We start from the raw sequence: 144,179 nt of genomic DNA, 5'->3' as shown, positions 1-144,179 counted from the left end.
AATGCTGCTGTTGTCAAATATACATAATCTTGCACTTGTGATCTGTTGTCTGTAATTCATAAATTGAATATAATACTGCTATTTTCAAAGATACTAATCTTATAGGTGTGACTGATCAACATGAATATTGTATTGAATTACAATCCAGGTCTTCATCCGTGTTCTTTGATAATCTATGTGCAATACTGCTACGATGGTAATTAATCCGATTACGTAACTACTTCTACGGCAAGTAGCCATGGGGTAGTTTAATAGAATGTAATAAACAATGATAAGGATGTTTTATGGTGAGACAATTCTTTGAAAACAAGAAGACCATTTCATCCGATGCATAGTACTTTTTTTCCATAACTTTTTTAGAAAAGTACTTTCAACCGTAAAAGAGTTTTGAGCTACACGACAGAAACGGGGTCACTCTTTCATAGTCAATATTCTGGTTCATTTCGAAACATTTTGAAACAAAATGACGCAGCTTCTCATTCTGAATTGCTCATCGTTCCAAGTAATACCCAGTGACCTAAGCAAATTTAACTGGAATGTTATAAACGGTAGGTGGGTATTAAGGTAACTAGTAGGACCTGTAGAATACAACTGTGGTGCTATGATACATATGTAAAATAAAAACACAATAGACGCGGCAAACTATTATTAATTTAAAACAGTTTTGAAAGTGAAACCATTTCAGATACCTTTGATTAAAATCAGAGCATTTTTATGACGTTGACCTCTGTGGAGCTCAAAACGTGACCATTGACCATTTGCTTATAACTCGTAAATAGCAGGTAGGTCAAACTATGCTTTTTGACTATAAGATTTGACCAAACACAAACTTTGACCACTTTATAAACTGTGATAACCTTTTTAAATGACAATTCTACCATATTTCAAGCCCCTAGGTATAAGGACAATTACTTCACCGGTGTCTCGTACTCATACATTCATACATCACTATTTTATTTATCGTAGACTTCTTTAAGTCATTTGGTTGCTATAAATACGGTCAGCGTGTAGATGAAATTAGGTTGAGTATCTTGTCTACGCATCAGTCAGTGCATTACAGGAATCATGCGTAAATGATTTTGTTGTCAAATGTAGTTAATAGTATTGGATTATTAAATAAAACAATTGTACATGATAACTAATGTAGTAGGTGTGACGTATTTGTGAAAGCACTTGATCGCATAATAAAACGTTAATATAAAGTGAATATTCATAAATTATAAAGACTACACTTATTTGTGTAATGTGTTTCAGTACCAGTGGTATATCATGTATACTGTAATGCGTTCTGTAAGTCATGTGGTTGCTATAAATACAATCAGCTTGAAGATGAAGCCAATTTGAGTACCTTGTCTGTACGCCACTTAGCGCATAAAAGTAATCTAAAATAATCTAGCGCAAATGTTTCGAATTATTCAAATTTTGGAAATGGTATCTAAATGACTTCATGAGGAAATGAGTTTCGGGATAATCAAATTTATGCTACATCGCTGCTCGGAGCTAGAGCGATAGCACTGAGGTGGAGCGCTTTTTGTTGCGTTGGGAAAAGCGCGTCACCTCATTGGTCAAGTACCAATCGCTCGTCGCTCAGCGATGTAGTATACATTCAGCTTAAGAGTGAGAAATCTGCAGTTGCAGAATCCACACCACTCTTCGCCATACATACCTTCTCCCAGCCACATTTCCCTAACATAATATTGAAATATTCCATTGAAAACCCTCTCACTCGGCTATTTAAAAAAGTAACCACGCTTCCCTAGAATGTGCAATAAATTAGCATTACAAGTTTTCTTATTTTAGCAGCATTCTAGAAACTCTTGCCGTTTGGCGAAAAGAGGAGTATGCAGAATCCTGGCTACTTACAAAATAATGTTATGGAGAGTTGCTACTTATCCTATGGTGCGTACGATGCAATGTTACGATACCATCCCCAATTGTGTATTTTAAAATTTCTGAATTCTTCTATCTACTGACAAGTGTATCCCATCATTATAGGACCATTTATTGAGCATGTTAAAATTTCACAAACGTTATCAACCATTATACTTGGTAAATAAAGAGTTCGAAACATCTAGTAAGCAAACATTTCTTAATAGTTTTGTGTTGAAAATGTTTTGTTCTTACTTTCACTTTTCATAACCATTCCACCTGTGGCAAACGATGGCAATTGAAAACAGTCTACCATTATTCCTTGTCCGAAATGTCAACAGTCCGTGCAACACGCCCTTGCTATGTTAATTTGCTTTCCAACCTTCAGAATGCTTTTGTTTTATCTAGCAATCTAGTTATTATAATGAAAGACAAAGATAAAAAGACTAGTTTGCGTCTGACGTCATCTGTCAATCAAACTCCGAGCACGGTTTGTTTACAAGTGTCGTGATGATATGAGTTGCTGAACACGGCGGTAAAACCGGGCGCCTTATTGTTAATTTTGCACCATCAAACATACAAACCATCTCAAAAGTTAGGTCTTAATAGTAGGAAACTTTCTTTGGTGAAAGCACCATGTCCACAATGCCTAGAAAAGTTGCTTTTTGCCTTGAAGCGTACGTATTTTTCGCCATTCACTGCTATTCCTTTTCTCCGATCGGCACCAGCCAGATGAATCGACCTTCCTTATACGCGCTATTAGCCAATCAAGGATCGTAGAGAATTTGATTGACAGTGACTTCAGACGCAAACTAGTCTTTTTATCTTTGTCTTTCATTATAGCAATGTGATTTTATTGCTGTATACTACAGACAGCAAACTAATTAATGTTCCAGTTAATTTCCCCCCTTATATATCCTAAACAAAGAAAGATATGTAATAATTACAACCAGCAGCCAATAGCCGCATCTTTTAATTAGCTCAGATTTAAAAGCTCATTCGTTGAAATCGATCAAGAAATAAAGACACGGTGATCCAAAATCCAAAGGAAGATGCAAGTTTAAATGTGCAGATTGCTGCAACTGATGCCCTATTTTAAATTTGTGTACATAAAGTGTTCTCGTACTAGACAATTAGCGCACTGCCTTTCATGGATTAGAACATTAAAATGTAAATTTTGATTTCGTTCTTTTCATTGGATTTTCGATTACAGTTTCTTTAATTCTCAACCAATTTCACCAAATGAGGTCTCAGAGCTAAAGGGTACAGATATAATTGGCTGCTGGTTTTAATTTGGACATATTTTGGTGAACATAACTGCCTTGTTTTTAGTTTAATGTACTTTTTTACTTTAGTGCTTATGCCTTATACAATTTCTGCATATCTTACAGTCACAAAGGATATCTCTTAATGATTTGTAATTCTCTTACAGTTTTATCGCTGTTTGAATTTGTTAATCACTGCCCTCAAAAAGTGTTCGTGAAATTACACTGAATCAAGTGGCAGATTCTTCACTAGAGAGAGGGCGTTAGCTGCCTTTACCTTCCTAAATCTGTTTTTTTCTGCTACTTTCTTCTAGATAATTTTATTTGTCATTTCTTTCTCTACCAAGTTTATTCTAGCGAATTGCAGACAGAAAGCTACCCAAAAGGTGAGCTATTTTACTGCTGTAGAGAAACAAGATTCGTTTAATACAGCTGAAATTCTGCACAGATGTTTGACATTTTCTTGCTACATTTTATTTCTTTAATATTTCTTATAGGAAGTGTTAAAACTTACTCTTTTACCCTTTTCATAAAAAAATCCAACAACGTTTCTTTCCATGTTCTTGGTCATTTGTTTGTGCTTGGTAGCAAATGATTAAATATTTATTGGTTCCACAGGTTAAAATAGCTGTATTAACCATAATAATACACGGCGCCCTTAAGTGCCACCAAGTTTCTATGTAAGAGACAAGAATACGTGTTTAAAAAACCATAGAATGAATGGTTCTTTTCAGAGCCATCAGACTTTACCAAAGAGACAGAGAACGGGTTCCAAACAAGATAATAAACGACTCTTTTTCAGAGCTACCAGACATTGTTAATGGAATTCAAATGATTGGTGTTTTTGTTTACTTGGACATAGCTTTTGATTATCTGTTTTTATAAAAGCCATGAAGTATGATTTTGGTTTTAGGATAATTTTAACCTTTTGACTTTCGATTTAGAATTTTTCAGACAGAAGAACTCTTGAACTCACTTTGCGAAGTTTAAGTTTTATTACCAGTTTACTACTGATGTAGATACCCTCTGTATCCTTCGCATTTTATAAATAGAAGGCGAGTGTGAAGATTACGTTGATGTTGGTCCCTTTTGGCATCCATGAGTACATCTGGATGAGATAGTACACGACCTAACATATAGCGAGGGTTCAGAACCAGAAAGCCGTAACTCACTATGACCAGCCCTCACAAAATGAGCATAAAGTTGGCTCCATTCTTTGGTTGAGGGAAACTAGTTGAAACATAACATTATCAAAGAAATCTTATAGGGAGTAGTTTTCCAAACCACGATAGCTCTACCCCATTATGTGTGTCCAATGCTACACTATTTTTGTATACGCGCTATAGTGGAATGGCGGTTCCTTTTACCATTTGTCCTCACTTGTTAATTCAGATAACAAAATGTTAATTTAAAGTCGCATTGCAAATGATTTTTTTATTTCTACTTTCCGGGTCTTGCTTTGAGCAACAGTGACACATACCTTGTTTACAGAAGAAAAATGAAAATTCTTTTCCATTTTGATACTTGACAAATTTATGAAATGAAATTTATGATGAATGAAAAGACTTTCATTAAATATTGGAAAAAAAAATTACTCATGCCTAATTTACATAATAATATAATAAATACAAAATTAGGTGTGATTAGCTAATTTGCATATTTAATTACTTTTTGTGTAATCAATTGAAGAATTTCGTATACATACGTGTGCAAAAAAACCGTACCCTGATATCATGTACGGTTTTCTATTGGCATCAATTTTGCATATTAATTTGCTGAACTTCGTCATTTTTTCAGCTTTAATTTGTCTGCAGATTGGCCGAAATTGCTAAAATAGTATATTTGATTAATTTATTATAATTATTCAATGATAGATTTTTAAATTTTGTTTTCTTTAACGAAGTCAGGAAAGATTGGCATTTAACCTGTGATACTTAAATTAACGCTGCTTTTCTCGAAATGTGCCAAATTTGTCATTATAGCCATTTGTGGCAGGTTTTTATTCCATTTATGAGCATTCTTAAAATTCACACTACATCACAATGCATTGACCGATTTCAATTCCGTTTTTTGATTTTTGATGCTTTAAAGGTTATATATATTGCTCGGACAACATCATATCATTGGCAAGCTAATATTATGAGGACAATGAAAATGACTCTTTTTTTGAGAAAATAAGACGTTTAAAATTGATATGCCGCAAAAACCGACTTAAGCGATGAGTTCCTTCGAACGAGACAGATTTTACCTAGAAAAAAGTTGACGTCATGAAATGACTGTGCCTGCTTTGCGAGAAGGGACTATAAACATTCTCAATGCACAGAACGTATACTGTTGTTGTTCACAGAGAAAAACTCTGAATTAAGTATTACAAATTTAATGGTTTTTAAACATATGGATAAAATCAATATCATGAGAAATATTTGGGCTAAAAAAATAAAAAAATAATTTGAGCTTAGAATTTCAGCGTGATCAATCTGAGACTAGCATATAAACCGTGTTAAGTCCACACACTCATGTATCTGATTTCCCTGAGCGATATTGCAATGCTATTATTTATTATAGTTTCAGTTGGATGAAATATTACATAGCAAACGCATAGTAACAATACTGTGTGAGGCTTTGTTTCCCAAATGAGAACAATAGCCCGCTACCTTGAAAATTAATTTCGCTTCAAACGGGGGAAGAACACGTACGAGCCCGAACTTTACCAAAAAAAAAATTGCAACGAGTGTCAACTTGTAATGTAATAATTATTCTCTTCGAATAGAGATAAACTTGTTTTTGCAATAGATCTGCCCTTTAATGACGCTCATTCATGTAGAAACATGAAATAACGTGTTTCTGCTCTGCTTATATTTTAAGGTGATATGCCTACTTATAGTCAAGAAATATGATTGATATTTGTCCACTGATAATTAAAAATGTTAACAATATTTTACATATAAAATATATAGGCTCTTATATGTGTACCTTTATTTCTACAATGAATTTGCGCATCTTTGGAGTACTGTAAATTCATGTCGAGCTACTCTGGTTTTGGATTGACTGTATTTGAATAGCATGAACGGAATTGCGATTTTCTGTCCAGGTTCTCCACGTTTCAATGGACAGCTCATCCCCGGCAAAGTGTATGGCGTACAACTTTGGCAAATAGATACACAACAATGTGAGATAAGAATTCAGCAGTAGAGCAACGCATAAAGTGGCCACCATCTGGTTAACATCAACCGCTGTAGAATACACGGGTACTGCTGCTAAACACACAACCAGGGTTGAATACACGCTAATTGCGATGAATTTAGACTCGTTGTAATTGCTGGGAACCTTTCTGGCGCGAAAAGCGAAGTAACAGCAAGTAATAACGAGGAGCAGGTTGTAGATGCATGATGTTATGAAGCCGGTACTAAGTTGACAATAGATTCCTAGGATTGGTTGACGTTGAGCTGGGATGAGTATGGTTGGTGTTGAAGGGCCAAACAATGATGATAAAGCAGCAATTATGGCCTGTAAATAGATACATAAAACAACTGTTAAGAAATAGTAATTAAATATATAATTATGTCGTTTTGGCAACTTTTTTTTGAAACTTTGAAAGTTGTCTGACCACGTTTATAAAAATGTTGCATCCTAATAAAATTGAATGTTATTGGTCTCGTTATGAGGTTTAAAATATTAAATACGACCGCGTCTCGTCACATTGTAAATTTATATTTAAAATATATAGGCCTCAACCTTCCCAGCGTAACGCCTTTTTCCTTAAAAAAGCAAAACTACTTTTATGCGGTTTGAAGTTTGTTTTGTTTGTTCCAAGTATGTTATTTATTTGTTTATTTGTTTGTTTTTGTTTTGTGTTACGTGGGTTTTTTGTTTTGTTTAGTTTTTTAGGAGTGTTGGTTTTTTGCTTTTCTTTTCTTATGATTTGTCTCATATTATTATAATCATATCATATCATATAATTATTTATTTATCTATTTATTTACGAGTAGAACTTGTGGAACGAAAGTTGTAACTCTGAGTTTCACGCTAATGCGATCATCAACTGATCAGTTGTCTGATGATCGCATTATTTAACTTGTGGAACTTTCGTTCCACAAGTTCTACTCGTATTATTAGCTCTGCTTTAATGCATCGAGCACTCTGCACGAAGATAGTCACCTTTATCTATTTATTTATTTATTTATTTATTTATTTATTATTTATTCATTCATTCATTCATTCATTCATTCATTCATTCATTCATTCATTCATTCATTCATTCATTCATTCATTCATTCATTCATTCATTCATTCATTCATAACAACTTGGCCAAGAGACCAGGTAGGTACCAAATATTGCCTGAGCACTAGATTAAAGGGTGGCCTAATAGTATCCGATTGTCTGATCTTTGATTTGCATTTAAGAGAGCATTTACCTGACCAAGGATGGTTGCCGATGTTAAAACGAGTTGCTGTTTTGGGCTCACAAATCGAGGGCGTTGCACTGATTTGCTTCCTGCTTGAAAGATACGCCAAATACGGTTAACTTTAAACAAAATAGGCGCAAAAATGAAACTGAAGCTCAACGAAATACAGATATCAGATATACTACATGAGAAAGCTGATGGCCTTAGAACAGTAAGAAGTGATGCTACGCATGCCATTGTAAGTCCGATTAGATTAACACAGCTAAGCTCGCGACTGGTGGCTTTGATTAGTTGGTGATGTCGGTACACCCATATGCCGACAATTACCAAAAAGCACAATAAGATACCGACGGACGATATACCGACGATGGCTAGAATGATTGGGTTCCTGATGCTAACATAATCTGGGTATATTGGCAAACATTCTGTGAAGTTACCATTTGGCCATTCAAAAAGGGAGCACTCTTCGCAGCTACTGGCATTGACGACAATTGCGTGATCTGCGCAAGACTGACAACCCCAGCAGCATTTCTTCTTTAACGGGATTGATATTTCATTTGGACCACATAATTCGAAGCACAATGATTCAGGTATGTCTCCTATGTCTCCATTCCATTCAATTATGTCTTCGTCGATATGTAGACGATACTCAGTGTCATCAGGATCCCACACACCTACGTCCACCATATTATACATACCATCAACAGGCTGCCAGCTTTTGATCAGATATTTACCAGACGTATCGCCGTTTTCATCAAACGTAAAGTAACCTCCTGGACCATCAAAAGAAACATTCAATAAGTGTCCTAAGTACGTATTACCCTCTATCGCCTCATCACAGAGATTATTATCCACACAGTTGCTTTTAATGCTATTGTCTAAGGCGATGGCGAATGCAAACACTGCGTTTATGACTTGCATTTCCATACTAGATTCTGGAAGCGGACACGAAGTCCAATCTGAACATTCATTCTCTTCTCCAATCCAATGAAGCATGTTCTGATACCATTCGCTAGAAAGATCTTGGTTGTTTGATAATTCTTTGTAATAATCGCGGAATTCTTTGATTGGTTGTTCGTATTGTCTTATGAAAAGACTACCATGCAAGAGCTCATTAGTGCCTCCAGGATTCACCAAATCACCTCCCCACCCGTCACTGCCAACAAACGTAAAACGTCTCCGGATATTGTGCTCCAGAATAGCTTGCTGGACACCGAACGCAGGGCGCCAAAGAGAAAATATCACAATAACAGTGACTTTTTCATTTTCAAGTAACTTATCAGCAATGTCCTTAATTTCTGTTTCTGAGGGTGCATTTGAAACTGGTAGATTAATAGCAATGCAAATGTCTAAATTCTCTGCCATTGTTTGTATTTGCCGAGCTCCGTGCACCCCATATGAGTCGATTGAATAAAATAACGCTATGTATTTCCAGTTGTAGTGTAACAGAAGATCTATTACGGCTCCAACTTGAAATTTGTCCGGGGGAACGGTGCGGAGAAAGAACGGGAATCGGTCTGTGTTGCTAAGTTCATCGCTAGTTGCGTAGTATGAAATCATAGGTACATTGTAAACAGAAGTAACCTTTGCAGCAAGTAAACTTGTGGAGCTTCTTCCAGTTCCGATAATACCAATGATCTTTCCGGATTCTTGACGTTGTTTAGAACAGGTCTTTTCATAGTCCACATTCGCTGAAGGGCTGACCATTGTTAAGACACTCCATACCGTTACATCCTCATCACCACAGTTGTTCCGTATCTCATAACCCAACGACACATTCTGAAGAATATATTGCCATTGGTTCACTAAATGAATGGCATAAGTCATACTTTCCACCATCGAAATCAGTGGAACCCAGTACGCTCCATCACAAGCAATTTCGTCAGAATAATAGGTAGGAACAATTCCCCCTATCGTAACAGATCCTGGCTGATAGTGAATTTCGCAGGCTTGTTCTGGTATATATGCTCCCAAATTGCCATGTAATGAGTACAGCAATATTACCATGATAAACCTGGCGAATGGGGTAATACGATGGACAAGCATGTTTATTACTTCATGGGACTTGTCATATGATAAACTTGTGTTACACTTCATATCAATATGTGTGCATAAAGCTGAGAGCATTTTAAGTAAAATCAAATTTCATCCATTACGATAATCACCCCGAACCAGTGTTTATTTTATTATTTTATCAACATTATTCACTCCACAATGCCAGTTTATACTAAAATTAAATCACAGAACACTTTGGTATTAAATTAACTTGGAATGAAAAATATAAATCATTGCAACTTAACGTTATTACATTTGTAACAGCGAGCGAAGATTCACTTTACGATTATCTAATATCCCGTGCAGTGCCAATTTACCCAATTGTGTTTTCGTAAATTACTTTCTGAACAACGCAGGATAACAAAGATTCCTTTTGTACTTCCTTTGGGGGAAATGTTGATAATTCTATTAAAATATTGTTGTTCATACAGTCAGTGGCAGCTTTTTAAAATATGATTTAAAATCTTTTTTTTTTATTGAATTGTCCTCTTTAATGTAATTAAAATAAAGAGCTGTTTATAGCCTTTAAAATATACGTTTTCGACTACTTTACTTGTTTAGACTAATGGTTCAATACCACTAATTATGTATTACACAGGTTTCAATGGGGTAATGCTTAATTTCGGGTGGAATTTCTCATATTCAGAACTCTCAGAGTTAAATGCCACTAATATCAGGTGAAACTATATGATTTAGATGCTAAATGATCAAAAAATGAACACAGGTTGACATGAGACTTTTATTGTTTAACGCATTGAACCGTAAACACCTTAAAATGGCAGTGAGCCCTCGAAGCTGAAAGTTACAATATGGTAGGGCTAATTTTTTTTTTAAACCGAAGCCCTGCCTATGAATTTTGGTACTATATATTACAACAAAAATGTCATATAATAAGAGAAAATATACCATTTTGAAGCAGCAAACCCTAAAAAGTACTTTTAGGACAAACTGTTATTCAATTTACTTGGTCAATTTCAGCGATTTTAAAGCAGTCTTTTCAGATGCCATGCAAACAAATAGTTACTCGTCGTATAGGCCTATTAGTGGTATATAACCTAATGGCATAAGAAATATGTTAGAAATCTTTGGTAACGGTGCGAAAAGGAAAAGGACAGAGCAAGCAGGAATGTAGAACATATTGCGAGTCATATACACCGTGATTGTACGCCCGTGAACTATTCAAACAACTCTCCTGTGACGAAGCAATATCGCTTATAGCTGCTTATTTAGCCAGTTTAAGCGGCATTTAGTATTTGCACGTAGGAAATGAAAACGCTGACGAAACAAAACATACACAAAATCAAGGATTTGAAACATACGAAGTGATCGGCAAGGAGGATATTTTTTGGCTTCGAAAGATCAGAGAAGCCTTAGGGATCAAGGCTCAAAGACCCACATTCAACAGGGATGCCGGATATGACCTGCCCGCCGTCTATGACGATGTGCGGTCACTTGATCACCCACCAGGTGGTCAGGTGACCGGAGGAGAGTAATAATTACTACGCTGAATGACGACGCTGCTGCTCAATTCAGACTCTGAAAAGGTAGGGTTTTAAGCTTATAATCTAATTTGTTTGTAAGAAATCTTTACAATAAAAGCTAGAGAGTGGCGTGAAAATTTAAAAAGAAAAAAATTGTATGAAGTCAACGCCTCTTGCGCTTGTTCATGCCTTCAGATTTGTTGCCCCATATTTGTATTAAACTGATCTTCAGGCCCTTTCGTCTACCGTTGGAGTCCAGATTCAAATTTCAATTCAGATTGAGGAGGAGCTGGGAATGGAATCGGGGACTTCTCGGGTGTGTAAAGCATATAAACCCACTGCAACAGGAAGTTGGAAGCTGTGAGAAGTGCGATATTAATCCTTGATATTAATTGGTGGAGTAATTCAATAATGATATATCGAATGTACGAATTAAATAGAAATAATCAATTAGTCAATCAATCAATCAATTATATAAAATATTCAAATAATAAAGAAAGAAAAAAAGAAAGAAAGCAAGAAAGAAAGAAAGAAAGAAAGAAAGGACGAAAGAAAGAAAGAAAGAAAGACCCTCCCCAGGTGTACTCGCAAAGGCTTATGGAATTTACAGAAAAGGTGAATTGAAAATATAATTGACCAGTAGCAATCTTGTTACCATGATGGCAGTATCATCATTCTCCAAATGCAGAACAATCTTTAATTTAAAAAACCAAATATGTTTTGCTCAATGTTTTAGCTCAACCTAATTGAGAATGTATGTTACAATACCACAATGCCTTCAATTGCTTTAAAGGGAGTCTCCGGCGATCATAACATTATGCCAATGTAAGAAAAATAACTGTCAAGCACAAATCAAATGGTATTATTTAAAACAAACCCATAATGACAATAACAACGAATCAAACCCTTGTCTTTACTCATTTTGACTACTGCAGCTCTGTTAGGTCAAATTTTAGTGCTTCCCACAAACATGAGGTTCAGATTCTGCCGAATAGACTTGTCGATATTTTACTTTCTGCAGACATAAGAATATCAGTGGATAATATGATGAAAGATCTGGACTGGGTTAAACTTAATAGTAGGTGGGAGAATCAGTTACTTATTTTAGTTTTTAAATGTCTAAAGAACACTGCTCCACATTATTTGTCACCTCGATTTACCTTCACCTCCTCTACGCATTCTAAGAACACTCGAAGTCAATCTCATAACAAATTGGTTGTTCTAAGGTGGAAATTGTCCTCTGGGCAGAGAACATTTCATTATAGAGATGCCACTTCATGGAATAGACTTCCTTTTAATCTCTGTGCTAATTTGGATTCACTAAGCTTGAATGAGTTCAAGAATGCCATATAATTTGAGTATTTACGACATTAATAAGGGACTTATTATAGCCCTCCTCATTAATTTCATTTGGCTTGGCCCTCGGTCGCTGGTTGCCCTGATGTGTAAGATTGTATTTTGTTTTGTTCTTTTTAGCCTATTTTTGACAATTTTCGTCAAAGTTTTTCCCCTTAAAAGTGGTCTTTCCCCACTTTGTCCACCCTCTGAAAAAGTGCTTGCTACGCCACTGTCTCTGAGGGACCTCAAACCCTCTCAAACACCATCTGTTCCCCACTTTTCTGATTGGGTCGACGTCCCTGCTGGTGCCACTTGGCATGGATTCGTCGACCATTCGCCGGATATAAGACGCCTGCAGGATTATTAGCGGCTACAACGCATAGAGATACGAACGGGAATCGGACCCCAAATCCCACCGAATCTTCTGCCGGACTGGTGATTTTTCGACCGGATAAAATATTTTTGTATACGATGATGTTCGTTGACCCAGTCCGTCATAGTGTGACAGAGCCATTAGTGGGAAATATTTTTTTTAAAGGACCACATGAAAATTGAGACACTATGCTTATATTTACGTGCACTGTGATAATTAAATCGCAATGGCATGTTGGTACTTATAAACACTTGATGTAGAGGAATACAATAATCAAAGAATGAAACAAACGGTATAACTCGATGTTTTCATTTTCATTTACCGATTATTTCATATGTTATTAAAATTGTTATTAGCGATTACCATTGTCTGTGAAAAGTAAAATATCTCTGTTGGTATATTGCTTCCATTCATGAAGCATCTTGTTAATTAATTTCAACAGCTTTCTTTTATACACGAATACAATTCAAAATTTACAATAGCCACATAAATCATAGCGTAGCAGTATCAAATAATAAGATTTGGCCAATACTGTTTCAACATTTCAATATTTCATGTATGCAAGTTTGATTTTGAAACATACGAGTTATTTAGACAGAGACAGAGTATATACCAATAACAAGAATATCTGGTGAAGGGCTGTAACGCCATTATAAGAAATGTTCGCTTAATTTTTTTTAACTTTTCCTATGATTCGATTCACGTGTTTTGAAATCAAAGCCCATGCTTAACACTAGTGCTATCATTCTTAAAATTAAGGCATGACTGATGAATGTTGAAACATTTATTTGTTCTAAAATGTCCCGATTTGGTATGTTTTTCTTTCTGAATGAGGCGGCGGTGTTGTATCAGCGTTTTATGTTGCTGTAAGATGGCATTTCTTCCATTCCTTATTACCAGGATTCGTCGCAAGCCATCCACTGTGGCTGCATTAGTTACATGTCACAAATAATCTGAGGTATAGATGCTTGAAATAAAAATGTCCGAACTTTTTTGAGGAGTTTCTTAAAAGAAATATTGGGTAAGCTTTTATTTTTTTTACTTTTGCCATCAGACCGATATTTTATTGGAACACGCTGTATAGAGATTGTCACTGTAGCTCGTTTTTTGCTTCCTAATGGAACTAGAGAGCACATCACCGGTAGAATGATCCATACGACTAAGCTTGAAGCTTATTGGCTGTCGTTTGCAAAACGTAACGCGTTCCTTAACTTAAAAGCACAAAATTGTTACTTCTACAAAAACAAAAACAAAGAAAAAGGCCTAAGTTTTATCCCCTCCCTCCCCCACCAATCAATGTTGGAGCAGACATAGAGCACATTAAATAATTGCGGCGTTTGTTATACAACATTGAATAAGGGGACCGGGGAGAGTCATTAAACTATGGAAGCATCCCAGCAAATTATCACTTGATTGTAGTTATATATAGCACGCAAGGATGACGGTTGAAACTTAAATTCCTCATTTAAAACTATGTGACAGGTGGTTGACACGTTAATTAACATTTCTCATTCATTTGGATGAGAAAATTTTCAAATCTCATACTTTTGTCCAATTCTCATCGCTTTGAAAAAATTATCGTTATAAATTTTCTACTAGTAAATGTAAAATATACCTGATCCCGCCTGGGAATCGAACCTAGGACCTCAGGTTTACGAGACCTATGCCTTAACCACTTGGCCATCATGATTAGGCTGGTTGAAATTCGAACCCATAAGCGGTCACTTAAACTTATCTCCTCTCCTTGTCTCCTTTATTATTTGCGACGGCGAACCTGGTGAAAATTAATGTTTATTTATACAATTCCCGTCGATCACGCCATTGTTTTTCCGTGTAAAATATACCACCCTGGGAATTTTGAGCTAAGCTAAAGACCGGGAAATACTTTATATTTTGTCATATTTAAGAATAAAGTAATCATTACTATTGTTATTAATCTTGAACAAAAAGTTAAAAACCACCCTTGGGCATTTAGTACATTTTGAACTGTGAATCCATTGGACACGGTTGACATGATAAAACCAGCTTTGTCATTGGTACATAGAATTATTCTTTTCAGAGTGGTCAATATTGAATTAACAATAAAATTGTTGAAAATCTTCTAATGAAATAACAATTTCGATAATGTTTACTGTCAAAATATGATATTTTATTAATATTTGCAGTTGCAGTCCCAAGGTTATGGAACATTCTTATTCAATGGGTGCGTCTTGTAAAGAATTCACGTAATTTGATTGGTTTTCGGGTGTATAATATCTCACAATAGTTGATAGAGATATAGTCAGGCGCGCGCCGCCACGCAACGGCGGCACGCTTGTTGCTCCTCATGATCACGCGATAATGCGTTCGCGTAATACACGTGCGAGAACTAAGAACGCGATTCGGCGGCTTAGATGTTCGTGATGGTTTCGTTCATTTAAAACAATGGGGATGTCCTCACAAAGTAACTTTATTTTTGTCTGAAAAAAGGCAGTTTTTCTCGCAAAAATTACATTAAAACTGAATAAGAATGAGAATAAAAGATAGGATTTTGTCTTTTGCCTATCAATATCGTGTCATAATGGATGGGCTGGCCAATATTTTTATCGTAGTGGATACCGGCTGCGCCGGCATCCACTACTCAAAAATATTGGCCAGCCCATCCATTATGACACGATATTGATAGGCAAAAGACAAAATCTATCTTTATTCTCTAAATAACCCAAACACCATCCATTCTGTTCAGACTATTGAACATTTCAAATCTCAACTCAAAACGCAGCTGTTTAATTGATGCTTTTTCTCTTGAATTATATTATTTAGTATGCTTCGGTATGGCCTTGCGCTTCGAAACTTTATTTGTAATTTGCGAATGTAAATGTTATGTATTATATTATAAAACAGACACGCTGTTAGATGTTAACAAAATATACTAATGGGTTTAGACTTTAAGGGATGTATAGAGGGCGGGAACCTGGTTTGGATTTCAGAGGGAGTGTGCCTGCAAAAGCCGACGATCGATCAGACATACATTTTAAAAGAAGCATGTCCAGATATCAGCGTTAATTTTATGATAAGCTTAAACGCATTGAAAATTCCAAATTGCATTCACAGAATATACAATATTAATACATCACCAAAACATATGGTAATGTAGGTATGTGGAAAAATGGTCATGTGAAACAGGTAGTAAAGGTAAATGCATTTGGTGCTTAAATAATATACTTCAATATTAGATAACAAAGAGTATCAAAATGGTATCATATAATTACCAAACAGTTACCAAACAGTATGCACATTCGGAGATAAAAACAAAGGTTATTGTGGGACTCTTGAAAATAAAATGCAAAGAATTATCCATTAAATTTTCGTTTAAGCTATCGCGTGAAAGAAAGAGTGACGTGATCTGGCTTCAGGTCAGGACCAACTAGAGGAGCTTGAAAAGGAAATTGATGAAAACGATACACATGCCAAATGCATGTATATCATGAGATATATTGAAGATGGGGAAATTAATGATTACTAGTACATAAATGCACCATCCTAGATTAAATGTTTTTTTAAAACATTTAAAAATGAAGACAAGATACTTTGGAAGAATTACACTTGACTGCAAAGTCAATGAAAACAAACTAAGCTCCTGGACCTGATGGGCTTTTAGTTGAATTTTACTTAACGTTCTAGAATAACATCAAAAAACCTATGTATGACTCTTTTGCAAATTCCTTTATAAAGGGGGACCTTTTTTCAACTCCAAAGCGATCGAGCAATTATCAGACTCATACACAAGAAAGATGATAAAAAGCTTCTGAAAAACTGGCGTCTTCTGAATACTGATTATAAAATGTTAATGTAAAAAAAATAAAAAGATTCATAGGACAGAACATTAGGTTAGTCAGCAATATCATTGACTTGTCTCAAGAAAAAGAGGCCAATGGAACTTAGAGAAATTTGCACCAAAAATGGTTAAAAATGCTTAATTAAAAATGGTTAAAACAAGTTGGTGAAATTAAAAACAAAAAAAAACAAGAAAAAAAAAAGGTTCCTAGATATTTTTATCTAGTTTTTAAAAATTGATAAAAACAATTGGCCCAAGAATTTTTTGTTACGTTGAACGAAAACATTTGGGCCAAAAATATCCCGTTTATTTTTTGGATTTTGGGCTCACATAATTATGAGTTTATCAAGTCTTTGCTATTCTAAATATGTATACTTTTATATACTTTAGACCAACAATTTAGCAGTTATGAGGCCCAAAAGTTTCCATAATTCCAGGGTTAAGACCACCCTTAACAAGAAGTGTTTGTCAAAAGCAGGCGAAAATGTTTGAAAGGTGACAATCAAATATGACTGCTTATAATTATGGGAGTATGTGTGTATGTTCCTGGGAATATGGCAGTCTACCCGTATTTCCATTTACACTACACGTAATATAGGAAATAAGGAAACTTTCATTGAGTAGAAATGAGGGGACAATGTCAATAATCTTACACTAGAAGCCTAAATTTCAAGTTTAACATCAGGGTTTAAAAAAAATATACAGTACCAATCATTATAGTTTTTTACCTGACATTTACTGAAAAAAAATTATTGCTTTTCCATTTGGCCGGGAAAATAAATTTTCAATAAAAAGGCGTAACTCAAGCTTTTGCTCAATTTCAACACCAAGTTCGATTTGTCTCATTAAATGACTGAGTGAGCTTTGTATAACAATAGCCATCGATTCAACAGCGTTCTGAGTGTATTTATTTTAAGCATCGATGTAAACAAATCTTTCGATACAACGTTGCTATAGTTACTAAGTCACACATTTATCATGTTATTGTGATTGTTTCAGATAGAACCATTGCTCGCTAAGAACATGTAGAATAAGAACTTGATAGAAAACCAACGTTCTGCACTTTACGCCAATATTTTGTTTCACTTTAGTTTTTGTTACAAGTTCTGTGTGACATATCTCTCAAAGGGCAACATACCTACCGCAAAACACAACATAAGACAAAACAATAACGATTTATATAGTGCTAACCTATAAGATCTAGGCACTTAACAAGCAAAATAAACTACAATCTTGCAGTTGCAACTAAAGCTATATTTCCTCCTACACGCGGATAAATAACCAATATCAGAGTTGAAAAATGTGATGAGAAAAATAACAGATCTGTCGTCGAGATGGGTTTCAGTTATTTTTATTGCTTTTGCAAATAGTCTGTTGCATTCAAAATTACCAACAGTTCGTTCGCGAAATGCATTAACAGTCCATATATCGCTCAAGGTTACATGCTGTTATGTTAAAGTCACTTTTGAATAAATCGACAGAAATGAATAAAAAAAACGTAAATGCATTTAAATATCTTGGAATATTGGAATTAGGCAGAATCATGACAACGTTATAAACCATCAAAATAAGAACTTTTTCTCCCTACTTAGAAATAGCAGTGGTAATTGGTATAAGATTTTTAAATGTTAAAGTGTATGGATTTTTCATGCAAGTTGCTACGTGAATGTTTTGTCATTGTGTTGACTCTGAGTGCTTAATCATGACATTTATATAGCGCTAAAACTAAGCAAGTGTGGAAAATTCACAAAGAGTGTATTTTGGAAAGGAGATATTACTTAGTATTCTAAAAAGAGCCACCAAATGATCATCTAGGGGACCAAATCCCCTTTTATACATCGACACCGAAAACCCATGCACACACCCCTTATAAACCATCCTAGCTACGGCCCTGAAGGCCATTGATTACAGCTGCCCACCCAGTAAATATATTTACATACTTTAGGGCAAGAAAAAATAAATGCCCACCCAGTAAATTATTCTTATTTACCTAAAATAGTATGTAGCTCCTAGTAGGCGAGAATGTTCTTCTTCTTAGTAGATTGTTTCTCCTCCATTTTCTCCCTTTTCTCTTTGCCTGTCATTCTTCTATTTCCCTTTTCTCACGTGTTCCCTTTCTTCTTCTCTTTCACAAACTAAACAAGACTCACTATAATATATGATAAGAAGAAGAAGAAGAAGAAGAAGAAGAAGAAGAAGAAGAAGAAGAAGAAGAAGAAGAAGAAGAAGAAGAAGAAGAAGAAGAAGAAGAAGAAGAAGAAGAAGAAGAAGAAGAAGAAGAAGAAGAAGAAGAAGAAGAAGAAGAAGAAATTTTTAGGGGTTATGGGCTATCATTGTATCAAGTATGGGCCCTGAGGCTACTTTGGTTCTTGTGCTAGAGTGAAATAAAGAAGCGTGAGAAGAAGAAGGAGAAGGCGAAGGAGAAGAAGATGGACTAGATGGCACTGTTGTGTTTGAGCAAACACGAATATCTATGCCTGTGTTTCCCAGCCTACACCCCCTCCCCACCATGACACACTTAACCCATCCTGACACCCCGTAATGTGTTTAATGTGAAAAGGGCTATCAGTACACCAACGCAGGGCATTGTAGCTGTTTTATTTACTGAATAATGGCTGGCCCTATGTTTTAGTGTTTGGGGCGATGGGGCTCATACTATGTGACATTATGTGATTCATCTATACACACAACAATATAATGCTGAAGAGCTATTAGTGTACCAAATCTGAGCCCTGTAGCTACTTTATTGGCTGAGAAACAGCCGGCCCTTTGTTTTTACATTTGGGCCTCTGGGACCCCTAGCCTTACCAATCTTGAGCCAAAATGGGTAACAGGCACATCTACAAGTTTAGGCTCTTACGTGTGCCACATATAAGCCCTTGTGCCCTTGTAGTTTTATAGCCAGCCTTATCAATCTGTTGCCCCTTTGGGCTATCAGTGTACCAACTCAGGGCCCTGAGGCTGTTTTATTTGATGAGAAACTGCATGTTTTGTATTTTTACAATTGTGCCCTTAGGGTCCGTGACCTTTGACCTCTGAGGTTGAGACTACCCCAGGAATTTTTTAGAGGTCATGTGCCATCATTGTACCAAGTATGTGTCCTGAGACTACTTTATTTCTTGAGCTAAAGGCAAATAAATAAGAGGCAAGTAGTGGTCAGAAGAAGGAAAAGGAGGAGAAGAATCAAGAGCATAAGCAGAATATCTATGCCCTGTTACACCGGCATAGATAAGAAGACTAAAGAGCATAAGCAGAATATCTATGCCCTGTTACACAGGCATAGATAAGAAGAAGAAAAAGAAGGAGGGGAAAGGGAGTAAAGAGAAGATAAAGAAAGAGTAAAAGAAAAATAGAAGAAAAAGAAAAATAGAAGAGAAAGAAAAGAGGCAAGAAAAAGAGAGATAATTTACATAATCTCGCCGACCATTATGAAGTTGGCTATATACACACCGCTAAAGAAGGATCCAAGCTCTAAAAGCTTTATCCATATAATAGGGTAACAAAGACAAGTAAAACTAACAATAGATGACTTTTTAATAAAGTTGAATAAATATCTAATAGCTTTTATAAGTAGTAACAGTAGTAAAATAATTTGTTTTTGTAGCTACTTGTTAATTGCGTCATAAGATGTTCTCTGAACCGGATTTAATTTCCAATAATACAAGCCAAAACACAAGTTTCTTGTACTTGCTTTGAATTCCAGCTCTTACTATGATCTGTAGATTAATAATAGTAAAATTTATATTTGAATTCTTAGTTTTAGTACATGTGTTGTGAGAGGTGCTCTGAACTGGAATTAATTTCAGATATATATAAAGCAAATTATACCTAATTCCCCCTCTTCTCTTTACGAGACTTGCCTCTATATATTATCCTTTCACAAATTTTGTCTTGATAAAGCATAAATGCTTTCTTTATATGACTGTGTGTCTCCTATGGCAAGCTAAATGTACAATAATTAGAAAAACAGTTTTAAACTGTGTTTTTCTCTCGAAAAAAAACACTATTTATCGCCAAAAACTCTGTTTATCGAAAACAAAAACATTTAACATACTGTAAACTGATATTTTTGTTAGCCAAATCCAAGTAAATACTACTCATGAATCTGAGCATTCGCCATCTTGGCTGATGGCTTGATCAAAGATGAACTGGTCCACCGCTTTTCCCGCGAAAGGGACCCCTAGCCTTACCAATCTTGAGCCAAAATGGGTAACAGGCACATCTACAAGTTTAGGCTCTTACGTGTGCCACATATAAGCCCTTGTGCCCTTGTAGTTTTATAGCCAGCCTTATCAATCTGTTGCCCCTTTGGGCTATCAGTGTACCAACTCAGGGCCCTGAGGCTGTTTTATTTGATGAGAAACTGCATGTTTTGTATTTTTACAATTGTGCCCTTAGGGTCCGTGACCTTTGACCTCTGAGGTTGAGACTACCCCAGGAATTTTTTAGAGGTCATGTGCCATCATTGTACCAAGTATGGGTCCTGAGACTACTTTATTTCTTGAGCTAAAGGCAAATAAATAAGAGGCAAGTAGTGGTCAGAAGAAGGAAAAGGAGGAGAAGAATCAAGAGCATAAGCAGAATATCTATGCCCTGTTACACAGGCATAGATAAGAAGACTAAAGAGCATAAGCAGAATATCTATGCCCTGTTACACAGGCATAGATAAGAAGAAGAAAAAGAAGGAGGGGAAAGGGAGTAAAGAGAAGATAAAGAAAGAGTAAAAGAAAAATAGAAGAAAAAGAAAAATAGAAGAGAAAGAAAAGAGGCACAAAAAAAGAGAGATAATTTACATAATCTCGCCGACCATTATGAAGTTGGCTATATACACACCACTAAAGAAGGATCCAAGCTCTAAAAGCTTTATCCATATAATAGGGTAACAAAGACAAGTAAAACTAACAATAGATGACTTTTTAATAAAGTTGAATAAATATCTAATAGCTTTTATAAGTAGTAACAGTAGTAAAATAATTTGTTTTTGTAGCTACTTGTTAATTGCGTCATAAGATGTTCTCTGAACCGGATTTAATTTCCAATAATACAAGCCAAAACACAAGTTTCTTGTACTTGCTTTGAATTCCAGCTCTTACTATGATCTGTAGATTAATAATAGTAAAATTTATATTTGAATTCTTAGTTTTAGTACATGTGTTGTGAGAGGTGCTCTGAACTGGAATTAATTTCAGATATATATAAAGCAAATTATACTTAATTCCCCCTCCTCTCTTTACGAGACTTGCCTCTATATATTATCCTTTCACAAATTTTGTCTTGATAAAGCATAAATGCTTTCTTTATATGACTGTGTGTCTCCTATGGCAAGCTAAATGTACAATAATTAGAAAAACAGTTTTAAACTGTGTTTTTCACTCGAAAAAAAAAACTATTTATCGCCAAAAACTCTGTTTATCGAAAACAAAAACATTTAACATACTGTAAACTGATATTTTTGTTAGCCAAATCCAAGTAAATACTACTCATGAATCTGAGCATTCGCCATCTTGGCTGATGGCTTGATCAAAGATGAACTGGTCCACCGCTTTTCCCGCGAGACTTGGTTGCTAACGACGCGTCCTCGTTACCCAGAAGTGATGTTGATTTTAGCAGTGGGTCATATGCATGATCTTTGTCACGGTTGAGTGAGTTCTCACTCAACCATGACGAAGGTGCACACTTTCTAGATCATGTATATGACCCACTGCTAAAATTAACATCACTTCCGGGTAACGAGGATGCGTCGTTAGCAACCAAGTCTAGCGGGAAAAGCAGTGGACCAGTTCATCTGTGATCAAGCCACCAGCCAAGATGGCGAAAGCTCAGATTCGTGAGTAGTATTTACTTGGATTTGGCTAACAAAAATATCAGTTTATGATTTCAACAATCCTACCAAATGCATCTCTTTACTGATTTAACATACTGTATTTTATACTCGGCTAGAATATTGATATGTGCCTAAATCTGGACCTAAATATGCAAACAAACTTGAATATTACTTTACTGAATATCGACTAGGTCTGAAGAGAAAGGTTTTAACCTTTCTCTTCAGACCTAGCTTAAAAGCTTTCAGGCTTTTATAGGCAAGAAGCTCGGCGATGGGGCCTGCCCGACCCTCATTTTTTCGCGATTTTGAAACTTGTGCATTTTGGCAAACATTTTTGTCAAATATTTTTCAAAACTTTATAAATAACATAGTATATTAAAATATAGTCATTTTGCACATTTTTGTGCACTGCGAGTGCAATGTGGTCAGGTATTATTCATTATATTGGGTCGGTTATTTCCCCTTCAAGAAGGGATTACCATATATTCTTGCCCCAGACACCACAAAGCCAGGGCCGGATTTACGACAAAGTGCCAGATCTAGAGGGGCGGGGCTAAATTGACGCCTGTGTGTGCGTATGATTTTGACGAAGTTTATCTCATATTTGACCATTTCAGCTATAGAAAAAGTCCGAAAGTGTATTTTGCCCCATATGTATATACAGCTGGATTCCTAAGAACATAAGCTTTCAGAAAATGTAGTTTTTTTGGCGTGAGATGTTTTGTTTCAGAGATACATTACATTCCAGACTTGAAACTGACCTTTATATTGACTGTTTATTTGCTAATTCTTATAAAAGCACAGCAATAATGCTCTAGATTAAAAACTAGTAGAATTTCAGTCGAAAGGTGTGAAAAGTAAAAAATATACAACAACGATGTATTATTTCATTAATTAAGTGGTTATAGCGGTAATTATTATCTTAGTAGGGATAATAATAGACATGACAAATCAGGCATCAATTAATTGATTTCTTATTTAAGTGGTTCCTTGTTCTGCAAATGTGACAGTTTACGCTCAGTAGCTTTTACACTGAAATTTCGGGGCTTGCCATTTGTTATCTCCAAAGAGCTTTTATAAACATAGAGTGGCAATAGATTACGCAATGCTTTGTTCCTTTGATGCCGATTTGATTTTCCGACAGGCTATTCATAAAAGTGGTACAATTATTTCGAACAAAGGGGTTCCGCCATTAAATTGGTCACTGATCCGGCATTATATTAACGCTCTACACAACAGGCGAGTATCAATAAGTGACCATAATACAATCATGTGTAAAGTGGTACCTTTGTTCTCACGAATCCCAAATGTGTGCTTGTGCGGGTCTAAAGTCTATAGAGGAGGCTTTAGCTAACGATGTAATCTTCTTTATCACCCACCTGACTTTAGGCGCTTCATTTAAATAAATTGAATGCTCTTGCTGATCGATTACACATCAGAATGTATTAAGGCTGCCATGTCCACATAATAGTACTCTATAATGGTAATCGCTACGTATACATGTAAGTATAAGTATATGCCTATAATGGTTGTTTTTGGCATAGAAATAGTGGCGTACCCAAGGAGGGAAGGGTGGTTGGGGAGGGGCAGATTCTTCTTCTGTGAGAAGTCTAGGGAGGGAGTGATGGAGGAAGAGAGGAGGAGGATCGGATATGGAGAATGAGAGGGGCCCCGGGAGGGGCTACAGGAAATGAATAAAGAAAGAAAGAAAGAAAGAAAGAAAGAAAGAAAGAAAGAAAGAAAGAAAGAAAGAAAGAAAGAAAGAAAGAAAGAAAGAAAGAAAGAAAGAAAGAAAGAAAGAAAGAAAGAAAGAAAGAAAGAAAGAAAGAAAGAAAGAAAGAAAGAAAGAAAGAAAGAGGAGGAAGGGAAGAGCGAGAAGGAGAGCGAGGGAGTGATAAAGTTAGTGCCAATTAAAGAATAAGTACAGAGAAAGAAAAGAAAGGAATGATAAATAAATGTAATAATATTTATTTTAGAAATTAAACACATAACAACATTAAGCAGCCATTCGATGACATCAATGCCGTTATGCGTTACGTAATTAAAACGCCCAATCAGATGCATTTCGCACCTGCCAAACACAAGTCACCCAATTTCGAAAACTGGACGTTGAATGTACACTCTCATGAATATTGATTGGCAACATTTTCCAATATGCCAGCGCCTTACTCGGAAATAATAGAACAATAAACCCTGCAGAGCGTTGGTTATCTCCCTATTTCACGTGCTCAAGGACAGTTCTTTACATCACATTAGTTGACTCAGGAAATTTAATGGCTATTTTTACATGTTCAAATACTTAAAATCAGCAAATTTGTGTGTGTATCTGGATTTATTTCAAACCATGATTCAAATCTTTTTTAAACAACCTTGTTCAAGATATCAAATTAATGGGCTCCAGGAATTCTTTCAGGGTTTTTAATCTCACAGCATATGTCCAGGGTGCCATCCTAGGGGGTGCCCAATCAACCAATTCAGCGTCCCTTCAAGCGGTGAAAGTCAACATTTTTGGGCGCTTCAAATTGGTTATAACCAAGTAGTATTAAATTCAAATTTTTGCTTGCTCCGCATGCATTTGCAGCAGGCACATTAAAAAGGCTCCTGGGCGCAGGAGTAACACTTCCGGGAGCTTTTACAAATGAGGAAAATACGGGCGTTACCATTTTAACAGATCAAAAGTGTACAGATCATTTTCGGCATTAACTTAAAGTTTGAAAATATTGTCAAGACAATAATTACAACAGCGGGTTATTTCTGAAGCGCACAAAACTTACTCATGCTCAGGTGATTGCAAATTGCTACGTTTTTATACAGAAAATATTCCTGATAATGCGATTTATTAAAGTAATAATCCAAACCTTCTTGTAGAGATATGACAATTCCAACGACCTGTGGCGGAGGTATTTACAATTGCCATGACAATTATAGCTCCACCTACTGCCGATTTTTGGAAACAGATTTTACTTACAATATTGTTAGATATTCTCATATAATATGCATACATGTAAACACATCGTAGGACGAGGCCGATAAACTAGTAAACATTCCTGTCCATCGTATTACCACGTGGACCATGTTTATTATGGTAATATTTCTGTATTCCTTAAAAGGAAATTTGGCAGCATACATACCTGAACGAGCCTGCGAAATACACCACCAGCCAGGTTCTGTAACTATTGGAGGAATGTTTCCTACTTATTATTCAGATAAAGTTGCTTGTGATGGAACATATTGGGTTCCTATGATATCGATGGTGGAAAGTATGACTTATGCCATTCATTTAGTAAACCAACGGCAAGATATTCTTCAGAATGTGTCGTTGGGATATGAGATACGTAACAACTGTGGCGATGAAGATGTAACGGTATGGAGTGTCTTGACGATGCTAAGCCCTTCAGCAAATCTGGACTATGAAAACGCGTGTTCAGCAAAACGTCAAGAATCAGGAAAGGTCCTTGGTATTATCGGGCCAAGAAGAAGCTCCACAAGTCTACTCGCTGCAAAGGTTGATTCTGTCTACAATGTACCTATGATTTCATATCAAGCAACTAGCGATGAACTTAGCAACACAGATCGATTCCCATTCTTTCTCCGCACCGTTCCCCCCGATAAATTTCAAGTTGGAGCCGTCATAGATATTCTGTTACACTATAACTGGAAATACATCGCACTGTTTAATTCAATAGACTCATATGGCGTGCACGGAGCTCGCCAAATACGAGCAATGGCAGAAAATTTAGGCATATGCATTGCTTTTAACCAACCAGTTTCAAATTCACCCTCAGAATCAGAAATTAAGGATATTGCTGATAAGTTACGCGAAAATGAAAAAGTCATTGTGATTGTGATATTTTCTCCTTGGCGCTCTGCCTACGGTGTCCAGCAAGCTATTTTAGAGCACAATGTCAAAAGACATTTTATGTTTGTTGGCAGTGACGGATGGGGAGGGGATTTGGTCAACCCTAAAGGCACTAATGAACTCCTGCGTGGTAGTCTTTTTATCAGACACAACGAACAACCAATCAAACAATTCCGTGATTATTACAGAGAATTATCGGGAAAACAGCATCTTGCAAGCGAATGGTATCAGAACATGCTTCATTGGATTGGTGAGGAGAATGGATGTTCAGATTGGACGTCGTGTCCGCTTCCAGAAGCGAATATGGAATTGCAAATCATAAACGCAGTGTTTGCATTCGCCATCGCCTTGGACAATAGCATTAAACGTAACTGCGTGGATAATAATCTCTGCGATGAGGCGATAGAAGGTAATACCTACCTAGGACACTTATTAAATGTTTCTTTTGATGGTCCAGGAGGTTATTTTACGTTTGATAAAAACGGCGACACGTCTGGTAAATATCTGATCAAAAGCTGGCAGCCTGTTGATGGTACGTATAAGATGATGGATGTAGGTGTGTGGGATCCCGATGATACTGAGCATCGTCTACATATCGATGAAGATAAAATCGAATGGAATGGAGACATTCCTGAATCATTATGTTTCGAAATGTGTGGTCCGAATGAGATATCTATTCCATTAAAGAAGAAATGCTGCTGGGGTTGTCAGGCCTGTGCAGATCACGCAATAGTAATCAATGCTAGTCGCTGTGAAGAATGTTCCATTTTTGAATGGCCGAATGATAATTACGCAGAATGTTTGCCAATATACCCAGAATATGTTAGCCTCAATAACCCAATCATTATAGCCATTATTGGTATATCATCCGTCGGTATCTTGCTGAGTTTGTTGGTTATTGTCGGTATATGGGTCTACCGACATCACCAACTCATCAAAGCTACAAGTCGCGAGCTTAGCTATGTAAATCTAATCGGACTTACAATGGCATGCGTCGCCTCACTTCTTACCATCTTACGACCATCAACTTTCTCATGCATTGTCGCTGAGATCTGTTTTTCGTTGAGTTTCAGCTTCATTTTTGCTCCTATTTTGTTTAAAGTTAACCGAATTTGGCGTATCTTTCAAGCAGGAACTAAATCAGTGCAATGCCCTCGATTTGTGAGCCCAAAGGAGCAACTCGTTTTAACATCGGCAGCTATTCTTGTTCAGGTAAATCTTTGTTCTTTTTGTCCTTTAAAAACCGGGCAATTGGGTATATGATATATAGAGTGGTTGGTGCAGGAAAACCCCATCTGCAATAGATACCAGCCTCATTTTTTAGATGTTTACAATACAGAATGCAGATATCGTCAAATGCATACAGAGCAACTTAGAGCAGATAGGGCTCATGGCACTATAACCCAAGAAAACAATTAGCGCTCAAATATGATAGTGATCAAGCTTAATCTAAAAATTAGCCACTGATTGAACAATATAATGGCTAGAAATAAAAGCGCGCAAAAACAATAGAGATCAACCTTAAACTATAATATAAATTAGCACCGATAGGTTGGTAAAGGGTCCCAAAACCCGTTAGGACAATGCTTCACCTTAAATAATGGGTGACAGACTGTCTCTAATTGTGGAATCATGTTTTTTGTTAGTTTTAACCCTTAATTCTTCAAGCCTACCCTCTGTCGGGGTGTAACTTTAAGGTTGATCGATTTTTTGAGCAACATTATTTCTTTGTAGCCCTGCGGGGCAACCTTGAACAATATCGTTTTTTAGCAATATTCGCCATACCTCATTAGCAAATTTTACTTATCAAATTGCTAGTTTATATATTCTATGCGGCAAATATTTCTTCAAGACGTTCAAAATGTGCACTAAATTTAATGTACATGAGATGCTGTTCTCCAGAGGAAGAGAGGACACACTCTTGCACGATTCTAAACAATAGATTGTGAACAGTATCTCATATTATTGCATATTCTACTACTCAAACTGGCTGAACAAAGAAATAAACAACAAACTTGAAACTTGTAGTTAGGACATATTTTTTTAAACCTAACAAGCCCAAAAGCCTTAAAAGAGCTACAACAGGAAACAACTACGAGCGTCACCATGCGAAAGCACGTGGGCACGGAAAGGTTGGTCTTCTAAGGCCCGTGGTGTGCTATGGCCGTTCGTGTGTCTAGCACCCAAGAAAAAGTAAGCTGTCGTCATCTTTTTCCTTCCTTCCTTCCTTCCTTTGGTGGCTTTCCGTTGTGCCCTTTTAAATCTCTCTGCTGTCCTCCATGCCAAATTACCATGTTTTCATATTTTTGCTTATGTGTACTAGTATTTTGTTTCCTTAAGTTTATAATTTGTGTGTGTGTGTTCCTTGCATAATGCAATTCATCCGTTTGCCGCGATGTTGTTCAAGTTAATAAAATCATATCATATCATATCATATCATATCATATCATATCATATCATATCATATCATATCATATCATATATATATCATGTATTTATTTCCAGGCGATCATTACAAGTTTAGCACCTTTGTTTGGCCCTTCAACACCAACCATACTCATCCCAGCTCAGCGTCAACCATTCCTAGCAATCTATTGTCAACTCGGTACCGGCTTCATAACATCATGCATCTACAACCTGCTCCTCATTATTACTTGTTGTTACTTCGCTTTTCGCGCCAGAAAGGTTCCCAGCAATTACAACGAGTCTAAATTCATCGCAATTAGCATGTATTCAACCCTGGTTGTGTGTTTAGCAGCAATACCCGTGTATTCTACAGCAGTCGATGTTAACCAGATGGTGGTCACTTTATGCGTGTCTCTACTGCTGAATTCATACCTCACATTGTTATGTATCTATTTACCAAAGCTGTACGCCATATACTTCGCCGGGGATGAGTTGTTGATTGAAACGTGGAGAGCCGGAACAGATAATTGCAATTCTGTTCATCCTATTCAAGAACAGTAAGTTGTTCCGTATCTCATACCCCAACGACACATTCTGAAGAATTACACAAGGGCAACTGTCAAATATACCCTGTGTTTAAGAACTGATTCCCTATTTAAGCATTTTAAAAATGTTATTATCATTGGACAAAATATGAATCGCATTACTAAACTCTTAAACGATGAAAAACCCAACCACGTTCCAACGTTTTTGCGTTTGGGAGATTTTTGTTGTTACTGTATGACCATTTTTGGCAAAATATGATCAGTGATGATTGATTTTGATACCTGTGAAAGCATGGAAGTAATTCTCTTACATGGGCTCAGATGCAACATTTAAAACGGTCTATTTAAACATAATGAGCCATTGTGACCAAACCTATGGTGTGCGATGCTTTAAATTGGCCCGGTGTCTAAAACAAATCAGGCTACCCATTACATTTTTACATTTTGTAAAACGCTTTTCAAAAAGCGTTAGGGGGAACATATAAAATGTGGATCCTGTATGCATATTGTTGCAACGTATAATCATTGCTTAACATACTGTACTCTATGGACTGTAACAAAATAAATTATACAGTCGCAAAAATAAAGATTAAAGGAGTCATGACAACAATGTTACTAGTATATGCAGTGGAATCAGTAATATATATCTTGGCTAACAGAAAAAATAACTTGATTTCGTTCCTAGTTCGGGCTCAAACGCTATGCCCAATTTACTAAATCGTCCAGATTTATCAAAAGCTTTGTAAACTTTAACTTTAATAATCGTGGCCTGTTTAATGATTTGTTGGAACTTTAGTGCAACTCATCCGATATCCAGTACACCGTTCTGGTTCACTTCTTTTGTAGTTTACATGCTGTTTTTTTTTTCAAATATGTATATAGTTTTTGATCTATCACAGTGTATCTATGTGCACCTCTTCGGCATTAACGTACCTTAATTATAATAAAATTGCAGAGTGTACCTATTGCAGTGGTAGATACAGTGCTTAAAGAGTTGAAGTTCAACACTACACTATTTCTTCCCTCACCTGGAACGTTTTCGCTAGGTCTTTAGCAGATTGTTATGCTGTGATGATAATTTATCTTTTCTACAATTGGGATAGTCATGTAATAAAATTATAAGGTCCATTTCACTCAGGTTTTGATCATATGTTTAATTCCCCAAAGACGATAAACTAACCAACGCTTACAATTTCACTAGGAAGTCACAGAGTCAAGATTAAAATCTAACATGGCAACTTAACTAGTAAGATAGAACATTTAATCAGTATTCGCCATCGAAGTGACGTAATAAATCGGATTAACTACCATAGCAATTTTTGAATTACCGCGCTGCACTGGTACGTTCACGCGGTACCTCTGCATTGAACCATATCATGCTGATCACTCGCACCTGTAAGATTAGTATATCTGTAAGGAGCGGGAGTGTATTCAATCTATGATTGCAGACATACACAGGTGGTGAGTACAACCTGCTTGTAGTGCAGCGCGATACATTCAAAAATTGTTTTACCCATTGCTATGGTAGTTAAACCGATTATTACAACAATTAGACATCGAATTATAACATTGACAAAATTTAATTAGTTTCTAACATTGACATAAGTTTGGCCTTTGTTTTTGACAACTATAGTTTCTAAAATGAATTACGTTAGCATCTATTGTTATTTCTTTGAGGCCAATTTGAGGCCAATTGAATAAATTTTGTCACATTTTAAACTGTAAAATATTCATTATAAGGATTCAGGACATACCAGGATGTCTAGGAAAGCATAAAAATTGCGCATAATTAAGCTAGAATTCCATGTTTACCACTCAATCGACTCGACTTAAAATGAAGTTGAAATATTCAAGTAATATTTTGCGGATTGAATTTACGACACTGTACAGATGCATGAACTCTGACCTTCTATTGGTAATTGAAATAAAAATACATTATTCTTTAAGCATGATGTACGAAGTATACAATGGAATTGTAACGTTTCTTCAGCTACTTTTATTGCTATTTTACTACGCAGGAATTCGAGGTATATTCAAATCTAATCTATTGTACCAAATCCATTAGTGCAACTTTAAGCTTGACAATTTTTTTGAAATCATTTTTAAAAGGCTATTTATACTGAAATCGTAATCATATACGCGACTTGAAATTGTTACGTTTTTGTGCAGAAAATATCTCTCATAACGTGAAGAAAATGACCTAAACCCTTAATATTGTAGTCAATTTTGAATATGGTTATTATTTGGCAAATATTTAAAAAATAGTATTAGTAACAATTGAAAGGAAAGTTTTCTGATAATTTTACGACACACGAATGAGGTAAAATTAAAGAGGACTCGATTACTGTCATAGCCGCTTAACTGTGGTGTTCTATGGGTGATTTTAAAGTCATAATAATATGACTTTAATTCAAACTTGCTTCTGTTGTCCTAAAAATTAAGTGTACGTTAGGACATGTGTAAACATTACAAATATGCCAAAAATTCTGGTTTGAAAAAAATTGGCCAAACTTATCTTTAAGAATGATACTCAAGCAATAGCAGCACTTGCAACGGCAAGATGCGCAGCACATTCCTTCACGAATTAAAAAAAAACCTCTTTATTTATAATTATTTTGAATATAAAAATACATACTTTTCCGTTTTGCTCGATATTGTATAAGAATTTACATCAATTAAAAATAAGTAATGAATTGGAATTAAATTGAAATTATTTGAAAAAAAATTCAAATCATTCAAGTAATTCGAATCAATAAAGAAATAAAGAGAGAGAATTATTGGTTTTGAATCCAAAACTGAATTATGAAGTGAAGTATCGAATTGGAATTGAATCGAACAATTGTGGCTATTTATACAATTTGTAGAAATTGCTTACATACGTGGCTATTTATGCCATTTGTACAAATGCATAAGGGCTGTGCAATAATTATGAGCCCTGGGGAGGGTAAAATGGGGGGGCAATTTTTGGCACACATTCATGTGGCGCCTTTTAAATAAAACGCTCTAAAAGGGCTTAGGAAAACAGTACGGAAACACTTTAATATGGAAATTTTCCTGCTCGCTGCGCTCGCATCATATATATAGACCATTTTAAGGCTTGCAAATTGGGATCCCAAAACTTTGGCATGCGCAAGGGGGGGGGAGCAACGGTTTTTTTGCGGGCAGGGGGGGGGGTGCGGTTTTGGCAGACCGAGAGGGGGGCAAGCGATTTTTGGCGAGCCGTTCGGAAATTTTACCCCCCGGCTCATAATTATTGCACAGCCCCTAAATGGCACAAATTGCAACAGCTGTGGCTATTTATACAGTTTGTAAGAATTGCTTTATATGTCTGGCTCTTTGTACAAATTGCACGCTTTCTTGCAACAGTAGAGTATTCGTGCAATTGACTGACATAAATCACACAAATTACAACACCTGTATTGCTATTTGTACAATTTGTCTGTGACTATCTGTGGCTATTTATGCAATTTGTAAAAATTGCTTAAGCAACTGGCTATTTGTGCTATTTGTACACATTGCTAATAAGCAACTGGCTATTTGTGCTATTTGTACAAATTGCACACTTTCTTGCAGTTATAGGCTATTTGTGCAATGACCAATCCTGCGCCTTTATGGCCATTTGATGTGTGTGTAAAGCAATAATTGTAACAGCAATGTGGACTTTCCTGTCTCAGGATTACCACACGAAAATAATTCTCGTAGCCAAAGAACATAAAACACACCCCGACATAGGGGAATACGGATACCCCCCTCCTCCGCGAACACTCTCTTACGAAAACCTTCATTAATTTTGTTCTTCACGTGCCTTAATCTCTATGTTGCCGAAATGTCCAGGCTGTGACATGTGATACAGCAACCAGTTCCATGCAATTGTGTTTGTAAGGTAGATTTTCAAGATATGAGAATGTGAAAAATTATTAAATTTATTTTTGATCTCATTTTATGTGCCTACGACCTTCTTCCCATTTAACTGAAGATATTTCAATCGAAATTGCTTTGTCGGCACGGATAACAACAGACCCAGAGCTGGTGTGATAGCTTCCACATGATTAAAAATATGACTGGATTTTTAGAGAAAAATTTAATTATTTTTAGTCAAGGTTAATGTACTAGTAGCCAATGCATAATGAACTCATATTGAATTAATAACAATAAAAATCCCTTTAAAAAGGGATGCGTCTGGTCCAGAGAAAAGATTGGATGCGTTGTGGTCATGGAAACAGACTTGACGAATCAGGATCCAAGTACTAGTATATTCTCATGACTTTTTATTAATCGACATAAATATAAAAATGAATATAGTTGGTGGTATTTAAATAATTTTTGAGAATTATTACTTTTTATTGTTGATGGTATTGGACATATGTACTCAAGTGATATGTACTCATGATAGCGACACTGTTTCATCTCGTTGACCCCATATAACCTGACCCTGAATGACCTCTGTTGATGACATTGATTAATTAATTATTTATTTAACTGACTACTCTTTTTTCTTTAAAAAGGTTAATATTATAATGCAACCCTGGCACAAAATGGTATAATCCTAGTTGCGGCATGATAGTGGTACTGTAAATTTTTGTAATTATAATGTGTTAATATGATCACTATCAAGCGGGATAGTAAACATAGTAATGGTTTATGTAGGTTTTGTGTAAAAGTTGAATTATTATGTTGCTGATGCAATTTATTTAACTTTGGGTCATAATGAAATATCGTTCATACTAGTTATGAGTGCGCACAGGAAGTATCAGTAAAATGGTGTTTGTTTATTATTGTTTAAAATTAATTCGAGCACTTGATTAGGCTGATGAGTTAAGCTATGAATAATAAGGTATGTTGAAACATATACCATGAGATTGTGGTTATATTCCTGCTTGATTGTTGAACATTGTAGAGTAAGAATTTATATTATTTGTTATCAGGCCTACTTATTGTATAGCCAGATAGGCCTTTGATCAGTAGTTATAATATTAGGTAAATGTTGAGAGAGTTAATTCATTCTTTCATAATTATATTATTTTTGGATAATAATAATATTCTCCAAATTGTACCCTGATATTAAGATGCACCAATTTATCTTAATACAGCAGTCTATAGGCATATTTGGCCCTTGAGCTTGACCTGTAGGTGAGGCCAAGTTTGCAAATTCTGTCCCTGGCAGAAGTTTTGATCGTTAATCTCTCCTCACCATCCTCCTCTCATTCAACATTTGCTGAGAATCTTATGTCTGTGATGAATATGTTTTATTGAGTATACATCAGCGTGACCAATAGTGTTTTAAGGTCACAGGATTCACATGCTAAAAACTTTTTACCATGGCAACCGATTTCTTGTTTTGATATTTTCAAGTGTATTATACCCGGGGGTCACTCCCATTGTGGCCTGTACACCATCCGCGATAATGAAAACGCGTAAAAGGGTCGTTTTTCGTGGGAAAGCACGATACGCGCGTATCGCGTTTAGGGTGTCAAAAACATGAAAAATTGGAAAAAAGGGTAGCAAAATGGCAATTTCTAAATACGCGGAAATGAAATTTAGGGTATGAAATTTGATGTTAGGAATGAAATCCTTGTTTAGGGTGTCGTTTTAGCCAAGGGTTAAATCCTTGTTTAGGGTGCTTTTCAAAAGTTGATTATCGCGGATGGTGTACAGGCCACAATGGGAGTGACCCCCCCGGGGTATTATACTTCATTCATTGTAAGCAGTTACTTGAACCTCACTTTAGTTGGTATAGTAATCTTCTGAAAGACTGTTTAGTTTGGTCAATAACCTGTCAGCTGAGTTTCAAGTTATGCTTAATACGCTTTGGTGTAGTACAGATATTATATTTTTTCACCCAGGCTTCAGCCTGGTGATATTACATTCAGTTTAGACCTTGTCCTTTGAACCCAAATTGGCTACTTTGAAACGAAGTAGCCAAATGCATTTAACTTCGTCCTCATTAAAATTATTTTACAGGATAATGCAGAGTATCTAATGGATCTGCAGGCTACTAAAAAAACTAACCTCACTCCCCATGACAAAATTCATAAAACTATATTCAGTAGTGCTTGACTTTACCCAGGGAATGGATGGAATATTAACCTCATTCAAGTCCCCATGACAATTATTCGTACAGCTGTTCTGTAGCCTATGAAGTTATTTTTTGACATATAGGGATGATGTTGCAATATGAAAGTTGACTGGTGAATGACCATGGCCACTAATTCATGAACTTGGCTAGCTGGCTGGCTGGTCTGAGGTCACACTTCTTAAACATCTATGATTTGAATTGCATTGTTGTTCTCATCACAGACTGAATTAGAAGGAACCATTAAACTACTACTATTAAAGTCTGCTATTATAATCGGACACTAAATTAATTGTAAAAAATCCTCCTGCTCCCATCATGCAAGTTATTCCACTTAGACTGTTTGATATAGGCCTACTATTATCAAAATAATTAAGCATTGATTAAGCATTTGCCAGTGAAACATTCTCACTCACAAAAATCACAGATACTCAACATGAGAATCTGTGCAATGTTTGACAGAGAAGGTCACTAAATCTGGCCGTCTCAAGTTCATAATTAGGTTTGATTGATCTTCATGTACCAAATCATTTACTTTAAATTGATATCGTAGCTGTGACCTCTGAGCCAAATGTTCTATAGCATAGTAACACCACATGCATTCATATACATTTATATACAAACATATTGGCATAATGGGGATTGATGTTCTCTGACTGCAGTCAGAGGGCTACATGTAGTACCAGTATGGCTAGTAGTAGCATACAGGTAGTTCATATACTTATTCAGCAATCATAGCTCAGTTGTGGAGTACTAGTTCTTTGGTTGAATCACCACCTTCTAAGTTCTTGACTGATCAGAAGACCTGTGTTTTATATAGGCTTACTGCATACACTGCCTACCTCTTTGCAGCTATGTGGAGCCAAGGTGGGGCAGTCCGGCGGGGGGGTTGTGCAGTCATGTGACCTCCGTACGGCCTGGGTACTCCCTAACTATTCCAGTTATGTACAGGTTGAAATCTTAACTTCAATGTTTTGGAAAGTTTAACTTGTGTTTAGAATAGTTTTAATATAAATAGCCATGTGTATTTGTACCTTGTCTTGGTAATATATTATTATCTATAGTCCAAGATTAATGCATTCTATTGTTTAGGAATTTAATTAATTAATTAATTAATTAATTAATTAATTAATTAGTTAATTAATTAATTAATTAATTAATTAATTAATTAATTAATTAATTAATTAATTAATATTAATTAATTAATTAATTATTTTAATTAATTAATTAATTAATTAAATCTAGGCTGGTCAAAACCCATCTCTGCTTTCAATGATCACTTTGTGAAATGAAGTGCATTACTTTACCAGCGTGCTTCACAATTTGTGTAATATAATTAGAGAACAAAAAATAGTTTCAAATTATACTATTTCATATCATTCCCGGGATATCATTAAGTTTGGAGGAACATTATTACAAAAATTACAGCAATATACATTAATATTATGGCAACACACGACTATGTTCATATAATCTTCTGATTTATTATATTGTACTTTCTAGCGTTGACCTATGAACCTATTATGGCCACAATTCTTCCTACTAAATTTATGACACCATAAGCCGCCTTACCCTAAAGAGTCATAAAAGGCTGGTCGGTCAAATCCCATCTCTGCCTCAGTCTCTGTCTCAGTATCAATGATCACATCTTCAGCTGAGTTATAACAGATAACTTCTAGAATGTGTCACTGGAACTCACTGGGGATTTAATCCAGACACTAAATGCATCTGGCCCCTTGGGGCCAGACGCGAAAAGTTATAATTATTAAGGATAAGTAGTAAGCATGGTAAGTACGCATGCATGTTATCTACCTACACTGCGGTTTTTTTGCAAAGACCTGGCCAATCGCTTGTCCTGATCATCGAGTAACAAGAAGTAGGTAAGTGAAAACCTGAGCGCAAGAAGACCGTAAGTCCACTTGGCCCCTCAACATGTATACACTAAAGTTACGTATAGTTTATTAGCCTAGGGTTTTATTATGTTTAATACATGTTCCAGGGTAAAAACATCATGAAAGGTTGTGAAAGATTTGTTTTGGCCCCTGAACATGTATAAAACATTACCAAACTATACGAAACTATACGCAACTTTAGTGTATACATGTTGAGAGGCCAAATGGACTTACGGTCTTCTTGCGCTCAGGTCTTCAAGTAAACAACAGGACAGAAATGGAAAATGTATATAAATGGAAATGGAAATTTATGTAAAAAGGAATGAAAGTTCAGGTCTACTGTTTATGTCATGAACGTACATGTAACAGCATCATGCAATTATTACGTATAGACGCACTAGAGATAAATAGACATAATAATTAACAATACAAAAACGGGTGAAGTATCAACGGAAACGTATTCATAATACGTACAATTATATGGTACTCTACAAAACACATAGCGCCGCTGAAAAAGACATTGTATTCACAGTGCCCAAAGCCCTTGAGTATGTTGATGACCCTGACTAATTAATCTGTACTTAATATTTGGAAGTATTGATTAACAAATCTGAATAGCACCTGCGGTCTGGATGGCTTAACATTTTGCATCTTATCATCGAGATAGAATGGTATTCGGAGAGCTCGGAACAATATTGCATGTAAGTTTTGTCGCTTTAGCGATTATTATCTCTCAATATCTTGTAGTTTTATATATTAATAAATAATAATACATTCGCCTTGTAACTGTAGTGCCTTGGTACACAGCCTTTGCCTTTTTGAGCCATTGCATTCAATCATTCAATATCGCTTGATGCACTTTGTTACTATGGTTTTAGAAGTACATCACACTCGAGTGTCTATTTTTTGTAACCTCGATAGAAAATTATTTGATGGTCTATATTTCTTTCACAGAAACACATAATCCAAGGATTATTCGAACATCTACACCACGCTTTCAAATATAGATTGACTTGTTCGATTTCTCTACTCGTGGATATTACACTTATATCGTGGATTTAAACACATCTTTTGTATACTTTAATCAAGGTAACTTCAAATTACCAATTGATTCTGCGGTCACGCGATTATGTAACAAATTGAAATGAAAACCGAAGCTGCTTTCTACAACGTTTACAAAACTACACCTGAGATCTATAAGGCTTAACATTTTGCATCTTTTCATCGAGAACGGTATTTGAAGAGCTCGGAACAGTATGGAAGGGATGTACCGTATACTTCTTTCAATTGCATGTAAGTTTTGTCGATAATTCTTCCCTCGCATTCATTTCCTACTCCTATACATCTTGCAGCAATATATCAATGAATATAAAAGGACATTCGTCTTTTAAGCGTCATGAAGTGTATCCGCCCTAAGACTGTCTTACTGTTGGATTTTTGGATCTTGCATTGAGTGATAATGTCTAAATCAGTCAATATTGCTTGATAAAATTTAACACATAAACAGTGATAAATTGTTTGAAGATTACTAGGGTGATGAGTGATGAACAATATGTTCATTATAATGGCACATCATCTCAAAAGAAAAAAATATTATACTTGCGGAATGTCTCAAGGCTTAATACTGGCACCACTACTTTTTATTCTGTATGTTAATGATATTCACCTTTTTACGCAATCTCCTGATGTGATTTCCGTTGCTGATGATACCTATTTATTGGGATAAGGTGACGAAAACCAAAAACTCTGTTTTATAGCCCGAAGAGATTTTACAAGAATTGGGAAACGAAATTTGCCCTGTACAAATGAATGCCGACCTGATTTCGTTGCGTTGGGAAAAGTGTTCCTTTATAACAGTATTATGCCAAAGCATATAGCAATGAAGCATTGCTACCAGGATGTCGAGGTAGTTAGTTCGATTCCTCCTGGCAGAATGTTCACACACCCGTGGGTTTGGGCTGGCGGAGTGTCGTCATGATTCGGAATGATTTGCTCAAGTATAAAATATTCATTCGATAATACTTCCATTAATATAATAACCTGAGAATATATGGTATGACTTTTTGAATAAGTTAAAATAATCTTGACATTCATATTTGAATTGATTTCCAACACAGTGCTGTCAGTTATGGTGGAATGTCATATATGTTATCTAAAAGAGAGACCTGATACATCTAATGGGGGATTATTGACACTCTCCCTGCCGTATGAAGAACGATGTTTTTGCCAGAAGGTGGTTATTCCAAAAGTTTTTACTGAATGTGAGCGAAACTATGAATTCGGCTTGTATTTTATGTCAGATGCGTCGTCACTCACTCTTCCACAGAATTGGAACCTTGACGCACTGGATACCTTTCTAGAACGACACCCTTTTTGCTGTAAGTTGCAAATCAGTAATTTATTTCAGCACGTGATATGGGGTATTTTAAATCGTCTGAAGAGACAATTTTTACATAAAATTCCATTTTTGCAATTTCAACCTAATTAAGATTCGCTATAAATAAACTATTACTACTGCGACAATAAATAAATATAATGCAAACATGCTCGACCGAAGAAATTCGGCTCATGAACGATCAATTTGATTGGTCAATATCAAAGACCCGATATACAAGAGTGGGTACAAAATCTACCATTGTGCACTGTACACAAGAACACAAACCAGATTAGATTTATTTAATAATATTGAAGAGAAATATTATTTTGTATCCAGTCCTGCATCTAGGGTCCCCAATATTGATCAATCAAATTGATCGTGTATGGGCAGCATTAGGCTCCGTAGCCTCGACCATACCGAGCAAGAAAACCGTGCTAAATATGGAAACGAATGCTAGAACTAGATGGACTGATCGAGTTAAAGCTCATACGGTACATGAACAAACCCCTTTTAAGAAAACGCAAAAGATCCCATCTCACTAGGAATAAAGTGAAGCATACGGACTACTTCAGACTAATTTCAAATACATTGTATACTGATTTTAAAACAATGTTAAAAAATCGCGTCACAAATAATACGTTTCACTCCTGGGTTTAACTTCAATTTGAATGAATGATTACGTTACTAAGGTCATACAATAATATTAATTTTCGTAACACTTCACCTTCAAAGAGTCTTTTCGTTATATCATAAACGTTGACTTTAAATATTAATGTGATCTGTAATATTATTTATCTTAAAATACTTTAGATTTCGATGAGTGTTTAGCAAACCCGTGTCAAAATGGCGCTACTTGTCATGACCGAATTGGAAAATATATATGTACTTGCGATGATGGATTCACCGGTGTCAACTGTGAAATTGGTAAGAAACTCGTCAATATGGTTCAGTTGCCATGTGTTTGGTTAAATACCTTACCTAGCAAAGTATTATATTAACAGAACTACTTTAGTATTTTACATGAAACCCATCAATAGTTATGTACCCGTCTCATTATTAGATACATAATGTAATACATTTTGTCCCAATAAAATTACCACTTTTTACGTACATACATCACAAAATGATACTCAGCACTTCTGTAACCCGTCATAAGTCTAAACGTACTTATAGTTTGTCGATTTGATTGCCACAATCGTGTGTAGCATCTGTTTAGCTCTAAATTGATACCATATTTGCTACCAAAACCTCTAAATTTAGATCAGTATATGAAAATGTGGTGCGTTTGTAAAAGTTGCAATGGCTTTAGAGGTACATTTCCGAGCGCAACCACTGACATACATGTAATCCGAAACAATGGCTAGGTCATATCGATCATATCATGCCCTAGTATTGATTAGTAAAACATCCATGCGTAAACAATTCATGCGTTTTGAATTGAATAAACATTTGAAAATGCGTCAAATTTCATATACCGGTAGGAATTAAGAGTTTTTGGTAGCAAATCTAGTATCAAATTGGAGCTAAAGTAAAAAATTCTACACACGACCATCACGGCTGTTTGTAGATGTATATATAATTGGCTTCATTATTAACTAAATGCAAACTATACATGGCGCTATTTATCCTAAATCCTATTTCTTTATTTGCAAGGGTTAGGTGATCAAAAGCATCTGTATACATTAGCATGATATCACCTTTAGCTGTTTAAGCCTAAAATTTGGTTTTACATAATGTTTTGTTTCAAAAACTAATAAATGATCCCATCAAACATTTATGACGGCTTAGGTAAGTGCAGGGTTTCTTTTTGTGTTGTGTATATATGAAAGACATAGCCCTAAAAACTACCACTATAATAGATGATGCAATACATCCGACAATACTGAACTCACCAATGGAAAGACTACAATTGAAGACCTGAGCGCAAGAAGACCGTAAGTCCAGTTGGACTTCAACATGTATACACTAAAGATACGTATAGTTTCTTAGGGTTTGAGAATGTGTAATACATGTTCCAGGGTCAAAACCTCATGAAAGGTTGTGCAAGATCTGTTTTGGCCCCTGAACATGTATTAAACATTATCAAGCTATAAGAAACTACACGCAGCTTTAGTGTATACATGTTGAGAAGCAAAGTGGACTTATGGTCTTCTTGCGCTCAGGTCTTCAATTATTAATTTCAAATTTGCAATATAAATTTGTCATATTTTTATGTTATTATTGTTACGACATCTTTTCAGATTTTCAGGTACCTGTCATCACAAATCTACCTATGAACATAACTCAAAATACTACAGCAGGTGCGGCATATGCTATTTTCACTTGGATTTCACCAATAGCTGTTGATAACTCGGGTTTACAAACTCTATCATCCAATTATCGCTCTGGAGATCAGTTTCCTATCGGCATTACGTTAGTGGAGTATACTTCAACTGATTTATTTGGGAACAGCGCCACCGAATTGTTTGTGGTATCAGTAAAAGGTATTAAACCGGTCGATGTATATTTTATTCTTTCGCATCAAGATTTTGGAACAAAATTAATGATTTTTGCAAAGACCTATTCCCGAAGAAACTTTGTTTGAGCTACAAGGTATCAACATGAATTACTAGGTAGTTTTTCTATGCTTTTCTAGATGGTGCAACATCTTATAATAACAAAGTTGCTTATACGGGCATACGGGATTACAATTATTTCTTACACCATTCTTAACTTGGGATGATTTACAATACCATAATTCATTTTTTATGGTGTACCATACGATATGTAACACGTAATGTCTGCAATGTCAGACTTTTGAGTTGTTAAAAAACAAAGTAGCTTTTAATAAAGAGCAAGGTATACCAAAAACACAGGTAAGGAATACAAAAGTTCAGTGTATAGACGAATATATTTTCACGCATTCCTACACCTCAATGGCAGCCAGAGCTGGGACCCCACCTAAAATGTGAAATGATGTGGCCTTGGCGGAGATGTTAAACTGCGTTCCATCACACGTATTATACGTAGAAAAAAGAAAGATAAAAGTATACTACACAATAGAATTCAACATCGATTTTTTAAGCGGATTTAATCCACCCAATTGGGCAGTAACAACACCAGTTTGGTGCAGACGGGTCCCAGTAATAGCTGACTGAATTCTGATCATCACTTGGCTCGATGGATTCGTCTATGACACTTTTGTCAGTGGGCTCTGGAATTTGTCATTTTCAGCCATCGAGCCTTACCTATTTCTGTGCCTATATTTTATTGTTTAGCGTGGATGTTAATATGCACATTGATTTTCATCACTTTATCCTGTTCACTTTTGTCTTCACGTTGATCCATGTTGTTTATGGCTATCGAACTTTACCTACTTTTGTGGCTACATTTTTTTGTCCTCCAGTACATCGTCTAGTCTGTATTTTGTTTTGTTTTTCCACATCAAGTTGGTATACCTTGCTCTTTTTCTTCCCAGTTGTTCGTGTATTCGAGGTTTGCGTTACTCCTAATATTTTTTTTGTTTTCAGATTTTGAGAATCCCGTATTTACCAATATACCAGTAAATATAATAGTGAGCACGGATACGGGCTTACCAGCAGCAACGGTTATTTGGAGTCCACCATCTGTTTCAGATAATTCCAATTCTACCGTCATCGTAACATCAAGCCATAATTCAGGAGATTCCTTTTTAATTGGGAACACCACTGTAACTTATACTGCTACTGACCAGTTTGGCAATACGGAAAAGACACAATTTGATATCAGCGTGATTGGTTGGTACCCATTTCATATACATATTTCAAATAAATCGAAGTTTATGTAAGGCCAAAAAACAAAGGTGTTTGTTTGCCCAGACACAACCGACCCAAAAATGTAAAAAACATCATACACTTTTTTTTTTTTTACAATGATATAAAAATAAAGAAAAGTATGTTTTGTTCCTATAAATATGCCAAATGACACTTGAAAGTTAATATTCCAGGCAATCACAGCTTTCATTCTTCCCATTAGCCCTCCCCAACAATATTTTACCATCAGTCAAGAGAACCAAGGATGTTAAGTATGGTCTGGGATTTTGTATAGAGTACCGAAGTGATGAGGTCTCAATTTTTTTTTGCATTTCAGCATTTTCATGACCATTTTTCAGTAGACCATGATAAAAAACATCCACAGTCAAAATTTGGTGGGAATCGGATCATGAGGGCCCGATATATGGCCGCATGAATACATAATTAGCCCTATTGAAATCAGTGTAAATTGGCCTGGTTCCAAACAGTTATGAACCAGGTCAATTCCCATCAAATTTTGACTGTGGATGTTTTTCATCATGTTCTACTGAAATATGGTCATGAAAATGCTGAAATGCAAAAAAGATTACAGGCTTCCAGCCCGTCCCATTCATACTTAATTTATACTGAATCTTCATCAAGATTTTGTTGCCAAGGAGATTAAACTTTATATGATAAGGTTGAAATACGTTGAAGTTTACATAAAAGAACAGAATGTAAGGCTGAATGTCATACACAGGTTGACGAAAATAACCTTTGACTCATGGCGGAATTTAAGTTAAACTCATTAGGCAGACTCAGTCATAATACCAATAATAACGCCGAAGAGGTAGATGCCTAAACCCGAGCCAAAACACAGCTTCATATCGAGTGCTTAGAGCCATAACCACCTATGTCCATTTGTTTTCTCAATTACATGTTATTTATTTCGGTAACAAATGGACGGTTAGTTCTGCCCTCCATAAGATAATGTAAGTGACTTTGGGGTATATACATGGTCACTTGGGTCTAACTGTTTAAGTGACCATGCATATACTCCAAAGTCACTTACATTAATTAACCATCCATTCGTTGCCGAAATGAGTAATATGTGATTGAGAAAACAAATGGACATATACTGCGCCAATAAAATATCCTTACACTTGGAAAAATAATCACAATTTCAAAACTAAACAATAATGAGGTAAATTTGTTTTTTTAATAGATGCAATATCTAATCCTGCACATTATGACACCACATTGAATCCAATGTGACCTCAAGAAGTAAAGTTACAAGCAATTGAATAGACGAATGTCCCGTTTTCAAAGTGTAAGGATACTTTATTGGCGCAGTATAGTTGGTTCTTACTCTAAGCCCTCGATAATACCTGTTCCATCGTTGCTCGAGAACAGTTGACGTTATGTCTTTGAAAGCATTGCCCAACAGATTGTTCATAATCCATATAGTGTAAAACATGAATAGATTTATCCATTATTCTTATTAGTGAATTTGTGGATCGTTTTGGCAGAGTAATTTTTCCCATAGCCTTGTCTGGGCTCGTGGGTAAATTATTATTAGCATGGTCGACTGGTAGAACTTTATGTTTGCAACTAATCAATTATCCCCGATCACAATATTTTTAATATCATTCACTTTTTATTCGTAAAGATGCTGAAAATCCCACTATAATTGGTATTCCCAACAACATTACTCAAAGTGCTGACCCAGGCGTAATTACATCGACTGTTACCTGGATACCGCCAACTGCAATGGACAATTCTGGCCACCATTATCTAACATCTAGTCATTTACCTGGGAACTTGTTTTCAATTGGTGACACAAAAGTAGCATACACAGCAACTGATGACGCAGGCAATTCGATCATAGCAGATTTTATTGTATCAGTTAAAGGTAATGCTTCTTATTGTATTAGAGAAAACAGAAATAGTATAGTCAAGATATATCATTACGAGTGCGTCTTGGTAGATTTATTTATTTATTTATTTATTTATTTATTTATTTATTTATTTATTTATTTATTTATTTATTTATTTATTTATTTATTTATTTATTTATTTATTTATTTATTTATTTATTTATTTATTCATTAGTTATTTGTTAAATTATTTATAGTAGTTATTTGTTTATTTGTTTATTTATTTACGAGTACAACTTGTGGAACGAAAGTTGTAACACTCGAGTTGTTTGATGATTGCATTAGCGTGAAGATTAACCTGCTGGCCTATAGGCGACGTAATTCTTGGCACTCACGATAGCTCCCCGCGTGATACAACTCCCTATGTCATTTTAAAAATTGCACGAATCTCCAAACAACAGTTCCTATGCTCACGATGATTACACCTTTGATATCAAATTTGGTATCAACCTTCGAAGAAAAGTGTATAGAAAATTATTATACATTATTTTGCCATAAACTCATCAGACTCTGATTAAATGGGGATGGAACTAGTGGCGACTTTTTAATTTGGCTGTGTTTTTTTATTTACTTATCTATTTATTTATTCATTTATCTATTTATTTATTTATTTATTGTGAGGTTTGTTCAGATGCCAAAATATTAGTTTAATTGGGTGAGGTGAGGAACCAGGCTGACAAGCTTTAAACGTTTTATAATGTATTTAATCTACAATTTGTCTGTATTCAGATACAGAGGCTCCCATTTTTGTTGGTATTCCTGGTACCATTTATCAAAACTTCACTCCGGGACTGTGGACAGCTACTGTAACGTGGTTGGAACCCAACGCAACAGACAATGCAGGGTCCCCAACCGTGACGTCTACTCATACTCCTGGAGATGTGTTCCTCATTGGTGAAACAATGGTCAACTATACAGCATATGACGAGGCGGGAAATACAGCTATAGAATATTTCCTCGTTATCATAATAGGTTTGTACAAAAATGATTCTATTGATGAAGCTTTTCATAGAAGTCGTACGAAGCGCTAAACTTAAAGGGCATATCTATTGCAAAACAAGTTTAACTCCATTCGAAGAGAATAATTATTACATCACAAGTTGACATTCGTTGTAGTTTTTTATGCGCATTTCTCCTGAAAAAAATCGGGCTCGTACGGGTCCTTCCCCCGTTCGAAGTGAAATTAATTTTCAAGGCAGCGGACTGAATGACGTAAGTAAATGAAGTGGACACTATAGGGGAGAGTGGGGTAATCCCGAACACCTTTTCATTTGAGCCTATTGCTACACATTAAAACAACGTAAGATAGAATAAACCATACCAATATCAAGAGAGGGATTACACCGCCGTTACCTTAAGTTTAGCTATCGGCCCAAATACAATATTAATCAAATTCTAAGCTCAAAATATTTTTTTTTAAATTTTTTAGTCCAAATGTTTCTCATGATGTTAATATACATATGAATTGAAATATCATAATTTACTAACATTATAATAAAGAAGCGACTGATTTTATCCATATGTTTAAAAACCATTCAATTTGTAATACTTGATTCAGAGGTTTTTTTTCCGAGAACAACAATAGTATACATTCTGTGTATTGAGAGTGTTTACAGTCCATTCTTTCAAAGCGGACACATTTCATTTTATGACGTCGAACTTTTTTTCTAGGTCAATTCTGTCTCGTTCGAACGAATTCACCGCTTACAGTTGGTTTTGCGGAATATCATTTTTCAACATCATATTTTCTCAACAAAGGAGTCATTTTCATTGTCCTCTTAATATTCGCATGCCAATGATATGATGAAGAAACACATCTGGTCAAAGCTTACTAGGCATTGAAACCCATTAGCATGATAAGAAATTGTTAAAACTTTATTTTCAAACAGCAGAACATCAACGTGTTTGGGAATTTACGAAGTTTACAAACTCTAACCTGCTCATCGAAACCCGTGTTTTGTATTCTGGTATTTCCTGTCAGGGAAAGCGAACTAATTTGCCACTGTGACTCTCGATAGTGTGGGATCACTCTGCTGCCTATGTTGGGCTAAAACTTTTAATGCAGAGTTGATTTATTGACTATCTCTTGTCGTTCAGTATAGCGTATAGCGTTGATCTATCACTAAGGAAGTAGTTGTGACCTCGGCAGGAAGTGAAGTCGGTCTACAACGGCGAATATGAGTTATTATACCCGTACACGCCATAATGACCTTTAGGTATATAAATGTTAAAACCATAGTTGTCATCGCTTAAATCAGTAATATATCTAAACTAATCTCTGAAAACCTGAAGAGTACTTTTACTCGAACTTTGACGCACCCTGTTTTGATTTTTTTACAATATACATGTAGATGAAGAAGCTCCAATGATTGTTAATATTCCTGACATATACCAAGTGATTTTGTCAAAGACTGATACCATCTTATCGCCGGCCTGGACCCCTCCAGTGGCTACTGATAATTCAGGTATCCAAACTCTGACGTCCAATCATGACCCCGGAGATGTGTTTCCCAATGGTAATACAACTGTGACTTACACATCAATAGACTTAGCCGGTAATATGGCGTCTATTACGTTCATTGTTCAAGGTAATGTGTATTCCCAGTTTAATTTATCGTGGACAGTTATTATAACCTTTATACGATAGGCCCCTAAATACTCTTACGCAAGGCCTGCAAAATTGTCATTAAACACGTATAACACAACGATACTGCGGGTCACACCGACGCGACATCGTCTGGTTAATAATTGTAGAGCAGAGACACTAAAATCAATATCCGGGATCGATTTGTTATTCAGACGATAAATCTTTGGATACCGGGGTATAGAAAATAATGAATATCTCCCGCAATTTTTTTATTCTGAAGTAGCCATATTTTTTTGCTTGCTCTTGAATATATGTGTTGAAAGCATATGATAGTCGTTAGCTTGCGTATTGAGAAAGAACCGTGAGTATTGAGCTCAGGAACTGACAAAAATTCTGATTTTATATGTGCCGAACTATAGCGCAGCGTAGGCCACCCGTGGAGGCAGTCTAAAAGCAGATGACCTTATGGCGTATACCATGCTCACTCACACACACAGAGGTCAGTCACCAGGCTATTGTCAATAGCCTTAGTCGGATGTCCCTCGGCCCATTGTGCGTCTCAAAACTATTAAACAGGTCGGAACAAAATGGCCATGCGTGGCTGTGGATTCAACCTATCATGGCGATTTCTGACATGAAGATATTGGGGCGATGTCACTGTGCGGGTGTTTAGCTCTGTTTTGGTTGCTGGTTAGATTTATCTCCTCTGTTTTGTGAAAAGAGGAGTTAAAGTTAACAACTACATGTATTTTAAATTGTTGCGATTTGGTAGTTTACAGCATCTTGCGCATGGTAGTGAGCTTTCGCAAAAAATTCATTAATCATTTCATAGCGAGTGTGTAGAAGAATTCAAATAGCATAGATATACTTTAGTAGGTCCTGTGATTCTTGAGTTATGTTGTAAAGAGGGCTGAAACAAGAACACTTTCGTAGATAGTACATAAGTCAATAACCACAATAAATCAAGCCAGTTTTCGAAGTATAGGATTTGTAGAATGAACTTTTGCAAAACATCAAATTGAATACATGAATACAAAAGCCACCCATGGGAAGTGATTTTGAGAGAAAAACCTGTGTATCATTTAAATTCCTTCAGTTAGATTTACCTGGTCAATATGGTAAGTTTTACGTGCAAATGACTGGATTAACCTGTATTAGGTATGACGATTAGCATTTCAGGGACTTCGTGGGGTTCATTTTAAATTTTGGACTTGGGTGGTTTTTTGAATCATATACAAAGACAACAATGTTAGAATGAGATTACCACTAGTAAGATAATACAAAATAAAGCACACAGGTATGAATAATGTTGATAAGCATTCTGCCAGGTAATATAAACTACACACTTTCCATTATTAAACCCATTTTTTTTTCAAAAGTCACTCTATAGCAATGAATGTGTTACAAGTGGACTTTTATACATACTGGATTCCAATAAATGTGTTACAAGACTCAAATCATGGAATTGGGTGGTTCTTTCATACATGCTATTTTTCACATGTTCAATAGACACAGAGGATGAATTTGAGTTGTTCTTTCATACATATGACAGGCCTATGTATAGCAACAATTTTCCAGTGCAACTCAATTTGGCCAAAGTATGGACTTGGGTGGCTTTTGTATTCATATATTCAATTGTTAAATAGAAATCAAGTCTACCCTTAACAGTCTATAATATCGAATTGATTAATTCGAATTAAACAATTCATCGAGTGGCCATGGGCAGCGCCATTAGACATGTTACAAGACTACCAGGTGACAGGTGATGGACACACAAAAGAATAGGCACTTTTTTGATAATTTTTCATCAAGGTTACTCAAAACTTACCTAGCTAATTTATTATACAGCAGGGGCCTCTGCCTTTTTAATATGTTATGAAACACTTAATTTAACAACTATTTATTGCCGGAAATAAAAATCCATTGACGGATAGTCTTGCTATGCTCCCACAAACTTAGACAAAAATCTTAAGAAATCAAAAATGTTGATCTAAAAATTGGCCAAGGTTACTGCTGTCCCTTTCAAAAACACAGGAAGACCACCCAGAGCGTTGTGGTCAACTTTCTAGACTTCCTGTCTACTGGCAGTAATGGCTACTACCCAGTGCTAACATCAATGAATTGTTTAATTCGAATTAATCAATTCGATTTTATAGACTGCTTAAGTAGTTAACTTCATGACGGATTGTATTTCAGTTTTGTACCTGAGGCCGCTGGGTATGGAGGATGGGTCAATCAGTAGTACCCAAATATCAGTATCATCTACTCATGGACCGACGTTCCCTAAGGATAGGGCAAGGTACAATAGTTTTACGAGCTGGGTTCCGAACAGCGCCACTGATCCGGATAACCCTTGGATACAGATTGATTTAGTCGACTCGGTCTTTATATCTGGAATTGTTACACAAGGCACTGCTTACGGTGGTTATCAATGGTGGGTGACTACGTTGTACTTGCAATATGATATACCGGGGACTGGCCTTGTATATATACTTGATGAACAAGGAAATAACAAGGTGAGATTAATTCGGCAACTTAACACCATCATCGTCATCATCGTCATTATCATCACCATCAGCATCATCGTCGTCATCATCATCAAAGAAGAAGAAGAAAAAGAAGAAGAGGAAGAAGAAGAAGTAAAAGAAGAAGAAGATAAAAAAGAAGAAGAATGGGCATATTACACCACATAAAACAAAAGCAGAGCTACAATAATCTACAACAGGCATAAAATAAGCGAAACAGCAACTGTAATAATACACACATATCATAATCATCATAATCATAATGATGATGATGATGATGATGATGATGATGATGATGATGATGATGATGATGATGATGATGATGATGATGAGGATGATCATGATCATGATCATGATGATAACTCACGTCACGCAATATCATGCAATGTTCTGTACGCAGATGGATTGCCACTGGCTGACATTGGTGACATACTTTAATACAGGCTTCAGATATGCCTGGACATAATATGAACATTTCTAGGCATCAGTTCTGGGTTTTTTGGGATCCATCAATTATATACTCCAAAACCATTTGAAATCCTTTTTCTGATAATCACTCCCTTAGAATCCAGGACATGCCTTGTATGGATTTCCAAGGTACGAATTCTTAAGATCCAGGTTATTGTGGGATTATTATCTAAGTGGCACGTATTAGCAAGAGCCTCGAGAACCCATGGACAACATCTCGTTTGTCAAACCTCATTTCATCTTCCCTCTGGGTCCCTGGACTTCTTCCACCCTGTCAACCCGCTATGATAAAATATACAAACCTGGTTTCTCGATCAAAAAGCAGATTCCCCGAATTAAAAACCAGGCTTCTCAATATGCAGAGGTCAAGCTACACAAAACCTGGTTACTCGACCAATAACATCTTTGTTTTGAAAAACGTGAAATCAAAAACCTTGGTTTTTTTCAAGAAACTAGGCTTTTTGAGTTTGATAAACCTGTATTCTATTTTCAAAAAAGAAGGTTTTTCACCGATCGACCTGATCAGGAAATCAGGGTTTCCTCCGTTAAACCTGGTTTCTTGACCAGGTTTTTTTAAACGTAAAAATCAAAATTTGATAGACCTGGTTTCTCAAATCGTGAATCCAGATTTCTCAATTTGAAAGACCCAGTTTTGAAAACCAGGTTTCTCGGTAAAAACATGTTTTTTAGATGGGTAATCACATTTCTCTATTTTATTGTGCAAATAATCACGAGAATGTCTTTATATCTTCCAACATTTACATATTTCTTTACCTATTATATTCTCAGTTTTGAATTTGTTTTCAATATAAAGTTTCAATATTAAAAGAAGCCTTTGCTTGATTCTTTTATAGCTATTTGCAGCCAACTATGACAGAATAGCAGACGCGGTCATTGAATTGGACCATACGATTGAGACAAGCATCTTGCGTATTTGGATTGTTGGTTATAATGGTGTTAAAGCGTTGAGGTTTGAAATCTTTTCTCTAGACGATTTAAAACCGATTTGACATGATCATTCAGAGAATGGTCGCTAAATACATGGTGTATCAAAATTAAGTATATAGTTCGAAAGATGCCCCTGCATTGAAAAGTATAAGTTGTTTTGGTCAAAATAGCTGAATCATCATCTTGTCCTCCCACAACTGTGGAGCAACGGTGATCATATTATGATAAATCTACAACAATGTATTCATCAGGTCATAAGGATAGTGGAAACGTATAGTTTGACCTATTTGTGCCTGAACCGGTTTTTAGTTAAAAGCAAAAAGATCTAGTGACATATCTTGCGATGTTTACTCAAGAATGAAGCACATGGGAAGATATGGGAAACATATGAATCTTTTATGTTTAAGAGGAACAATTGCCCAAAACGGAGCATTTCTCTACCATACTAGAAGCACGCAAAAGGCTATGTAGTAACCCAATTCCCTCCCTAAAAGGAGCACCGTGTTATACTTGCTGACAGGCCTATGGTTGGCCGGAACGTTCATAATGTGGAGCTGCTACGCGTAGCTTACTGTTCGATTCCCGGAGCTAAATTGACCAATCATGTTTGATTTTTTTCTTTAGGTAGTCAAGTCCAGTTCATGAATAACCAGCACATAAAATAATCTTGTGAAAAATATCTTATATCTACTGTAAGTTAAATTTTGTTTTGACATTGTTTTCATGTTCCTAGAATTGTTCCTAATTCATACACCCGTGTTGTGATTGGATAGTATTAAGCCACCTCTAATCAATCGGGTCGCGTCCCCCAGGTCATTGTTAATGTTAACTTAAACTTCATCTAAGATAGTCATATCATCTTCATTGCTGTTTCGATGTAAAAACATTGTTATCTAAATGTTTGTATTTATATCTTCAGTATTGATTAAATAAAAAGTCACTAAATAACACTTGTTCAGATTCTTTATTCTTGTCTTCTTTACCAATGCAGTCATAAAGAATGAAAGAAATACCCTGTTTGAAAAACAATCCAAAAGAATTAAATATGCAAAGCGAAATGTTAACCTGAGCTTTAATCATTTTATTTGAAACCAATCCTCTTGCACAGTCATATCATTTTCATTGCTGTTTCGAAGTAAAAACATTGTTATCTAAATGTTTATATTTATATCTTTTTCAGTATTGATTAAATAAAAAGTCCCTAAATAACATTTGTTCAGATTCTTTATTCTTGTCTTCAATCCAAAAGAATTAAATATGCAAAGCGAAATGGTAACCTGAGCTTTATTCCTTTTTTAACCCAATCTTATTGCATCCTATGCAGTACCATTTTATACATCTCTCATTTCAATATAATATGCCGTGCATTCCATATTAACCTCTCTGTGTTTACTAATGTTACAATATTATTTTAAAGAAGAAAATGTTACCTAAACGGTTGCATTTCAAGCTATTTCAGCACATCACATCAAAGCTCCCATTGGTCGCCCCATTCCTTGTTAAAGGGATTTTATTAATGTAAAGAGAGTGCCCGGGCATAAAGAAATCCGTGTGAATCCAATAGGTGACGGTATCCGGATCTCAAATACGCACATAACCTTTTAGTTTTCTTTATATTTTTTTCTTTTTTGGTCATCGACTGATCTCTCAAAGTCTTTTTAACCAAGGACGTGTTGTCGAATACCATAAACAAAGTTGTCAACAAAAACTCTATCTCCGATACGTTATGGCCAGTCATACACTGGGCAAGGATTCCAAGATAAGTTTTGCAAAAGCTTAAGGGTAGACGAGGTATTGTTGGTCGAAGCAACCTAAAAATCGATTTTCATTATCCAGATCAATATATTATTGAAAATTAACACCTTGATGTTTTGAAAAGTTCATTCTACAAATCGTATACTTAGCAAACTTGCTTAATTTATTGTTGTTAATGAGTTATGTACGTTTTACAAAAGTGTTGTTGTTTCAGCCCTCTTTACAACGTAACTCAAGAACCGCAGCACCTATAAAAGTATATCTGTGATATTTTAATTCTTCTACACGCTTGCTATGAATTGAGCGATGCAGTTTTTGCCAAAGCTCACTACCATTCGTAAGATGCTGTGAACTACCAAATCACAACAGTTTAAAATAATTAATAACCTTAAATGACCAGTTATTTTATTATTTAATACGTGTTTATATACAAACAGTGCAGTAGTGGTGTGCATTACATAATTAAACGGGTCACGATTTATATTATAATATTTCGTAACTGTAAATTTGCTTGATAAATTTTCATACTCTTTATTTAAAGAATCAGGTACTTTATACGCAGGTGAGGATAGGGGGCGGTATTCAAGTATGTTTTGGTAGGGGTGTGCCGCGGAGAATTTGAAAGTGGACCCATCAATATACCAATTTGTCAAGAAATTTGTACCCATCGATACACCAAAAGCCAATTTTTTCGGCCAAATTTAACCCAAATAGTCGTAGTTTTTACAAATTGTCCTTTAAATATTAGCGAAATTTCAAAAATGTTGTCTAGCTTGAGGAAAAATTGGGCTATTTTCCACAAAAAAAACCTTGAAAAAAGGACCTATCCATATACCAAATTGGCCTAGGAAAAGCGGTCATTAATATACCTAAAGGCTGAAAATGCTATCCATGTTTACGCCACGTCCCCGTATGGTCATTTGTACAGGGTATCCCCACCCCGGGGGTGGGGGTGGATCCGTGTTTTTGAAATAGGCTCGTTCATAAAACATTTTCAAAATTGACGGCAAATTCAACTATATTGCCTCGGTGTCGAAGAATATAGCAATTTACTGTGCGGGGCCCCATCCCCTGAATCGCCCTTTCTCATACGTATTATTATGGGTAAGTAAGTAAGTAAGTAAGTAAGTAAGTAAAGTAAGTAGGTAAGTAAGTAAGTAAGTAAGCAAGTAAGTAGGTAGTAGGTAAGTAGTAAGTAAGTAAGTAAGTAAGTAAGTAAGTAAGTAAGCAAGTAAGCGGCAAGTAAGTAAGTAAGTAAGTAAGTAAGCAAGTAAGTAAGTAAGTAAGTAAGTAAGTAAGTAAGTAAGTAAGTAAGTAAGTAAGTAAGTAAGTAAGTAAGTAAGTAAGTAAGAAAGTAAGTAAGTAAGTAAGTAAATAAATAAATAAATAAATAAATAAATAAATAAATAAATAAATAAATAAATAAATAAATAAATAAATAAGTGAAAATACGCACAATACTTATGTTTCGGAATAATTAGGTTTGTTACATTGTGTTTCTTTAATATTACATCTGACCTGCATACATAAATATATGGTGTTCGTCTGGGTGCCTATAGGACTAATATACAGAGGGAAACAATGGAAGTAGTACATTATTGCTATCAATAAAAATCCAAAATCTGGTTAAATATGCCCCTAAAGTGACTAATTTAACCATATATGTTTTTCATTGGATTTTGGCTGCCATTTTGAAGAAACAAAGCGCCCTCACAGAAAATTTCTCAGGTTATGGGCCTTTTACCCAACAAATTCTTGTTCCCCATGCAAAACTGGTCCAGATAAACCATATAAGAATTTCTTGCTCTCCAAGTAGTTCTTAGCTCAGTTTTAATCTGGTCTATTACGACCATCACTGCATTTACGGCATTTCTCAAATTGTTCGCTCGGAGAATGGCTATAAGAGAAATACCAAATTGGTGAGTATACGACCATAAACGGAATGGGTAGTATGGCCGTGATTTCTTGTAGAAACATAATTATAGTTATCTGCTACCTTTTGATCCAGAATTGGTATGGTGTTACTGAAAACAATACTTGGGTGTACAATAATAACTTTTTGACGTCACGAAAAGTATTATACATCAAATATTATACGTAACATAATGGAGTCTGCAGCCACCCTTAGAGCCAGTATCGGGCCGATTGTGTAATGTTTGCTGGGACACATGAACAAAACATCGCAATCCAAAAGGTAATCAATAAGGCAGAGATGATCATTCAATCGCTCGCATTAAGGTTATTAATTATTTTAAACTGTTGTGATTTGGTAGTTCACAGCATCTTACGAATGGTAGTGAACTTTGGCAAAAACTGCATTGCTCAATTCATAACGAGCGTGTAGAAGAATTAGAATATCACAGATATACTTTTATAGGTTCTGCGGTTCTTGAGTTGTGAAGAGGGCTGAAACAACAACACTTTTGTAAAACGTACATAACTAATTAACAACAATAAATTAAGCAAGTTTGCAGAGTATACGATTTGTAGAATGAACTTTTGCAAGACATCAAGGTGTTAATTTTCAATAATATATTGATCTAAATAATGAAAATCGATTTTTAGGTTGCTTCGACCAACAATACCTCGTCTACCCTTAAGCTAGAGCACATCTGCACTAACTGTTTTAATCATAAATTAATTACAATCGTATTCAGAGTCTGTGACAGATTAATTAATTAGGAAGTACAAGTTCAACTTGTTTCATTGCCTTTCACAGGTTAGCAAAACACTAGGCTAGTCCTTTGGTTGAGTGAAGTACATCATTAAAATGTTTCCAACTCTTTCCATGACATAAACTGTATTTAATCATAAACTGTATTTATGCTAAACGGGACTGACGCTTACTTAACTATACGATAATCTTACCCGGAAGGCAAAATATAACCAGTTGCTGTATATGCCTATGCATGTGATTCAAAAGTGGATTGTCAATTGAATGTACACTAAAGAAATTTACACTGTCTTACAACTACCCGACGCATCCCAATTCAATCTACGGACCTGCAAATTATCAGACGCATCTTCATTATCATCAATTGTCTACGGGTCCGACGCATCCCAATTCAATCTACGGACCTGCAAATTATCCGACGCTTCTTCATTATCATCAATTGTCTACGGGTCCGACGCATCCCAATTCAATCTACGGACCTGCAAATTATCCGACGCTTCTTCATTATCATCAATTGTCTACGGGTCCGACGCATCCCAATTCAATCTACGGACATGCAAATTATCCGACGCTTCTTCATTATTATCAATTTTCTTCGGATCCGACGCATCTCAATTGTCTGCGGACAAGTGTCATTATTGAAGCCCCGAAGGTAAAGTGACATTATGGCAGGACTGTTGGTTATGCTTCTTTGTAAGTACAATTATGTCTAAATATCTATCAATGATACTCGCCAAAGCGTAAAACATATACTTTGCAGGAATAGCGCGAAAGTGAAGAATAGTCTAAAATAATTCCCATAAGGTTATTTTCTTCAACTTACAAAAGGAAGTAAACATGATAAAAATGTGAAGAGAAACAAAGGGCGAAGCAGTTTCAGTCAAATTTTAATTTTGGTATTCGTTTGCCAAATATAATGAAACAGTATTAGTTACAACTGTCGTGGAGTTTTTCTGCTCATAGTAATGAGATAAAATGAAAACAAAACTCATACTCTTATCGTGCTCTTCGCTGGTTAACTGTGGAGTTCTATGGTGGATTTAATGTCTTAAAAATTCCAATTGTTATCCTACAAACAATGTGGCTAATTTCCATTAGGTGTAAGTTATGTATGGGTAAACATTACAAATATGCCAAAATATAATTTTTGAAACAAAAAAAATAATTGCAATTTTAATGTTTCTCTTGGTCTCTTAGGTGGAGCAATTTATTTAATAAGAGGAGAGAAATGTTATGCTGGTAGTAGTATTGGTAATCAACGTCATTTACATATGACCTTGACTGATATGGACCCCTGTCTTTGTACAAGTCTTAAATTTGGAGGAAAGAAGGACGGTGTTGTTGTTAAAGACGTTAACCAGATTAGGAAATATTTGCAGGTTACTTGCGAAATTCCAGGTATACAGCAGTATGCAGACTTTTTATTAGACGTACAATATTATATGTAACATGTCTACGTTATTTAATCTATTCCCATTCTATTTCAAGTAATGTTTAAGTTCTAACGAATGTTTGATGACGTAAAATCGATAATATATTTCTACCAGATATTATACGTAATATATTATCGATTTCACGTCATCAAACATTCGTTAGAACTTAAACATTACTGGAAATAGAATGGCAATAGATTAAATAACGTAGATATGTTACATACAATATTGTATGTCTAATACTCGGAGTCTGCATGCTGCTTACTTCTTCATTTATTTATCTTGTTTTTATTCAACAACTATGTAAGCGCAGATGTACGCAGGATTACATTTGGCAGGATATTTTAAAGCTTTATTCTCACTGCATCTTTTGAAGCAACGAGGGCGGAAAGGAAATGACGCAGGAAAATATGCAAACACAACCATCGGAATAGAAATGTTTTGAAATAACTCCAAAACATTTTTAGACAATATCATTTTTAAACCATAACTAGTTACCATTACATCTTATGGATCTACAGTCACAACGGTCGATCTTTTGTGCGTAATTATAGAGGGCCAGGGGATTCACGCTATCATTAAAAAAAATATTTGAAGAAGTCAAAGAGCCCTAGGAATAAAAACTGTAGTGTAATTCACACCAGATACAATTTCTTTATACGACAAAAATTAATTTTTGTAATCGATCAAAAAGAAAACGTTTTATATCAATTTTAAATTTAGCCTGAATCCGTAAATATGGTACCTCTCGCCCTTTTTTAGGTCAAGGCTATTTTTACCATTATGCAGCGAACCATTGTTGAAGCTATTTCACATACATGTACAAAACATTCTAGAGAAAGAATGAGGACTTATAGTGTTGAAATATCTTTTGTTTATTTCGAATGATAATGTTATGAAGTCGTAAATTTTAAGGTCACATTCCTAAAACCAAAACAAAACATTGCGACGCAGATAATTCCCGACTTACGCAATTTCATCATCACATCAGTGTCTTTATTTTTTGTTTGAAACCTTTCCCAAACGTTCGTGCTATTTATGCATAAAACGGCTAATCTATCTTTACAAAACGCGTCTTTTTTAGTAAACAAAAGGCATTATGACGGTGGCATTATGAGATTTATCTTTTATCATCACACGTTTCCGCTCAACTGCCACGGTGGCCGAGCGGTAAAGCGCTAGACGCGTAATCGAAGGAAGTTTAGAATCGCTGGTTCGAGTCCCGACGAAGCCTGTGGAAACTTTTTTTTCTTCAAAATTCATGATCGCATTCCGAAATGAGTCACTTGTCGGTAAATCATGTATCGTATCCTTAATACTACTTCTCTCAAAAATGTAAAATGTATATATATTTTACAAAATATGGAATTTAATTGGTCAAAATTTGCATTCCCACAACTTCCCATATTGTTGGGATATTTTTGGCATGAAAACAGTATCTGTAGTCAACATGCTCATGAAAACTGACTCAAGAAAAGCTGGGCAGTATTTCTGTTACCGTTCAGTAAATTGAAGACCTGAGCGCAAAAAGATCAGAAGTCCACTTGGCCCCTCAACATGTATACACTAAAGTTGCGTATAGATTCGTATAGTTTGGTAATGTTTTATACATGTTCAGGGGCCAAAACAAATCTTTCACAACCTTTCATGATGTTTTCACCCTGAAACATGTATTAAACATTATAAAACCCTAAGAAAGTATACGTAACTTTAAAGTATACATGTTGAGGGGCCAAGTGTACTTACGGTCTTCTTGCGCTCAGGTCTTCAATATTATTGTGTCCTGAGCGTGAAATAGTGAGAAAAAAGGAAACAGCAAGAGAGGGAGTCGGTGAGGTGACTGAAGTCGTTTGCGTTTTTCTTTATGTTGCAAAAGAAAAGAGTATAACATTTATGGTTTGTTTGGTATAACACATTATCGAGATGCCAAAGAGCCCAAGCGATAATCAATTTACTACATAATTCCTTTTGGATTACAGATGGCAATGATTGCGATCCTAACCCTTGCTATAACGGCGGATCTTGTGAAGATGGATTTCATTCTTTTAACTGTACATGTCCCAGTGGTGTTAGAGGTGACACATGTTCTATAGGTAAGTATTATTTAATGTCATGAAGCTCTGGTGGTCATTTGGGCATGTTTGGGTGTCGCAAGTAGGGTGAAACCAGCTGCTTACCAAGCATTCCCGAATGTTTGAAACAAAGCGTCTGTTAACTTTTAACTGATAGATTAGCAGGTATACGTATAAGATATACAAACTCCTTTTCTCCTATTTCTGAAAAGATAATCAAATATATTTTGGTATATGAAGAATCTTTCATTCGTTAGCTTTAATAAACCGAAAGAAATATTTCAATCGGCCCACAACTTTTGAAGATATGCTATTTTCAAAATTAAAAAGGAGACCACGTACCAAACATGAATATCAAGCATTCCGCAATGATAACTTTATAAAATAACTTTATTTAGGGAATGGCCTTTACCGGTGGGCCTATGGGCTATGGATTGTGTTAAGTGTCATAAACTTGTTGGCAAAATGGATGTGGGATGGGACTTCTCTTGCTATACTTGCAATTAAACTTATTTTTTCTTGGTCATTTTTGTCTTTTTGTTTTGTTATGTTTCTTACTGTCTTACTTTGTTGTTTCTTGCTTTCTATTTATTTACAACATATTATTTTCTCTTTGTGGGATGAAAAGGGCTGTTTGGTATGTCCTTGGTTCTTCTGAAGTTAGTTTACTGTGCTGATTTGTCCTCTACCTGGTTGCCTCCTTGACGAATACATGTTTCACCCCAGGTCCTCATTGCATAAATTGCATTGCGTACCCCTCTTGTGCGCCGTATACTTGCGAATGCAGCAGTAATACGGTTGGAGGCTAGCTGGTGATCCTCGCTCATAGTGAATGCGTTTCAAAGCCTAATGCTATTATCTATCCATGTCATTAACCATGTGTTTCGTTTTAATCTTTGATGTAGCCAAACCTCATCAGTGGACAGAGTGAAAAATGTGTACATTTCTTTAAAAGGGCATATCTTCATAAATTGTGAGCCGATTTAACAAATTATTTTGGTTTATTAAAGCTAACGAGTTTAGGTTTCTTTACATGCCAAATACCAAAATACATTTGATCAACTTTCCAGAAATAGGAGAAAAAGAGGGCGCAATGAAGGTTCTGTTTTATTGGGACACGATGTACAATTAACTCACCAATCGAAAGACTACTAGTATTATTAATCTTATTTTTGCAATATAAATTGGTCATTATGTTATTATTGTTATAACATCTTTTCAGATTTTCAGATACCTGTCATCATGAATCTACCTATGAACATAACCCAAAATACTTCGGCAGGTGCGGCATATGCTATTGTCACTTGGATTTTACCAACAGCTTCTGATAACTCGGGTTTAGAAACTCTAACATCCAATTATCGCCCTGGAGATCAATTTCCTATTGGCATTACGTTAGTTGAGTATACTTCAACTGACTCATTTGGGAACAGCGCCACCGAATTGTTTGTGGTAACGGTAAAAGGTAACGGGTCGTTGTGTAGTGTGTTCTTTCCTCTGAATATTTTGGAACAACATTATATCATCTATATATGTTTTAACAGCGGGCCTTGGCATAAACTGGCTGTGTAACAAGATAAAATTCCGAAAATTGTTATTGCACCCAAGGTGTCATGGAAAGAAAGACTGTCATTATTATGTGGGTGTGTTTATCAGAAACCCAATTTTGTCCTTATAACACACCTGAACAGCTGTGAAATGGGTGATGGTTAGTTGCAGCATGATAGTGAACATTTGCTCATTTCCATGGTATAATGCACCGTCTGTGGTCACTTTATGCAGTTCACTTTTGTATTCACGTTGATGCATGTTGTGTTTACAGGTTTAACACTTCTGTGCTTTGGAATTCACTTACTTTGTGGCTATATCGAACTTTACCTACTTTTGTGCCTACATTAATTTGTGTCTGTATTTGTCTTGTTACCCCACATCAAGTTGGTATACCTTGCTCTTTTTCTGTCCAGTTGTTCGTATATTCAAGGTGTCAGAGATTTACCATTATCAATTTTAGTAACTCATACTAATTTTCTTGCTCTCAGATTTTGAGAATCCCGTATTTACCAACATACCAGTAAATATAGTAGTGGGTACGGACACGGGCTTACCAGCGGCCACTGTTATTTGGAATCCACCATCTGCTTCTGATAATTCCAATTCTACCGTCATCGTAACATCGAGCCAAAATCCAGGAGATTCCTTTTTAATTGGGAGCTCCATTGTAACTTATACTGCTACTGACAAGTTTGCCAATACGGAAACCGCACAATTTGATATCACTGTGATGGGTTGGTACTAATTAAATTTACAATTTCAAGTAAATTCAAGTTTATATAAGTCGAGATTTAAATAACATTTGACTCACAGCGGAAGTTAAGTTAAGCACTTTAGACAAACTCAAACATAATACCAGTGATAGTAAAAGCTTCATACCGGTTCCATCTGCTATCGCAAAAACCGTTGTTCGAATGCAGCTGATATTTTGCCTTCAAAACGATCTCCCCAAAGGTTGTTCATAATTCATATAATATAAAACCTAAATAAAGTGACCTATTATTCTTATTTTATTTGTGGATCCTTTTGACAGAGTAATTTGTTTCCCCTATTTCCTCTTAGTCATAAGTAAATTATATAGCACATAGCATGACTTGTAGCATTTAAAGTTAACATAAAATATGGCACGTCACTAATCAAATATACAGGTATTCGATTACAATATCTTTGATATGATCCCCTTTTCTCCTTTAAGATACTGAAAATCCTATCATAAATGACATTCCCAACGACATAACTCAGAGTGCTGACCCCGGCGTAACGACATCAGCTGTTACCTGGTTGCCACCAACTGCAATGGACAATTCTGGTCAACATTATCTAACATCTAGTCATTTACCTGGAGACTTGTTTTCAATTGGTGACACAAAGGTAGCATACACAGCAAATGATGACGCAGGCAATTCGATCATAGCAGATTTTATTGTATCAATTAAAGGTATTTTGTTGTGTTGAGACTACCGTCGAAGAATCAAAAAATACATCAATATTTAAGGCAAAATATAGTATTTGGAGTGAGATTTGGGATATTTATTTATTTATTTATTTATTTATTTATTTATTTATTTATTTATTTATTTATTTATTTATTTTTTTTTTTTTTTTTTTTTTGTTTTTTACTTATTTACTTGATTATTCAGCAAATGTAAGGCAAACCCCAACATCAAGAAACAATAAATTGAGAGGACGAATAACAACTTTAAAGAGTGATAAAGAATACAAAGTGCTAATCACTGACGAAAGAATAAAAAAAGAACAAGGAACTGGTATAGGATATTCAACTTACGGGTTGTGACAAACAGTGACGTGATACAAAACTCAAATGTGAAAGGTTTTTACAGATCCCATCACAACTTTACAGTTAGTTTATTTGTCTATATTCAGATACAGAGGCTCCCGTATTAGTTGGTATTCCTGATGACATTTATGCAAATACTACTACGGGGCAGTGGGCAGCTGCTGTAACGTGGTTGGAACCAAACGCTACAGACAATGCAGGGTCCCCAACCGTGACGTCTACTCATACTCCTGGAGATGTGTTCATCATTGGTGAAACGATGGTAAACTATACGGCATCTGACGTTGCGGGAAATATAGCTAGAGAATTTTTCCTTGTTATCATAATAGGTTTGTGCAGAAATAAGCCTAGTTCTATTGAGGAAACCTTTCATTACATTTTCATAAAAGACGTGCGATGCGCATGGCTTGTATCGCTAGTCCTAAGGATACCGGTCGATAACCGGAAAGTTCGCTAACACTTTATTAGTAACACTAACCATAAACCTATCCTGACTCTAACCACGACGTTAACCATAACTCTAAACTTTTGGAGTAGCGATCATTACATTGTTATTTTTCGGACTAGCAAACATTTTGGATTATCGAACCTTACATTTGATTTAGCGAACCTTTGGACTAGCAAACAGTCGCTCACACACTACTTTTGTGAGTAAGGATGGTTCACATATCTGTGTCTTTTTAGAACTTGACACTGATCCCACGTCATGATTACCATAATTAGTATCATTAATGACAACTTGTGGCTCAACGGAATAGAATTTGACTCCGGGATCAAACTATCCTGCAATGATATCCGTACACGCAAGAATGACTTTAGACTGTGTATCAGCCAGTGTGTGGTATAAAGACGTTTAAATCATTATAGTTGTCATCGCTTAGATAATACTAAAGTATTTAAACTTGATCCCTGAAAAACTTCAGCGTACCTTCACTCGAACTTTGATGGATACAGTTTTGAATTTTACATTATACTTATGTAGACGAGGAAGCTCCGATAATTATTGGCAATATTTCTGACATATACCAAGCGATATTGTCAAAGACTGATGTCATCTTGTCAACATCCTGGACCCCTCCAGTAGCTACTGATAATTCAGGTATCCAGACCCTGACGTCCAGTCATGACCCCGAAGATGTGTTTCCCAATGGTAAAACAACAGTGATTTACACGTCAATTGACTTAGCTGGAAATATGGCGTCTATGACGTTCATTGTTGAAGGTAATATGTAATTTATTTACCTTCTCATAAAACAGTTATTATACCCTAACGATAAGTACTCTTACGGAATACAGGACGCAAGGCCGACAAAAGTTTCACTAAACATGTAGGGGCCTAAAACATAACGATGCGGTGAATGTTTCCTCTGAATTATTTGTTGGATAGTTTAGTTTTTAATTGTATCTCCTCCGGTTTGTAAAAATGACATTAACCGGCAACAATTGTCTTAATAAGTGATTAACTTCCTGACGTATTGTGTTTCAGTTCTGTACTTGAGGCCCCTTGGTATGGAAGATGGATCAATCAGTGATGATCAAATTTCAGTATCATCTGTTCATGGACCGACGTTCCCTGTCCCTAAGGCAAGGTATAATAGTACTACGAGCTGGGTTCCGAACAGCGCCACTGATCCGGATAACCCTTGGATACAGATTGATTTAATCGACTCGGTCTTTATATCTGGAATTGTTACACAAGGCACTGGTTACGGTGGTTATCAATGGTGGGTGACTACGTTGTACTTGCAATATGATATACCGGGGACTGGTCTTGTATATGTACTTGATGAACAAGGAAATAACAAGGTGAGATTAATTCCATATATGCGCGTATAATATTGAGGGGGGGCTTTGGGCCCTATGTTAAAGCAGGGGCGGCAAAAAGGAAAGGGCGTCAGAAGAAGAAGGGGCGGCATTAAGAATTATAAGAAAAAAGTGTGGAAAATTGTAAAAAATGTTTTAATTGTGATTTTTATTTTGCTCTTCATTTTTTCTAATCATCTAACAAAATGTTGAGTCAACCTTTCGGGCTGTTGTCTGTTTTATCGTACATAATACGCAGGTGCGTATAGCAAACTGGTTGACAGTCATCATCATCATCGTCGTCATCATCGTCATAATCATTATCATCTTCATCATCATGATCATCATCATCATCATCATCATCATCATCATCATCATCGTCGTCGTCGTCGTTGTCGTCATCATCAATGTCATGGTCATCGTCATATCACCTTAATCATCATCATTATCATCGTCGTTGTCATCTTCGTCATCAGTATCAATGTCGTCATCATCAGAATAAATAATATAAATAATAATAATAATAATAATTATTATTATTATTATTATTATTATTATTATTATTATTATTATTATTATTATTATTATTATTATTATTATTATTATTATTATTATTATTATTATTATAATAATAATAATAGCAGGTTTCTCGTTTTATGGAAACCAGATTTCTCTCTTGTGCAAACAATCACGAGAATGTCGAAATAATCTTAAAACATTTACCTATTTATTTATCTATTATGTTTATTTCAGTTTTGCGTTTGTTTATTTTGTATATTAAAAGAAGCCTTTTCTTGGTTTTTTACAGCTATTTGCAGCCAACTATGACAGAATAGCAGACGCGGTCATTGAATTGGACCATACGATTGAGACAAGCATCTTGCGTATTTGGATTGTAGGTTATAATGGCGTTAAAGCGTTGAGGTTTGAAATCTACTATATAGACGATTTAAAACCGCTCTGACATTATGATCAGTCGGAGAACATCGCCAAATACAGCGTGTATCAAAATAAAGTATACAGTTCGAAAAATGCCACTAGATTACAAAGTATAAGGTATTCGGTCAAAATACTTTAGTTGATAGCTGAATCAACATCTTGTCCTCCCACAACTGTAAAACTTTAAGACATGAGTATTTTTTGTCAATTAATTGAGTTTCAAAAGTTTTCTTTTATCATATCAATATAATAGCATTTTGAATGTTGATAGAAACAAACCGTGAAAATATATAACTCTAAGGTTTGTTCACTACTACATGATAACGTTTTCTTATATACAATTTTGATTTTGAAATTCTGAATATCGTTTGGATGAGATAATGTAATTTCTAATGGGACTACAAAGCACATTAACTCTCACATTTATCTGAGAAAGGTTTGGGGGTCATTGGGTAAATTAGAACATAAGACATGAAACTTCACGGTGGTAGGTTGCAAAACGTTCTAAAAATGGTTGATATATCTATTTTTGTTTGGGATATACAGGGTGAAAATAACTGGTCCCTAGGCTCTTGCTGTCTGTATAGACAGGGTTTTTGGGATATTTTTTCTTCGATTTTTGAATTGATTTACAAATTGGAACAATTATATTTGGAATGCTGTATACTTTATAAATCACAGTGTCAGTTTGGTACTTAATAACAACACGCGACGTAGAGGTAAACCATAACTGAAGTATGAAGCAATTATGTTTTTTCCTGTTTTCTTTACCGATTATAGCAATTGTATTATAAATAGAGATGGTTGGCTATTACCCGATGTCCATTGTGTGTGCAAATTAAAATATTCTTAGTGTAAGTACATTGGCTGTATTAATGCCGCTTGTTTGTCAATTAATTGAGTTTCAAAAGCGTTCTTTTATCATATCAATACAATAGCATTTTTTAAATCTTGAAAAAATTCATAGCCTGAAAATACTTTATAATACAATTTTTTGTATTATAACATATCTGTTTTCTTTACCGAAAAGTGCAACTTTTTATTTCATATCTTCATTAGGTTTTGGATCACCGTTTCTTTAATTCTTAACCAATTTCAACAAATAAGGTCTTAAGAGAGTACAGGCATCGGCTGCTTGTTTTAATTTTGACACATTTGTCTTTATTTTGGATATGCAGGAGTGAACACAACTGCTACCTTAATTCTTTTGCTTACTGTATTCCAGCACCCAGGGGAGAGCTTGAGTATGGTGTACGCCTTGAAAAACGAGTATGGTGTACGCCTTGAAAAACTAGGTCTGATGTCTGTGTGCAATAGATACAATTATCTTGCTATTTCCTTTATTGCCAAGTGTTTTTACTGCAAGCATGATATTGATCCTTTGGAGTATATTTCCATCAATACTCGTCATAGTAATTCTCTTAAGTTCTCCCATTCTCAGTTCAGTTTCAGTTCAGTTTATTTCATCCATTCAAAATACATGTTAACATAATACAGAATAATATTTTCTTGTATAAAACAGTGTGGAACATTTTAAATTATATGACAAAAGTATGAGAAACAGCGGATGAGGATGCCACCAAACGCACAGCGTGATGACGTGGCACCCTATACATAATGTTTCAATTTTACAATAAGCAAAACAAAATTTAATACATTAGGAAAAAAAAAACGAACAAAGACAAACAAGCCTTGTAAGTAGAGAAAATACAAGATTTACCAATGCAAAATTCAAAGTATACAATGCATATTAAATAAGAAATAATTTTATAACCAGTAGGCATATCTAGAATATTAAGTCATTTTAGGCAATTTCCAAAATATTACATGAAAAAGATGTATTGTAAATGTAACAAATATTGGATATAGGCCTACAACCTTGAAAACAAAACATGCATGCATGAGCAAATCAGAGGCCTAAATCCAACATTTACATGTGAAATTGTAAAAAGGCTAGTACCTACAAAGTAAATGATAAATATAGCAAATGATAATGATATTCAATATTGGAGTTACATACAAAAAAATTTGTTGGAAAATAATTTATTGGGGACAAACTCCAACCAAGATCTACCCGCAAGGCAGAGGGAACAATATAACACAAACACACGAAAACAAGTCCAATCTGATATATATTTTAATATAATAATAATAATAATAGAAATATAAAAAAAATATTTGATCCATTAGCCAGAAATGTAGCTACTGATGAGATGCTTTTTAAAATTAGTTTTGAAGGATGACACAGAGGAGCTGGATTTGATTGACTGGGGGAGTGAATTCCATAGTAGAGCACCTTGAATCTTAATGGTATTATCAGCAAGTTTTGTTTTGGCTAAATTGACATGGAAATTACTGGCTTGTCTTGTGAGGTGATCGTGAATACTTGCGTTTGTAATGAACAAGTTATTTAGAGACAAGTCAGTTGGAAATAATTTGTGGTGGGAATTGAACATGAACGTTCCAAGTTGGTGAAAATGTATATCTTGAATCTTAAGTGTGTTAAGTTGCTTGAAGAGGGGTTCTGTGTGGGACAGCCAAAGGGAGTTAGTGCACGTGCGGATGATTCTTTTTTGGAGGAGAAAAAGTGATTCAATGTGCGAGTTGTTTTTGTCAGCCCAGATAATATTGCAGTATGAAATATAGGGAACTGCAAAGGTGTTGTAAAGTGTAAATAAGGATTCCTGAGGAAGAAAAGGACGAACTTTACGAATAATGCCATTATATTTAGAGACTATTTTAGATATATGGGACGTATGAGATTTCCAGGAAAGATTATCGTCAATTAGTATGCCAAGAAATTTGGTTGTGTGGACTTTTTCTAGTTTATTATTATTAATATGAATATTAATTTCCTTTTGATGTTTGGTAGTATGTTTATTTTTAAAAATCATGAAATTAGTTTTTTTAACATTTAATGAGAGTTTATTTAGCTTAAACCAGTTGGAGATAGTTTCCAATTCATTATTAATCAGGGTTTCGAGAGAATTTTCGTCCTTGTGGGAAAAGAGAATATTTGTGTCATCTGCAAAAATGATGAAGTCAGCTGTGGTAGAACAAAGGGGAAGATCATTAATGTAAATTAGAAACAAAAGTGGACCTAATATCGATCCTTGCGGGACACCGCATGTGATTGATGTCATTTCAGATGAGGTTTGATTGAATACAACGAACTGTTTCCTGTTATTAAGATAACTACGGATCCAATTATTAGCAATTCCTCTAATGCCGTAAGTGTCAAGTTTATTTAAAAGAATTTCATGGTTGAGCGTGTCAAAAGCTTTGCTGAGATCAAGGAAAATACCTACAGTGTGAATTTTATTATCTAAATTCTGGGTAATTATGCTATAAAGTTCATTAATTGCCATATAGGTTGATCGTTTTTTTTTTTTTTTTATTTGGTTGGGACTAAGAATGTTGTCGATGAAATGAAATCATGGATTCGGTTATAAATAACCTTTTCAAGTAATTTAGAAATGGCTGGAAGGATTGAAATTGGTCTGTAATTCGAAAAATCATGGGTGTCACCTGATTTAAAGATTGGTGTCACTTTGGCAATTTTGAGTTTATCAGGAACTAAGCCATGTTTAATTGAAATATTGAAAATGTGGCAGAGGACCATGCTGACATTGTTTATGATTGATTTCAATAAGATAGTGCTGATGCCATCCATGCCTGAACTTATGCTAGAACCGATAGTTTTAAATACACTGTCTTCAATCGTTTTCCAGTTTATTTTGATCAACTTCCTCCATCTCTCAAAGACCAATTCTTGTTTAGTATATTTAATTTCCTGGACAATCTCAAAAAACATTTCAAAACAATTAGCTGGAATTCAAAATAGTTTTTAGTTGGGCTTAGGCTTATTTTTTTATCTAAAGGTTGTGCTTACATTGTATTATCACGCCTCATCTTATGTTGGAGAATGTAGGTAGATTCATCCTTTGCCCTGTTCCCCTGTGCTGATTGTGATTGTGCTGGGAATCAATTAGGTTTAGCCACTTTGAAAGTGACTTTGTCACTATCTGGCTATCCCTGCCAGGGGTTCTCATGTCCTTTGTTTAAATTGTTCCTGGTTAAGGCATGCCATCTCTCTATTTCCTCCAACATGGGTCAATTCAATTTCAATTTCTTGCTTTATGACCTTCCATGGTTTACATTTTTATATCTTTGCATGTGTAATTTATATATTTATGTGTAATTTTGATATTGTGCAATATTTTATATGTATATGTGTCTTTTTGCTGGCAAATAAAATGATATGATATGATATGATATGAAACAGCTATAGACACGTTGTTTGTATGCCAAGAGAGACAAATCTTAATTATTTGTGCCCGGGCATAAGGGAAACTGTGAGAATCCAATAAGGACACAATCTCAAAGACACACATATCCTTTTAGTTATCTCAGGGCCGTGACACTTGTATTCAATCCCTATATAAGATGGCGGATATCGAGTGCTATTCTTTCGCACCCTTTTCAACTAAACTACAACGTATATAGCCAAAGCCAATATGGGGTCATGAACTAATACTTCAGCTACTTGGTTTTTTTCTAATATGATAGTAATAGAAAGAAACGACCAAATATTCGTGATTTTTCGTCATTTAGACTTTTTTTTATAATACAGAACGAAAAAATATGCATCACCTCTTCCAAAGGTCAATATCTTACATAAGACATAACATCATATGCATATTGCGCATAATTGAGTGTGTGACTCATAAGAAAAGGTTTGACTACAAAAACGATTATCTTATAAATGCATCTACGCATAGTTTCCACCTCGATACACCCGAGTACACAGATATTTCCAGCACAGAGAGATTAGTCTCCACGCAGTCTGTGTTATACTACACGGCTGAGTGCATAGTATCATAAGAACTGTGTAAGATCTAATGGAAAGTTGACATCTGTGATTGTTTTTTGCCAAAACCTCAAGTGTTCCCTTCATCCAATCAGAAATTGTTTTGCATCGAACGAAGGCTAACACTTCCCCAAAAACACCTTTTTACATTAGGTCAACAGATAACCCAAGACTACCTATGTCTTTGCTAAAGAGCGCTTACAAATTGATATGGACTTCATTTACGCAAACAGATGGCTTATTCTATAGAATCCTTGGTTTTCCTCATATTTTGTTCGTATTTATTTCTGTTCCATAATTATTAAGGGCTCTGGTATGAGCGTTTGGATACTATTTTTTGTGGGACATGAGAGCACATCAGACATATCAACTTGCATTTTGAATACGAAGAAATCAATGTCCTCCAGTCATGTTGTAATTTATTTTGAAAGTGCCAATTTTATTCATCATCTTATTTAATACGTGTTAACAACTCATACAGAAACATAAACTTTCATATTTGTGATTTGTGAAATTGATACAGAATTATAGTTTAGTGGTGTGCATTACATAATTACGAGCAAGAAACGGATCACTATTTATATTATCATATTTTGAACTCTCAATGTTCTTGATACATTTTCAAAAATATTTATATTTAAAGAATTAAGTAACTTAACTATAGGACAGCTGGAAATAAAAGAACGGTCGCGTAGTCCGAAGGGTCATTAGACCGAAAGTTAGGGTTTAGGACATTTTTGGTTAGGATTAGGGATATGACTAGTATTAGGGTTAGGGTTACAGTGCGGGATATGGTTATATTAGGGTTAGCATCAGAGTTAGGATTAGAACCAGGTTTGGTTTAGGGTTAGAGTAGTCTACTTCATAACCGATTGCAGGTTCAGAGAACCGCTCCCATCCGAAAACCGCGACTCTCTCGGCCGAGCGGTCACTGGGGATGTGTTGTGTTTTAATGGAATGACATAGCTGGTGTGATCTGTTTATCAAAAACGGGAATGCAAAGCAGTCTCGGGTAAGAGCTGAGGTAAGAATAGGGTTTATAACTAAGTGTTTTGGTTTTCGGACTAATCAGCCTTCGGACAATCGACCTGTAACCCTAAATATGATTATACAAAACGGTAAATATAATGTGAAGTGATTACTTATCCATATTGACCAGAAAATCAGGTACGTACGCAGGAGGCAGGGTGCGACAAAATCTCCACTTTTCATTCGTGTGTTCACTTTTGCACGTAAGCAAACTTATTTTTGAAAAAGGTCGCACTCCGCCAAAATATCCTGGGTACTGGCCTGCGGAACATGTCGCACCTTTGATTACAGAAAGGATATGATTCCACTAATTCCGCATACAATAGTATCTACTTGTTTGTGTCTTTTGCATCTTTAACCGCGCTATCTTCCACTTCGATACTATGTCCTGTTAACCCCGTCCAATACCCTCCTCTATACGCACGGCTACAAACAGCGTGGATCACTGGTCGAATGGATGAATTCAGGTAAACAAGGCCATTCCCGGTAAGCGTCAGGAAAGCGGTCGTTTCTTGATCTAAAGCAGGTTTCCCAAAGAAAATAGTCATGGCATTGAAGATGTTGAGAACGCGATTGATGGTGTGGCAGAGAAAGATGACAATCCCATTGACAACGAGTAAGCGAGAAACCTGGTTAGTCATATCTGGGTTAGAGTCTTCAGAGGATTTTTTCCTGCAAACGAGCACATACAGGATGATGTTGGCCAAGAAACCGACGAAGAACGTAGCAGTCTTTATCAACTCAAGATAGAAAGCATAATGTTTGTCCTGAATCGGACCTGGGGCACATTTATCATAACCGTTTGGGAGATATTGAAATACTGCAGGAAATTTGGGCCATACAAAGCACAGACGCCAGACTTTGCCGTATTGAATAGCAGCAAGACATCCGAAGACGAGTGCTACAATCCATGTTGCTATATTCCCTACTGCTGCTACTTTAGCAAAACCTTCCGACGGTTTGACGCACAGGTGATGGATAAGAGCCAGAGTTATCAAACATATCGTTGCGTAAAATACAACAGCCTCGGCAGCTGACATAAAGTAGCAACCAAACAAAGTCTCATGGTAGATTGCCGGCTTCGTGTACTTCCTATCGATGTAAACACCAGCGATGGTCGTAAGAAAAATGATATCAACCACAGCAAGATTGCCGAGATATATATTTACGGCATTTCGTATATTGGTCGCGCGGAGAACGGCTAAGAGAAATACCAGATTGGTGAGTATACCGACGACCATAAACGGAATGGGTAGTATGGCCGTGATTTCTTGAAGAAACAGATAATCACCAGCTACCGTCGGATCTAGAATTGGTATGGTGTTATATGGAGAACAATACTTGGGTGTACCGTTTAGCACTACCGCCCAAAATTGCTGAAGCTGTGCTGCTTGGTCCATAATAATTATCAGATTCTATCCACGATGTGTAAAACTAAAGAGAAACCCTCTTACTTGACATACAGCCAATGCAGGATATGTGACAAAAGTATATTTGCACGCGAATAAGAATGGAATTTGAAAAAATCTTGATGTGTTTAAAGCGGAACATTACATATTTCAATCTTAGGCGACCAATTAACCATATATGCAGTAGAAATATAGAAAAGCTTCATCAGCTATTGGTCATATTGCAATCGCCCATCGCTGGCCATTGAACTATATTCCGGTGTTTTTTTAACTAAGGTGTGGCATGATATGTTATCATCATAATGGGAGTGTACCATTACTTTTCTGAGGTAAGTATTTCCTACATGTAATAATAATATATCGTTAAAGAGGAAGCCCCAGCAGATCAATTCTTCTGAGTGAACCAAACCTGCCTGGTTATCAAATTAATCAGTGATAAGGTTATCTCTGAATAACTGACAGATGCTAATTGGTGTTTTAATGTTATTGCATCAATCAGCACCTGTCAAATTCAGAGATATCCTTATCACTGATTAATTTGTTAACCATGGCAGGTTTGGTTCACCCCAGAAAAAATACTCTGGTGGGCTTCCTCTTTAAGTAGTCTCGCCTCCTAAAATGTTTTTGAAACGTCATAAACATGTTTTGGTTTTGGTCAAAAAGTTTCAATAACATCTTAATTGTCGGGTTATCTAATGGTCGTGAAAACGTTTCTTAAATATTTTATACGAAAACATTAAAAGAACATTTTTAAAACTGATGTCAAAATTTTATTGTAAAAACATTTGTGGAAAACATCTGTCGAAACATTTATTTAACACTTGAATAAAATTGTGTTAGAAATATATGCACAAAACACAAAGAAATGGATATAGATAATCGACAAGGTGGAAAGTGAGCAAGAAAATCAACATGAGAAATAAAGATATTGTCAAAATACGCTTGAAAGACATTTGATTAAGCAATCACACACACAATACAAACTCTTTCCAGTGTACAATAACGACTTGTAATTAATTGTTATTATAAATAACCCATAAAGTACTTAGTGTCAATAAAGCTTTCTTTAAGATTTGATATTTTTGTGTGCGGTACATTGTTATGGCATGTATTTACAGAATGATAGGGAGTATAAATCCACAGAACACGTTAAAATCTAAATATCTTAGGAAATGACTTTTTCACGAGAAAAACGATTTTTGACAAACGAAGGTAGACAAATCGACGTGATAATTATCTTATGATTAAATCGGATAAAAAATGTAATTTCGTAAGATTTTAACAGAGTGGTGTAGACTTTAATGTGTACTTATTTAGTCATAGATTTTACATTCAGTAACTCCTTAATACGCTCATATGTATGATTGCAATTAGATTTAGGCTAAATTTTATAAACCCCTTCGCCGCTGGTATTTTGGTCTTAACCCTGAAGTTAAACTTTTGAGCCCGTAACTTCTAAATTGTTGGTCTAAAGTAAGTATTCATATGTAGAAAGGCAAAGTCTTCTTTTCCCATTTTTTTTATCAATTTTTAAAAACTAGATATTAACATTTAAGACCCCTTTTTTATATTTGTTAAACTTTGATCAACTTCACCAAAAATATCTGAAATTTTGACAAAAAATAGGCTTTTTATGACTTTTGAGCAAAATTTATAATTTTTCAACCAACTTCGGTGAATATTTCCCAAAGGACAAGTCGTTATTGAAATCAATTGATCACAAAGGGTATGCGATGCTATACACCTATAACAAAATGTAGATCTTTAACATCTGCACCATATGGAAAGGTTTGGCTACAAAATTATTCTCTTATAAATGCATCTATGGACAGTTTCCACCTCGATACACCTGAACACACCAAATTTACCAAATTTGCACGTGAGGTTTTGATATTGAGGTTCACTTTTTATTATGAAGATTTGCATTTGCCCCTTGAAATTATATATCAGCTTTTCCCCGCCCAGCGACGAAATTTCAAAATGGCAAATACGATACAACAAAAACATAATTCTTTATTTTTCATTTTTCTAAATATAATTATACATACATCAATAATGTAAACGAATAGCCACTGCATAATGAAATAACACATATTGAAATTGATACGAACACTGTCCGTTGAATTTGATTACAATTTTATTATTGTGGTAGAACCATTGAAAGTGCTATTGTTACATCACCAATATTTATTTTATTTTGTGCTTGTTGTTCTTAATATTCAATTATTCAACTTTATTTTTAGTCTCTATTGTGTTCCAAATGTATCTATATCTAATAAAATTACCACACAATTCACTGTATATCCTCTACAAAACGTTGATAGAACAAGCCGCTGCCAACCAGAGTCGCTGGGTTCTAAAACGAGATTGTTCTACCCACCAAGGATTTTGAGATTGTGTGCATCCTATTTTAAAATATTCACAAAAAGTAATACAGCAGTTACAAAAATTAATACAGCAGTTACACTACAACCAGGGTTCACGCACCACATGTGTGTGCAATGATAGCTGGACTACGAAAGCGCTCTTTTCAAAGACACTACTCTGTGTATAAAAGATATGGCATGGTTTAGTCATGCTAATAAAGGTAAAATTTCACTTAACTGACATTGTACAGCACATGAAGTATTTTGAGACGCTTTGAAATCCTTCATTGCTCCACAAGGGGGCTGGGTACGACCAAGTCGACACCCGTTAAAGCGCAAAAGCAATTTGTGTGTAAATCAAGACCATCCAAACCAGCTTTCTTATAGTAAAGAATATGAGGTCATCTGGGGTCACATGCAGTAGTGTACATTGTACATGTGCCTGCTGTCACAATTTCACACACAAAATTTTAGGCAATTTGGTGACAATATTTTTGTCTGTAACTTCAAAAGTATATACACTAGAAACATGATTGACCCTTTATTGTGTAGGTAATTTGATTCTCTTTCAAATGAAAGAACTTTCAGCTACAAATGTTGAACTTTATAATTTTATGAACATCCCTACCTTAGTGACCATTCTTTTCCCAGGAAGTGTGGGGATATTTGCTCGATAGCCATCACTTGTGATAAAGTGGCGCTTATTTCAATTGTCGAGTGAGTCAGGATATTTTTTCGGGCTGGAGGGTGAGGAATTACAAATATTTCTATTTTGGGAAATGAGGTTGCAAGACAGCAAGACATCTTAAAATGGTTATTTCCCAACTTGATTTTAGTAAATTACTTTCAAAGACTATAAACATACAGGAAAAGCTTGTTTTAAAATGTCTATTTCGTATTTCCAAATATTTTAAAAGCATTTGTATATTGCTCTATACTGAAGTACTACCAATGACTACCATAATACACACTTATCCTTCGCTGGCGGATTCATCATGCTATCTGCTGGACAGTTGTAGGCTTTAGCAAAATCAAACGAGTTGTGTAAAGTGCCAATGACCCTGTGGGAACATGTGAGAAAAGTTGTGTCAATGTATGGCGTTTTCAATATAAAGGAGGAGTATTTTTTACTTTCCTATACTTATTTCATTTGGTGTTCGACATGTTTGTATGACGGATGAGGTCGTATGCATTTACTTTGAGAAAATTTGTGAGATCGATTTATTTAATTAGACACTGCGTTCTTATTTGGAAGGCTCCCCGAAACCTCTATTTCAACCCTTTTTCATTGTTGCTCCTCAAGCACCTGCACTTGAAATAATTGTCGATATCATGCATGCATATTCATCTTCGTCATTTTTACGAAAAAAAGATACAGCTGTCGTGAACCCCCAAATCGCGAATTTCCTCTACGTAGCTCTATGAGTATCCATGATTGAATATCAGGGTTCGTATTTAGATAGAGGTACACAAGTACCCAATACGCGAGTAGGGTCATATCGCTCGGTCGATCAGAGAACTACCGTAAACGTTCGCCTATTGGCGCTATGGACTTTATAGAAATGAAAGAGCGCCATCCTTGCAAAATCCCAACAAAATCCCGTACAGAAGCAAAAACGACTCTGTAGCCAAGATGATCCATTGGACACCTAAGCATGGAAACAGAAAACTTGGTAGACCACATATGGGGAGGTATTGAAACAGGATGTTATGGATTTGGGAATGGCCTTGCAGGACAGAAGGATTTGGCGTTCTGTTGTGATTCGAGGACACCATTCTACTTAAAGGCATAATGTACGATCTAAAAATATGAAATTGGTTAATTTTTTTCAAACCTGATTTTTTTTTGCATATTTGTAATGTTTACACATGTCCTAACTTGCACCAAAATTTGTTGTCTTTGTAGGTCAGCAGAGCAAAGTTCGACATATTATCATAATTTAAAAATTATGATAATATATATATATGTCCTCCCATAGAACTGTATGTAAAATGGCCATAATAACCAGTGGGGTTTCTTTCACTTTACCTTGTTATTTCAACTTAAAATGGACAGCAACCCTTCCCGGCAGTTATATTATTACTAATACAGTGTGGGCCAAAAACAACTTTACCCAATTTCAGAGGGTGGTTGCTCGAATTGTAGAAGAGCTATTCATAATATTGTATTGTTGCATATTCTAAATGTATATATTTCTAAAAATATGTGATGAAGAAATGAAAGTAAAAGAAGCTAAAATGAGAAAATGGTGCTAGTTTTACGTCCGAGGGTCAAAAATCACTTTGTCCACACGTAATTCAATGGTATGTGTCCGATTGCTAAGAGTACGGCATACATATGCGTTAGGCATACATGTAATTGGTAAACACGGTTGGCTTGTCTTTGAAAAGTGATGATTGTTTTACATGCATGAAAGAAATACAATCGATTTTAACCCTCATTTACTTGTCATGTACTCGAATTAGCATAAAAATTACACAATTACAAACGTTTAATCTGGCGCAATTTTTGAATTTTAAATAAGCCTACAAGGTGTCAAGATAAGGCAATTCACAACAAAAGAGATGACTTTTATGGCAGAGGTATACTTAATTAAGAACAGAAAGCTTTTTGGTAGTGCAGCGTCAATTTCGGATTCGTTTCCAGAACGTAAGATCCCACCGAAACCTACCATAACTCGACATACGAACAACTTTCACAACCTCGGAAGTGTGATGAATATATGCAAAGCACGGAGCGGACGTCCAAGAACTGGTCGTTCAGCTGCAAATATTGCGGTTCAAAGGAACTTGCAGCTAACCCCAGAGCCAGTTGTCGACGCAACAATTTTCCGAACATACCACGAACGCAATAAGTTCAATAACTTCAAACTTCAAACTTTCTTGTAGATAACATTTCATAATGACAAAAAAAATCAGGTTTGAGGTTACAATTGCTTTGCGCATATTTGAAGAGAATTGTGTTTATCTTTGCAGCGTAAAAGCTGCATATCATGACGAAATATCATAGCTTGACATTTAAATTAAATGTTTCATTTATTTCATTGTGTTATATAAAATTGCTGAACAAATTTGTGCGTATTTTGAGTGGTTCTCAATCGCATTTTTTACCGAACTCGCCATTGCAAGTGATGCGACGCGACAGCTAGTAGGCCTTCGCGTGGACAAAGTTAATTTTGACTCTTTGATTTAAAACTAGCGTCACGTTTTTAATTTAATACATTTTTGGATAGTTTTTTCACCAAATACTTTAAAGAAGGTGTTCTTTACGAATACGTGAAAACAATTTGCAGCAGACTTTTCAATTTTGAGATATGAACCTTTTAAATTGGGTAAAGTTGTTTTTTGCCCACACTGTATTATTTCAACATTTTGAATAAAGAATAACAAAATTAAAATTTGACGGAAATCGTACATTAAGGCTTTAAAAGCAAGTAAGTAAGCAAGCAAGCAATTCATAAAAAAAAATAAAAAATCAGGATTTACCAACCCACAGGCCTCTGCACACTTTTCAGATTTTCACTGACCACTAAAGTCCAAGACACATCTTATTATATAAACCATTAACAACATTCAGGGACGCAGCTCAATATAGACGCAATATCCTAGTCTGCCCGCAAATAACCATCGCTCCTCAAGTACCGTACGGGTATAAACCAAGATTGGCAGCTAGTTTCTTGTCCAAGGGACTTTTAAATAGCGCAATTATTTTCACGAGAACATTTAGCCAACCACGCCGTGGATCGAACTCAGGACCTCTCGCACTGAAGTCTGATAACCTTTCAACTGCCCTAACTTGACTAATTGTTCATACAAAGGGGAAAGTTTGAATAAATAATATATTAGGGGATTCTACTGACTTTATTACAATACCAAAGAAAATGTATACACGCTAGGAATAGTTGTAATTATGAGACAAAGATGTCGTAATCTCACCTGTTTCTCATGATGCGTCGCTTTCGAAGATAATTGGCCTTGATTTAACATAGTAATAGTTCAAAACCAAATCATGTGATCTTACCTAAATCGTGGTGTACTATGTGCATCCGTGTCAATTTGAGAATCTAGAGCTTCCGGTCGGTATTTACTACACCATATCTGCAATTCAATGAAAAGATAAGGCTAACTCCTTGCAAACTCGTGTTAGTCTCGCAGAACATAATGTGAGATGATTCATATAGCTCGCTAGGCTGACTCATAAAACTCCGAGACTCACGAACTTTGAGTGCTACAATGTTGTCATCTCATTCGATTAGCTGCAATGGTCGTATAAGTATGATCTCATTCTGCGAGTCAGCCTAGCGACTCATGTGTCGTCTCTCAAAAACGCCTACCAATAAGTAATTACCCCCCCCCCCCCCACCCGCCGCTAATTAATGAATGACCATTATTCTACAACGGTTGATTGTATGCCAAATGTGGGATATACATTCGAAGCACAGTTTATTCCTGCGCATTACTTTTTTTAGGTTCCATTCCATGTCAACTCAGGGATGTGCACCGCAATCAAACCTCTTCAATTTTTTGGACTTTTTCTGTGTGGTGGTAGACCAACTTTGATGAAAGTAAAAAAAAATTTTGAGCTTCATACTCCATTTTCGTTTTTATTTGGCTTCTTGAATTTCAATTTAGTTAGTTAGCGTTTGCATCTCCACAGAGTTGTACATTAAATCATTATACATGCAAAATCAAAAATGTGTACAACTCTATGGAGTAGGCAAACCTAACTGATGTGTTGAAGCCATCAAGACCCAAAGCCAATATCTCTCAGAAATGTTGTCCAAGAACATATCTTCAACATACCTGAAGTTGATGGTGGGGCAAATTGTCTGACATTGGTTTTCAGGGGGGTCAAAATGTAAAAAAAGTGGTTTTCCATGGGTAATATCTCAGCTAAATGTATTCTAATATGCTCAATATTGGATAAGAGTAATGTCCTACCAAAGGGCTCTGACTGGCAAAAAATTTGACGCTAAAATTATTTTTACTTTTGGAGTTCTGACCCCCCCCCCCCCCCAAAGTTGGTCCTGGTTGGACGACGTTGCATTTTGAGGGCCCTATATCTTTTAAAGTAAAGGAGTTACAAGTTTTCTAATAGCAGATTTGAATTCTACACCAAAAAGTACCCCAGGATACATACTTTTCAAAGTTTTAAAGGGTTCCCTTTATACATTTATGGACCTCCAAACGTCGTCTTCGCGTTGCGACACATTTTTACGCTGACCCCCTAAATTTCAAATTGATGCCACGGGAAAACGAAATGGAGTATGAAGCTCAAATTTTCAGGATTTTACTTTCTCATCAATATCTACCACCACACAGAAAAAGAAAAAATTGAAGAGGTGCTGCGGTGCACATCCCTGGAGTTGACATGGAATGGGCCCGTATTTGTTGCAGTGGTGTCGCAGCGTGTTTTTTGACATGTATTCAGTATCTGTGGAAGGAAATATTTCAGCTGATTATTCTTCTTCTTCCGTAAATCTGGAGGAGGGAAAAACATGTGGTTGATAATCAATAAAAAAATGTCATTTCTTTTTACATCAGTAGTCATTGTTTACTTTATAAAAACATGACAAGTTCAATGTTGTGGAAGTTTCAAGAAGTAGAAGACCAATTGTTACATCGGTTGGTAACACCTGGATCTGGATCTGGACGTTATCCTCTGAATAAACGGGTACCCGCATCACATCAAAGTTGTCAGAGTCCTCCCAGGAAATGCTGAATCCAGATTTGGCACTGAAAGGACAACTGAGTATGGTAGGCCATTTAGGACTTTTTGTTGATCAGAAAAAGATTGAAATCTTTCTGTTTCAATTTACAAATTACGTGAATAATGATCAGCGTTGTGAATCATGACAATTGTTTATTATCACATGTTTGATCCGCTCTAAATGCATGAAACAAAAATGATCAGAAACACTTCGAAACGTACAATACTGTAACTATCTTAGTCTTATAATAAACACTTCGAATTGAAGTACAATAGACGAATATTAAGGTTTATAGCAACTATTTTAAACTGTTTCGATTTGGTAGTTCATAGCATCTTGCGAATGGTAATGAAGTTTGGTAAAAATTGCATTGATCATTTCATAGCGAGTGTTTATTCAAATATCACAGATATACTTTTGTAGGTCCTGTGGTTCTTGAGCAGGGCGTAGCCAGCTTTCTTGGTCAGGGGGGGCAAAATAAAATTTTGGGGGCACAGACGAAAACAATTGCAGTTGCATCATACAATACATAGAGACTGTATGTTTTCGAGCTTCCCGAAAAGGGCCTTATTGGGATGATGTGCGCGCGTAGCGCGAAAAAAATGGTATTTTACACTATTTTCGCCATTATCCGGCTAAAATAGGGCTTTATTGTTACAATGTGCGCGCGTAGCGCGGAAAAATTTTATATTTTACACTATTTTGGCCCTGAATTTTGCTAGAAAAGGGGCTCCTTGCCCTTTTTCTTTTCCTTTGCCCTCCTGATTTTCTCTTTCATTTTTTGTCAGAGGGGCACTTTTTCTTTCATTTTTTTGTCAGGGGCACTCTGCCCCCTGCCCCCCCCGCTGGCTACGCTACTGTTCTTGAGTATGTTGAAAAGAGGGCTTAAACAACAATACTTTTGTAAAACGAACATAACTCATTAACAGCAATAAATCAAGCAAGTTTGCAATGTATGTGATTTGTAGAATGAACTTTTCAAAACATCAAAGTGTTATTTTTCAATAATATATTGATTTAAATAATGAAAATCGATCTTTTGGCTGCTTCAACCAACAATTCCGCATCTACCCTTAATATTATAGGTAAAGTTTTTTGGATAGGTGTGGGTGTATGCTCAGGGAAAGTTGTCTTTTATTTAAAAGGTTATCATTATTATCATGGTTATCAATAAACACAACCTATCAGGGAAATAATTATAAAAACATATCAAATGAAACTGCACAGTTCACATAATACTACCTTACCTGAGCAAAATTAAGGAAAAATAATTGTTCAGGTGAATAATCTTCAAAGCCTGGTAGTTTGACATAGTCATCGTGGTTGTCCCTGTATGCCTTAAAAAGAAACACACATATTGGAAGTTGATGTGAAGCTGACATTTGTAAAGGACAATACAGGCTGAACGCTAGTCAGTCGATGCCTATTGTTCAACAAGAACCACTCAGTCACTTAATTAGGCGCTTGAAACGATCGAATTCGGTTGCAGTAAGCAAAATTTTTAGTTACACCTTTTCACGCAATAATTATTTTTTCGGTCAAATGAAAAGCAATAACTTTCATTTCTTCGGTAAATTCAGGAGAATGCTTGGTACTGTATATCTTTTTCAAACCCTGGTGTTAAACATAGGTGTAAAATTTAGGCTTCCAGTGTAAGATTTTCGATTTTCACAGGCTTCATTTTGCCCCACGAGCTTTTTCTGGGGTTAACGTTTTTGCTTTTCAAAGTAACATAATTCGCTGACGAAAGATATTTCCTAACTTTCTAAAACACATCATAATGGGCTATATGTCATAGTTTTGTCCGAATTTCGGTTCTGATTGCACCATTTTACAATTCCGACTACCAATTTTGTCAAAATCAACTCGCGAATGTACCCATGGATGGATGATTTTGCAAGCCACAATAGAAATATTGATTATTTCTGCTGGTTATATTAGAAATGAAGCACTGGTTGGACATTTTGGGAGTCGCAAGTGGAAAAGGTGAAATCAAAACGGATATTTTGACAAAACTATAATATATAGACCCACACGATGTGCTTTACAGAGGTGGGAAATATCTTTCTTTAGGGTCTATAAAAACAAAAATCTTACAGTAAAAGACACAATATCATGCCTAATTTTAACACTAGGATTTTAGCACTATATTTTTAACTGACATTACTGAAGTAAAAACAATTATTGCTTTATATTTGACCGAGAAAATTAATTTCAAAGCAAAAAGGTGTATTTCTGAATTATGCTAATTTCAACATGTATCGAACGACTTTTTGCGCGACTATGCATAACAAAAGAAGCTATGACCAGCGTTCACAGTGAATACGTTTGCAATAGAAAACTTACAGCCCTAATTGTGTAAAATCAATTGAACACAATCAACACGTCATAGTTCCTGTATAACAAGTTTCTCTAAGAATAAAATAATATTCACAAATACAGACTGTCCAAATACAAATTACCAGGTAGCTTTAGTAAAGAGTAAGCACAACATTTAAAACGTAACATGAATATTTCCCAACATATCATAGTAAATTGCGTTAAATTTCGTTCCGTGGCTACAAACAATAATAATAAGACCAACAAACAAACAAACAAACAAAACAAGCAAACAAAACAAACTAAAGAAGATTATGTGGCACACGTCATTATACAGTTCATTCCAAGTTGGCATACAATTCATTTGATGTGCGCTTATTCTTAATTCGGTTATTTCGTGTGAATATTTGTTTCTCATTTATACAGCCTGCCTAAAAAAACTGTGCAAGTGAAATGCGCCCTCTTTATCAATTAGAAAATACCGTTGTGGCATAATGCTTACATCAACGTCAAATGCGTTGTTTTAGCTCTTAAATACCGTTTGTTCTGTTCAATTTCCTTGTTTTAATCTCGAGATATGCTTACTTAACAACGAATGGGTGAAATCACAATTGTGCCACTTTTCCTTTACTAGGGAAGAGGCCTGTACATGTAAATTAATGATAGCATCAAGTTTATCAAGAGTGCCTTCGGGAAATCAAAAGAATGCATCAACTACACAACAATACACAATTGTTTTTACTGTCTTATCATGATACAGGTATAATGATCCTCTTTTACCACTTACGACAAATTAAATGATAAATATTTCACATTCTGCTGTAAAATTAAATACATGTGCATGTCAATGATTTTATTATGGTAAATACTGTTCTCTTTGTCACTCAAGACATGTTAAAAGACAAACAAATATTTTACACTTATAGGTTAATGAACTTACACAAGTTCATGAAATTTGACAAACTCATGAAATTAGACAAAATAATGCACACGCGTTGATGTTGATGCGTCTAATGCACGAGACCCGAAGGGGGGTGCATTAGACGCATCAACATCAGCTATCATTGGTTTACATTTACAGCCCTCTCCCTCTAAGGTCACATTGCATACACGTATGCAGGTGTGATTCTTATGACAGTATGCCATCGAATGCGAATGTCGTCAAGCCAGCTCGCTGCAGGTCTGCCTCTCTTGCGTTTTCCTCAACCATTCCTTGGACAATTGTTGTCTGAAGACAGTGATGTCTGGTGATGTGGCCAAAGTATGATAACTTTCTAGAAATGATATCGGCTCGCAGGGTCTTCTGAACTCATAGCTCTTGGAGAACCCACTCATTTGTCTTCCTTGCAGTCCATGGAATCCTCAGGATTCGTCGATAGCACCACAGCTCAAAAGAATCCAGCCTCTTCCTGTCAGATAGTTTCATCGTCCAGGATTCAGATCCATATGATGCCACAGCAAATGCAGTTGATTTTAGCAAACGAACCTTGAGGGATGAAGGAAGTTTGCTTTTCCACAGTTTGGTCAGGTTTGAGACTATACCTCGAGCTATTACCAATCTTCGTTTTATCTCCTTGGTGCAGTCACTTTTTGGTGTTAATGATGGAACCCAGAAATTGAAAGCTTTCCAACTCAGGGTTGTGTCGTCTGCATATCTGAGATTTGTGATCCGCTGACCACCTATGGTAACACCTCCTCCAAAGTCTTGCAAAACATCTCTAATGATGCTCTCAGCATAGATGTTGAAAAGCTGAGGAGACAAAATGCACCCTTGTCTCACACCTCTGCCAATTTGGAACCACTCTGAGTCACCTCTACTCGTCCTGACTGAAGATTCCTGATCCTGGTATAGCGTATATCCCGCATGATGTTCCATAGGTCTTGATGGTTGACACAGTCAACCATTTTGAAGACAAAACACAGCCCTATTCCCTATTAAAAGTGGCACAATTGTGATTTTACCCTTTCGTTGTTAACTAAACATATTTCGAGATTAAAAAAGCAAATTGAACAGAACAAACGGTATTTGAGAGCTAAGACTATGCCCTTGATGTTGATTTAAACATAATGTCACAGCGGTATTCTAATTGCCACAGATGGCGCTTTTCACTTGCACAATTTTTTTTGAGACAGGCTGTATATGGTTGTTTCTATATGTACCTGTATTTGGAAATGCATTTGGAACGAACAGTTTATGTTAAAGAACTACTAACTGCAACATATCATCACAATAACATCAATTGGAAATGAATAGTTTCAATCAGACTTGTACGGTATGCAACCAGACATCCCTTTTATCAGTCCGGTCCGACTGCCTGATCAGGAAGTACTGCCTAATCAGGCAGCATGTTGCCGAGTTAGGCAACACAGGCTTTGGTAACCCTTCCGAATTCGACAGACTAAGGACTAAATTGTTCATGGTGATTTTATAAAAGATCGGGGAAATTTTACTTTGACACACATGAGCTACATGTAAGTTGACAATTTTTCACCGGGCGAAAAAAAATTCCACCGGGAGAAAAATAATTTAAATAACAAAACAATTTCTAACTGTTTTTTAAAAATTTGATTTAAATATGCAAATTAACTTTATTTTAACTAAAATTGATGAAAAATTACTACTAATTGTACATTCATTGATAATTTTATATATTTTACCTACTTCTTTAGTATAAACCAAGAAATAACGGTATATTAAAAGATGCTCTATTTGAAATAGAGCATTGCATTGTGGGATATCATACTGCCTGACTCGGCAACATACTGCCTGATTCGGCAGTACATCCTGATCAGGCAGTCGGACCGGACTGTTTATGATACATATACCAATCGTTATTTTTTGTCTTGGAGGGGTTGTTGGTTGAACATTGAGAAACTGTTTGGAATTAGATAAAGCAGTTGGAAAATGCAACGAAACATTTTGTAGTGACGCATTATTGAAGTTAAAACCATCACCTGAAGAAAAAAGACGTGGAAGTGAGAGTATGAACTGACCAACTGTATTCGTACACCAATACCTAACCTTGTTCTGACAATTATTGTTAGCGCCAATTTGACAAAGATTGACCAAGGTTGATACTAGTATATGAAATTGTGTGCATTTTTAAAAGTTGCAATTAAATCAAAATGATGCACCCGGTCGTTGTTTCGGGCTATGTCAATGGTCGCGCTCTGCAATTCACCTCTGCAGATCTGTGTGTTCCTTTTTCAATTTTCAACTTTTTTCAAAATCAAATTTCTGGCAATATGTTGTCCATATTGAGTGTTTGGTATCAAATTGGAGCTAATAAGAATCTGTACACGACCTTATCTATCAAATTGTCATAACAAGGTCAGGTTTGGTGTAGGCCGGGTTACAAAAGTGTTGTGTTTATTAAAGGCGTATTGGATGGCACACTGCAGTTACTGTTCATTTTCCTATACACAGTTCTCTCACCATTAACGTGTGACCTCTACAAACATGTATGTAAGACATTGCCAAGTTAACGTCACTGTGTAAAAAATTACCGGCCAATATTTTTTGTACTCTCAGAAATTCTAGAAAATATAGTTATGTAACATGTCCTAAAGTTTTAGCTAATTTAGATGTTTGGAAATATTCGCACTTTGGTGTTTTAGTAAAGAAGGGCACGGCATAGCCTGCAAAAGTCCCTGTGTAAATCGAATGCAACTTTTAGCGACTATCACTCACTTGTGGACCGCTCTCTTCCGAAGGGCATTAAAGCTAAACCGCTTGATGGACATTTTTTGTACTTGATGTCAATCAAGAATAATATATACATTACATGTAGGCTAAAACCTGAGTAGGTGAGGCATCAGCAAATGTTCGTACCTCCCTGATATGTATAATGACAGATAACAGCAAAAACAACTCCCATATCTATCCATAACTTTGGTCACTGGAGCGAGTCAGGGTATTTCAAGTGGGTGATTATTGAATGGGAAGTGCCATATTTGGGCATACGTGCAGTCCACAATTCAATGTGGAGGATGGGCTAGACATTGATTGATTTTGCTGGAGTAATTTCCTGTTAACCAGGTTAAAGTACTCAAAGGTCGAATCCGACCCTAATTGTATAGGACTATTCCTGTGCTCAAGGTGAAATTTGCACCTATATTCATGTTACTCTCTGGCCATTTTCTTGGAGCTTCAATGAATTCAATGAAATGTTTACCATTATTATCGGCTATCATCGCTGTTTCAAGGAAAAGAGCTTTAAAGTTCGAATAATTGACTTTTTTATTATCAAATGAATTAATAATCACATTTTAAAATCGTTTTAGGAAGTTATATTGTTTTACATTGATTTACTTCGTAACACAAATAAACACACCCGACTCATTAATAAGGTTAAGTGATCTTTCTAGAGATAGATTGTTTTGCCGTGCTATTATTTATTCGTTAGGGTCTGGCGTCTTCTAGAGGGTCTTGTTTATATGAGGTAAAATGATCTTCTATATTTTACCACAATAAATACACGGAAAGTCACAGAAAGTGTCAAGATAGGCTCTAATATCTTTAAAATAAATAGGATGTCACCGATGGATAGAGCAACCACACATTACCCAAAATTTTAAGTTTTTACTGTCATTTGTTGACCCATTTTTTTTGCCAAGACCCGTCGTGTACCGACGGCGGCCTAAGATGTACCGATGAGCGGGGGCCACCGACCCCGGCCCGGCCCCCAACTGGCTACGCCATTGAAGAGGCTGATGAATGAGCAACAAAGGCAGCACATGCAAACGATAACACATAAAACAAGAATGGCGAATCAACAAACCTTCAAAGATTCCCTAATTCCTCCGTTGTCCGCAATATTTTCCCCCAGAGTTTGGGTACCATTGATCTAAATGTTGAATAAACAATTAACAAAAGCAAACAATATATTCAAAATAGGCAAATTAATTTGATTTTCAAAATACCAAAATAAGTACAAACATTTCCCATATAATGACGTCATAATGTGAGGGCGCCCATGCATAGTTTGGAAAATCTGGCTATCTACAAAAAGACAAAATTGATTTGTGGCTACAAATTCTACAAAAATGCGATTTTAACTGACTTTTCTCCTAAATTAGCTTAGGTCGTTTGGGGTTGGTACATTCCCTAGTTCAAGGGTAAAGTCAATTGACTCTGTAGTAAAAGTCAGGTCCGACTACTTTTGAGAGTCAGTGTCAAAGAACTACCACGCCGTGCATGACAAAAGGTAGAGTCAATTGACGCCACGGGTAGGATCAACTGACTCTCTTGTGACAGTCAGACGACTCCATTTGAGAGTCAGTGCTAGTTTACTCTACTTTGAGAGTCACTTGACTCTTGGCTATCATTGTACCTAAACGGTTATAACAACACAATGTACCCACTATTTTTTTACCGTTCTGTTATTTTCCGGCACAACATATTGACTGTATTGGTCGATGATACATTGCGCACGTTTTTCAAAATTGTCAATGGATTCATCGCTCCACCAGACGGTTTCATTGCCATCTTTGTTGAATTTTCGACCTGAAATAACACAAATATCGATGAAATAAGTGACAAGTGACAATAATTGCTATATATTTCATTCGAGTGCATTAAGGTCGATTAACAGCCAATCGTGTAGAAGAATATAAGTTTCCGTCTAACAAAAGAAGCATTATATAAATATTGTGATGGGAGAAAATGGTTTATTGGAGTAAGTATGTCATAGAACGCCATTGCGCATACCTGATTTTACATGTGTTATGACAATGCATCATGGGATATTTATGTGATCAAACGCCTTAGAGAATCCTAAATGAATTGTACCACTGTGTTATAATAGCGAGTAGGCTATAACGGATATTCATAAACTCATTAATAAACGCATTGCGTACGATCCAATCACATTTAGTTATTTGCGAAATCGCGAACGCAAATCGAGGTCATTAATAGAGACATTGCGATTTCCAAACGTAGACATCGGACGTACGTTGATCTATTCAAAACCACTCTCCTGTATCGAAGCGAGGTCACGTATTTAGCCAGTTTTTAAGATTTTCTGCGTTTGAAATGAACGTAGATACATCGTTGAAAATGCACAAAATTTGTCCATTTCACATTATGTTAAAGACAGTCAAGGATAATGAACATACGAAGGAAAGTCTAATTATTATTATGATCCCTTTTGTTTGTAACAAATCATTATAATAAAGCTACAGCGATGTGTTAAAAGTTGACTAAATTTAAAAGTGGTATCCATACGCAGAGATTGTCCATTGAAATGTGTGTGATACTCTGCGTTTAAAAAATGACATTGCGATTTCTCATTTTGGACTCAACGTAGCATTAAAACGTACGTTCCACGTTGAAATATGCTGATTTTCCTAAGAGTGTTATAATCAAAATATCATGTTTTTTTTTGTACAGGTGAGGGGTGGGGCAATAATTTTGTGTATCCTCGAGGTGGTAAATTATTATAGGGGGGAACAGATTTGTTGGCAGGTCAAAAAAGGGGGCGGGCAAGTATTCTTTGGCAGTGCCCCTCCCATATATTTTTCTTTCCCCTTTTTGCCCCCACACCCACTTTTGAGGCAAAAAAACACACCAAAATTACGTAAATTTCCACCTTTTGCGACAATTTTGCGCAAAATGTGTTGATTCCTCCCCCCCCCCCCCCCCCTCCCAACCATACTCCCGGAAAAAATCCTGCTGCCGCCACTATTTTACATAGAACCCCGATAAAGATTACGGTACTGTTTTGTTTTTTATGGTAATCTAATCTTCCATTTTCTTAAATTATCTTGGGGTTCTATGCGAAAATCTTGAATCTTGAATAAAAGGGGGAAATCCAATCCAACTTCTATACCCCGGGGACTATTAGGCCTACTATGATGACAAGCTCCCTATAAATTGCTCGGACCAATGTACCATGCACGATGCAGTCAAAAGCGATATGTGTACGCCGTAGAAGTGACGTAGTTAATCGGATTAACTACCATAGCAACAGATGAATACAAATTTGACTATACCGCCCTGCACTACAACCTTCACGCGGTACCGATGCATTGAGCCATAGATGTCAAAGAAAGGCTGATCACTCGCACCTGTAAGATAAGTATTTTTGAAAAGAGCGGTATTGTATTCAATCTATGTTTGCTGACATACACTAGTGATTAGTGCAATCTGCTTGTAGTGCAGGGCGGTCTATTCAAAAATTGTATTCATCTATTGCTATGGTAGTTAATCCGATTATGACGTCACTTATACGGCGTATTGTGAGCAGCACATTACACGTATTGTTGTATTTCTACTCTACACGCTGGCGAAGTGACGTCATAATCGGATTAACTACCATAGAAATAGATGAATATAATTTTTGAATAAGAGTTTATCCGTGTTCTATAAGCTGCATATCGTATCAACGACTGCTTGTTTAGGATTTTCAAAAGAATACCTGAATGTACAACCATGACTGTTTCCAAATAGCCCGCCAAAGTCATGCAAGTAAGTCCGAGGTCGTGCATTAAATTGGTTTGAACGAGGCATACTACGGGAACCAGCACCTTTTCAAAGAGACTAATGTTACAGGTCGTCCTGTTTTAGCCTGATCGATTAGCATTTCTTTGACATCTATGGTTCAATGCATTGGTACCGCATGAACGTTGTAGTTCGGGCGATATTGTCAAAATTGTATTCATCTATTGCTATGGTAGTTAATCCGATTAACTACGTCACTTCGCCAGCGTATACGCTGGCGAAGTTACGTAATAATCGGATTAACTACCATATCAATAGATACAAACAATTTTTACTTATATCGTGCTGCACTACTACGTCGGTACCTCAGCATTGAACCATAGATGTCAATGCTAATCACTTGCACCCGTAAGATTAGTCTCTTTGAAAAGAGCGGTATTGTATTCAATTAGTATGATTGAAGATAGGTTATGAGTGCAACCTGCTTGTAGTGCAGCGCGGTATATTCAAAATTGTTTGTACCTATTGCTATGGTAGTTAATCCGATTAATTACGTAACTTCGCCAGCGTATAGCTACGTAAAACCGTACGTATTAACGTACGTGAAAACGTACGGTCTACGTCTACGTTTGAAAAATCGCAATGTCTCTAATATCTCACAATTTACCGCAAAATGCGTAATTGTTCGAAAGTAAACATTAGTAACCTCCGCGAGCGCCGTATTGTGCCGCGAAAAAACTGCGCGCGCGCTGGTTGCCGTATTTGGATTGGATGCTACCATATTTGCACAGATTGAGATACGCACTTTTGTCATTGGTCGTCCTGTTTTAGCCTGATCGATTTTTGGAAAGGGAAGATCATCTATTTTTACAAACTTTTGAGCAAAATTTTATGTTATTCTGTAAAGTAAAGCGATCAAAGTGACGGTTATGAATTAGGTTAATATCTTTGCATCGGTAATATGTCGGGTATTGTGAAAAATCTAAACTTTTTGCTTTGGACCTCGGAATATTCCTCGGGGCTACGCCCTCGGGATATTGCTCGGTTCCAAAGGCTAAATGTTTAGGTTTTTCATAATGCCTCCAAATAACCGATGCGCAGTTATTAATCTCTATACATGTTATAATTTATGCTAGTAGTTGCAATGAAAGGACTACATTTAACTCGATTTCCTGAAAATGTTAGCCAACCCCAAAATTAACACACGCAGGCCCAACATGTTTTTATCCAAAACAACTGTCCGTGATAAAGGCGTCCTTGCACCAAGAAGGTAAATCGGTGATTTAGGGTTGGTATTTTCACATGAAGTATGTCAGTGTTTTGTGATGCAAATATGATAAAAGTAACATAGTCTTGCTAGTATATGAGGGGTCCTGGGTACGTGTGAAGAGCTTCGATTAATGCAAAAAAGGTTCAAACCAAGTTAAAGAATATTACCATTATTATCGAAGCCATGTGTAAGCTCGTGCCCTATAACGGTACCTATGCCACCATAATTGAGATACCTGTCGATTAAAAGTACACCGTTATTGTTATCTCATATTAAAGAAAGCGGAGTGATTTATATAAACCCACAAGCCTCACCACGCTAACCACTGTAGCCAAACATACACCATAATATTATTATCAGGGACTTGCAGTAAAGACGTACACACCCTATACATACTTCAATAAACCGTCGCTGCCAGAATCAGCTTCCTGCACGGTTGTTTGATGGGATCATTTATTAGTTTTTCAAATAAAACATCATGTACAACCAAATTTTAGGCTTAAACAGCTAAAAGTGATATCATGCTAATGTATCGACTTTAATTTCCCCTCTTTTACAAAATTTTTCACTTTTATAGCATTTTTAATGCATTTTCGGATATAAAATGTATCTATTATTGACAAAATAGGTGGCGCTATTTAGTCTTTGAAAATTACTCTTTCAAGCTTTTAATACAAATAGTTCCTTTTATTGTTTGAACAAATATGTTTATAAAATTTCCTTGTTGCTTGTTTCACCTATTCCAGGTGTTTTTATGGCAGTATTAATCACCTACCCTTTGCAAATAAAGATATATGATTTAGGATAAATAGCGCCATCTATAGTTTGCATTTAGTTAATAATGAAGCCAATTCTATATACATCAAACAACCGTGCCTGTGCTCTCGTATGGGTGACCAACACAATAAGCTTCCAGAGTTCTACATAATAAGCAGTTAGTTCCTTGCTGAGATTTGATGTTGACCCTGGGCGCTTGTTTATAGCCTATTTATACCTGGATGTTTGTATCGCATCTTTTTGTTAACGGCTGATGAGGAGTTAGTATGCATCTACACTATTTTTATTGGGGTATAACAGTAACTAAAAAACTAAAATAAGAAAAGTACTTGCTTACCATGGAGACTCTGGATGATAAAATGGTGACTGCAATATGGCTGCAGGAAAAGCTGCGGATATTAAAAGAATTGACAATCTGGGGGCACTCGACTTTGGAAGTGACGGGGTGTGCGTACAGGAGTTCAAAACTAGGGGTCTTTCGGTGAGAGCCTAGACACCAAAAAAAGGGGGTCTTTTGGTAAGAAGACCCAAAAGGGGGTCCTTCCTTGACACTGGGGAAAATCGTACCAAAGATGTGTTTTTTTTCGTAAGACTGGAAAAAGCTTTAGGTCAAAATATAAATGTTTCAAAAAGACATTAAAATAATGTATTTTTTTGAAAAATTTGATTAAAAATCATTATTATAAAATATTGTCATTCACAAATTCTTGAAAAAAGGTGTCTTTTAGTGACAAGAAAATAAGGGGGTCATTGGGTGAGAAGGAGTTGATAATGACGCACATCCCGTTACCCATTTGCAGTGAGTGCCAACCCCCGACAATCTGCCTTATTATATATTGCTGACATGTAGATCTTAATAGATTTACTTTCCAATCGTTTATGCCTATATGTACAAACATAATTAGGGTATGCACGATCCTAAGACAACAACAGTCTAAACTGTATTAGTTTAGGTAGCAAACAGTAGAATTTAATATGCCTTTACAAACGAAAAGTGCAAAATTAGAGCACTTTCGAAGTATTTTAAACTGTAATGGGCTTAAGGGCGTTTCCATCAAAGTTGCTTTATACAACCTGACGTGCGTGTGGAAAGATTGTTTGTTTGTAGTTATCAAATGATTGAAATTATGAAATAACGTGATTCATACTTATTTGATTCGCTGATGCGGTGTACCAAGCATTAACCTCAAAGAGTCCGGTGTCCCATCTATAATAATAATAATAATAATAATAATAATAATAATAATAATAATAATAATAATATTAATAATAATAATACTAATAATAATAATGATAATAATAATAATAATAACAACAACAACAACAACAACAACAAATAATAATAATAATAATAATAATAATAATAATAATAATCATAATCATAATCATAATCATAATCATAATCATAATAATAATAATAATAATAATAATAATAATAATATTAACAATAACACCAACAATCTGCATCTGTCGCCCTTCCATTTTGCCGTCCCTGCATTTACGCCTGTAAGCCCACACCCTTATACGTGCATGCCTTTTTAGGCTAAAACGTTGGTACAGAAGGACTGATTTGTTTAAGCAGTATTTAGCTTTAGAAGAATGCGATGAAGAAGAGGAAGAAGTAAACAATGATGGGTCAATTATCCCGACAATGCTTTTGTTAAGATTTTCGAGTAAACAACAGCTACTTACTTGTTTTTTTCTATAGGCTTCCTTAGTGATGATAAAGATTTCTGCGCCCAATACCTCAAAAAATTGGCTTTGTTTTCAAAATATTCATCTTCATTAACGTCAACCTTTGAAGATAAATTAAAACGGATCAACATCACTCACATTTTTGATCCCAATAATTCAGAGAATCATTTCTTCGTCATTAGAGGTGTAATGCTGTTTGTTTGCCGATTAACGACTCTCTACTTCCTTAATAAAGCCCAATTTAATGCTTTTGACAATATATTGAGAACGTTGTTGTGTCTCCATGTGAGACAAAACGACTATAACATATCAGTGACGCCATCCGTCACTTACACCAAAACCCCTCCCATAAGTTACCTTTTCGTATTGCTTATTCAAGTCTGCGTCATCTGTGATCCACTCTGGGAAACCAATTTGTTCACGAATAGCGTCAACCTGCAGCAAATCATATGAGACCGTGTATTGAAAAACGAGAATCGTTCGTTCTAAACTACTCACTCTGATGTAGGAAATAAAACAATCTGGGGGAAATGCACCATTCAGACGTTCATACGGCGCTAGTAATAGCCGCCGTAAAGTTCTAGTTGACGCGTATAAGAAAATGTGTGGGCTCAAAGCCATCGAACCATGCCAGCGAGGTCATCTTGCTTCCTAAGCAGTAAGGCCAAAATTGGGGTAAACTTTCAGAATCATCCCGTAACCAGCTACCAAAATCGAGTTTATCGGGCGAAAATTTGCAGTTTTAATGCCAAATGACATTGTGGCCTAAAATAGGCCAAGGGGATAATATACAACCTTTGTGCCGGTGGTCCCCAAATGGCGCTATGGGCTCCCTTGACATAACTGGAATTTTAGACACAAAATAAAAGTGCCTTCCCATAAAATTCCCACCAGCAAATAAGAGTACATACCCTTAATTTTATTGGGATTTTTAGAGGAGGTAGCTCTCTATTTGTACATGAAATGTGCCCAGGTGCGCCATTAGACAAACGTTTACGGTATATCAATAGCCTTCAGACCACACTATTTGAACTCATTTATGACGTTTTAAAAAATATTAACATTTAGAATATATAAATAAAATTCACATAACTTGGTCGGTATTTTATGACGAATTGGCATCACAATATTGTGACCTGTGAAATAATGCAAAATTAAACAAATAGGATAAAATAAAAAATAAAAAAGTAGATCCCAACCTTTTCTCTCACTGCAACCTTGGTTTCTTCATCTATCCAGTCATTATCTTTTAGCATTTCCTTGAAAGCTATCTTCAGATTGGTAATAAATTTATCTATCTATATGAATGAAATAAAAACTTGGTACGAGGACACGGTTGTTTGATGGGATCATTTATTAGTTTTTCAAACAAAACATCATGTACAACCAAATTTTAGACCTAAACAGCTAAATGTGATACCATGCTAATGTATACAGATGCTCTTGAGTCATTCTCAACTTTAATTTCCCCTCTTTTACAAAAATTATTCACTTTTATAGCATTTTTATAGCTTTTTCGTATATAAAATGTATCTATTAATGACTAAATTGGTGGCGCTATTTAGTTACTGGAAATTACTGTTTCAAGGTTTTAATACAAATAATTCATTTTATTGTTTGATAAAATATGTTTATAAAATTTCCTTGTTGCTTATTTCACCTATTCCAGCTGTTTTAATCTCAGTATTTATCACCTACCCCTTACAAATAAAGAAATGTGATTTAGGATAAATAGCGCCATCTATAGTTTGCATTTAGTTAATAATGAAGCCAATTCTATATACATCAAACAACCGTGAGGAACTGAGCACGAGCACAATGCATTAGTCAAGATACTAAAATAGGTAGTTTCGTATTGGAGGATATGGGAGGGTACGAGGGGCGGTCAATAAGTTCGTAGAACAAGGTACTTGTAAGAGTACTAGCCAAATTCTTTGTATCTCACTCTTGAGCATGGTCACTACAAACCTTAATGCACCCGTCGCAATTTTTCTTGAAACCTTCTATGTCAACAAAATGGAAGTCTTCCGATAGCTCCTTGAGCCACTCTTCAGTGAAGGCTCACCAGCATTGATCACCAGCAAACCTGATATTATGAAGGTAGGACTTAAAATTTTAAAAGAGGTTTCACTAACTGGAGGTTATGCCTGAACCACAATGTGGTTACTTAAGTTAACTGACTCATCTGTCGTGAATGGCAGCTTGACAAACTATGAATAGCGTACAGGACACAATCGGAGAACATTCACATTCCTACCATCAACCTTCTTCACATGATGGCTTGCCTTAATTTTGCTATCAAAATTGTATGATATATGCCTATGATTATACTTTCATTTGGCAAATGATCTGTCATCAAGACTTTCCCTGGATCTCAGAAACCAGAAACAGCGATGAAGACCAGTGATTAATGTATGCCTCATCACCTATAGCTACATATAGATTAAACTTGCCTTGGTCCTCATTCTAAGCGTATAAAAGGTGTGGACCTGAATATGTCAACTGGTATCAATTTTGTACATGAAGATTCCGGGACCCCATCTAGAAGACACGCGGGAATACCCAAATGTTATATTGAAAACACAGTTTATCAGTTGTCATATTTTCTGGCTATCTCATCTTTCTTATTTGGTTCTTTATTCATTATCAATGCCACTGTACTAGCGCGTATATCATTAGTGGTGACGTCAGCAAGTCTTTTGGACCTTGGATGATCTTCAAGGACGCTCATTCCATTCTTGAACTCTAAGAACCATTTCGTTGCTGTTGAATACCAAGGACTTCATTACCATTTACAACAACTCTACATTGTTAAAGTTTATTTGAGTTTTCACCACCGTCGGGGGTAATTTCCATGATGACCCTGTATTCACTTCTGGTAGTACCTGTGAATTCCTGGAGGTAGGCTTTCTCTGAACAGTGTCCTGCCCATATACAGTGATGCAAAAATATAATATCTTTGCAGTAATGTTTTGAAGGAACAAGCTTTCAAATGAGACCAAATTCAATACCGTGCGACAAAGTAGCATACCGAGTTCTACGAACTTTTTGACCGGCCCTCGTACAAGTGGTATCCCAGCAAAACACAAAACGTTTTCGACATCATTCGCGAAATGAGAGAAAAGGTTGCCAGAAAACGTTTAAATGTCGGGTTAAATAAGGGATATATAAATGGTATAACACGTTTTCATAACATTCAAAAACAGTTGTTGATAACCTACTGCAAATATTCTAACCTAATGTTATTTAAAGGAGTATTTCGTGATCCTAGTATCCTCTTTTTATGACATTTTTCAGTAGATATCCACGAAAAAAGCTTATTCCCAAAATTTCAGTTGATTCCGATTTATGCATGATTATGTGTATTACACTGCTCCATAGACAATGTGTTGTAATTTCGTTCTGGTATACCAGAACGAAATTCAAATTTCACGATATCTCTGCTAAACGAATTAATGTGCAAGAATTTTTTTGTACATAAACATTATGTAGCCAGAGGTTTCCAGAAATGCCATTTTAAGTGTTAACAAAATATTTAGCAAAAAATGTTGGCGAAAATTGTGTACAATAACATTTTGAAAACGTTTCCATAACCTTTATATAACCCGACATTTAATGTTATTAAAACGTTTAAAAAAAAAACCCCAAAATATAACATGTTTAAAACGTTTTAAAAACATGTTTGTGTTTGCTGGTGCCTAGCAAGTACTTGTACTATTGAAAGATTATAATACTAGATGCATATATTTCATATCGCAGGTATAGGCTATACGTCGTTATATGATTACAGTTTATTCCATTGAATATTTATCCCAAAATCCACACATATCAATTCCCTGCCCTCGTTACGGAGATATATTAAACTTAATGACAAAGTAAAGGTAAAAACCTGGATATCATATAATAATATGGTGTTACATTGTTATTGTATTAAATTGTATATAAGTGTTCGATATTAGCACTATAAGACCTGTTGCGGAGTGCCGAATATTTATTTCTTAAAACCTGTTGAGAGACTGGATTGACGTGTACTACTCTAAAAGTCATCAGCACAATGCAACATTCTGCAAAGTTACATCAGATGGCAATGAAGGAATGGTGCTCTCCGGTAACCTACAGTCTGGAGTACAGTTCTCCGCACTATAAATCACCGCGCTTTTTTTTTTTGCCTTTTTTTTAAATAGGAACGAACAAAAGGCGTATACTAGACTATACTAGTAGAAACAAAAGTTCATATCGTTTATTATCTAAGTTTTACTTTTCACTTCTCTTACGTTCTTTTTAATATCCCCGGTAAATTGTTCTTCAATGTACATTCTTCCTGTTGCAAAGGCCAAATAGCCGCTGGTAGTGCTCACGCATTCACGCCATCTGGGTCTCTCTGTCCTCGCACCATATGTCGTATCAGCATAAACAAACTTGTGAAAGATTTCTTCGACTTCACGAAATTTCTTACTCAAACTAGATATCATTCCATTAGAAATTGACCACATCATGTAGTTGGCAATAATTCTGTTTGTTCAGAAAAAGATATTGTTTTAATTCTTCTTCTTCTTCTTCTTCTTCTTCTTCTTCTTCTTCTTCTTCTTCTTCTTCTTCTTCTTCTTCTTCTTCTTCTTCTTCTTCTTCTTCTTCTTCTTCTTCTTCTTCTTCTTCTTCTTCTTCTTCTTCTTCTTCTTCTTCTTCTTCTTCTTCTTCTTCTTCTTCTTCTTCTTCTTCCACTCATCAATATCACAATTAACATCATCATCATCGTCGTCATCGTCATCATCATCATCATCATCATCATCATCATCATCATCATCATCATCATCATCATCATCATCATCATCATCATCATCATCATCATCATCATCATCATCATTATTAGTAGCTTAACACCATAGTATGAGTAAATACCTGGGTGATGTGTCTCGCATCAACTTTGCAGCTTGAGCAGTGGAAACCGGCGACCTATTTATAATTGTTTCATCCCTTGATATTGGCTTTGTCTCTTCTGGCATGAGAATATCAAACAACTTTGTCCAGTTTATCTTTGTAAAGAAAGGAGAAAAGCGATCATTGTTCAATGTAAACTTTTCAATGTGAACTTTAATCCTAATACCAGGCATAGTCAGGTAAATTATGGTCAATTGACTCAAGTGGCGGTGTCACAAATTGATACCGTTGTTCTCACAAAATCTGAAAAAGTATATTAAAGAATTATATTCGATTTCGGTCAAATTTTAATATTTTCTGGTTGCCAAAAATTATTAAATAATATTAGTCACAACTGTCAGTCATTTTACGCCGAAATAAGACCCAATGGGATCTAAACTACAAGAACAACGAATTTGGCTGATTCCACTTATGTATTGCCTACGTTTAGACATGTGTAAACATTACTGCCAATAAGATAATGTTACCTTAAAGGAGTATTTCGTGATCCTAGCATCCTCTATTTATGTCATTTTTCATTAGATATCCACGAAAAAACCTATTCCCAAAATTTCAGTTGATTCCGATTTTGCGTTCGCGAGTTATGCATGATTATGTGTATTACACTGCTCCATAGACAATGCGTTGTAATTTCGTTCTGGTGCACCAGAACGAAATTCAAATTTCACGATATCTTTGCTAAACGAATTAATCTGCAAGAAATATTTTGTACATAAACATTATGTAGCCAGAGGTTTCCAGTGATATAAAATCTCAACTTTTTTTGTTTATTGTGGGGGGGGAAGAGGCTGTGGATCACGAAATGCCCCTTTAAAATAAACCGTCACAAATAATAATAAATTGTCATAACATAAGCAAATTTAGAGTTATATTATGACGGGTTACATAATTGCGGAATTTCTTTTTGTGTTATGTTTACAGATTTACTTGAACAATGCTGGCGCCTTATATAAATAATAACATTAACAGCTAACATGGTTTATTACAGCAATAATGTACCATCTTTTAAAATGAGAATTAGTGGGTTTTTAGCGAGTTCGCTGTCGGACAAGTTTAGAACTGTCAAGCTTTCGTCAGGAGTAGATCTGACTTCTTCAGGACAAAGTACCTAAGAATGAGACATGTAGACCGCTCCTTGTCTACTGATGGCTCTGAAAAGAGCCGTTCACTGAAGACTGCCCCTTGTCACCAGAGAACATGCAGATCTTACCAATCTGCTAAATTTAAAGGTTTGGTGGCTCTGAAAAGAGCCGTTCACTGAAGACTGCCCTTGTCAACAGAGAACAAGCAGATCTCGCATATCTGCTAAATTTAAAGGTTTGGTGGCTCTGAAAAGAGCCGTTCACTGAAGACTGCGCCTTGTCAACAGAAAAAAGAAGCAGACCTCGCCTATCTGCTAAATTTAAAGGTTTGGTGGCTCTGAAAACAGCCGTGCACTGTAAAAGCCTATCCCACAATTTTTTTTTTAATGAGTTCGGTCAATATTTTTCGAAACCTGATTTTTGTGCATATTTGTAGTCTTACACCTAATTGGATTCAGCCAAATTCATTGTTTTAGGGCAACCAAGTAAGTTTGAATTAAAGTCATATTATGACTTTAAATACCCTATATACAGGTAAGGGCAACAAAGTTTTCTTTCATTTTACCTCATTAGTTTGGCTTCAATAAAATAACCAGAAAACTCCCCTGACAGTAATTACTAATATGATTTCATATTAAATATTTGGCAAGTAATGACCAAATAAAAATTTGACTGAAATCGCATATTAAGGGTTTATTAAAAGGACTAGAATAACGTTACCTCTGGTATATCTATTTTCAGCTGTGTAATATTGGTAGAGTGGTACAATTCAGTAATATTTCTGCTTTCTTCTGATGAAATCTTTTTAGAATGGAATAACAAAGACATATATACAAGTTACAAGAAGAAGAAGAAGAAGAAGAAGAAGAAGAAAGAAGAAGAAGAAGAAGAAGAAGAAGAAGAAGAAGAAGAAGAAGAAGAAGAAGAAGAAGAAGAAGAAGAAGAAGAAGAAGAAGAAGAAGAAGAAGAAGAAGAAGAAGAAGAAGAAGAAGAAGAAGAGGAAGAAGAAGAAGAAGAATGATACAGTTATACTTACATTTGCAAGTTTTGTTTCAAATTCTAAAACATCAGCCATGTCCTTTGGTGCTGTTGTTCTGTCTGCCCCCAGTAAGGTAGTTATTCCAATCATATAATGGAAGTAGGCGTCTTTATACTAAAGCAAAATATATATGGTTATCATTATTATTAGTGATTTTTTGATAGACAAATTCAATCCCCCCTTTCGACCTGCCAAGAATGCTCGCCCCCCCCCCCCTTGGCCTGCCAGAAAATCTTCCCCCCCCCCTCCCCCCATATTTAACCAGACCGGGGTACACATACTGCGTGTTTCTACTGGGGAACGGTTGGCGGGTAATGCGGTTTAGTTTAGAGTGTTACCGGTTAATGTGCTCAGTGGAAACAGATCGGTTCAGAGTGATGCGGTGTGGACACCCGGCAACCGTGATCCACCTATTGAGGTAGATCATGTGGTGTGACACCCGGTATTTCTGTCAGTGGAAACACACCGGTTAACGGTGCCTGGGTGTTGAACTTCCTTTATGTACATTTTATGTATCACATCGTGACCTTAAAAGCAGCTTGGATGTCAGGAAAAAAGTTTCAGTACTTCCGGTACACACCACAACCCTTATTTTAAGCATCAGTAGAAACGTGCTGGTTGTTGCCTGAATCGGATTGTAGGTTACCAGGTAATACCGGGTAAAAATACAGAGTGCTCAGTATAAACACGCAGAATGTTATTGCACCACCCCTTAATTGTTGAACTCACATTTGCATACTGATCCTCCAGGTAATAACGGCTCGGAAATATTGGTCCTGTCTGATCTATCTGCAATACAAACAGACGCCAAATGAATGGTCTCATATTCAACAATCATATAGGCCTACCTGAAATGATTCAGCAGTACGCTAAAAGTGCACAGTTTCCCAAAAAAGGGAATATTGGTCTTCTGTCAAGCTTAGGTCTAGTAATGAAGTAATTGCCGGTCGCAATATATTGGGAAACACAGTGGATAACTGTTCCTAAAGAAATGAGTAATTGATGAAAGTAATAACGTTTTGGAAATGGTCATCTGTGCAAGGATTTTGTACGCAAAGAATATGCCAGTTGTCTTCAAGTAGGGTCGACCAATCGCTGGACAAGTTTGAAACTGGATATTTCCTTTGTTCTTTTTAGATCGTGACACATTGCATTCTGATGTAATTTAATTTTATGAGTGTTTAGCAACAGGGGGAAGGAGAAGTACGCCAGGCCTTGAGCTGGCTTTTAGACGCACCGATATAATTTATTTATGAGTAATATAAAACAAAATTATTGCGTTCAAAGTCCTTGAACATAATTATGACAATATTTCCAAAACGGTGTTAGTACTTTCACCAGTCCCCTTTCTTCCCTAATAGTTACCCACTATGATTGTTGAATATAGACGAAATATATATTGACTAAGATGTGTATTGTTCCATTCGCGTTCCGGCTCGTTGAATGCAACAATCCATCTTTATCCTCGTGAATTTGTTTTTACCATCACACTCTTTACAAACGTTTGGTTCATTTTGGACGGAAACTTAGCAAGACATTCAAGCTATACCCAGTCGAGTCATATTCGCTTACCCTAATACATGCATTTTATGTAAATTCGACGTATAATTATCGAATTTATTTTGAAATAATAATTATGTCTAGCAAAACATTAATAATGCTTCAACATTGACACAGTACGTATGCTGTTCTTTTAACATAAATTAGTGTGGAAGTTAACATGATTGCAAAGACCACTCACGAACAGAATGTTTTTTGATGAATTTTCCAGGTCGATATCTACACCAGCGCTTATGATCACTGATACTGATGATCCCAGTTCCTTTCCCAAATTTGCCAACAAAGTTTCTAAATCGAAGTTAGCATCATTCCAGGAGCCGCCTTCTTTGTCACCAAGAACTGGCCATCCGCCAAATTTTTTGACAAACTGGGCAAGAGGTGTCGAGTTTTTCGCTTCAATAGTCTCTGAAAAAGAATGAACAAAAAGTGTTATGATCCCCAGTATGTTCATGACCTCCCCCCCCCCCCCATTCCGAAGAAGATGACTGTCCCCTAAGGCATCAGTAGCAGCTTGTGCTTAATGCAGTGATATTAATTTTGCTATAATACATTACCTAAATCTATGCAGGAATTGTAGAGATCTTTAGCCTTCCTAATACTTTCAGTATCGTCGTTTGATTTCTTTTTCTCAAGCAATCCTGTAATCAAAGAAACAGGCCTAACGATAAGCAATACAAGTTGGTGCCGTTGCTATGTTTCACACCTGTTGGGGTTCACTTGACTTGGGAGTGTCGGGGATATGCGGACGCCAGTTCCCAACTTTTTTTCTTTTTTACTGTGCAATTTGACACGAAATAATGGGTCAGTTTGTGAGAAAGGCCCAGAAGGTATCAAAAAGAGAGATTTCTCAGTGAGACTGGGAAACGTTTGGTTCATAACATTTTCAAGATATAGAACTAAAAAAAGCCATTAAACATGGAATTTCATTGAAAACTTTTATAAAAGAAAGGTGAAATTTTGTTAATTTCGGAGAAAAACGGGCCATTCGATGAGATTTGATATCAGAAATTTATATACGAATTCTTGAAAAGAGGAGACGTTTGCTTACAGTAAAATAAAAATTGTTTGAGAGGGAGTTAAAAATGGGGATTATTGTGGCCACACATTCCTGTCACCAATTTTTAGTCAGTCCGCCCTTCCCGGTGGGTTTCACCAACTTGAATAAGTTTTAGTTTTAATATTGGAAATGTATTTGCAATGACGCTTTTGGCTTATAATCCTACCGACCCTGTGTGTACTGACCTCTCAGAATAACGTCTATTTGATCGCGGAGACGTTCAAAGGTCCCATAACTGGAGTGTTCTTCTGGTATGGTATTCCTTTTCAGCCATCCGCCACATGCAAACTCATAAAAATTATCACATGGATCTACTGCAGGATCTATATTACTGAGAAGTTCGCCGGCTTTATGTATAAAGTGTGTAAAAATAAAGCAAAGTGTGTAATATGTGGTTATTTTAAACATGCTGAATTTTGTGTGATACAGTTGAGGTAAAGAGGAAAGTTGCAAACTATTCTCCTTCTCCAATTACGCAGAACCAAGCCCGATCCTAGATAGGTCGGCACTATTATAATTGCTGCATGGATATGCCGTACATGTATAGAGACATTTTCACCGGGATATACAGTAAGCCAAATAATTAAGGTACCAGTTGTGTTCACCCCTGTATATCCTAAATAAAGACAAATATATCCAAATTAGAACAAACAGCCCAAACCCCGTACTCTTTAGCTCTGATTTAAGACCTTATTCGTTGAAATTGGTTGTGAATTAAAGAAACATTGATCTAAAACCTAATTAAGAAACGAAAGTTGCACTTTTGTGTCCTGATCAATGAGAGCCCGACGCTAGTTTAACATGCTAATCAATGGGAGCACGACGTTAGTTCACTTGTTCGCGAACACTTTCTGTACAAATCAATACAGCATGCAATGGAGTAAACTGCAACTTTATTTCTTTAACGATTTCAACGAACGAGGTCTTAAATTCGAGCTAAAAAATTCAGCTATTGGCTGGTGGTTCTAATTATGACATATCTGTCTTTGGTTAGGATATACACTGGTAAACGTAACTTGTACCTTAATTTTTTGGCTTACTGTATAATGAAAGCCGGCTGACCCTTCTAAACAAAGTTATCACAACCCTGCTATGTACACTCCTATAAAAGGTATTTTTGTGAGGAACCTACACATTAGTAGGCTTATCTTTAAAATGATTTGTATATCAATAAGGAACTAATGAGCCAGGTATTCCATTTAACATCTACCCTATTAAAAAGTTGATAAAATTCCTGCAATCTTATATGGTTCTCTGACGTGTTACATGACACGCTATATAACACGGTTTATCGCGTTTTAGCTTTCGTTCGATATAAAAACCTCTCTGATTGGGAACATTTGGGGTTTTGACAAAAACCAATCACAGATACCGGATTTTCCACTAGTCACCGGCTAGAATCTCACACAGCTCTTGTGATGCTATTAACTCATCCGTGTAGGGTGCTCAGGTGTATTGAGGTGGACACTGTGCATAGATTCATTTGAGAATCGTTTTGTAGCCAAACCTTTCCATATGTACTTGTTATAACACAGTGGGCAGTTGTACATAGCGTTGCCCCATTCTTGGTCTGTTATAACGTAATGGGCAGTGGTACATAGCGTTGCGCCATTTTTGGTTACCTGTTATAACACAATGGGCAGTTGAACACAGCGTTGCGCCATTCTTGGTCTGTTATAACGCAATGGGCAGAAGTACATAACGTTGCGTCGATCTTGGTTACGTTTACCTGTTATAACTCAGTTGGCAGTTGTGTCATTCTTGCTCACCTGTTATAACGCAGTGGGCAGTTGTACATATCGTTGCGTCATTCTTGCTTTTAATAATGATCACAGCAACTGCAATGATGAACACGAATAAATTAAACTCTCTCAAATTAAACAATGTTAAAACAAACAACTGCCAAATCACTGGCGTGTGACCATTAACAAGGACATGACTGTGATTATCTACTTGGCTCACTAATAGCCACTAATTCCCTGTGCTAAAAGTTTCTCGACCGCTAGAAACATATACATCCCCGTACCCCTTAAAAATACCAAAGCGCTGCACATGAGGCACAGTGTCATCGCCCGATATCTTCATGGCAGAAATCGCCATGGTAGGTTGAATCCACAGCCACGCTTGGCCATTTTGTTCCGACCTTTGAGACGCATAATGATTCGAGGGACCTGACTAAGGCTACTGACAATAGCCGGGTAATTGATTTCTCTTGTGTGTGAGTAAGCTTGTATACGACATTGAGGTTAATGGTCATCGATTTTTATACTGCATCCACGGGAATAGTGAGTGCAGCTATAGCCTGCGCGCTGTAGTCCATACAGGACCAACGCAATATAAAATTAGAATTTTGGTCAGTTTTTGAGTCAAGACGCACGGCCTTTTCTCAAGACGCAAGCTAACGACTATCATATCTGTTCAACACGTATTTTCAAGTGTATGAGACCAGATCTGGTTTCTTGAGACGAAATCATTTACGGGAGATATTCATCATTTTCTACCCCGGTATCCGAAGATTTTCGTCTGATATTAAAATCGTGCATAGCAATTCACGTGTATCGATCCCGGGTATTTATTTTAGTATCTCTGCTGCACCAAGTAATTATTAGCCAGGCGATGTCGGTGTGTGAGGGTGTTTTCTAAAACACCAAATCTTCTAAGGATTGTGGGAGACTCATTATGATTTTAGGAAGTCTAGTCCGAATTCCGTTTACTTGGGTCAGAGGCAGAAAAAGACGTGCTAAAAAGGTCTTGGTTCACAAATAAAGTGTCTCACCCAAGACGCTCACAACTCTCCTCTGCCTGGAAAATGGCAGGAAGAAGCTCACTATTTTGCTTTATTAATTTAGATATCGTAGAGCAAGATCCTGGAAAATTTGAAAGACATTTCCTTCAGGTTTATTATAGGAACAGCTTTATAGAAGACGGTCTTGAATGGGTCGGATGTTTGATAGGGTGTGTGTGAAAATTGAAGGCTTGAGAGCGGTATATCGTCTGGCTGCCATGTGGGATTATTTTTGACAATATTTGTGACAGAGGATAAACTACTCAATCATGTGATTTAAATGAAGATTCTGATTGGTCATTTAGCTGCACATAGCTTTAAATAAGCTGAACGTAGCTAGCTGCGCATAATGAATATTCATATCATGCTGATAACTCGCACCTGTAAGATTAGTATCTTTAAAGAGAGCGGTATTGCATTCAATATATGATTGCAGACATACACAGGTGATGAGAGCAACCTGCTTATAGTGCAGCGCGATATATTCAAAATATATTAGAACCTATGGCTATGGTAGTTAATCCGATTATTACATCACTTCAACAGCGAAGTATATGAGGCTTGATATTACACGGGCTTTTACCATTACTATTTCCTCTTACTTAACAAAATATAGAGGAATTTATCAGAATTAAAAATCTAGGGTTGAATGAACAGGGGTACGAACCAACAATATATGGATCCATAGACCAGAGACTATACTAGTATGCTACGAGTCGTTTGTTTATCATACTAATTGATTATAGAATAATGCGCATACACATGATATACTATCTCCGATCAATAATGAAGGGCCCTAACCCTAACCTAACCCTAACCCTATCCCTAATCCTAACTCTAATGAAATCTTAGCAAGTTGGCGCAGCGGTCGTTCCCTCGCCTTGCTTGCACCACTGAGGTCCCGGGTTCAAGCCTCGGCGCGGCTCAATGACCCATGTGCACTTGGTTTATCCCGATTGCATGCTCGCTCTCGCAGGTTTTCCCCGGGATCTCCGGTTTCCTCCTGCTTAAAAAAAAATCGGTGATTAGTTGTTTGGTTATCAAAAACTTCCTTCACCCAATGGAATTTGGGGAGCTGCACGGGTAATTGGTGGATGTTACAATCTAAGTGCGGATAGGTTTGCGCTAGTGTCCGGCTGCACAATGCCTAGTTGATGCGATCTGATTGTGATGATTCACCATGGCATCGAAATGACAGCGCTTTGAACACTCCGAGATCTATGTCATAAGGCGCTATATAAATACCGAAATTTATTTATTTATTTATTTAAGATTTTGCGGGAGATTACTATTTACGCATCGGAAAAAAATCGCACCCATGACTGGCACATGACGCGTGTTTTCCCGTTCTTTACTTGAAAGTCTTCATCAAATCAGGTCTGTGATCAAATACGCGATTACTATTACTCACCATGGTGAAGGTGGGTCGGGGCGGGGGATGTGTGGTTTGCGGACGGTAGCATTTATATGAAGATTTGTAAACCTTACTCACCAAGTCCAGCCAGTATTCCAATAGCTAGTACCCATAGCGCTCCACAGAGGATGAACAAAAGTCGTTTCCTATTTACGTTCTTGACTTGGGTGTCTTCGTCAATTACGAGATCGATTTTATCACCACTCATACTAGCCATATTGGCACTGTGAATTACAAAATAATTATGCTCTAATTTTGGCTACATTATTGGGGCAGCAGAACGTAAGCTGAAACGCGCTCAACTGGAAAGTTGGCTAGATGTTAGATTTTTTGGTAAACGCATAGGCTTAGGAACCGGGGGACTTGGGGGGGGGGGTCCCCCAGGTCCCTCAATAATTTTGGCGCGGGGCTGGAATACCTTTCAGGTCCCCCCCACAATAATCCTAGGTGAAGTCAAAATTGTGATAAAACAGAGAGAAATGGGTGTTTGTGACCTATATTTTGCCAAATGTTTTGAATCTGAGGGGACCCCCTCGAGCACCCCCCAAGGTGGCATGCCAAAAAATTTCAATTGTTCACCCCCCCCATGTTGAAAATCTTCCTAAGCCTATGAAACGTATAGATAAATGGTGAGAAGCAGACCATTACCAGGAACAATGGGCGTGTTGTTTATGACTGGTGAGATGTTAGTTAGTTTGATATCCATAACAAATTCTTTTCATGTTTAGTCAAAATAATTTCATGGCTGATTGAGTTTTGCTATACTTCCTCATTTCAACTGCTGATTCCCATAATTATTCGCTTCAAATGTTTCAAATAATTTCCCTCACACTTCACAAGATTTTTTTTTTTTTTCTAAAATAAAAACCCGATTTTTTTCTGTCCTATATCAGGACATTGGTATAATGGTAGTTAATCCTGTTACATCATCACTTCTACTGTCCGAATAATATATTTTAGTTTCACCGTCGTTTATCAGGGAGCTGGTGGTAAATAAGCTAAAGCAGACTATTGCGTGATTTGATTGCGTGATCAAAGTATAGCTTGTAATAATTTTTCACGCATATTATGCAACATTATTCATCAAGCCAATGCTGCAGTGCGTTTTAATATGGGTTGTCTTATAAGGCTAAAAATACTTCTTATGCATCAAAGCCCATGGCAATTTCACAAACGAATGCGGAATGCCTCTTGTTTTTTTCTTGTTTTTTTAAAATTAAAATGACATTTTGTGATCCACAGCATTATCCCCACTTTTCTCAAAAAAGTTGAGATTTTTATACCACTGGAAACCTTAGGCTACATAATGTGTATGTACAAAATATTTCTTGCAGTTTCATTCGTTTCGCAAAAAATATCGTGAAATCTGAAGTACAATCTCGTTCACCAGAACGAAATTACAACACATTGTTTATGGAGCAGTGTAATACACATAATTATGCATAACTAACAAACGCAAAATCGGAACCAACATCCAATATTTTTTTTTTCATGGATATCAACTAAAAAACGTTATAAAAAAGGATGGTATGATCATGAAATACTCCTTTAAGATGTCATTTTCAAGAGAGCCTCGTATAATAACCATCTGTTCACTAGCGTTCTGAGTGTGTTATTGTATTTAATCTATGATTGCAGCGCTAGACAAAAACAGGTGATGAGTGCATCCTGCTTGTAGCGCGATATATTCCAAAATTATTTTAACTTATTGGTATGGTAGTTAATCCTGTTACATCATCACCTCTACTGTGCGAATAGTATATTTTGGTTTCGCCGTCGTTTATCAGAGAGCTGGTGGTAAACATGGTTAATAAGCTAAAGCAGACTATTGCGTGATTTGATTGCGTGATCGAAGTATAGCTTATAATAATTTCTCACGCATATTACGCAACATCATTTATCAAGCTATAGCTACAGTGCGTTTTAATTATAGGTTGTCCTATAATGTGTATTACTCTGTCACGGTGTGTCTCTCGATCGTCCTCCATTTTTAGACGTCATCATGATTATCCACTTTTTAATTTAAAAAAAAAAGAATTAGTTTAATGGCTAACACTGAAACATTGGATATATTTTTTTATAATGTATCAGCATTTTACTTTGTAAAATCAATATAATGCTGTTGTAGGGATGGGTATTAACAATTTAAATGTCATATATTCTAGTTTCACCGTCGTTTATCAGGGATCTGGTGGTTGACAAGGCAGACTATTGCGTGATTTGATTGCATGATCGAAAAATAGCTATATATATGTTCAGTATCCTCACGTATGTAATGCTGCATCATTTATCGAACCATAAAAGCGGGCTTCACCGCTCAATCCGACACGCCGCTAGTCCGACACGCCTCTAGTCCGACACGCCCGCTTGTCCGACTGCACACATTCCCTATACTTAGGGGTGCGTCAGTCTGAAAATGAAAAACACTCCGCTAGTCCGAAAAAAAGCATGCGCTAGGCCAAAAATGAAAACCACTGCAGCAGTCCGGCACGCCGCCCGTCCGACTCCGAAATCACTGCGCTAGTCCGTAAAACGAAAACACCTGTGCAGTCCGACACTGCGTTAGTCCGAAACTGAAAACCATAGCGCTAGTCCGAAACTGAAAACCACAACGCTAGTCCGAATCTAAAAAACACTGCGCTAGTCTGAAACCAAAAAAAATTGTTTCCCAAATTCAGATTGTGACTAGCGCAGTGTTTATCAAATTCGGACTAGTGCAATAGTTGTCAGTTTCGGACTAGCGGCTTGTCTGACTGATGCAGTGCATTTCAGATTCGGACTAGCGGCGTGTCAGACTTGCGGAATGTCGGACTAGGGCCATGTCTGACTACGCCCTGTACCCATAGATGGGGTAGTGCGTTTTAATTTATAATATATTGTTGTTCTATAATGTGCATTGCTCTGCAGCAATACGTTCTAAGGAATCGGATATTAACGTTTGCACACTAGGGCAATGGGAGCTGAGAGCACGTTGATATTTTTAAAATTAGCATGAAAAGTCGACGATCAATTGAAAATTTTGACCAGCTAAATACACTGTAAGTACGTATCATTAGATTTATACAATTTACTTCGTTGACTGTTAAATTTAAGAAATATCAATTTTTAATCATTTGCCACATTGTTTGTATTATATTGCGAATTTCAAAAAATATAATTATTTGATATCAGAAGGACATTCCTCGGCTCAGTCCTGCGCCACAGTTTGTTCCCATAGGCCTTTTTTGTTTGGTGGGTAATAAGTTGTAGCGACGGTCTTATATAGCTTAATTTAAAATACATAAACTAGGACTCACCGATTCTCTCGTGTTTAACAGTATTAAGATGGCCCAATTAATACCAGTCTGGGGTCGATCCAGGAAACCAGAAGCGTTGGAAAACCTGCAAAAGGTGCTAAGTCACTGCTAGCGCAGCTGCTATGTAAAGTACACAGGTAATCGCCGTTGGGTGTCACTGTCACTACTATTCAAATTGATTTCAAAAACATAATTGGTAAAAGAGTGATATAGACGCTGAAATATTACTGTAAATGAAACTTCAAATGTGTAAGACCACTACACTTTTGCTTATCATACATATTAAAGAACGTGAACATATATAATGGGGTTGCAGACAGACTAAATTATTTCTACATGACCATGACCTATTCACTGTATTCTTTATATTTTGTCCTCTCAACCGTAAAAGGACATTCACACTTTAAGATCAACTTTCCACTCAGAACGCTAGGTAGTCGGTAGCTATTGTTATACAAGACCCACTCTCTCACTTAATTAGGCACTGGAAACAATTTAATTCGGTGTTGAAATTCATCACATGTACATGTTCTTAAAAATTCTATAAAATCTTACCCTCGAATATCCAGTAAAAAGTGGTAATAAAACTTTCTTTCCCTGGTATTATTTTCAGTTCCAAATCCAACCAAATAATGGGTAATAAACCCTTGCCCTTCTTCCATGGCCCTTCTTACCTATGTAGTATTCAACATTGGCATTCGACATGCAGTAATAAGAAATTGACCCCTGTATGTTCATTTGAGCTCCCTGACATACATGGGGACTTCGAAAAAAAAAAAAAAAAAACACACATGTTTTATATAAGAAGAAAAATGGAAGGGTTCAACGTACTTGCCTCCTTATTTTAAGCAATTTTGCTTCTTGACGTGGAAATATGATGAAAAGTTTGTTAATTACCTTGTACATACTTACAAAATATAAAAACTGTGCATATGACTTATTTAATTCTAACTTGTAAAGTAATTAATACGACTTAAATACGAACCCCACCCAGGTGCAATGGGAAGCTGTTAGGGTTAGTCCCAGTCGTTGTACTGATGAACCCTGCGCCATTTGTAGGCTGCAAACGTGGTTCCGGCATAATCTAATGACGGCGGAATAAATGTAAAGCGCTTTGAGGCTGTTTACGGCATAAAGCGCTATATAAATATCTACATTTCTTTATTTATTTTAAACTAACAAGTGCTCACCCGATGGCCCCGATCGGAGTCAACAAACTATGGAAAATAGTCAATATGAAAGATATTCCGAACATGTATCAGTTTTATTGTGCAAAATACACGATACCCACAACTTTGTTATCTGAAATTTGATATTGATCAAATTATTAGGGGCTGTGCAATAATTATAATTGGTGGCGGGGCCAAGAAATGTTTGGTGAGCCAAACGGGGAGGGCGAGTAATTTTGGGCAAGCCGAGACGGGGGCAAGCAAATTTTGGCACAAATTCATGGGGCGCCATTTAAATAAAACGCTCTAAAATGGCTTAGGAAAACAGTACGGAAAAGCTTAAAATATGCAAACTTTCACTAAAATGACCCAGGCCAAAATCAACTGCTTCGAGTTCACGCAACACCAAACACGCAAACACACTGTTTATTACATAAAACACATATAACTATTTAATTAGTGCAGTATGGCTATCAGTCAAATCCTTATACAATATTGCAACAATTATAAAAATTATTACAAAGAATATTTAAAGCTATACCAAGACTGGAGATTTTGATTGGCTGACTTTCTAATGAGATTCCGTTGATGGTCGTAGATCCAAGATTCGACAGTGTCCAAGATCGTGTCTATCCACGGTACCACAGTCTCAGTCCAAAGTCCTGATGACTATATTTCTTACTACCCTAGCTACTATGCTAGTATTCTCCAAATGGTCTTCTATGTTGCCCATAAGCTCCTCTCTCGGAGATCTCTTGAGCAAGCTTTCTGATCCACTTGACAGACAGATAACACACTATGTTAGTCCAGCAAAATATCACAGTTCGGTGATGGAGATATTTCAGTTTCCCGCTTCTTTGAGTCGACAAACAATGAAATACTATTGGCCTTCACTACCGCATTTGGCGTATTTAATTCTCTCCTACAGAATATTCCATGAACAAACACTATTTTAAAAACAAGTAACTTTGAATGAATATAATAAATATTTTGGGGGCAAATAACAGTAATTTAAATTGTCTGACACGTAAGATAACAGAAATGTGACAATGGAAGTAGAGCCTTTTAGTAGATCCATTTTCTATCTATTGATTACACGGAATCCTTCGTGGAGCTGTTTTCACCATTATTATTATCACACTAACGTGATCCAATTGTGGCCAAAACGGCGATGTCGACCCTGAAAGTCAATATTTGGACTAGCAAGAGCATACAGGGTGTAACAATAAAATTTGTACAATTTGGAAAATAGAATGACACAAGTATGCCGCTTATTTTTTGGTTTGATATTTATATATCTATCAAGATAATTTCTTTAGCCACCAGATAAGCTTTATTTCAATAAAATTGATTCTATGCAAGTGAAGATATGTAAAGTATGTAACCTAGTCTTAAAACTGCTTTGGCCACTTTTGTGACTGAATTGAACCATGGACAAAACGGTTGGAGCTCTTCTAGGGTCTGTGTTTAAGCAATGGGGTATTCGAAGTGGTAGAAATTATTACATAATATGATATCTCCTTGAGTTTTTGAAAGTCACAACTAAGCACTGACATAACAACCTTATTTACTAGGAATCGTAGCTGCAGCTCAACAACTTCAACCCCAATTCACGTTGGAAGAGCGTATTTTAATGGTTGTCACATTCGGTAGCACATGGAGTCAAGCAGAAACCATAATATTGTTTATAGCTCATTTTCCGAACTCATGTCTTCCATCAAGACATACAATTACGTATAACTATGAGAAGTATGTAGAATTTGTTAAAAGTACCAACAGATATGCTGGCAATGGTGGTCGCCCCAGAATAGCTAGAAGCCCAGCTGAACATAATTTCAAAATCTTATTGTTTTGTACTTATGGACGCAAAAACTGTTCTCAGTTTTAGTTACCAATGATATCTCAGGGATATGAGAAATTACTTATATTTATATAAGATAATTTGAAAGAAATTTCATGACTTTCATAGACTTTAAAGCATTACTCGTTGACTGCCGATAAAACGCCCAATAAAGACTTAGTCACCGGACCGCGCCGGCCAGTTAAAGTACATGCCCTATCACACCACTCCACACCATACATAAATTCTCCCAGTCACATTTCCCAAATATGAAATTAAAAAAAGTCAAATTTTAATGTACTTCTTTTAAAGTTTGGCAGAGGCGGGGTTCGAACTCACGGCGCAACGCTTAGTACTCTATGAGCCTAGCGCCTTAGACCACTAGGCCACTTGTCTTCTTGTTATTCAGCTGAAACTTATTTAAAAATATAATCGCAACTTCAACATAGGCCTACCACGTGACAAGCAAAGGCAGAAAACGTATTATATTTTGGAATTTTATCTGCTTAAAACATTAATGTGTATTATAATAGAGCTACCATTATTTATATTGTTGAATTCTCAAGCGCATAGAGACAATTAATACGAGCGTCCTATGATACATACAACAATACATAAAATCGATTTTGATCTTCGGCATTACTCGGTGACCTCCGATAAAACGCCCAATAACGCCGGTCAGTTAAAAAAAAATGCTTAAGTACATGCCCTATTCGCTACTTGCACGGTTTCGCCATTATGCACTATGTGCGGGGAGAGCCTCGAACTGGCAGCATACATGAAAGGAAGAATTATGTAACCTTACACAGAACGTTATGACTAGTTCAATTCCCATTCATGTATGCTGCCAGTTCGAGGCTCTCCCGCACATAGTGCATAATGGCGGAACCGTGCAAGTAGCGAATTGAGATAAGCAATCCTTTTGTGATATGTCCATTCATCCATATAATAATAGCAATCAGATTTTTGGATGGATGTTTTACACAGTGATTGGAGAAGAAGCTATGTAAATAATCAAAAGTACATGTCTACAAATTGACAAGGACAACTCCTTTTGTCAAAATTGTTTTCACCTATTGCTCAGTATGTTAATTAATCCGATTAATTACGTAATTTCGCCAGCGTATGATATATCAGTACTAATATGTAGGCCCAAGGAGGTTAGATATAGAAAGAAGAGGAAATAGATTACGTATCGCATATTGGTCCTTTGTGCCTATTAGAGTTTCCGCCAAGGGGAGGAAGAAAAAAGGAAGGAGGGGGGGGGAAGAGAGAGAGGAGAGGGAGACCGATGGAGTCACAGGGCTCTAAATTACATAGGCGTAGATCGGGGGGGGGATAAATGCCACAATATTTTGCCAGGGGGATGGTCAATATAATCACCCCCAAATATTGACGCCTGTGTATTGGTTTGTGTCGAAATTAACCTCATATTTGGCCATTTTATAGCCACAGAATGCCATTTTTAGCGCTTTGCGCGAATTTATTCCACTTTTGTCCCATATTTCACCAGTTTAGTTTCAATAGGCCTATGCTAAAATTTTCGCGCGCATTTGTACCATAAGGTTCAATGTACTGGGTACTTTTAAAAAATCCTAACCTAACCTAAAACATAACTTTAACCCTTAGATTGGAGCTCTACTAGAAGTAAAAATATAGATAGTGAACGAATTTAGTATTTCTATATCTATGTGAGAATGATACAATAGAGGCCCTGCATGAAATTATTGATTGGCTCCAAACAAAGGTTTTCAACCGGTGTCCTTCACCGTAGTTATGGCGGAGTGCAGTCCATTCAATCAAATGTTGTCATCAACCTATTTGATCGTAGTGCAGGATTATGTGTGTGAGACGAACTGTCACGGTAGATTGCAATCATGCTTTTGTTGAATGCATTTGAGTAGTCCGCCATATTTACGGGATGATACGTCGCATACAAGGCCTCTATATGACATGATGAACATAGTCATTGATGCATCAGTTTTAAAATAGACTAGGCGGTTACCCATATTTGGCGGTTCTCGGCTGGGCGCGATTACCAGGCTGATGGTGACATGCCCATATGACAATTTTTACTAATTTGACCTCAGATGACCCCAGGGTGACATTGGATGACCCCAAAATGACCTAAACTTATAACTCTAAATGTTGACTGTAGGCCTACCTACCAAGTTTCATGCCCATATATGAGCTTTTACTAATTTGACCCAGATGACCCGTGGTGAGATGACCCCAAAATGACCTTCAAAAAATGCTGCTTTAAATGTTGACTGTACCTACCAAGTTTCATGCCCATACGACACTTTTTAGTAATTTGACCTTAGATGACCCCTGAGTTTGAGCCCCGTAGGACCTAGTTTCATGCCCATATGACAGTTTTTAGTCATTTGACCTCAAATGACCCCTGGGAGGGAGCCCTGGGTCGGACGACTTAACGAACATAAACATCTTCTTGCTATGTTATTTCGTCGCCCCCGCGCCGAGTTGAGTCCCGTACGACCTAGTTTCATGCCCATATGACAGTTTGTAGTCATTTGACCTCAAATGACCCCTGGGAGGGGGCCCCGGGGTCGGATGACTTAACGAACATAAACTTCTTCTTGCCAGGACAGAGCTACACCCACCCACCGAGTTTGAGCCCTGTACGACCTACGACGGCCTCACATTAGCAGTCACAGACAAAACCTAAATCTACAGAATATATCCATTACTCGTCGATACTCGAAAGAGCTCAAAATAAATAACTTAGAAAATTTTCTTGATGTCCTTTAACATGTTTTCATAGTTAACCATCGTTAGCCATGGATATCTATCATGAGAACTGACCGGTGACTAAGTCCGATTTATTGGGACGTTTATCGGCAGTCAACGAGTAATGAAATATCATATTATTATTAAGTTCATGTTAATAATGAAGAAACGCCACTTATAATTATTTTGTGTCAGTTTTTTTATGTTTATTTCACGATTTAGCATATCTACGCGGTTCAAACTTGATATGCGCAAACATGGTAAAAGTGGCCCAACACGATTTGTGGATTATTTAATTATTTGGACATAACTTTTGAACCCATAACTCTTTTAGTTTTTTCCTGAGAAGTCAAAATGCAATTGTATAAATTTTATTGTTACACCCTGTATACCGCTGGTGGCGTATCGTACTGTGAATCGCCAGAATCAAGTTTGCCTTATTACGGGGGCTCTAGGGGCAATAGCATATGAAGACCTGAGCGCAAGAAGACCGTAAGTCCACTTGGCCCCTCAACATAGTATACACTAAAGTTACGTATAGTTTCTTAGGGTTGTATACTGTTTTAAAATACATGTTCCAGGGTGAAAACATCATGAAAGGTTGTGAAAGATTTGTTTTGTCCCCTGAACATGTATAAAACATTACCAAACTATACCAAACTATGATTACGCATCTTTAGTGTATACATGTTGAGGGGCCAAGTAGACTTACGGTCTTCATATGACCTGAAAAGCTGTTGGCGCCGTCTGAACGGTTATAGAATATTGTTTGCTGTAAGACATCTGACGGGAAGGGAGAAAAATCGCAGTGATTTATAGTGCGTTACGCACATGTACAATACCTAGACGTTGATCGACAAGCCTCATACACTTTACAGGTTGTCGCTGACCACTACGGCCCCACATCATTCCATAGACCATTTAACAACCATTCAGGGGCTCCCCGAGTTTCGTACGGGCTACAACGAGACCATTTGCAGTAAGTTTATTGTCTAGGTGAATTTCAAGCTAACTCAATTTTTCCACGAGAGCGTACTAGGCACCGTTGGGGTTCGAACCCGCAACCTCTCACACCATAGTCGAACGCCTTATCGATTGAGCTAACTTGACTGCTGAAAACCTGGGCGTTATGTGATTCTGATCGCCACGGACTGGTAATAAGCCCGATTGTTGTCTATACTTGCCTATTCTGTAAAAAATGTGTGATAATTGTTGGTTAATTGTTGGGCTAGAATTGAACATTATATGTTTTGTGAGCTCTATGGTCGACATCGCCGTCCTAGCCACCACTGGATTTTTCACGCGAGTGTAATGATAACAATAATGTGGATAAATGCTCCACGAAGGATTCTGTATGATCAACAGATCTACCAAAATTGATAATTGCTCTTTTAGTACGCATTTGCGTGTATTAAACATTATTGTATTGACATTAAGGTTACAAAGAGACGTATAAAAACTGTATAAAAGACGTATAAAGTTGTTCTCTAAAACAGAGTTTTCTCAGTAATCAAATATCGCAGCGAGTGAAATGTTGGTGCATTGGATGTAGCTTAACATTTGTGTGTGTGTTAGATACAAATTATTAGAATAAATTTGAAAATCCTTCGTTTAAAGCATTTTTACCCACCATGTTCACAAGATCAAAAACACGTTCCATGAGGTTTTTTTCAAATGCGCGCTCCGTATAAATCCACACCGAGTGATTGTTTTCTTCTTTTTCGTATTGTATTACAAATCGATCAAAGAAATAATGTTGCCATGGGGAAGAACCAAATACAGTACCGATTAAATTTTAAAAGCCCGTTTTGGGGAAAATTTTGGAGAATTTGCTTGAGAAAAAGCTGGTTTGTGAAATTATCGATATCTTGATTACGAGACGTTAATTTAGACATCTGAATACCTACATTATTTCTCAACATTCTGCCAATTGCTATTCCATTTGATTTTCACTCCAAATTGAAGCTAGTTTTGCAAAAACGAGGTTTTCCTCCATCAGTTCGTTCAAAATTTCAGCGCCGACATGCGTGTTTATTCTAAGAGCCATAATGCGGACGCGATTGTAATCATGTAATTATAGTTATATCATCCGCTTTGAGAACAGTCTATTGCGTAAGCTGATCTATGGCCGAGTGGATAGAGCGAAACTATCGGAGAATTTTACTTGAGTACATACTGAGTCTAACATGGACTAACCGTTGAGAGGGGTCACTTCGATATGGAATTGATACAGGCGTAGCAGACCATCCCGCAGGCAGGAGGATATATAACAGCAACGAAATACACGCACATTTATGTAGTATTTACGCAAAATAATGTAGTTCGACCTACACACAGAGTCACACAAAATAGATTGATTTTTAAATTTTACTATATTTGTTTATTTACATTTTGTGTTTACAGTAAAAAAATATTTTTAATATGTGAACATTTATGTCGTTCTATCCTTAAACATACACTGTATTCAATAAGCAAACCGGGACGGTACTACAATTGAAATGTCAGCCATTTTGGAGGACAGTCCTAAAATGAAGACCTGAGCGCAACAAGACCGTAAGTCCACTTGGCCCCTCAACATATATACATTAACGTTACGTATAGTTTCCTAGGGTTTAATATTAATAATGTTTAATACATGTTCCAGGGTGGAAACATCATGACAGGTTGTGAAAGATTTGTTTAGGCCCCTGAACATGTATAAAACATTATCAAACTATACGCAACTATACGCAACTTTAGTGTATACATTTGGGGGGGGGGGCAAGTGGACTTACGATCTTTTTGCGCTCAGGTCTTCAACTGCCAAAGGACATGTCTCTAGTTCGATCCCACAACCATTCTTACCCACTACCTGTTTTATTGCATTATCATCACGAAGGCCTCCTGGAGGACAGAATTCTATATAAATGAGGATGACTCTGCCTTGAAAGACGTCGTGTTGCTTAGGGTCCATTTGCTGTAGAAGTAGTGATGTAACAGGATTAATAACAAACTACGGGTTTACACTATTTTTGAATGTATTGCCCTGCACTACAACCAGGGTGCGCTTATCACCTGTGTATGATGTGCAATGATAGCTTAGCTATGATACAGCTCTTTTCAAAGACATTATTTATCTTACATGTGCTGGTGAAAGTTCTATAAAATTGTGACCCAGGTCTTTAGAATTGTACGGCGTATCGTTTAGTGCAAGGCAATAAATTTATAATAGTATTAATCTGCAGTTATGTTTAATAAACATGTTACATCACTACCTATACGGCAAAAACGGACTAAGGAGAAAAAAAAAACGAACAAAAAATATCAATGAGCTAGTTTATAGTGGCCGTACACGGAAAGATTATACGGCAATATCCAATGTTTTCACAGTACGCTAAATAACGGATAATCTTATAACGGTAAACAACACTACTTATTGCCCATTCTGAGTCGGCGTTTAAAAAGTTTTAAAAGCACACGTCCTCTAAAAAGCCAAGATGATTTTCGCCACAGCACCACGATGTACGATGCTTTTGCAAAACATAGTCATGATATAAAACCTGTACTCATTAAAAGTGTTCAAAATTAAAGAGTTGGTATAAGTAAAACAAAATAGGGTTATGAAATTTGAATTGAAAAATAGGAACCAGTCATTCTTGGAAAAGAAGAAGAACCTAGCTTCTCTTTTGATGTTTACTAATGTATGTACCACAACCTCCAGCACGTAAGTTTCGAAAGGCTAGTACAGCAGAACAAAAGGTTAGTTGCCGATAGATGCATAAATCCATGGAGTGCTGGTTATAGGTACATAACCTTATATAATCCTTTCCTGGCGTAATTGTACATAAAAGATGTGTAATGGTTTGGTTTTGCTAATAAAGGTCAGATTTCATTTAATACATTTAGGCATACAGCACACGATGGATTATGGGATGCTGTGAAAATCTTCTTTGCTCCACAAGGGTGCAGGGTGAGCGGGCATACTGGTAAGCAAAGAGCGATAACAACTGCCAACAAACTGTCTGGTATGCCGTCACTGGTCTAAGGAACGTCTCCTAATTCACACGTTAATTTTAACGGTTACTTAACGGGCCATGATGGAAATTTTAACGGGTTATATACGGAACCGACTTTACGGCTGGGTAGTAATCGAACTAGGCATATTAAATTATATAAAGGGAAAGTGTGGGCCGTTTGCTCGATAGCCATCACTTGTGCTAAAGTGGCGCTTATTTCAATTGTCGAGGAGTCGGGTTAGTTCCTGGTTCCTCACCCTAGTTCCTAGGGTGAGGAACTACATAAATATATGTAGTTCCGCATCCTAGTTCCTCCTAGGGTGAGGAACTACATATATTTCACGTTTTGTAAATCAAGTTGCAAGATAGCAAGACATCGAATAATTGTTATTTCCCAACTTGATTTTAGTAAATTACTTTCAAAGACTATAAACATACAAAAAAAGCTTGTTTTAAAATGTCTACTTCGTATTTCCAAATATTTTAAAAGCATTTGCATATTGCTTTATATTGAAGTACTACCAGTGACTACCATAATACACACTTATCATTCGCAGGCGGATTCATCATGCTATCTGCTGGACAGTTGTAGGCTTTAGCAAAATGAAACGAGTTGTGTAAAGTGCCAATGACCCTGTAATGTGGGAACATGTGAGAAAAGTTGTGTCAATGTATGGCGTTTTCAATATAAAGGAGGAGCATTTTTTACCTTCCTATACTTATTCATTTGGTGTTCGTATGGTGGATGAGGTCGTATGCATTTACTTTGAGAACATTTGTGAGATCGATTTATATAATTGGACACAGCGTTCTTATTTGGAAGGCTCCCCGAAAAAAGGAGAACATGAAAACTAATATGAGATACTGTATTAGGATCACATATTAAGTATCATGTGAGAGTATACTCTTGTACTCCAGAAGACAGGATCACATTTTAAATATTTGACACCATAGAATATAAAAACTAGTAATTTGATAAGTTCAAATAAGATATTTAACGGAATAAATCTAAATAATATGATTATGCAGTTTATTCCGTTAAATATTTACCCCATAATTTTCCTCATTCTTCAGGCCCTGCCCTCTATCGGGTGCTAATTTAAAGTTTAAGCTTGATTGCTATTGTTTCTTTGTAAGCCTGCGGCGCAACCTTGAACAATATTGTCTCTTTGTAAGCCTGTGGCGCAACCTTGAACAATATTGTCCTTGAGATAATGTTTAACAACTCGCGTCCGGCTCGTCAGCGTGATTTAACATAGTGATAGTTCAAAACCAAATCATATGATCTTACCTAAATCGTGTTGTACTATGTGCATCCGTGTCAATATGAAAATCTAAAGCTTCCGGTTGGTATTTACTACACCATATCTGCAATTCAATGAAAAGACAAGGCTAACTCCTTGCAAACTCGTGTTAGTCTCGCAGAACATAATGGGAGATGATTAATATGGACTTAGATTATTTTATATGACTTAAAAGTCATATAGCTCGCTAGGCTGACTCACAAAACTCCGAGACTCACGAACTTTGAGTGCTACAATGTTGTCATCTCATTCAATTAGCTGCAATAGTCGTAGAAGTATGATCTCATTCTGTGAGTTAGCCTAGTTACTCATGTGTTGTCTCTCATAAACACATAACAATAAGAAATCACTCCTCCTAATTAATGAATAGCCATTATTTCAAAACGGTTGATCGTACGCCAAATTTGGGATATACATTCGAAGCACCTCATTTGTTGCAATGGTGTCGCCACGTGTTTTTGCCTTATATTCAGTATCCGTGGACGGAAATGTTTTCAGCTCTCATTTGATTATTCTTCTTCTTCCGAGAGCAAAACATGTAGGTGATAATCAACAAAAATGTATTTTTTTTACATCAGTGGTCATTGTTTACTTAATTCAATATTAAAACATGACAAGTGCAATGTTTGGGAAGTTTCGAGAAGTAGGAGATCAATTGTTACATCTGTTGGAAACACCTCCAAGGAAATGTTGAAGCTAGATTTGGTATGCTATGCTATGCAAGCCCCGGGGGGGGGGTTCTTCCTGGTTGAAGGTATACGGGGATGTGCCACGGTTTTGGGGTACCTTTTCAGCGATTTTGGTATATCGATGGGTGGGTCTTCAGTGGAGACCAGTGCGCCCAATTGGGCGCATTTTGGAAAAAGTGCCTTTAAAGCGCCCAATTATGGCCAATTTGGGCGCTTTTTGGGTGCTTTTTCTTGAAAATTGGTATACTGATGGGTAGCAAAACAGCAAAAAGTAGGTATAGAGAAAGTCAGCATCCGAAAGTCTGCGTGGCACACCCCCGTACAAAATTTTTCGAAGAACCCCCCCCCCCCCGGGATGCAAGCACTAAGGGTAGACGAGGTATTATTGGTCGAAGCAACCTAAAAAATCGATTTGTATTATCTTGATCAATATATTATTGAAAATTAACACCTCGATGTTTTGCAAAAGTTCATTCTACAAATCGTATACTTTGCAAACTTGCTTAATTTATTGTTGTTATTGAGTTATGTGCGTTTTACAAAAGTGTTGTGGTTTCGGCCCTCTTTACAACGTAACTCAAGAACCGCGGCACCTATAAAAGTATATCTGTGATATTTTAATTCTTCTACACGCTCGCTATGAATTGAGCAATGCAGTTTTTGCTAAAGCTCACTACCATTCGTAAGATGCAGTGAACTTCCAAATCACAACAGTTTAAAATAATTAATAACCTTAAAAAGAAAACCATGTATCACAGCGCTTTACGAATGAAAATAATGAAGAAAAACAACAAACAAGAACAAACAACAAATCAAATATCAAATAAATGAGTCTTTAGATTATACCGGAAGGTTGCAAGCGTTAGAGCGTGGCGGATATGGCGGGGGAGTTTGTTCCAAAGAAAAGGTCCTGCTACAAAGAAGGCTTTTAACCAGTTATTATGCGTGTATGCGGTACAATGAGAAGCCTGGTGTCCTGGGCAGAGCGTAATCCACTTCTACTGGGAATGTAAGGCTGAACGAGTTCAGTGAAGTAAGATGGAGATGTTGTGGAGCATGGAGTCCATGAACTTGGTATTGGTAACCAGTGTAGTTCATGGAGGAGAGGTGTGGCATGATCATATTTCCTTTTTGCCTTGAAAATGAGCTTGGCAGCACGGTTCTGTAGTTGTTGAAGTCTGTTTGAGTCTTTCGATATAATACCATAAAGCAGAGAGTTGGCATAATCAAGCCTAGATGTTATAATGGCTCGGACATCTGCATCTTGACAGGCAGCTTAGTCCAGAATACGCAATAAGTTGCGGAGGTGGAAGCTTATTGAGCTGCATATAGATGAGACCTGGTTTGACAGTGATAACGTTTTGTCAAACACAACGCCAAGGTTCTTCATCGTAGAAGATGGAACATATCTATGAATATTCTCAATCATCGAGGTAGTTGAGTAAAGTAAGATATAAATCTTTGCAACTGGACTTACTGTTTTTGTTGACTACAGTATCACGTCATATCTCTGACGCTTCATCAGGCCTAGTGATGTGAATTGGCTCTGTGTCATTGACCTGTGACGTCACGGTGGTAGGTGTGACGTCACACTGGAGGCAATATATGTTCGCAGGGAGGAACCTTTGAATCGAGGAGGGGGACTACGCCACAACCTGTCTAACAGCTACGAGCCAACCATCAGGGAAATTCTTCGGCGAGATTTATAACCTAATCTAACTTTAGAAGATGGAACAATAATTTGCACTAATAGGACAACTTGCAATAATATTGCAGGCCATTTGGGATTTTTTGTTGGTCAAAAAAATATTGAAATCTTCCTGTTTGGTTTGTAACAAAAATAAATCAAGCAAGTTTGCAATGTATTTGATTTATAGAATGAACTTTTCAAACATCAACGTGTTATTTTCCAATAATATATTGATTTAAATTGATCTTTTGGCTGCTTCGACCAACAATTCCGCATCTACCCTTAATATTATAGGTGTGGGTGTATGCTCAGGGAAAGTTGTCTTTGTTTTAAAAGGTTATCATTATTATCATGGTTATCAATAAACACAACCTATCATGAAAATATAATAAAAAATAAAACTACACAATTCACATAATACTACCTTACCTGAGCAAAATTAAGGAAAAATAATTGTTCTGGTGAGTAATCTTCAAAGCCTGGTAGTTTGACATTGTCATCGTGGTTGTCCTTGTAAGCCTAAGGAAGATACACACATATTGAAAGTTGATGTGAAGCTGATATTTGTAAAGGACAATACGTTTTCGATAGAAAACTTAGAATCGTAATTGCGTCAAGTCGATTGAACACAATCAACACATCATAGTTCAATTAGCATTTTGTGCAAATTTTATTACACAATTTGTTGCCGTTCGTTTTAATGGACATTTTCATTGAACATGTAAAGTCTGTGGAGATTAATATTAGACAAGCCTTGAAAGCTATAGCCTCGTTTTAGGCACGTTTTGGCTTTGTTTCTTCACACACAATTATGGTCATTTGCTGACTTATTTTTTTCGCCAAGCCCGTCGTGCACCGACAGCGGCGTTAGATGTACGGATGAGCGGGAAACACCGCCCACCCCACCGGCTACGCCACTGAAGAGGCTGATGAATGAGCAACAAAGGCAACACATGCAAACGATAACACATAAAACAAGAATGACGAATCAACAAACCTTCAAAGATTCCCTAATTCCTCCGTTGTCCGCAATATTTTCCCCCAATGTTTGATTACCGTTGATCTAAATGTTTAATAAAACAATTAACAAAAGCAAACAATATATTCGAAATAGGCAAATTAATTTGTTTTGCAAAATACTAAAATAAGTACAAACATTTCCTATATAATGTTGCTACGACGTCATAATGTGAGGGCGCCCTTGCATATTTTGGAAAATCTGCCAAGACAAAAATTGATTTTCGGCTATAAGATCTACAAAAAAATATCGATTTAACCGAATGTTCTCCTAAATACAAAGGGAAATGACTATTTCAACTAACACTTGAACCTAACTAAGTGAAAAGTCAGTAGCTCTTGAAATGAAAATCAGTGATTTTACTATAAGCCCCCTCTATGGTCGTCTTTGATGGCCGGTCCTACTACAAGAAAGGTGCTGGGGTAAATATTTTATCACTAAAATGAGCGTAAAGAATGGATCTACGATCATCTTAAGTCGTTTGGGTGTAAATGCGCGCGTTTTTTTTATGACGGAAAAAATCTTAGGGGGTTGGTACATTCCCTTTGTAGTTCAAGGGTAAAGTCAATTGAATCTGTAGTGAAAGTCACGTCCGACTACTTTTGAGAGTCAGTGTCAAATAACTACCACGCCGTGCATGACAAAAGGTAGAATCAATTGACTCCACGAGTAGGGTCAACTGACTCTCTTGTGACAGTCAGACGACTCCATTTGAGAGTCAGTGCTAGTTTACTCTACTTTGAGAGTCACTTGACTCCTGACTATCATTGTACCTAAACGGTTATAACAACACAATGTACCCACTATTTTTTACCGTTCTGTTATTTTCCGGCACAACATATTGACTGTATTGGTCGATGATACATTGCGCACGTTTTTCAAAATTGTCAATGGATTCATCGCTCCACCAAACGGTTTCATTGCCATCTTTGTTGAATTTTCGACCTGAAATAACACAAATATCGATGAAATAAGTGACAAGTGACAATAATTGCTATATATTTCATTCGAGTGCATTAAGGTCGATTAACAACAATTCCCTGTTACAAACGAAGCATTATATATATAAATATCGTGATGAGGGGAAATGGTATATAAGATTAAGTAAGTCATAGAACGCCATTGCGCATGCCTGATTGTACATGTGTTATGACGTATCCAATAACAATGCATCATGGGATATTTATGTGATTAAACGCCTTAGAGAATCCTAAATAGTCAGCTTGTGTTACCATGCATCCTCGACCAGATATTCACGTGGGATTATGGTCGGTTTTTCACAGAACGTCGAGGACCGGGCGGACTGCGTTTAAAGGAGTATTTCGTGATCCTAGCATCCTCTATTTATGTCATTAGATATCCACGAAAAACCTATTCCCAAAATTTCAGTTGATTCCGATTTTGCGTTCGCGAGTTATGCATGATTATGTGTATTACACTGCTCCATAGACAATGCGTTGTAATTTCGTTCTGGTGCACCAGAACGAAATTAAAATTTCACGATATCTTTGCTAAACGAATTAATCTGCAAGAAATATTTTGTACATAAACATTATGTAGCCAGAGGTATATAAAAATCTCAACTTTTTTTTGAGAAAAGTGGGGGGATGAGGCTGTGGATCACGAAGTGCCCCTTTAAGGTCCCAATTTTACCCTGGTTTGCTCCAAAGAGTAGGCTATAGCGGATATACATACACGTCACCATGGTAGGAGTTGCATAAGGGCGTACTTGCACCCTTTTCAAGAAGGTAAATTGGTGATTTAAGGTTGGTATTTTCACATGAAGTATGTCAGAGTTTTGTGTTGGAAATATGAGAAAGGTAACACAGTCATGGTAGTATATGAGGGGTCCTGGGTATAAAGAGCTTCGAAGAAGGCAAAACAGGTTCAAACCAAGTCAAAGAAAATTACCATTATTATCGAAGCCGTGTGTAAGCTCGTGTCCTATAACGATACCTATACCACCATAATTAAGATACCTGTCGATTAAAAGCACACCTTTATTGTTATATCATAATAAAGAAAGCGGAGTGATTTAGCTTAGTTTCAAAAACCCTTACATCCACTTGAGCAATTTTGAGAACACATCAAAAAATCATCAAAAAAATCACTGATATATGGGGGTTTGCAACAAAAGCAGTTTATGGCGTAATATTATTATCAGGGACTTGCAGTAAAGACGTACATTCCCTATACATACTTCAATAAACCATCACTGCCAGGATCAGCTTCCTGTGCTCTCGTATGGGTGACCAACACAATAAGCTTCCAGAGTTCTACACAATAAGCAGTTAGTTCCTTGCTGAGATTTGAAGTTGAACCTGGGCGCTTGTTTATAGCCTATTTATACCAGGATTTTTTTGTATCATCTCTTTCTGTTGAAGGCTGATGAGGGTTTAATGCATCTACACTATTTTTTGTTGTTGGTGGTATAACAATAAGTAAAATACTTGCTTTGGATAGCAAAATAACTGTATAGTACTTAGTTTGAGTCCACTGACACCAAGAAAAATACTTGCTTACCAAGGAGACTCTGGATGATAAAATGGTGGTTGCAATATGGCTGCAGGAAAAGCTGTTGATATTAAAAGAATAGATATTAATAGACTTTGGAAGTGACGGGGTGTGCGGACAGCAGTTCAAAACTAGGGGTCTTTCGGTGCGATCCTAGACACCGACAAAGGGGGTCTTTTGGTGAGAAGCCCCCCCTCCAAAAAAGAGGATCTTTCCTTGAGACTGGAAAAAGTCTTACCAAACATGTATTCTTCCGTAAGACTGGAAAAACTTATAAGTCAAAAATTATATAAACGTTTCAAAAAGACATTAAAATAATATAATTTTTTGAAACATTTGATTAAAAGTAGTAAACTAAATTCGGTGAGAAATTACCTCAAATTTATCGAAAATTCTTGCAAAGGGGGTCTTTTAGTGACAGGAAAAAGGGGGTCATTTGGTGAGAAGGAGTTGAAAAATTGGGGTCAATGTGGACGCACACAGCCCAGTCACCCATTTGTACTGAGTGCCCCCCCCCTCCCTCCCCGACAATCTAACTTATCATATATTACTAAAATTTCGAACTCTTTTGTGCAAACCTGATTAGGATATTAACGAACTAAATTAGTGTAGGTATCAACCAGTAAAAAATATGTCTGCCTTTACAAACGAAAGTATGAAAAATTTGAACACTTTGGAAGTATCTGAAAATGTAATGGGCTTCCTGTTCTTCATCAGGACGTTATCATCAAAGTTGCTTTAATTGAATCTCTGATACCAAATCAACATGACGTGCGTGTGGAAAGATTGTTTGTTTGTAGTTAATCAAAAATTAAAATAATGAAATAACGTGATTCATACTGATTTGATTCGCTGATGGGTTGTACCAAGCGTTAACCTCAAAGAGTATGGTGCCGTCCCATCTATAAAATAATAATAGTAATAGTAATAATAATAATAATAATAATAATAATAATAATAATAGTAATAATAATAATAATAATAATAATAATAATAATAATAATAATAATAATAATAATAACACCAACAACAATAACTATTATCTGCATCTGTCGTCACCTTCCTTTTTGCCGCCCCTGCATTTACCCGGGGGGGGGGGGGTAGGCTCGCGTAAGCCCTTTCAAGCTAAAACGTTGGTACTTAAGGAATGATTTGGTGAAGCAGTACTTAGCTTCATGAGGAAGAAGAATGCGACGAATAAGAGGAAGAAGTAAACAATGATGGGGCTTGCCGATAGGTCAATTATCCCGACAATGCATTTGTTGAGATTTTTAAGTAAACAACAGCTACTTACTTGTATTTTTCAATTGGCGTCCTTAGTGATGATAAAGATTTCTGCGCCCAATACTTCAAAAAATTGGCTTTGTTTTCAAAATATTCATCTTCATTAACGTCAACCTTTGCATAGAAATTAAAACAAACTTGCTTCAAACTATTTCTATTTATACAAATGAAGTGATATACATGTTGGTTGTAGACATCAACGTTTAAAACGGATCAACAACACTAAAATCTTTGATCAAAATAATTCAGAGAAGCATTTCTTCTTCATTAGAGGTGTAATGCTGTTTGTTTGCCGATTAATGACGCTTTACTTCCTGCGGACGTTGTTGGCGTCATTTTTGTTCTTTCCGACGGTATTTCTAATACAAATAGTCTTATCTTGGGAAATTCATGGCCCGTCCCTGTAAAGTGTGGTGCTGGTCTTTTTCTCCAAATATATCGCCTCTCTCATTTCTCGTGGCAACAGTTTGTCCTATCTACCAGGCGGCATAGGAAGCGCAACACGTCACGTACGAGGCTGGCGAAGATACAGGGCTGACAGCTCCATTCAAAATACACGGTTAGCAATTACAAATGGAAAATTAACATACTTGAAGTGGGGTACTTTGTCGAACCCGACGATGTTAGAGTAAGATAATTTTGCTTTGACACCACATAACAAATTTAGAATTGTTTGTGAAGATTTCATGATTATGTTTTAATCCAATGGCGACCTCAAAATTGGCGATATCGCTTCCATCACCGCCTGCTCTCTACAAAGCACTTTGACACACCACCAACGACCGGAGGATGTAGAAAATCATCAGTCAGTAAAACAACCCCCATGAAACCACTGATGGCGTTCGGATTGCTGTTGACCTTTCTTTGAAAATTTCATTTAATTCAATCACATTTCATTCAAAAACATTATCTCCTCCACCAAAGCCACCGCCTCAAGGCCACCATCACCACCGCCACAGCTAGCCTCCAACAACAACACTTACACGCCACTGTCATCACCGCCAATAATAACAACAAGCATGCCACCGCCAAAACCTATAACATACCGGTGACGCATTCATCACTACCACCAAAACCCCTCCCATAAGTTACCTTTTCGTATTCCTTATTCAATTTTGAGTCATCTTTGATCCACTCTGGGAAACCAATTTGTTCACGAATAGCGTCAACCTGCAGCAAATCATATTAGACCGTGTATCATGTGTATTGAAAAAACGATAATCGTCCGCTCTAATCTTTTATATGGCGCTAGCAATAGCCGGCTGTAAAGCTCAAGATGACGTGTATAAGAAAATGTTTGGGCTCAAAACCATACCATCTTACGGGGTCGTTATGCTCCCTAAGCACTAAGCAGTGGCATACCGGCCAGAATTTCCAGGGAGGAGGCAAACTTTCAGAATCATCCTGTAACTAGCGAGTTTACCGGGCGAAAATGTGCAGTTTTAATGCCAAAGGACATTGTGGCCTAAAATAGGCCAAGGTGACAATAAACAACTTTTGTGCCGGCATGTAGAGCCGGGTGGACCCCTGCAGTCTTAAATTCAGACCTACTCTTTGAACTCATTTTAAATGACGCTTTTAAGAATACTAACATTTAGAATGTGTAAATAAAATTCACATAATCATTTGGTAGGTATTTTATGACGAATTGGCATCATAATATTGTGGCCAGTGAACTAATGCAAATTGCACACGCTATAAGCTGCTATAGGTATCATCTTCTTACTCGTTTAAGATTAAACACATGGAATAAAATAATACACAAAAAGTAGATGAACTCCCAACCTTTTCTCTTACTGCAACCTTAGTTTCTTCATCTATCCAGTCATTGTCTTTCAGCATTTCCTTGAAAGCTGTCTTCAGATTGGTAATAAATGTATCTATCTACATGAATGTAATAAAAACATGGTGTACGATGAAGTGAGCGCAATGCATTAGTCAAGATACTAAATAGGTAGTATCGGCCGATATGTGATAGTACCAGTGGTATGCTGCTACCGAAGTCTTTCCTCAGTCTTAAGGTAGTGTTGGAGGCATTATGGAAGTGCTCTAAGCATGTTTTAAACAAATTAATTGACTAGAGCAAAGCACTTGTATCAATATGCCTTTTGTTTGAAGCCAATCGGACATACGGTTATCAAAAATATATCAGTTTCTTTGTATCATATTGTTTTTATCAAGAATCAATAAAGTGAATGAGCTAAAATGACTGGAGAAGCTCATTATCATATAATTTTTGCCAATATTGTGCTAAAAATCTATGCATAAATGTTCAGTGTACTTTTATTTTGCATACTTTTGCCTTCAAACTTGGTCAACGTTTTTCTAATATATTCTAATGTATTATATAGTGAACCCGCCCGCTAATTTGCATAGTTTATTATCATTTATGCAAATTAGCTCATTAATTATGCAATTATGCAAATTAGAGGGCGGGTACACTATATAATACATTGAGACATGTTGGACGGCTACGTTGGTTCGACGTTGGCATACCAACTACCATTTTAATGTTGGCAAATATCATAGCGGGTGCATGTGGGGGGTGTGACCGGCCGACAAGAACTTTTTATTTATTTTTTTAAAATACTTAACCCATTTAATTTCATTTCACATGACTTGACACCAACGCTAATGCGTCAATAAGTGTTATATTGAGATCGCACGGCAATCGGCATACGGAAGCAACGGTGACGTTAACGCAAAGTCTTTATTGTCGGTCGTTCCGATGACGTCAATGAAGTGTTGCCTCAACGCTATATTGAAGTTGTACGACAACCGTCGTACGGCAGTCAAAAGGTGACGTTAATACGACGTCTTTATCGTCGGTTGTACCGATGTCGTCAATGTAGTGTTTTCACAAGTTGTATTTAAGTCGTCGACGATCATGGTACAACCAACCATACATCAACGTTTGTGCGATGTCATAACTAATAATAAGTGTATGACGTCATAGATTAGTATTTTCATTAACGTTGGAATTTGGTTGCCCGACATCTGATCTTATTACAGCGTCCATGCAACTTAATGGTCCCTGATTGTGCACACTTGGAGGCCACACCTTATTTTAGGGGAGTATAGGAGCTCATTATATTTTTAATTGCCCTAAGTACACCCTAAAACCTTCATCTGCGCTCCATAGTCACGAAAAGTCTGAGTATGACCATATTACTGGGCCACATGCCATTTTTGTACAGTACACTCAACATATTGGTAATTATATTTAGATGAGAAAATGTTAGTCATACGTATTTACACTAAATGGGAACAAAAAAGGCGTATACTAGACTATCACTCGATAGATGAAAATAACAAAAAACTATCGATAAATATAATCTAAACTTTACTTTTCATTTCTTCTCTTACGTTCATTTTACTATTATCTGTAAAGTGTTCTTCAATGTACATTCTTGCTGTTGCAAAAGCCAGGTCTGTTTTAGTAGTACTCAAGCATTCACGCCATCCGGGTCTCTCTGTCGTAGGTAGATGCACAGCCTTTTGAAAGTTTTGTTCAGCATCACGAAATTGCTGACTCAAACTAGATATCATATCAGTAGAGATGGACCACATCATGTAGTTGGCAATAATCCTGTTGTACAGAAGAATGATGTGGATACTGTTTAAATCGCTAACTTCATCATCACCATCATCATCATCATCATCATCATCATCGTCATCGTCATCGTCATCGTCATCGCCGTCGTCGTCGTCGTCGTCAACAACCAGACCATCGTTGTCATCGTCAACTTCCCCTTGCTGTCCATCTTTCACATTGTCTTCTTCTTATTATTATTCTTTTTCTTCTTTTTCCTCGTAATCCATATTGTCATCATCCTTATCATCAACACCATGATCATTATCATTGTGATCTTCATCTTGCTATTCATCATATTCCATCTTTTCTTCTTCATCATATTCGTCATCATCATCATCATCATCATCATCATCATCATCATCATCATCATCATCATCATCATCATCATTACATTATCATCATCATCATCATCAACATCATCATCATCATCATTAACACCATCACCGTAATAATCATCATATTCGTCTTGTTATTCCACTTCTACATTTTTTCTCTTCCTCCTCTTCGTCATCATCAACATCATTATCATCGTAATCTTCCTCCTGTTGCTTTTTAACCTTTTCTTCTGCCCTCTTCTCATAGTGATCATAATCATCACCTCCATCGTCTTTCACTCTTTCTTCTTCCTCTACTCATCAATATCACAATCATCATCATCATCATCATCATCATCATCATCATCATCATCATCATCATTATCATCATCATCATCATCATCATCATCTTAAGCATTAGCAGCTTAACACCATAGTAAGAGTAAACACCTGGGTGTTGTGTCTTTCATCAACTTTGCTGCTAGAGCAACGGAAACCGGCGACCTGTTTATAATTGGTTCATTCCTCGATATTGGTTTTGTCTCTTCTGGCATGAGAATATCAAAAAACTTCATCCAGTTTATCTTTATAAGAGAGGAGAAAAAGGATCATTGTTCAATATAAACTTTTCAATGTGAACTTCAATCATAATAGCAGGCATAATCAGGTAAATTATGGTCAATTGACTTTTGTAGAAACCACAGAAATTTATACCGGAAAAAAAGTGCTCTTTTACTTAAAACTTATTATATTCCATTTCTATCAAATTGTTTTATTTTCTGGTTGCCAAAAATTATGAAAACTGTCAGTCATTTGTTTCAGTCGAAGCGGCAATGATAGTATGTGAGTTTTAGCTCATTAGTCTGGCTTAAGGGGGTACTACACCCCTGCCCAATGCTGTGCCTATTTTTGCATTTTTCTTAAAAATTATAGCAGATTGGTGACAAGTAAGATATGTATATCATAGGAGCAAGGACTACAACTATTGCACTGGAAATTTTATATCAGCACAGACAAGAGTTGTGGAGTTACAGTCAAAAATGAGGGAAAACCAATATTTGATCAATAAACAATAACTACTTGCCTTGAGTTGCTGCATTTTCAGTGCAGTAGTCGTAGTCATTGCCCCTATAATATACATATCTTACTTGTCACCAATGCGCTATAATTTTGAGAAAAATGCAAACATAGGCATAAAAATTGGCCAGGGTGTAGTACCCCTTAAAACTTTTTTTTTTTTTAAATGTCCAGAATACTTTCCTGGCAGTAATTACTACATGTAATATTAAGCACGGTTTTTAAGTCAAGTCAACACATACATAAATGACAGCCAGTGAAAACATTTCACTGACTATCCAGGATTTGAACCTGGGACCTTCGGATTATTTCTCCGTACATGTAATATTATTTCATAATATTTGGCAAGTGATGACCAAATAGAAATTTGACTGAAAATATTAAGGCTTTAATAAAAAATGACTAGAATAGCGTTACCTCTGGTACATCTATTTCCAGCTGTGTAATATTGGTAGAGTGGTACAATTCGCTTATATTTCTGCTTTCTTCTGATGAAATCTTTTTAGAATGGAATAACAAAGATATACACAAGTTATAAGAACAACAACATAACAACAGGGTTTATGGTTTTTTACGCACCGATAAATGATGGAAAGAGCCATTAGTTTCCATACTAATAATAATAATAATAATAATAATAATAATAATAATAATAATAATAATAATAATAATAATAATAATAATAACACAATACTTACATTTGCGAGTTTTATATCAAATTCTAACACATCAGTCATGTCCTTTTGTGCTGTTGTTTTGTCTGCCCCCAGTAAGGTAGTTATTGCAATCATATATTGAAGGTAGGGTACTTTATACTAAAACAAAAGATACATGGTTTTATTATTATTATAATGATTTTTGATTGACAAATCGGCATAGCTATAGAATACCCATCTCACCTCCCAATACACACCCATCCAGGGCTTAGGGTTAGGTTTAAGGGTAGGCACCCTGAGAGGTGTATTTTATAGTTACTCCAACAAATCCAATGAATTTTACTCACTTTCTGAGCTTTCGATGACCGGTTAAGCCATCTTGATAACAGATGTCCAGGCTCACTGCACTTCCCGGAGCGGGATTTGGTAGTCTCATTTCCCACAGGTTCTTGATTGGGTTAGCAGCGAGTCATAGACGTCATTTAGAGAATACATACCTGTGTCTCGATTCATGGTTTTGTCGCCCCTCCTGCTGATCCACATGGTTTCCCGAAGTTTTCTAGTGAATTGGTTCGAGTCTTTATCTTTTATCTTTGCTCACTCCCAGTTGATAGCGTGGTTTTATTGTGCAATACGGTCTGTTAGTGTTATGAGTGATTGTTTTTAGAGATTGTTAGAGATTATTTTCTTTTGGCTCTGGTGTAACCTCTGCTCCTTACTTTCTCTGTGTCTTTCTGGTGTTTTTTAATCTTGTTCCGAATGTTCTTCCAGTTTCACCAATATACGTTTTGTCACATCCCTTTATACACTCTACGCTATATACAACTTCACAAGTCTTGCTGGGCTCAATTTGTCTTTTGGATGAACAACTTGATTTCTTAGAGTGTTATGGGGCCTCATAGCGGTAGCAATGCGGTACTTCCAGATAATTCCTTGCAGCTTTTCCAAAAGTCCTTCTATGTTTGGCAGTACTACCATACCTTTCGATGGGTCATTGTCAGTTTTCTTGATTTTGGTTTCTTTAATCGATTCGTTTTTGATGTTTGACTTTGTCAAATAATGACCATCTGGGATAACAACAGTTTGTTAAGGGGGTACTACACCCATGTGGTAAATTTTTGACTATTTTTGCATTTTTCTCACAAAATAATTACACACTGGTAACGTTATGTATATTATTGGGGCAAGGAATCCAATTACTACACTGAAATTTCAGTGACTCACGACAAGCGGTTCAGCATATATGATAGGAAATGAGGTACATCCTAGCGGTACCTTATTTCTGATCATAAATAACAAACCGCTTGTCTTGGGTCACTGAAATTCCAGTGTAGTAATTGGATTTCTTGCCCCTATAATATACATTACTTTTCAAAATAGTGAATATTCTCAGTCATCCAGTCGTTAAAATCACAAAGTTTTGAATTAAATCAAATACTGAACTTAAATTTTTGCAACTTGTTACGTTGCGTCTGAAACCATCAGACTTCATCAGGCAAAGTGTCACATGACCAGCCCAGCGGGTCAGTTGCCTGATGAAGTCTGATGGTTTCAGACGCAACGTAGCAAGTTGCAAAAAATGTAAGTTCCAGTATTTGATTTAATTCAAAACTTTGTGATACATTACTTTTGTTACCACTGTGTTATTATTTTTTGAGAAAAATGCAAAAATAGACACAAATTTATCGAGGGGTGTATTATGAAAGACAAAGATAAAAAGACTAGTTTGCGTCTGACGTCATATGTCAATCAAACTCCGAGCACGGTTTGTTTACAAGTGTCGTGATGATATGAGTTGCTGAACACGGAGGTAAAACCGGGCGCCTTATTGTTAATTTTGCACCAGCAAACATACAAACCATCTCAAAAGTTAGGTCTTAATAGTAGGACACTTTCTTTGGTGAAGGCACCATGTCCACAATGCCTAGAAAAGTTGCTTTTTGCCTTGTAAGAGTACGTATTTTTCGCCATTCACTGCTATTCCTTTTCTCCGATCGGCACCAGCCAGATGAATCGACCTTCCTTAATACGCGCTATTAGCCAATCAAGGATCATAGAGAATTTGATTGACAGTGACGTCAGACGCAAACTAGTCTTTTTATCTTTGTCTTTCATTATAGTACCCCCTTAACGCATTCTTAATTCTTTCTTCTTCCTCTTAATTATCTTCCTCTTCAGTTACCACGTTCGGCATTCTATCAAGTAGTGTCCGGATTATACGCGAGGTTTTTGATGTAATGGATGTTGGATTTGTCTATCAAAATATAACTAATCGTATGAAACAATGCTACAAATAAAACTCTTTAATGCAATAAAAAGATACACGGTTGAAATAATCGTACGTCTTTCTTGAAGTCTACGTGATTATCGCAGGCTTGTTCTATAACTTCATCTGTTCACTCAATATGTTCAACCTTCACAATGCAGTGTGTGCCACTACCATGTTTTTCCTCCAACTTTAAAATGCATTCAGATTTATGTTATATTGTTACAATAATGTCTATTCCCCATGTAATTAACATCCGTCCCTCTGTACATGTTATGATAAATAATAATACAGTCTGTCTCTTGTTATATGTTGCTCACATCATCGTCAAGGGAGCAGTCCTAGCTTTCAAATACCGGGGTTTTTTTTGGGTTTCGGCAATCCATAGATCTGCTTCACTAAACACAAATGTATGAAAACCCTTTTGCGCCACTCTTTAGAAAATTGAATAGAATGTTATATCCAAATAACTGTTCGGTACAGTAAAAAAGAACATTCATTTGTAGGATTAAAATGATTATGTAACAATTTCTCAGTATGAAATTGCATTGAAGACGAGGGCAGCAAGATGCATTGCTACAGGCGGCGGTCACGTAGAAGGAAGGACTCTGAGTGACCCATGTACAAGAACAATAATGTTAAAAATCAAACTGTAAAATTGACTAAACGTATGAGATATGCAATATTTCGTTGACATGATTTTAATTTTACCACAGACTGTGCAATATTTGTCTGTCTTTTAACTTGTCTTGAGTGACAAAAACAACCGTAACGGTATTTACCATGATATTTAATTTTACGGCAGAATGTGAAATATTTATTTATCTTATTTATCTTTTAATCTGTTTTAATGGGAAAAGAGAATCATTAGACCTATATCATGAAAAAACAGTGAAAACAATTTTGTGTTGTTGTGCAATCGATGCATTCTTTTGATTTCACGAAGGAACTCTTGATAAACTAGATGCTATCATTGATTTACATGTACAACCCTCTTCCCTATTAAAAGTGGAACAATTGTGATTCTACCCTTTCGTAGTTAACTATACATATCTCGAGATTAAAACAAGCAAATCAAATTGAACAGAATAAACGGCATTTGAGAGCTAGAACTACACCCTTGACGTTGATGTGAGCATCATGTCACAGCAGTATTTCCGAATTGCCAAAAAGCGCTTTTCACTTGCACATTTTCTTTATGAGACAGGCTGTAGAGGGCAAGATTATCGAGTATTTCGTAGCGCAATTTTCATCATCGCTACCGCGGTGTTCAGCAATTGTGGAAGGAACTTAAAGGTTATAAGGACACTTTATAGAGATCTGTTAATTGTTGATTAAGGGACCTCTCATTATTAATGTGGGAGGGGGCCGGGAAAATGTAGGAGGGGTTATGCGATTTTCACTTTGACAAACAGGGGGGTCATTTTATTTTTCCTGATAGGGGGGTCATGTGAAATTTAATAGTCATTCACTATTTTTTTAATACCAAGAATCCTGGAAGGTCTTGCATATAGTAACAATATCAGTCATAGTACCATACATAGCTTCAATCGGGCCAAAAAATTGCGCGCGAACGCGCATTTGCAGTCATAAGCATAGTCAACGGCCAAAATGTGCTGGATTTACTATACCAAGTTCCAGAAATATTTTCTTTTTCCTACCCCATCCCCCAATGTCAAAAAAGAAATCTACGCCACTGCCACATGCTACACACACCTCTCACTCCTCACCACATTACCACCCCACCTCCAAGCACACACCTATAAATTTTCTCATCAAAAGTAGATCTATTGGCATAGGGGTAGATCCCTGGGGATGGGTGGGGGAGGGGGGGTAAATTCCCCCTATTTTGCCTGTAGGCCTATGTGGGTTTCTGACGTGACCAAATTAGCCTTATATTTGGCAATTTTAGTCACAAAATTATTCCACTTTTGCATCATATTTCATCAATTCAGCTTCAAAATGGCAAAAATTTTCTTGCGCTTCGCGCGCATTTGTACAATACACTTATTTTGTCGCCAAAATGAGCTGGATTCCCTTTGACTTCAAGAAATTGTTTCCCACCCATCACCCCCAATGTTAAAATCCCAATCTCTGTGACTGAATTAATTAATATTTAAGTTTGCTTGAAGGGGGGGGGTATGTGATTTTGTTTGATTCAATAGGGGGGTTACGTGAAATTGATTCATCGCAATAGGGGGTTATGTATTTTTCACCCATAAAGCTCAACATTCTCCCGGCCCCCACCCTCCCGCATTAATAATGAGCGGTTCCTAACTCACATCTGCATACTGTGAATCCAGGTAATAATAGCTCGGATATATTGGTCCTCTTTGATCTATCTGCAATAGAAACAGACGCCAAATTAAAGGTCTCATTTTCAACAAACATATAGGATTCAGGAGTACGCCAAAAGTACGCAGTTTCCCAAAAAAGAGAATATTGTCATCTTTGCAAGGATTTTGTATGCTGGGTCCGCGTTACATGTAGTACTTTCACCAGTCTCCCTTTCTTCGCTAATAGTTATCCACTATGATTGTTGAATATGAGACGAAATACATTCACTAAGATGTGTATTGTTCCATTCGCGTTCCGGCTCGTTGAATGGAACAATATATCTTGAACCTTAAGATTATATTTTTACCATCACACTCTTTACAAGCGTTTGGTCCATTTTGGATGGAAATTAGCAAGGCATCCAAACTACACCCAGTTGAATCATATTCGCCTACCCTGATTCATGCATTTTATGTGAATTCGACGTGCAATTAACCAGTTTGTTTTTAAATAATAACCATGTCTAGTATAATATTAATAATGCTTCAACATTGACACAGTAGGTATGCTCTTTTTTGAAACAAAATTTAGTGTGGAAGTTGACATGATTGCAAAGACCACTCACGAACAGAATGTTTTTTGATGAATTTTCCAGGTCGATATCTACACCAGCGCTAATGATCACTGATGCTGATAATCCCAGTTCCTTCCCCAAATTTGCCAACAAAGTTTCTAAATCGAAGTCAGCATCATTCCAGGAGCCGCCTTCTTTGTCACCAAGAACTGGCCATCCGCCGAATTTTGTGACAAACTGGGCAAGAGGTGTCGAGTTTTTCGCTTCAATAGTCTCTGAAAAACAATGAACAGATCGTGTTTTGATCCCCAGTATATTCATGGCCTCCCCCCATTCCGAAGAAAATGACAGCCTCTTCAGGCGTCAGTACCAGCTTGTGCTTAATGCAGTGATATTAATTTTGCTATTTACATTACCTAAATCCATGCAGGAATTGTAGAGATCTTTAACCTTCCTTATACTTTCAGTGTCGTCGTTTGATTTCTTTTTCTCAAGCAGTCCTGTATTGAAACAAATTAAAAAGTAGCAGCATAAGTTATAACGATAGGCATAATAGGTCTAACGATTAGCAACAATAGTTGGTGCTGCTTCACACCCGTTGGGGTTCACTTGACTTTGGGAGTGTTGGGGATATGTGGACACCAGTTCCCAACTTTTTCTTTTTACAGGGCAATTTGACAGGAAAAAATGGTTCATTTTGTGAAAAGGGCTCAGAAGGTCTCAAAAGAGAGATCTCTCTGTGAGACTGGAAAACGTTTGGTTCATAACATTTTCAAGATATAGAACTCAAAAAAGCCATTGAATATGGAATTTCTTTGAAAACTTTTTGTAAAAGAAAGGTGAAATTTTGGTACTTTCGGGAAAAAGCAGGCCATTCGATGAGATTTGATATCAGAAATTTATATACGAATTCTTGAAAAGAGGAGACGTTTGCTTACAGTAAAATAAAAATTGTGTGAGAAGGAGTTTAAAATGGGGATTATTGTGGCTACACATTCCTGTCACCCATTTTTAATCAGTCCGCCCTTCCCGGTGGGTTTCACCAACTTGATTAATTGAGTTTTAGTTTTAATATTGAAAATGTATTTGCAATGACGCTTTTGGCTTATAATCCTACCGACCCTGTGTGTACTGACCTCTCAGAATAACGTCTATTTGATCGCGGAGACGTTCAAATGTCCCATAACTGGATTGTTCTTCTGGTATGGTATTCTTTTTCAGCCATCCGCCACATGAAAACTCATAGAAATTATCACATGGATCAACAGCAGGATCTATATTACTGAGAAGTTTGCCGGCTTAATGTATAAAGTGTGTAAAAATACAGGAAAGTGTGTGAGAAGGGGTTATTTCAAACATGATCAATGTTGTTTGATGCAGAACATAAAAACATTGTTTATCGTGATTGAGGTAAAGAGGAAAGTTAAACAAAATTCCTCCCCCTTTAATTACGCAACACCAAACCCGATCCTAGATAGGTTGGCACTATAATTGTTGCATGAATATGCCGTTCATGCATAGAGAAATTTTCACCGGATATAATGAAAGCCGGCTGACAAAGTCGTCACCATGCATCCGACTGACAAAGTCGTCACCATCCAGCTATGAACACTCCTATAAAAGGTATTAAGGGGGTACTACACCCTTCAATAAATTTGTGACTATTTTTGCACTTTTCTCAAAAACTAATAACACACTGGTAACAAAATTTATATATATTATAGGGGCAAGGAATCCAATTACTACACTGGAATTTCAGTGACCTAAGACAAGTGGCTTGTTATTTATGATAAAAAATGAGGTACCGCTAGGATGTACCTTATTTCCTATCATATATACTGAACCGCTTGTCTTGAGTCACTGAAATTTCAGTGTAGTATTTAGATTCCTCGCCCCAATAATATACGTAACTTTTGTTACCAGTGTGTTTTTAGTTTTTGAGAAAAATGCAAAAATAGTCACAAATTTACCACAGGGGTGTAGTACCCCCTTTATGTGAGGAACCTACACATTAGTAGGCTTATCTGTAAAATAATTTGTATATCAATAAGAAACTAATGAGCCAGGTATTACATATTAAATATCTACCCTGAACAACTTGATAAAATTCCTGCAATCTTATGGTTCTCAGACGCGTTACATGACACGATATATACCACGGTTCATCACATATCTGATTGGATGAAACAAACATTCAGGGGTTTACAAAAACCAATCACACCCAGATGCCGTATTTTAGTCACCAGTTAGAAGCTCACACAGCTCTTATGACGATATGCACTCATCCGTGTAGTGTAAAAACAGACTGTGTTGCAAGGTATTGCAGGGCCAACTTTGCTTGAACATATTGTGTGCTCAGGTTTATCGAGGTGCAAACTTTTCCATATGTACCTGTTATAGCGCAATGGGCAATGGTACATAGCGTTGCGTCATTCTTGCTTACCTGTTATAACGCAATGGGTAATGGTACATAGCGTTGCGCCATTCTTGGTTACCTGTTATAACGCAATGGGTAATGGTACATAACGTTGCGCCATTCTTGATTACCTGTTATAACGCAATGGGCAATGGTACATAGCGTTCCGCCATTCTTGGTTTAATACCTGTTATTATGCAATGGGCAATGGTACATAACGTTGCGCCATTCTTGGTTACCTATTATAACGCAATGGGCAATGGTACATAGCGTTGCGCTTTTCTTGATTACCTGGTATAACGCAATGGGCGATGGTACATAGGGTTGCGCCATTCTTGGTTACTTGTTATTACGCAATGGGCAATGGTACATAGTGTTAGGCCATTGGTTACCTGTAATAACGCAATTGGCAGTGGTACATAGCGTTGCACCATTCTTGGTTACCTGTTATAACGCAATGGGCAATGGTACATAGCGTTGTGTCAATCATGGTTACGTTACCTGTTATAACTCAATTGGCAGTTCTGTCATTCTTGCTTACCTGTTAGAACACAGTGGGTAGTTGTAGGCCTAAATAGCGTTGCGCTATTCTTGGCTACCTGTTATAACGCAATGGGCAATGGTACATAGCGTTGCGCCATTCTTGGTTATCTGTTATAACGAAATGGGCAGTTGTACATAGCGTTGACTCAATAATGGTTACGTTACCTGTTATAAGTCAATTGACAGTTCTGTCATTCTTGCTTACCTGTTAGAACACAGTGGGTAGTTGTAGGCCTAAATAGCGTTGCGCTATTCTTGGCTACCTGTTATAACGCAATGGGCAATGGTACATAGCGTTGCGCCATTCTTGGTTATCTGTTATAACGAAAT

At 36.5% G+C, this 144,179-nt stretch overlaps 8 protein-coding genes across 9 annotated transcripts in view; 4 read left to right on the top strand and 4 right to left on the bottom strand.

Moving 5' to 3' along the window:
- Window positions 1-6,152: 6,152 nt before the first annotated feature.
- Window positions 6,153-9,586, bottom strand: LOC140167634 (metabotropic glutamate receptor 2-like). The gene is made up of 2 exons (XM_072190930.1): window positions 7,550-9,586; window positions 6,153-6,641 (listed from the first exon to the last, which is right to left on the bottom strand). Exons 1-2 carry the CDS (start codon window positions 9,584-9,586, stop codon window positions 6,153-6,155), a joined length of 2,526 nt encoding a protein of 841 aa, XP_072047031.1.
- Window positions 9,587-25,690: 16,104 nt separating this feature from the next.
- On the top strand, window positions 25,691-29,254 carry LOC140167633 (metabotropic glutamate receptor 5-like). The gene is made up of 2 exons (XM_072190929.1): window positions 25,691-27,499; window positions 28,793-29,254. The coding sequence occupies exons 1-2, from the start codon at window positions 25,691-25,693 to the stop codon at window positions 29,252-29,254; spliced, it is 2,271 nt and encodes a 756-aa protein (XP_072047030.1).
- A 15,749-nt stretch (window positions 29,255-45,003) lies between these two features.
- Window positions 45,004-52,661, top strand: LOC140167273 (hyalin-like). The gene is made up of 5 exons (XM_072190607.1): window positions 45,004-45,241; window positions 45,996-46,238; window positions 47,618-47,854; window positions 50,050-50,369; window positions 51,701-52,661. Exons 1-5 carry the CDS (start codon window positions 45,100-45,102, stop codon window positions 51,854-51,856), a joined length of 1,098 nt encoding a protein of 365 aa, XP_072046708.1. The 5' UTR covers window positions 45,004-45,099; the 3' UTR covers window positions 51,857-52,661.
- An 8,765-nt stretch (window positions 52,662-61,426) lies between these two features.
- Window positions 61,427-63,787, top strand: LOC140167632 (hyalin-like). Its single transcript, XM_072190928.1, has 5 exons — window positions 61,427-61,436; window positions 61,768-62,013; window positions 62,475-62,717; window positions 63,164-63,406; window positions 63,762-63,787. Exons 1-5 carry the CDS (start codon window positions 61,427-61,429, stop codon window positions 63,785-63,787), a joined length of 768 nt encoding a protein of 255 aa, XP_072047029.1.
- Window positions 63,788-64,066: 279 nt separating this feature from the next.
- LOC140167272 (retinoschisin-like) lies at window positions 64,067-66,025 on the top strand. The gene is made up of 3 exons (XM_072190606.1): window positions 64,067-64,299; window positions 64,564-64,883; window positions 65,689-66,025. The coding sequence occupies exons 1-3, from the start codon at window positions 64,272-64,274 to the stop codon at window positions 65,842-65,844; spliced, it is 504 nt and encodes a 167-aa protein (XP_072046707.1). The 5' UTR covers window positions 64,067-64,271; the 3' UTR covers window positions 65,845-66,025.
- Window positions 66,026-72,047: 6,022 nt separating this feature from the next.
- LOC140167630 (uncharacterized) lies at window positions 72,048-73,118 on the bottom strand. The gene has a single exon (XM_072190927.1). It carries the CDS (start codon window positions 73,116-73,118, stop codon window positions 72,048-72,050), a length of 1,071 nt encoding a protein of 356 aa, XP_072047028.1.
- A 992-nt stretch (window positions 73,119-74,110) lies between these two features.
- Window positions 74,111-112,167, bottom strand: LOC140168294 (membrane metallo-endopeptidase-like 1). Of its 2 annotated transcripts, XM_072191647.1 has the most exons (22): window positions 111,878-112,167; window positions 108,660-108,805; window positions 106,152-106,220; window positions 104,568-104,729; window positions 103,880-103,963; window positions 103,507-103,730; window positions 102,495-102,554; window positions 101,763-101,879; window positions 101,447-101,527; window positions 99,606-99,739; window positions 98,981-99,218; window positions 95,906-96,004; window positions 95,064-95,141; window positions 94,704-94,807; window positions 94,160-94,218; window positions 93,349-93,400; window positions 92,402-92,469; window positions 88,899-89,029; window positions 88,305-88,370; window positions 82,452-82,541; window positions 79,515-79,591; window positions 74,111-76,554 (listed from the first exon to the last, which is right to left on the bottom strand). In XM_072191647.1, the coding sequence occupies exons 2-22, from the start codon at window positions 108,796-108,798 to the stop codon at window positions 76,449-76,451; spliced, it is 2,238 nt and encodes a 745-aa protein (XP_072047748.1). In that variant the 5' UTR covers window positions 108,799-108,805; window positions 111,878-112,167; the 3' UTR covers window positions 74,111-76,448. The 2 variants fall into 2 exon arrangements, with proteins under 2 accessions (XP_072047748.1, XP_072047749.1); XM_072191648.1 differs by lacking the exon at window positions 101,447-101,527.
- Window positions 112,168-120,010: 7,843 nt separating this feature from the next.
- The window catches only part of LOC140168296 (endothelin-converting enzyme 2-like), a 29,311-nt gene continuing 5,142 nt past the window's right edge, over window positions 120,011-144,179 (bottom strand). The window contains exons 4-22 of the mRNA XM_072191650.1: window positions 142,027-142,188; window positions 141,307-141,390; window positions 140,942-141,165; window positions 140,322-140,381; window positions 135,816-135,932; window positions 135,535-135,615; window positions 134,491-134,624; window positions 133,498-133,720; window positions 131,917-132,015; window positions 131,224-131,301; window positions 130,142-130,245; window positions 129,688-129,749; window positions 128,857-128,908; window positions 128,245-128,312; window positions 127,148-127,278; window positions 126,313-126,378; window positions 125,745-125,834; window positions 122,924-123,000; window positions 120,011-122,266 (exon numbers count right to left, since the gene is read on the bottom strand). Coding sequence (XP_072047751.1) covers window positions 122,161-122,266; window positions 122,924-123,000; window positions 125,745-125,834; window positions 126,313-126,378; window positions 127,148-127,278; window positions 128,245-128,312; window positions 128,857-128,908; window positions 129,688-129,749; window positions 130,142-130,245; window positions 131,224-131,301; window positions 131,917-132,015; window positions 133,498-133,720; window positions 134,491-134,624; window positions 135,535-135,615; window positions 135,816-135,932; window positions 140,322-140,381; window positions 140,942-141,165; window positions 141,307-141,390; window positions 142,027-142,188 — 2,018 coding nt within the window. The 3' untranslated portion in view covers window positions 120,011-122,160. The remainder of the gene's footprint in view (window positions 122,267-122,923; window positions 123,001-125,744; window positions 125,835-126,312; window positions 126,379-127,147; window positions 127,279-128,244; window positions 128,313-128,856; window positions 128,909-129,687; window positions 129,750-130,141; window positions 130,246-131,223; window positions 131,302-131,916; window positions 132,016-133,497; window positions 133,721-134,490; window positions 134,625-135,534; window positions 135,616-135,815; window positions 135,933-140,321; window positions 140,382-140,941; window positions 141,166-141,306; window positions 141,391-142,026; window positions 142,189-144,179) is intronic.

The sequence above is a fragment of the Amphiura filiformis genome, chromosome 13 (genome assembly GCF_039555335.1).
Source record: "Amphiura filiformis chromosome 13, Afil_fr2py, whole genome shotgun sequence".
Lineage (NCBI taxonomy): Eukaryota > Metazoa > Echinodermata > Ophiuroidea > Amphilepidida > Amphiuridae > Amphiura > Amphiura filiformis.
The sequence above is the reverse complement of the archived record's forward strand: the minus strand, read 5'-3'. Positions and strand labels throughout refer to the sequence as shown.

Bases quoted from the DNA above. Each gene is read 5' to 3' on its own strand.
- LOC140167634 (XM_072190930.1), bottom strand. From the start codon at position 9,586: ATGCTTGTCCATCGTATTACCCCATTCGCCAGGTTTATCATGGTAATA. The intron at 6,642-7,549 runs GTAAATGCTCTC...ATCTATTTACAG, and splicing joins CGGCAACCATCCTTGGTCAG to GCCATAATTGCTGCTTTATC.
- LOC140167633 (XM_072190929.1), top strand. From the start codon at position 25,691: ATGACTTATGCCATTCATTTAGTAAACCAACGGCAAGATATTCTTCAG. The intron at 27,500-28,792 runs GTAAATCTTTGT...ATTTATTTCCAG, and splicing joins CGGCAGCTATTCTTGTTCAG to GCGATCATTACAAGTTTAGC.
- LOC140168294 (XM_072191647.1), bottom strand. From the start codon at position 108,798: ATGGCTAGTATGAGTGGTGATAAAATCGATCTCGTAATTGACGAAGAC. The intron at 104,730-106,151 runs GTGAGCAAGAAT...TTATACATAAAG, and splicing joins TGCCCACTGCGTTATAACAG to CCGGCGAACTTCTCAGTAAT. The intron at 82,542-88,304 runs GTTTGTTGATTC...TTTCTTTTTAAG, and splicing joins GAATTAGGGAATCTTTGAAG to GCATACAGGGACAACCACGA.
- LOC140167273 (XM_072190607.1), top strand. From the start codon at position 45,100: ATGGACAATTCTGGCCACCATTATCTAACATCTAGTCATTTACCTGGG. The intron at 45,242-45,995 runs GTAATGCTTCTT...GTCTGTATTCAG, and splicing joins TTTTATTGTATCAGTTAAAG to ATACAGAGGCTCCCATTTTT. The intron at 47,855-50,049 runs GTAATGTGTATT...ATTGTATTTCAG, and splicing joins TATTACGTTCATTGTTCAAG to TTTTGTACCTGAGGCCGCTG.
- LOC140167630 (XM_072190927.1), bottom strand. From the start codon at position 73,118: ATGGACCAAGCAGCACAGCTTCAGCAATTTTGGGCGGTAGTGCTAAAC.
- LOC140167632 (XM_072190928.1), top strand. The intron at 62,718-63,163 runs GTATTTTGTTGT...GTCTATATTCAG, and splicing joins TTTTATTGTATCAATTAAAG to ATACAGAGGCTCCCGTATTA. The intron at 63,407-63,761 runs GTTTGTGCAGAA...GTGTCTTTTTAG, and splicing joins TTTCCTTGTTATCATAATAG to AACTTGACACTGATCCCACG.
- LOC140167272 (XM_072190606.1), top strand. From the start codon at position 64,272: ATGGCGTCTATGACGTTCATTGTTGAAG. The intron at 64,300-64,563 runs GTAATATGTAAT...ATTGTGTTTCAG, and splicing joins TATGACGTTCATTGTTGAAG to TTCTGTACTTGAGGCCCCTT. The intron at 64,884-65,688 runs GTGAGATTAATT...GGTTTTTTACAG, and splicing joins ATGAACAAGGAAATAACAAG to CTATTTGCAGCCAACTATGA.